The sequence below is a fragment of the Solanum verrucosum genome, unplaced genomic scaffold, assembly GCF_900185275.1.
Source record: "Solanum verrucosum unplaced genomic scaffold, falcon-dt-bn FXZP01000287.1, whole genome shotgun sequence".
In the NCBI taxonomy this organism is placed as follows: domain Eukaryota; kingdom Viridiplantae; phylum Streptophyta; class Magnoliopsida; order Solanales; family Solanaceae; genus Solanum; species Solanum verrucosum.
Window position 1 is genome coordinate 88,380 of NW_026020292.1, and position 144,179 is coordinate 232,558.

Here is a 144,179-nt window from a genome sequence, read left to right on the forward strand (position 1 = left end):
GCTTATGTGCTTATATGTCTCATGTGATCAATTGGTGAAGGTTTAGGTATGCATGGTAAGTGCACTTTGTGTGGCCTTAAGGTGGTGCCTTAGTGTGGGTGATGGTATGGGACGTTTCCCATACATTGCACAAAGGTATTGCTTAAGGGTTACTTAAGGTGGAGGTCCAAGGCAAGAAGGGAAAGGTAAATGGGTTATGTATGTTTATAAGGTACTGTGAAGCATATGACTTTGTATTGTTGGTTGTGACTTGTACGGTGCCTATTATGTTGATGTTCATGAGATTTTATCAAAATGGCATGGAAGCATAACTTCCAAACAAATGTCCTTTTTAGCATGTTTTGCATATCCTCATACTTAGTACGTGTGTTGTACTAACCCCTTTCTTCTATTTTACTACAAGTGTAGGTTGTGGTAACTAGGAGGAGATTGTGCCTTGGAGTTGCTTGGATTGCTTCACTCTTCCAAGTCTTTGGTATGTCCTCAAGATTCGAGGACTATGTTTAGAAGTTTCTTAGTCATTGTAATAGACACTTAAGTTTCATTTCATTTGTAAAGGGTCGTGTCCCTTAGTACGTTTTAAGTTCTTGTCTAAAATTGGCTAAAGAGACTTAGTAGCTCCGCTTGCGTATTGATGTTTTCAAATGTTGATGACTCTTGAAGTCTTATGGTTTTATTGAATAAAAGTTTTAAATTCTTAGTGATTTTTATGATTTATGCGATGAATGAATACTAAGGCTTGTATAAGACCTCCAAGAGGTCGAATACGCATGTAACGACTAGGGGGCGGTCTCGGGTCGTTACAGATTTAAGTGAATCCATCTTCTCCTTAAGTGATGGTTGTTGATTAGATGCTTGATGCATCGATCTTCTTGACTTTGTGTGTCTAAAACAAATACATTGGTCCTGATTTTCTTGCGACACAAAGTAGTTTGTCATTAAGCAAAACATCACAAGTTAACATATCCTTTAATTTTGTCATTCAGAGCGATATACCCCCCGTTATGAAAGTGATACATATATACCTCTACTGTTATACAAATGGCTCACATATATCATTTTCCTCTAACGAAAGTGAAAAGATTAATATTAATTTTTTAAAAAAATATATATAATCCCTATGGGGTATATTTGATCCTCCTCACACTTTTTTTTTATTTATATTTTTGTTTCAACTACTAATTTAAATTTATTATTTTGATGGCCAAATTTATTTATCTTTCCCTAATTTCTTGTAAAATTTATTATAGATGCCCAATTTTTTTTTACAAATACAAAAACTAAATTACAATATAACCGAAAAACTAGTTTTAAATTATAATATAGCCATAAAAAAATAATTTTAATTTTTTTCTTTACACTAAATAATGAAAGAAAAAAATAATATAAGAATAAGAAACTCAAATAATGATAATCAAGAAGTAAAAAATTAATTTATGTAAGAAAAGATTAAAATACCCCTACATAATTTTTTTTTTATAAAAAAAAGTAAAAAATATAAATTTAAAACTATTTTTTTTCACTTATATATGTTAGATAAATAAAGGGTATATGTGAGCTCCTTTTGTAACAGTGAGAGCATATGTGAGTCATTTGTATAACGGTAATGGTATATATGAGTCAATTTCATAACAAGGGATATATCAGGTCTTAATTCATTCCACTTGAAATATAGTGTGCAAAAAGTTCTGGATTATTTTTAATACTTTTAATCATGTACAGAGGTAGGGGAAAGAGAAATGGAGAAAGAACGAGAGAATAAGTAGGGATAGCAATAGGATGGGTCAGGACGGGGAGAGGTGGGTAAAGGTTTGCCCTGCCATAGATTCAACACACCCTACCAAGCCCCATTTAATAATTTTTGTTTTCCAACCTGCCCCACCCCGTTTAGCTCCTCTATTTTGCTTCAAGTTCACAACGGTAATATAGAAAATTTTAAAATAATCAAAATGTAACCAATGAAGTTTTTGATTCTTGTTGGATTAAGAGTATTTTCATTATTATTATTTTTGGTTTAGAATCAACTGAAAATGTTTCAGTATTAGAAAAGTTGGTAATACTACCCAAAATAATCAAAACGAGTTGTCGATCGACTAATAGTGAACACATTATACAAATGGGTATAATTAGTAATGATTAAAAAGTCTATCTTAACATAAAAGGAAAATATTAATATATAAAATTTCAACCAAAATTTGGCTTGGCTTGCCCCATTTAGAATTTCAGAGTTGTAGTTCGCCCGCCCTATCCTACCCTACGAATATCCTTGATTTTTCTATAGATTTTGGAAACCTGATTTCAAATCAATGATTGTATATGATATCAACACATTATTCAAATCATGATTTTAAATCCCAAAATTATCCAAAAATTAGGATTTGGAATTCCAAATTGTAACTTTAATTTGTTTTAAAATATAAACTTGACCTATCAGTTTATATTTTAAATAAAACAAGATTCATAATTTTAAATTTTATAAAAAATAATAATCATGCTCGGTGTGAAGAGATTGTTTGTATAATATGAGGATTTTATCAAAGAATAGTTAGTTACTATTTTAAATTTTTTTTTATTCAATCAATAAATATATGTAAAATTATGTAAATATGAAAGTTTGTACGTAAGAACATTTAAACATAAAAATTTATAAGTACAACATATATGGAGATGTGTAATTTTTTTTCATTTAGCGCATTAGGAATCTTCGTACCTTATTTGTGAACTACAATTTGTTCATTGGTTAGATTGTATAAGAATTAGGGATATTTTGAAAGTTTTCAAAAAATTATGGTCTTTTCCATGTATATAAGAAAAAAAAAATACAATTAATGAATTACATATTGCATGTTCAAACAAAATTTCAATAACAAATCATGATTTGAAATCATATCTAAATGGATTCTTAGTTTGACCGGACATGAAATTTCAGAAATTAAAGATTATTTTAAACCTTATGATTGCTAATTAAAGATATGTGTAATGTATCAAAATACCCTCTGATATTCTTGCGGTCTAAAATATGTCATTATGACTCTATTTCTCAGAAGTCATGTAGTATTGTGCAAGAGGATGTATAAACTATCAAAGACTTTATTTAGCAGCGAGATGTAGGTCTAATGTATATGAACTCATCTCCAAGGTCATTTTTCTAATGGAATTAAAAAAAAACAGATATATGGATCGGTTCAGTTAACTTTTATTTAAGGAAGAATTATATCTGATAATATTTCGTTCAGTTATGAATTGGTCCAGGGCTATACAGACAGATAAATATAACCAAGATGGATGATAAAACTGGATCTTCAAAAAATATAGTTGAATGGAACTTCATACAACAGGTGCTATAGGAACAGGCTTTGTGTCACAATCCGAAAATTCAAGTCATGATGAAACCTACCAATACCCACTGGTAGGTAAGCAAACCCTAGGCCGAAACGGCAAGAAACAAGCCCAGCGGTAGAAACCTCAAATCAACGGAATTAACAATATAATAAGGAAAATAAACTGCGGAAGAGAAGCAATTACATAACTAAATACAATAATATATGATCCAATCTCATGACCTGGTGGACAATGGTACAAAGCTACTAAAATGAGTACAAACTCCATAAATAAGCAAAATAAGTACATACTTGTCTTGAATACAAAAGAATAGCCAAAAACTATATGCAAATAAAGATGAGTCAAACTAAAACGCTTTCTATCTTTGAATGTCGCAACAGTTGTACACAAGATCAAAGAGTTTGGCTGGTGCTCAGGTCTGCATTAGGAAAAACAGATGCAGAGTGTATCATGAGTACCAAAATAATAGATATCCAATAGGCATCAAAGGCCAACTAAGATTGGAAATTAAATATAAAATAGAAAGAGGGAAGTAAAATGGTATCAATGAGGTAGGAGAATGGAACAATAGCGATAAGTCTAACCATGAGCCTCAATAATCTAGCAAGAAGCGGGACAATAAAGTAAAGCAACTAACATAACTTAACTAGACCTGCATAAGCTTAGAAGGTACACTCGTGCGAAATTAAATGAAAATAACCCAAACGGGCCTCCATAAGCCCGATTAGTACATAGAAGAGCTAAAGTTATTTCTAATTAAGATTAGATCTATTCTAGAACGGGAAAGTCTGAAACCCAGACTTGAATTGCGAATAAGAGGCCCAAAGAACCCAATAAAAACATGTTGTCAGGATTCAAACCCGACTAATAATCTAAAAGGCTGACACATATGGTCAGCATAACTCTTATTCCTGCTTTGTGCTGATCTAAGCATATCCTGAATCACACGAACTATATTCAAAGCCTCTTGAAGGAAATCAGTACCACGTGGCCTAGGTTCTGAAGCCTTTAATGGGAGAGCGACAACACCTACCAGAGCGACAACACCTACCATATAAGGCCATAAATGGAACAATCTGAATACTCGAATGGTAGATGTTGTTATACGCAAACTCCGCTAAGGCTAAGAACTAGTCCTATTGACTTCCAAAATGCCCAAAACATATCTTCCAAACCTGATTAGTATGCTTCAACTGCCAGTCAGTCTGCAGATGAAAAGTTGTGCTAAGGTCGACTCAGGTACCCAACTCCTCCTAAAAGTTTCTCTAGAAGCTAGAAGTGAACTGAGAAGCCGTGTCATATATAATAGACACATGCATCCCATGGTGACGAACTACCTCTTGAATATACACTAAGCTAACCTCTTAACACTTAAAGAAGACTGAATGATAATGAAATGTGCTGAATTAGTCAATCGATCCACGATTACCCAATACTATCGACACCTCTAGAAGTCTGAGGCAATTCCATAACAAAATCCATAGTGATGCATTACTAATTGAACTTTGAAATGGGTAATCTCTTAAACTCACCACCAAACCTCAAATGCAATATCTCTACTGATACCACTCCAAAAGTCAATTAGATTATTGACATGATATTTCCTCCCCTATCTACTAGTATAATACTCCCTCTGTTTATCTTACTTGTCCATATTTGACTTGACACATCTCTTAAGAAATAATAAATAATAAAATAATTTTAACATATAACCCCTATTGATTATAAGTCATCGAAATATTTAAAGTTCCCAGCAACTACTAAAAACTTCTTTCATGATTTACCATGTGCATGAATTAGTTCATGTAATTATCAATATGCAATTTCATCTATAAAAAGGTATAGCCACACAAAGTGAAATTCACCAAATCAATAAACTTAGAGAGAGCTATCAGAGAGTATTAAAAACTTGAAGTAGTTGAAAAATGGCTGGTGAGAAGGAAACAACTAAAGTGGCAATTGATAAGTATAGGCGGTTCCTGCATGAAGATCATGTTGCTGCTGCAGGAACTATGGGGTGGAGACATGGTAGCCCTCCAATTTATGACAGTGTTAATAATGTCTTTGAACAAGGAAGAACCAAGGTATGTTAAAGTACTCCATCCCTCTTAATTTAAGTGATATGTTTTTCAATTTCGAGAGTCCATTGCAAATTTTCATGTCTTATAGATATTTTGAGTGGTTAGTTATTGTGATATATATGTACTCCCCCTCGGCCCATTTACTTACTGTGTCAAATAATCCTTGCTTATTGATCTTAATTTATTATTATTTTTCTTTCTTCATCACATTATAATCTCTCTCTCTACATTTATATATTGATTAAGGTAAATATGAAAATTAAGATTTAATAATATATTGATTTTTTAAAATGACAAAATTTTGGATCTTCTTACTTTTTATTAGCACAGGAACTAAAATAGATTGGATGGAGTACTATTTTTTACGTAGTTTTTAAAAATATAAATTTTCTTTTAAATGATTTAAAAATTTATATTAGAATTCACGGTTAAAATTAAGAAATTTGGCTTTTAAAATGTGATCAATGTCCCATGATTGAAGTAGTGATATTATCATCTTTCTTGTCAAAATATGATTTGTTCTATTTGGTTTCATGATTAAATCAGGTATGGCCAGAAGGGTCTCTTGAAGAAACAATACAAAATTCTATAAAGACATTTGAAATGGAGCTTAAATACAAGACTTGCATAAAGGACTTTAGGACCATTAACCCTGAAAAATTCAAGCTCTTTGTTAATGGTAAGACTTACAAAAATCAATTGTCGTTTCTTTTGATGTCTAGATTTAAATTATTCAGACCGTTTTTTTTCTTATATGATAGAAAAGTATTTCAAACCTCAGTTCATCAAGTATATTTTGTTTTAGTTAAAAAAAAAACAAAGGACATATAAATAAGGGCAAAATGGGGCAAGAAAATATGGTTTATTGTTGAAAGCATTTTTCTTCCTAATTAATTTCTACTAAATATTTTTTTTTTCATTATTTTATGTCGGCAACAGGAAGAGAGGGACTGTCAGCAGAAGAGACACTAAAAGTGATGAGGTTACAATGCGCTATTGAAGAATTCAAATACCACAAAGAAGACCTTTGAATCGTCTCATACTGCTTTTCGATCAGCTTTTTCAAGAGGATTCGCCTGGGAAGTGATCAAAGTGTATACTGGCCCTCCTGTTGTGACATACAAATGGGGTTTCTTTGAAGGACCATTTAAAGGACATGCCCCTACTGCTGAGATGATACAGTTCTATGGCATTGGCATTATGAAGGTCTAACTCTCTCTCTCTCCCTCCCTCTTATATATACATTTTTCGTTTTAATTTATGTGGCATTTTTTAATTAGGCACAAAATTTAACTAAAACAAGACTTTGAAATTTGTGATTCAATACAAAACATAGGTATATTGTGGCTGCAAATTATGTAATGATGGGTAAAATGACAATCTTAAAGTTATGTTATTTCTAATTTTAGAAAGAAAATGTGACAGAAAAAAACAATATATCATTTCCTATTTTATTTTACTTGCTCGTGTTTACTAGATACTCTCCTTAAAAAAAATATTTATCTGGGGTTTATTTTATAATTAACTTTATTATAGTCCTACTACTTCAAAGGCGTGCCATTAATTTTTAAGGCAACTTCATTTCGCTCAAATTGTTCGCTTAAGTATAGTAATAAAAACGTAGAACGTTCTACATAGTGAGGTTTTAGTTTAGTAATAAAAACGTAGAACGTTTGAATTTGACTCATATCTATGCCAAAGCCTAATATTTAAGTTCTGACAAAAGGTATGGGGTGTGCCCATACTTCTTAGATTCAAATTTGCACACCGAATAACCTTAGAAATGGTTAATCTTTAACATTTGACCCCACTTACTGGGTAAAAACTCAAATGTGATGCCATTATATTGGGACAACACTTTTATGAAATTTGAAGTTTTGTCACTGAGACTAGCGGGATCAAAACTCAAATTTAGTATTATTTTTTTCCTATTTTATTACTTACTCTAGATACTCTCCTTAAAAAATTATTTATCATGGGTTTATTGTATAATTAACTTTATTAATTGTATTACTACTTCAAAGGCGTGCCATTAATTTTTAAGGCAACTTCATTTCGTTCAAATTGTTCACTAAAGTATAGCCCCTCGAGGTTTTAGTTCAGTAATTAAGATGTAGAACATTGTAAATTTGAATCATAACTATGCCAAAACCAAAAATATTTAAGTTCTGGCAAAAGGTAGAGAAATGTGCTCATACTTGTTAGATTTAAATTTACACACCAAATAACCTTAGCTTGGATTGATGTTAAACATTTGACCCCACTTGCCTTTGGATAAACCTTCACGATCAACACTCAAATGTGTTGCCCTTGAGACAAAATATTTATGAAATTTGAAGTTTCGTCCATGCATGAGGCAAGCGGGATCAAAGTCCAAGACCACCTATTTACTAGGTCATTCCTATAAATCACCTCGGCTAGAATCTCATCCAGTCATTGGGAATCGGTCCAACATAAAGAATTAAAGTTGTTCACTTACATTTAACATAAAACTTATGAGTTTAACGAACTAATTGTTTTTGTATATTAGCTAGCAGGTAGATAAATCTCTAAGAGTAGAGGAATTAGAGTTGTACTATGATCCAGCAGAACTTTTTGGTGGACTACTCAAGGGACCAAAAATTTCTGAATCTAACACTGAGCATCAGGGCCAGGATGATAATACCACCACTCAACATTGCCCATTCAACCACAACTAATTATGTCAAATTTCAGTTCTACTTTCGAAATAGTCATGTTTTAATAAAAGTGTATGCAACTCTATTTCCAAATAAATATGTTTTAATAAAGTGTATGCTACTCTATTTCCAAATAGTCATGTCTGAATAAATTTTATGCAACTCTTTATGTTTTTTCAGTCATTAGACTTTCTCTATCTATATTTTTTGATAGGATGATTGTCTTTCGGTCTTCTTGTATACATTTAGATATACCTACTCTTCTCAAGCCATAATGATTATGTAACTATATATGTCGGAAGCTACCTTTTAGCGATGCCACTGCTACCCTCTAACAATGGACCTGACAACCCGTCAGACATGCATGGGACTGTCCATCAAGGTTTCCATAATTGGTGTACTTTTGTCTGACCTTAGCTCGATTTTACTTTCTTTCCCTTGTTGTGTGATTTCATGTCCATCATAGTAGAAAAACCATTAAATGACACTACCTCTTTTGCTTAAGAATTAACATTTATTTATAGTTAAGAGCATCAAATGTATTGTCTAATGTTGTCACATCAACACCCTCAACTTTGAACATTTGATTGTCCTCAAGCAACACCTAACAGTACTGTATTTACATGCCCATGAACTATCAACACTCACAGCAGTTACAAAGCAACACTTCAACAAGGTATGCATATGTCTATTAGTTAACGCATCAACTCAAAAAGAATCTAAGGATGACATCAGAATATCAAGAAGCAACTTGGCATGCACCATAAGCAATTTTCTCAACAATCAGACAACTTAATGCCCTCACCACAAAGAAAACTCTATCGCTCACATATAAATATTTGTATATCAGAGACAATACAAAATACTCACTCTCAGAATGAAATTTAAACCATGCATATATAACCCATAAGTTTGCCCTTATTATTTTCACACTTAACTTTTCAAACAATTAGACTAGCTAGGATCACTATAGGACTTTTTTGACTTATAGCATAGGCTCGGGGTGAAGGGAGGATACATTTCGAGCAATGACTACGCCCTCCTTAACACCCTCTTTACCTTGTTTTCCTTTTCTTTTGTTAGCAGCCTTTTCTCTTCCTTCTAGTCCTTAATTTCTAATATTTTGAATGTGACTCCCCTTCTTCTCTCTCATTTCATTTACTATTCCCCTTTTTTTTCAATTTGAATACAAATACATTCAACCTATCTTAATACACCACATCCACATGTTTTGATTATTGTTTATTTATCTTTTTTATACCCCATTGTTCTTTTACTCTTACTCCACCCTTAATTTAGGCATTTTGCCTAATTTGAGGTACATGATATCTAAGGAGAGACTAGGGCCAAAGTAGTAGTTTCAAAAAAGACGGGAAAGGTAAATAGGTAACAACAAACATGCTTTCATTTAGGCTCAAAATTAGAAATCCAAGGATTATTTCATTCTTTGCTTAGTCTTAAGACTGGGTGGGCTAAATTCAAAAATGTCATATATATATATATGATCCTTTCCTAATCCATTATATTATATTTCAGTCAGTGCAACATATACCAGGCAAGTTCTAGATGCATACACAAGCTAGGAATAATACAAAACGCTTATATCCACATGGAATAGTTTGCACTATCGCTTCTAACGGTCAAATTTTATACACATGGCATAAGGACAATTATTTTATTCATAATCAATAGATGTCACACAGAGATGCTCAACATTTAATATAACCAAAAATACATTTCATTCCATACACAATGTTGAACACTTTCAGTATTAACTGTTGCAAACATTTTTAGTATGTACATACTTCTTTTTATTGACACACACTCAACTAACATAATGTATTTACACAAACCACACTACTAAACATGTCAGTTTTACTATATATCATTTAAGGGAAAATAAACACAACAACAAAAAACCTTAGGTGATGTGACACACACAACCCCTTTTAAAAAGACATGCACTGTCCTCAATGCATAAAAAAAACAATAAAGCTTAGGAGTAGTTTGGAGTCTAGCCTCGTGGTGGGGAATTAGTCGCCCCAATAACATCTGTAGTGGTACTAGTGGTGACCAACATTCTCAATGATGTCTCAGTAGGAACTTTCATAGCTGTTGTGGAATAATAGTGCACTAGAAGAAGCCCAAGATGCACGAGCTCTCAACTCATCCAATCTCAGCTCCTCCTTGAGTTGCGACCTCCGCAAGGCCTCCTCTATTTATTCATGCTCAAGGCGTCTCTCTTTCTACGCCTTCCTTCTCTGTAGGGATCTGACCTTTCTTTCCTCCAATTGTTGCTTGGCCGATGCTTTAGTGAACATACATATATAATAGATTCATAAATGGTTACGTTAGTCCTCCTCCGACCTATAGAATCAGGAACACCTCTCTCTCAACCTATAGAATCAGGAACGTACACCTCTGCCATCCTCTCTCTCAACTAAATGATATTAGCTTGGGCTTGGGAAAGCTCAGCCGCAAACTTTGCCAAATCAACCACAGTACGTCAACTCTCATAGACGGTTATTAACCTGGCTCTCATGTCGTCCATTTGTGCATGTAGATATCTATATGGAATAAATGTCGTTGTGATATCCCTATCAACAAATGGACCAAGCTATTAATTCAGCAAATAACTTCACTCGATCATCCTCTTAACTAGTCTCATAAAGTTTGGCAGTATAAATCCATATTGTGAAGGTTGTGGCAACGATGAAGTAGTATCAGTGTTGTGTCCTCGTAGACTCTATAGATGGTGTCGAAGTTGGTTTCTTTAGGCATCATAGGACGCTCTCCAACCTCATCCCCAACTTAATCTACTGGGTAAATACCTATGGCACCCACATTTCAAGCCTTGACTCATACCGCATCTTTTTAATAACAAAATTTTTAGTAATGCCCTCTAAAATAGGCACCCCTTTTGCATAGACTCGTCACCAACCATATATAGGAATGGTAGTGAAGTAGTCTTCTTCTTCCTCCTAACCCTATGCCTTATTTTCTTAGCAATGAGTCTCCCAAAATCTATAGGGCCGGAGTCCTGACAACAAGCTTTCCACTAATATTGCCTTTTCCTCTCCAAGTGTGTTGTCACCTCTGGTGGGGAACAACCTGAATCTCACAACACAACTTGCAGGAAAAGTCAGTAATGCCTTTTGAATCCGCTCCCTAGCTAGTATTTGCCAACCACAAGGGTTGAGTACCCTTTGTAAGAACCATGGACGTTGTTGAAATCTCACATCTGGTGATCAAACTATGTCATTCGTGGCGGTGGCACATATATAACCTACACCGAACAAGAACCTGTTGATTTTGGTCGAGGAGATATTTGCATGTACTCCCCTAATTTGCACCTCAAGCAACTTTAACATTTCCCCCTTCTCTATTTTAGGTCGTTGGTCCAATATTGTTGCCACATAGTTCGCGTAGAACTCACGGATCGGACCATATATGTTAGTCACTCCTAATAGTACTTTTCGGAGCCCCAACGCAAGACATGATGAAATTTGGATTTGATTATGTCACCCCGATTGATTGGTTCATGTACGTACTGTTATCTCCTGTATTCAGATTAGCAAACCAGAAATAATAAAAGATAAAAAAAAAAAAAACACAAAGAACTATCCGAGTCCACAGAACCTACTGTGTGTCCTTAAGAAATTTAATCTCATCAAGTACCCGAGGTTGCAGATTAATTCCTCCCAAGATAAAACAGATTAACCATTAAAGAAGTAGCGGTACCTCAAACTTCGATAATTTCAACGAACTCAAAATAACAGCAACGAATCACACACACAGACACGATCGATCAATTTTGTTTTGTAAGAAATGTATGCAAAATAAGGGAAGAATTCGATACAGAAAAATGAGAGAAAACCTCTCTATTTATTGCCAACAAAAGGGTAAAGGTCACAACTCTTTGGAAAGAAGACAACCTTTCAGAAAGAAGACAACCTTTTAGAAAGGTCACAACACTTTGGAAAAGGCATAACCTTTCAAACGGTCACAATCCTTTAGAAAGGACACAACATTTCATAAAGTTCACAATCCTTCGGCATAGTCACAACTCTTCAGGAGAGTTACAACCCTTCATTTCCTGTTCACACCTTTAAAACCCAACAATCCCCCACATGAATAGGGAATGACTATTGTTAAAACATATGCATGAAAAACTGTGTGATTCGTAATTAAAGATTGATTGCTTCTAGATAAGTGGGTTTCCCTTTGAACTTTCTGTAGTGAACATATATCGGATATACTCAGTCAATCGGTAAATTTGATATCTTTGAACCGTTGAGTTTTGGTATATACCTAAACAACATAAGTCACACAATCAACCCTTGAATTGTTTTTGGTTCTTATTGTTTTGTTTGTTTCAGCCATGAACACGTCTCGGTTTATAAGTGCATAGAGAACTGGCCTTACCGGATTCTCCTTGAAGCGGCTTACACTTCACACTTACATAGGTGATTTCTAAATGTGTTATGTCGTAGATAGACCATTTGATATACCCTGTATCAAACTTAGAAATCATTAAAAAGTCCTAATGTCTTTATCCTTGTTACTGAACATTGTCTTATCATGAGAATGGACCATCAAAAATATTTTGACAATGTTGAACCGTCATCAATGACTTTGTTTAATCTCCTTGAACCTAGATCTTGGGATCTCCAGTCTTCTAGGTAGAGTTACCGCCACAATGACTTGTTCTCAGCTATAGTACCATTCCCTTTGATAATCTATCAACTCCCTCTCTAGTTAGGCCTTTTATAAGTGGATCCGACACATTTTCCTTTGACTTTACATAGTCAATTATGATAATTCCACTAGAGAGTAGTTCTCTAACGATATTATCTCTACGTCATATATGACGAGACTTTCCGTTATACATCATGCTCCATGCCCTACCTATTGCAAATTAACTCTCACTGTGTATGCATACTGGAGCTAAAAGGTTTGGGCCTAAAATCTTTCAAGAAATTTTGGAGTCATTCAACTTCTTTACCGGCCTTATCTAGAGTTGATAAACTCAGATTTCATAGTAGAGCAAGCGATACATCTCTGTTTGGAAGATTTCCAAGAGACTGCTCCTCCACCAATAGTAAATACATATCCACTCGTGGATTTTACTTCATTTGACCTGGTGATTCAATTTGCATCACTATATTCTTCCAATACTGTTGAATATTAGTTATAATGCAAAGCAATAGTTTTTTTTAAGTATGTTTTAAATACTCCAAAACTCTTTTCATTGTCATCAATGAGTTTGATTGAGATTACTTGTGAACCGACTTAGTTTATTAATAGCATATGCTATATCTGATCGCGTACACTTCATGATATTTATCATACTTCTCAATATTCTAGCACAATTCAATTGTGAGTCGCTTTTGCCTTCATTCTTTTGAAGTACAAATCTCACATTTATTGGAGTCTTGACAATATTGAAATCCAAATGTTTGAACTTGTCAAGTACATTTTCAATCACATCAGTAACTTCAATGTCTTTCATATCGAAGTTACTTTCTAGCATATGCTTAGTAGCATTTATGTTAGAAATGTCTCTTTTGACGATCACAATGTCATCAACATAAAAACAAATAATGACCTTGTGATTTGGAGTGTCTTTAATGTAAAAACATTTATCACATTCATTAATCTTGAATTCATTTGCCAACATAGTTTGGTCAAACATCGCATGTCATTATTTGGGCGCTTGTTTTTAGTCCACAGAGTGACTTAACAAGTTTACAGACTTTCTTTTCTTTACCAGAACCACAAAGCCCTTGGGTTGTTCCATGTAAATTTCTTCCTCCAATTTTCATTTAAAATAAAAATGTTTTCACATCCAATTTGACGAATTTGAAGGCAATATTCCGCAACTAGCGCAATTAATATCTGAATTGATGTAATCCTAGTTAGTGCTATTATCTATCAAACAAGGCTTTCTTATTGTCTAAAGCCTATGACAACAAGTTTGTCTTTGTATTTGTCAATAGTTTCATCAACTTTCTTTTCCTTTTGTAGATTCACTTTGAATCCAAAAGTTTATTTCCTCGAGGAAGATCAACCAACTCTCAAGTATGGTTGCTCAAGATTGAATCTATCTTACTATTGACAAACTTTTCTCAAAGAGAATGAGTCCACAAAGGACATAACTTTTAGAATATATGAGACTCATTTTCAAGAAGAAATGTTACAAAATCAAACTCGTAGGAAGTAATTTGTCCATTGACATTTACTACGCCTCCGAATCTCTTTATTAAGTACATTCTCCTTTGGTTCTTTCCAAGGTCGTTTAGACCCTTCACTTGACTATCCAATAGTTTGGACTTATGAACCATAAATCGACATGCTTTACTATTTGTAGCATATCCAATGAACATACAATCAACAGTCTTAGGTCCTATTTTGACCCTTTTGGGAATAGTTCCCTCATTTCCATTTCTCATATGCAATAAACTGTATTGGAAATTGTTAGATCACTATCTTTCAAGAGTTATTGCTTGTATATACTTTAAGGGAGGACAAACAATTCTCTATCAGGTTACAACAAAGCATGAACAAACACAACTTTTTGTTGCTCCCTTTCTTAACAAACAAAAGCTTTTTAAAAAAAAATTAAAAAAAATTGTTACTCCCTTCACTAACAAACAAAACTTTTTGTTTCTCTTTCTGAATAGACAAACTTTTTGTTGTTCTCTTTTGCTATAATGATAGCACCCCCCACAAATTTTGTGGTAAACCTGAACTTATAAATAGGACATTTCAACATTTCTTTCAAAGTTCGGTTTTTTCCTGTCAACAATTTCATTAGATTGAGGTGAGAATGTGTAGTAATTGGATGAATGATTTCATTTTCCAAATATATTTCTACAAAAGAAGATTCATATTCTGCACATCTACCACTTCTAATCATGACAATTTTTTTTATCCAACTGATTTTCAACTTCAGTTTTATATTGCCTATATGTTTCTATTGCTTCATCCTTACCATTCAGCAAATAAACATAACAATATCTAGTGCAATTGTTAATAAAAATTATGAAACACTTTTTCCCACCACGAGATGGTGTTGACTTCATATCACAAATGTCAGTGTAAATCAATTCTAAGGTATTAAAATTCCTTTCAACAACACATACTTGACATTTTGATTTATTGCACTAGAAGTTAGGCAAAACTTCTAAGTTGATCAGTTTTTGCAAGATTTTGTAATTGACATGTCCCAAACATTTATGTCACAAACAATTTGATTCAAGCAAGTAAGAACAAACAGAAATACAAAGTTTGAAAAGACCTTCTGTGAGGTAACCTTTTCCCACAGATATTTTGTTCTTTACTTTTTATTTTATAACTTTCTCAAATACAGACATTGTTTTAGAGTTAATACCTTGTCATATGTCCTTTTCAGAATGACCTTTCCATAACATTCAATTTGTTATAGAATTACCCATGATCATAGTCTCATCGGTCCAATAAGGAAAATATGACCCAAATGTTTATTTTACAACACAAACATAACATATCATTTTTCATGCACCAATGTTCATGTCTATACAAAAAAATTGTTTTAATAGACATATCTTTTCATGAAAAATCACAATATTTAAAGTGAAACTTTTTCATCAAAGAATACAATTCTTTTCAATGAGTAATATAATTTTGTGGTTTCATACTAGTCATATCATATACTAGTAAAGAGAGACTCAACGACCACAATATCAATTATACTCCAAGAATTTTGTGGGTCTAACATAATACAAGATTGTCCTTAAATTTCATATCTTGTACTTTTAAATTTAAATTAGATAGTAAGTCTAATTTTGTCTTTATCACAAGTAAAGAACCCCCCACATTTTCAATATGTTCTCAAAAATATTTTTCAAGTATTTGAAATTATTTTCCACATATTTTTTCCCATGCTTACACATTGGCAACACGAAGCCTTCTTTGGAGATTTAATCCATATAAACACCCATTGCAGGCACAAAAACCACTAATTTTATGTCACTAGTGTTTTTTTTTCCTTTTTGTCACAACTAGACAAACCACTTAGTAGTTAGAATACTAACAATAAAGATTCAATCTTTATACTACTTGTTTCTAGTTTAACGATGAAGTTTTTATATTCTTCTAATCGTTAACCGAATGAACCTTGAATTCTGATGAAGTTTTAATATTCTTCGAATCAGTTTCACATTCAGACATAGTAGTAAACCAAAAATGTTTTAATCTCCAGAAACCTCAAATACAACTCTGTTTCGAGCTAATGATGAAGATTTTAATTTTTTTCAATCATTTAGCCTTAATATTCCTGACGAAGATTTTGTACTCTTCAAGTCAAAATATTCATTCAAACAGAGTATTTAACAAATTGGTGAAGTTTCTATATTCTTCAAACCAATGCACAATTTGATTTGTTCGTGAAGTTCTTATATTCTTCAAATCAAAGGAGAAAAAAAAAACTCCAAAAGTCAAACACAATCAAATTTTCACATGGAGTAGAAAATTACAAAAGTTTTATTTTTCCTCCTCTAAACAGAATACATATTAATAATAATAAAGATATATTCTGAGATCATCACATAATGATCATCTATCCTAACATTTATGAAATAAATTTCATAACTTATAAAGGATAGAAAAAAAAAATAATCAAGAAAAATAAAGCTAGAACCTGATTTTTACTCTCATTGAATCATATTCTATCTGTCAACAATAATTTCATGCAAGTCACTTTTCTTGCTATTTTTTTTGCTTTTCTCAGTTTCCATCATATTCCAATTTTCCTCAGAAGACATTGAATTTCAACGAGAAACTAAACTCATGTTCAAATATTGTTAGGAGACAATATCTGTTCATTTACTTCTTCTCATAGTTATATAAAACCAAGAATATAGGGAAAAAATTAAAGTGTTCATCTTAACCTTTATGCACAAAATAACTTTTCTCATTGAAAAGAAAACTGAAGGGGTACAATGCTTGAATGCACTTGGGAAGAAAATAAAAATAATCTTACCCATCCAAGGAAAACTTACTACAAAAAATATACTCAAACATATTAAAGTAGTACTAATTCATCCCAAATCTCTTTTATCATATGATAAAATAATTCTCTTTTTCTTCTTTTTCTTTCCCCATAAAAAGAACACAGAAAATAGAAGTAATTTCCTTACCACAAAAAATACCAACATTAAATTTTCTTAAGCTTGTTATCTCCTGTATTCAGATTAGCAAACCAGAAATAATAAAAGATGAAAAAAAAAAACACAAAGAACTATCTGAGTCCACAGAACCTACTGTGTGTCCTTAAGAAATTTAATCTCCTCAAGTACCCGAGGTTGCAGATTAATTCCTCCCAAGATAAAACAGATTAACCATTAAAGAAGTAGCGGTACCTCAAACTTCGATAATTTCAACGAACTCAAAATGACAGCAACGAATCACACACACAGACACGATCGATCAATTTTGTTTGGTAAGAAATGTATGCAAAAGAAGGGAAGAATTCGATGAGAGAAAACCTCTCTATTTATAGCCAACAAAAGGTAAATGTCACAACTCTTTGGAAAGAAGACAACCTTTCAGAAAGGTCACAACACTTTGGAAAAGGCATAACCTTTTAAACGGTCACAATCCTTTAGAAAGGACACAACCTTTCATAAAGTTCACAACCCTTCGGCATAGTCACAACTCTTCAGGAGAGTCACAACCCTTCATTTCTTGTTCACACCTTTAAAACCCAACACGTACATCTATCTTAGAGTGGTGGGTCACTAATGGGATGTCATCCTCTGAACTAGTGGGTACATCTATAAATTGCCCCGTACAGACCCTCCCTCACCGAGTTGGTCTAATTTTTGGAGGCAGTTTAACATGTGTAGGAAGTTTATTAGAACAATACGACAACAAAATACTCGGAGCACCAGGTGCTAGTCATGGGCAGTCACAGGTGTGATGAACCATTAGCTTGACTGTCACTGGTAATTAATCAGTCAGGTGGAAAGCATATGATAGTAGACATGGCGGACTCATCAGTCCTATCGTCTAGTGACTATTAATTTACGGTTTGTCTTACAGCCCATCACAGTTGTCATGACAATCCATCAGAGGCTTATCAGTAACCATGTTTTTCTTAACGATCCGATCATCACAGGTGTAATGGTCCGTCAGGGGCATTGTCATGAGTTATTTTTCAGTTGTTTTCGTAATTTCGTGTTAACAGTTTGCTATATATTAACCAACATTTTTTTAGGAAGCCATTTTCTCAAGTATGTCAAAGTGATATATATCATTGTAACTTATAGTTTCCATCTTCTCTCATTTATTTTGCTCCCTATTGACTTTAGAAAAAAACCCCAAAATCCTCTTCCCACCATAATCTCCTAGTTAATTAACCAGGAAAACTTACTTCTCTTGGCTAAAACTCAAGATACGCTCCTTGGTGGGAAGTCCGTGAATCCAATTTTTCAATTGTGTACCTGCTAGTAATTGTTTCATATATGATTGTGTAGAACTACATTTTAGGTGAATAAATATGTTTTTGAAATCTAATTACATATATTTACAACTCTTATGTTTATGTTGAAAAGTATTTTTGATTTTATGAATTCAAAAAAGGGGATGCATTTAGGACAAGTTCTTCCTAGCTAGTTTTTTGATTTAGAAAGCTTCTATGTATTATTGTTAGTATTTTGTGGATATCTTTTTGTAAGAAATTTATTTTGCAGTGATTCTGGACTCTTTGAAACCCCGAGACATATACCTAAAACTATTACCAAGACTATAAAGTCTAGTTTTTTCAGTTTATTTATTCAAAGCTAAATTACAACACAAGACCGTTGGGCTGTCTTAATATACTATTTTGACAGATTAGTATGATTTGCACAAACTAGGTTCACTTTTGATACTAATGTTGTTTCATATCAACATTCTAAAACTATTGAATGTTAAGTAGGTACTTGATTGCATATCGAAGGTGTATGTACTCATGTGCAAGCTAAAAGAAGTTGGTTGAGGAACTTGATGCATTTGCTTGGTCTATGATTTGAACTCTTCAAGTTGTAGTAGGACAGTTTATGTGCTAAAAAGCTAAACTTGAACTCTCTATATACATCGTCGGAGTATTTCAACTGCTATCTTGAAACTTTTGTTTACTTTATATCGTTCTATTGGTATTTCTGAATCAGTGTGAGATATTTGTTAATTCGTCACTTGTACAAATTGCTTGATCATTTTGCATTCGTATTGAAACTTTGTCCTTTTTGTGGCTTTGACTTTAATTTGTCACCATATCGCATGCCTCTTGTTTAGAATTTTTTGTCATCTTGACATTGAATTTGAGGTCCATTGTGGAAATTGTCCATTTTAAGTACAAACTAGAAGCAATTTATAACATTGTTCTTGATTCTCTTGATTATTGGGTTTAAGCTCTACTTGATACAGGGTTCAATACCTTCTCAATATTTGATTATGCTTGGTATGACGATATAACGTATATATTGAGCAAAATATGTTATTTGACATTTCGTGAAATAGTTATATGAGTTTTTGTAAGTTTTGGGTCATGGATCGCTCATGTGGATCGACCCGACCCGACCCAAACCGAAATTGTTATCTGTAAGAAAAAGAGATAAGTCTTAATTTAAAAATAGAGGTGGGAACAGTTACTATGTAATTGCTCCAATGTACACAAACCTTTATTTTTAAATAGAGAAACTTTACATAGACAGAAGGAAGAAGACAGAGAAAAACTAAACACTCTGAACACAATATTTTTCTAAGAAAAAGACACTAACAAAAAGATATTTAGTTTGTGAACCATTTACCTTGTTTCCTTGAGATTCAAGTTTGGCTTGGAGCAATTCTTCAAAGAACAGGATTTCATCGATCTTCCGCTGCAAAATATAAGGTACACAATTCGTCGATTTCTTTCTATAGATCCTACAAATGGCATCAGAGCCAGGTTTAATTGTTCTTTGTTTGAATAATGATTGAAATTCTCTGGTTGAATGAAGCGAGAAATTTGAAATATGATAATAAATATGTTATTTTTGTCCATTTTCGATCTATTTTCTTTTGGTTACTCGATATTCCATTATGAGTAGGAAGAAGAGAAAAGATTTACTGACTTGGGTATTTTTTTTTTCTTCCTTGTGGTTCTTTCATGGAATTTTGTTGAGATTTTTTTTTTTTGTTTCACATTTTTTTTTCATGGAAGTAATGGGAGAAGATGAGTAAAATTGCTAAAGAGTTATATTATCTGTTGAAAAGAAATAGACTTTAAGTTGGATAAGGACTTGAAAAGGTCAAGTTCTGTTTTTTTTTTTGTAAATAAAAAAAATAAAAAATAAAATTGGAAGAGAGTTTAAGGGACAGAATCTTGTGCAAGCCATATTCTTTTTTGTTAAGGATTAAAAAGGAAAATAAAATGGTCCAATTTTTTTTAATAAAATACTTATACCATTTTCTTTGGAATCATAAAGTACTATTATTATTTTTTATGAAACATAGACAATGGTTTTGTAGTATTTTTTTTGTTAACAAAATATTTATTTTACTATTTACTTTAACATAAGATTTTTCAAGTGGTCAAATTAGATTGTGGTTGACTTTGAGTTTTTTTGAAAGGCCATGAGGTATCTTCTTTACTTAATGAAGAATATTGATCACTTGTTTTGACTAGATTGTAATTTTATTATGTGTGTTAAAATTGGTTTTGATAAATTCTCTTAATCCTTAAATTCTTCAAACGGTTCCTTGTGTCCTACAAAAAATTTGTGACATACGTTATCGCATTAAATGGTATTAACCATATTTCCGTTTTTGTTCTCATTTCAGATACGGCTGAACGGGAACATGCTCAAATTACTCCAAGTGGGAGTTCTCAAAGTCAAGCAAAGGGACAAGGTAGAAGAGCAAGCCGCTGTAAGACATGTTTTCGAGGGTGTGAAATCATACAGATTGGTGTCCCAAGGACGACACAAAATTTGTCAAGGAACCAAAGGGCCATTCGAAGGAAAAAAGAGCAAAAAATTAAAGAGTTTGAGTCATTGAAGATGTCCCCTAGTATTTCAGCACGCGATTTTATTCAACTTTTTAAAATAAAATGGGTTGACCTAGCTGATTATAAGGAAATATCGTATTGGAGAGCCTTAGCTTATTTAACAGACGCTCTCCGTGAACCTTGAGGTAGTAGATTGACTAATATTTATCATGACATTTGGCCGGTCAACCTTTTAGAGTTTACATTTGTTGTCTTGAAGACTTGTGGGAGGATTTTAGTCTTTGAATTACTTGTAAATTTTTAATGCTTATTTGTTTTTCAAGATATGAATTATGTAGTTTGTTATTTTCTCAAATTATGTTATTAGACTTAAAAATCCTTGTTATCAAAGTCTTCAATATATTAATTATACACATTAAGAAATTAGATTTGAATTTTGATTAAATATTTAGTTTGTAGATGATGATTGGATGCATACGTGTCTGTTCGATTTAACATTAAATATGAAATCTTTATAAGAATTAATTTGCTTGAATGTGTATGTCGCATGCATAATTTATTAAAATTCTTGCCTAATTATATGTCAATAACAGACATGGCATCAAAAAGTATCATTGCTGACTTAAACAGAGGTGAAAAACTTAACGGTGATAATTACGACATTTGGAGTCGTAAAATATGGTATGTACCGGAAGAAAAAAATGTTTTGGAAGGTATAAATCATGTTTTGAATCAACCAGAAGAGGGTAATAATGCACAACACAGAAGGGATCTTGAAGCTTACAAAACTTGGAAAAAGGCTAACTCCATTGCATGTGAAATAATAGTTAGTTCTGCAGTTGATGACCTCATACATAAATGTGAGGAATTTCCTACTGCTCATGCTATGTGGGCACATCTGCAAGTAACATATGGGGGTACGTCTATAACCTGCCTCTGACAGTTGACTATCAAATTTGACACATACAAAAACGTCATGATTAGAATATCAAACAACACCTTAGGGTGATGTCAAACATGATAGCTCAACTCAAGAGTGTTGGTCATGTTCTTTCAGATGAGCAACAAGTTCAGGCAGTGATTCGGTCTCTCCCCAATAATTGAGAACATTTGAAGGTTAACTTGACCCATAATGATAACATCAAAACTTTTTCCGATGTTTCACGCCATGTTGAACTTGAAGATGAGCACCTTGGTGCTGCTAAAGCTGTTTCTAATGCCTTTGTGGCAGAGTCAAGTGGTACAAAATCTTCAAGCTTCAAGCGCAAGAAAAAATGGAAAAGAAATGGGAAAGACAAAGAGACTGGAAAAGGACCCTTTAAGAAAAAGAAGAAGCCAAACTCTAAGAAAGGAAAACGATTTTTCAAGAAGAGAGACGAGTAAAATGAAGTGCTACAATTGCTAAGAATTGGGGCATTTTGCTCGTGAATGTACCGAGCCCAAAAAGGTAGCATTTCTAAATGCATTTTTAAGTGCTACATATGTTTCTAGCACTTCTTTACTAACTGAATCTTATCCTATGTGGATTGTAGACTAAGGATCCACCAACCACGTGAGTCGAGATAGAAAGGCGTTTGTGGAGTTTCCGCGAGTTTCATCTAAATCAAGGTGGATCTACGTAGGAAATAATGCTAGGCTTGAAGTCAAAGGTATAGTCACTTGCAAAGTGGACTTGCGTGGTGGTTGTTCCTTGATGTTGCATGACGTACTATATGCTCCAGAGATTCGACGAAACTTAGTATCTATTTCTGTTCTTTTAGATGTTCGTTTTGATTTGTTTTTTAGTCGTAATGGTATTAGAATAACTTTAGATAATGTTTTATATGATTTTGGACTACGTTATGATCATTTTATCGTTTTACATTGTAATCCTTTGACTTATGACTATTATGTTGACCGTTGTGTAATGGCATATCATTCAAGTAACAATGATATTGATGTTATTACATGACATGAAATATTAGGTCACATAGAGCAAGATCGAATGAATAGGTTGGCAAAAGAAGGGCATTTAGGTTCATTCAAAAAAATTGAAATACCAACTTGTGAAAATTATCTTGCTGGAAAGATTACGCGTAAACCATTTGGGAAGGTTAAGAGAGCTAAGTTCCCACTTCAATTAATTCATTCTGATATTTGTGGTCCAATGAATGTAAAGGCAAGGTCTGGTGCTACATATTTCATTACATTTATTGATGATTTTACGCACTTTGGTTATGTCTATTTGATTTATCGTAAATCTGAAGCACTTGAGTTCTTTAAAATATATATGAATTAAGTTGAAAATCAATTAGATAAAAGCATAAAAGCATTAAGAATCGATCGAGGACGTGAATATTTGTCAAAATAATTTGAAGAATTATGTACTGAAAAGAGTATTATCAGACAATTAACTACTCTTTATACACCTCACCAAAATGGTGTAGCTGAAAGAAGGAATAAAACATTATTAGACATGACAAGATCAATGATGGCGCAAGCAAATTTGTCTCTCTTTCTGGGGAGATGCATTATTGACTGTGGTTTACATATTGAACAAAGTGCCTTCTAAATCAGTATCTTCCACTCCTTATGAACTTTGGACTGGTCATAAAACAAACATGAATGATCTACGACCGTGGGGTTGTGCAACATACATTAAAGATCATTTTGGTAAGTTTGGTAAACTAAGTCCAAAAGGAAGAAATGTATCTTTATAAGGTACTCTGAATGCTCCAAAGGGTATGTGTTTATCGATGAACTGGAGGATGGAAGTATTACTAAAACTATATCACGAGATGTCAGATTTTTGGAAAATAATTTTCTCAAAAAAGGTGAAATAGATGAAGTTGAGCCTCTGTATGAAATGTTGAATTCAGAAGATCAGATAATGTTGTTAAACATACTTGATAATTCAATGGATCAAGAAATGATTTCTGGTCCAAGTGGTAGTTATGAATCCCATAATTCTATAGAGGAATCTGAACTTCAAATACGTAAGAGTACAAGAAAAGGTGTACCTAAACGATCTTATGATATTAAGGATTATGTTTTTTGGTATATCCTACAAAATTTGATGAACCTAATTCTATAACACAGGCCTTATCGAGCCCTGAAAGGGATGAATGGTTAAAAGTGATGAAAGAAGAACTAGAGTCCATGAAAATCAACAAAGTATATGATCTAGTTGACCTTCCTATGGAACGTACAACTATTGGGAATAAATGGATTCTTAAAGTTAAACGTAAATCGGATGAGTCAATAGAAAGACACAAAGCACGATTGGTTGCAAAAGGTTTTACTCAAGAAGTTGGAATAGACTATAAGGAAAAATTTTAACCAGTTGTGAAGTTTACATCCATACAATTATTTTTAGCTATTGTTGCACGCTTAGATCTAGAATTACACCAAATAGATGTGAAGACCGCTTTTCTCAATGGAGAATTAAACAAGGAAATCTACATGGAACAACTAGTTGGTTTCGTTGTTAAAGGTCAAGAAAAGAAAGTATGTAAATTGAAAAGATCAATTTATGGCCTAAATCAATCTTCAAGGCAGTGGTATCTGAGATTTTATAAGGAGGTAATGTCATTTGGTTTCACCATGATCGATGAAGACCATTGCATCTATGTGAAAAAGTCCAATGAAAATTTTGTAATTCTTTCTCATTACGTAGATTATATTTTATTAGCTGAAAATAATTTAGAGTATCTGAAAACTGTCAAGTCATGGCTTTCAAAATCATTTGATATGAAAGATATGGGTGAAGCAGACTATATATTGGGTGTTAAGATCCAAAGAGATCGTTCCAAGAATTTTTTGAGTTTATCTCAAGAAACTTATATAAAGAAAATATTGGAACATTTTCGAATGAATAGTTGCAAATCCATGGATACTCCTGTAGCAAGAGGTGAAACTTTAAGCCTTAAATGTGTCCAACTGAAAAAGAAAAGGAAGACATGTCTCGAGTTCCTTATTCTAGTGTTGTTGGGAGTTTGATGTATGCTATGATGTGTACTCACCCAAACATTTGTTATGCCTTGAGTCTAGTTAGCAGGTATCAATCTAATCCTGGAAGAGATAATTGGAAAGCAGTAAAGAGAATATTTTGATACCTGAAGGGAACTGCAGATCATACACTGTGTTATAGTGGATCTGATTTATTCATAAGAAGTTATACAAATGTTGATTGGGCTGGTGACCGGGATGATAGAAAATCAATATCCGGTTATGCTTTCTTACTAAATGGTGGTGCTATTTCATGGAAAATTAAGAAGAAAACTTGCACAGCTCTTTCAACCATGGAATCTGAATTTGTGGCTTGTGCATCTACAATACAAGAAGTTGTTTGGTTAAAGAGATTCTTTAAGCATTTGAGTATTGCAAAGAATTCTAAGGGTTCCATGATTCTATATTGTGATAGTCAAGCGGCTATCGCGTACACGAAGGATCCTAAGTATCACAGCAAGACCAAACACATAGACATCAGGTATAAATTTGTGAGAGAGGTAGTGACAAGTGGAGAAATAACTCTGCAATACATTCCTACACGTGAAGTGATAGCTGATCCTTTTACGAAGGCCATCTCTAGAGACTTGTTTGAAAAACATGTTAAGGCTCTAGGTTTGCGTAGGATTGGATGACATTTCAGTATTGTAAAATAACTTGTTTGTTGTAATATTTTCTCCTAAATAATGCTATTTAATTTATGTTCAAATGTAAAATGCATGAGATATTTTGTAAGAAATAAAGTATGTCGAATAAGTCGTGAGATTGGCTCTCTCACACGAGCAATGACTTCTTACGTCGAGAAGCGTGAAGAGATGAGTTTTACCACCATATTATGACTTGTTTTATGGGCCAGAAAAATGTTTCTCTAAGAAAATGAATTTAAGTATCACTGAAGAGAGAAACTAGGGTTAAACACTTGAAGGCGTTTAGACCAAGGTTTGTACGATGTTGAATAATCGAAAGAATGAGACACATACACCAGTATAAGGTGAAAACATCGTAACACGTGTTTCATACCACGTGTGTCAAGCGATCAATGGGTCAATGAAAGAATATTTCCTGCTTCTTCATTGTGTGAGACCCAAAAAAGTTAAAATGACTTTTCAATGAAATACCCTTTGACCCTTTTCTGTTTCTTGAAGTTTCAATCGATATTGCTACTTTAGCATGTTACTAATAGCCATGAATGATTCGTCAATGCAGTGCATGTCTAGGAAAACAATTGAATAGGAGCAAATAGATTCGAGTAGAAAGGAAAGACAATTAAATGAATAATAAATGTATATACACAAGCCGGCTATTGCACTAAGCATATTGGTATTGAGTGTGATTGTGTGTATAAAGTTAAATATGAACTCGTATTAATTTCCTTGAGAGGATGAGGGATCAAATAAGTAACTACTGAAGTAGTGAATGAAGTCTGGGGTATTGCAAGTAATAGTATTCTTATATAAGTAGTGAATTCCTTCCACATGTAATTGGATTCCTATGGGGGGCTTGTGAAACCTTAAGGGTAAGCTCTTGATGCTCACAGGTCGCACAAACTATTTATCGTATGAATTGTGTGTCTAGTTGATGTTGTGTTGGCTTGGGTCTTGTCCACCATGTACGAATTGGGAGATGTAAGTTTTGGGTCATGGATCGCCCATGTGGATCGACCCGACCCGAAATGTTATCTGTAAAAAAGAGATAAGTCTTAATTTAAAAATAGGGGTGGGAACAATTACTATGTAACTGTTCCAACGTACACAAACCTTTATTTTTAAATAGAGAAACTTTACGCTCTGTAGACAGAAGGAAGAAGACAGAGAAAAACTGAACACTCTGAACACAATATTTTTCTAAGAAAAAGACACTAATAAAAAGATATTTAGTTTGTGAATGTTTTACATTGTTTCCTTGAGATTCAAGTTTGGCTTGGAGCAATTCTTCAAAGAAAGGATTTCCTCAGTCTTCCGCTATAAAATATAAGGTACACAATTCGTCAATTTCTTTCTATAGATCCTATAACTTTTTTGAACTTGAGTCTTTAAACGTTGAAATTGATACTTTTTTGGAGTCTTATATGAAGATCACATTTGCATATAAGAATTACATTTTGTAATAATTGTGAGAATGGTATGCAATTCATATGTTACATCTATATATATAGTGTAAATTTGAATCTGGTGACTTGTTGGCGACTTTGAAGTGTGTAACTCAGGTCGTGTAATGTACTGAAGTCACATTTTGGTTGTAATAATATTCAGAAGTTTGAAAATTAGTTTATAGTGGGACCCTACTGTCGTGTTGAATGAGAGAGAAAATTTTGGAAGGAATTTATTTTTGATATTCTTTTTAATGTGCTACCACCTGCAATTGACTCTTCGATATATTTTTAATATCTTTAAGAATATGCCTAATTCTACCATTAAACTATAAATGAATATTTATTTATTTTTAAAATTAGTCTTTTAAACGTCACGAGTAGTAGATTAATTTTTGTTTTGTGACAGCCTCTAAGAGAGTCGCTACACTTATTGAGACATCACCTTGGCATATTATATTGTTGGATCATCACCTCTTTCAATATGACATATTATACAATATTGGATCATCATCTTCTTCAGCTTGATATATTATATTATATTATATTAAATCGGCACCTCTTTCAATGTGACATATTATAGTATGTTGAATCATCAATTTCTTTTGACGTAACATATTAGATTATGTTAGATCATCACCTCTTTCGATGTGACATATTAATGCTTAATTAATACTTGTCTACTCCTTTCTTTTCTTTGAATTAGTCCCATATTAATTAGTACAATTTTTTTAAAAATGATATAGATGATGCTACAACATATAAGTAACAAGTGACTAAATTTAGGAAAGGGTAATTGTTTGTAGCTATAAACAGTCAATTGAATAATTGGTATAACATATTTCTTATGTAGTTCTGATATATCTTATACTCAGTGTGGTACTTTCCTTATTTTTTTAATATTTCAGTAACATATAGTTTATAGGTAAACATAAGTAACTTTGATTATGTTTGTAAATGTTTCATATTTTAAAGTTTGTGTCTTATTCTTAAGAAACTAGTCTCCTCCTTCTTATATCCACATACATATCAAAATATTGTTTCCGAATAAAATTTTTATTTCATAATGTAGAAATATTGATTAATAGATATCTTCTTTAAGATGGATAATGTATTGTTGTCAATTTCACGGGGTACACTTGAAAAATCATATTTATTTGTAATAGATAATTGCATGTACAACTTTCTTTGTTTGATTCAAGATTATGAATCCTTCATGTGTAAATTTTATATGAAAATATTAACTAAATTGTTTAAATAAAATAGTGTTACAAAATATAACATAATCAATCCATATTCATAAACAAACTAGAACTCAATACAAATGGTTGAAATAATCCAACTAATTTGGCAGCATCAGGGGTGCAGCTGACTAAACTGGTGCAATTTTCTAAAGACAATGGCACAATCCTTGTTTATGATTATGCATATGCTATGTATATATGTGATGACAGTCCAAAGTCCAATTTGAGATTATTGGACCCAAACACGTAAATTCAGATCATGTTGTTTGGTCAACATTAAGTTTTACTTTGTTTTCTAGTGAAAGCTTTTGCTGTCATTTGGTCAAAACCTATAGCATGTAACAGTATAGTATTCATGACAAAATTCATAATGTTTGTACATCAGTTTGTTAGCAGTTACTTATCGGCTACAATGATCCATCTACTTCCATTACTCTTTTTAATCCTATTACAACCATACCTCAATTACATACTTCTTAGAGTCAGCATATGCATTCTCACTATTCATTTCACTCTATTTGGACCCATTTCATTCTAGTATTTACTACTAATTTATGGATCTCAAACAATACAAGTTGTCTATATTTCCTAATGAGACACATCTTAACAAATTAAAAAAATTCCTAGTGAATTGGCCTAATGTATGTTTACCTTCTTCATGACTAAGCATAATTCCAATGATATGACTATCATATCTATTATGTACATGATGATGTGATGGAGAAAGGAAGAGTTCACCATTGCAAGATAAGATTTGAAGCAAAGAAAAATAAATAAAAATTAGTAATTAGCAAACACAGGCTAAGCAAATACAAGAGAAAGCTATAAAAAGGATTAGAAGTAAAAAATGATAATTAATTTATAATATATATATATATATATATATATATAGAAGTAAAAAATGATAATTAATTTATAATATATATATATATATATAGAGAGAGAGAGACAATGAAAATAACTATTCATATTTCAAAACTCAAGAGTCTATGCATTAGTTATATCATTCAATTAGTTAAATGATTAGAAAACTGAAAATATTTAATTTAATACGAAAAACTAACTAAATGCTTTGAAAACATAAAATATTTAATTTAATACGGAAAACTAACAAAATGCTTTGAAAACAGAAAACAATATACGGTTTAAATAGCTGAAATTGTATGGTTGCTGAAAAATGGGATTGAGCCATTGAAGAGACATAACTCATAATTGATAAATAAAAAATTAACTTTTGAGTTGGATTAATAATTATTAATTAATTATTATATGTTGTAAAACTCAAGCAAAATAAGACAAGAAATATAGAAGATGAAAACAATAGAAATATAGAGACAAGATATGAGAGTATTTCTTATTCTTCAAAGTCTTCAAGTGTATACAATATGAACCCTTATGCCTCTATTTATAGTGTAACATAGAGGCATACAAAAGGTTAGTCATAAACATGAATATAATGGGGAGGTTATGGAAGTGAAAGGTTACAAGAATAATGGTTATAAAGGTGGAGGTTATGGAGGTTATGGTTATCTTCATAATGGAGGAAAGTAATGGAGATAATGGGTGAGAGTAACTTCTTGGTGTAGTGGGCAACACTATAATATTTTATAACACTCCCTCTTGGATCTCCATAGATAATATGCCTCGTTAAAACCTTACTAAGAAAAAACCCTGTGGAAAAAATCCTAGTGAAGGAAAAAGAGTACACATATCTTTTAATACGCTTTGAATGTTGCCTCATTAAAAACCTTAGCAGGAAAACCCAGTTGGGATAAAACCATGGTTAAGGAAAAGAGTACAACGCGTATTTTTCTCCCCCTGATAAAACTTTACTTGATATCTCGGAGACGATGCATTTCAATCTTATATCAAAACTTCTCAAATATTGATATTGGCAATCCTTAGTGAATAAGCTTACAATATTATCATTTGAATGGGTCTTTGAACGTCTATCTCACCATTTTGTTGAAGATCATGTGTGAAAAAGACTTTTGGTGAAATATGCTTTGTCTGATTTTCTTTTATTGTATCCTCCCTTCAATTGAGCTATATATTATTTCTGTATATGGTGGCTGAAATATCCTTTTCAAAAGAAAATCACATATTTTCTTAATATGATAGATCATGATTCCAACCAAACACACTCCTGACTTAATTCATAGATCAATATTATTTCTGCATGATTTGAAGAAGTGGTTACTACTGTGATTCTTTGAATGCCACAATATTATTGTGTCTCCATATGTAAACAAACATCCCATTTGCGATCGAGCTTTATGCAGATCAAATAAATATTCTTCATCTACATAATCAATTCATTTCTGACTCGGGGATTGATTCAATTTTATTGAAGCTCGTCTTTTCTTTTGAAAGAAAATCACACATCTTCTATGCATTGAGTCACTTGCTTTGTTAGTTTCTTGTCATAACTTGAATGATAATATGACAATCCTTTCACATAACTTTTGTTATGTATATCGAATAATCTTCTCACATTTGCATAACCAGCAATCTGTAAGTGCACCAATTGCACTAATACATGACATTTCAAAATCATTTTCATGATATCAAAAAGATTCTTTCTTTGTGTTAAGCAGTCTCAAAATTATTGGATACTCAATGGAATTGCTTTAAGACCTTTTAAATCCTTGAAGGATTTTCATATAACCTGCATCGTCTAGTTAGACATAATAATCATTCATTATACATATTCAAGTATTTCATCTATTGCCAAACTGGAACAAGTTTCATTGCATCCACCACTGGAGAATATATCTCAATTTAATAATGTCAGGATTTTTGCGAAAACCCTTTATGCTCCGAGACACAAACCGTACTTTATATCTTACGGTTATACTTTTGCACAATGATTCATTTGTACCCCACTGACATATATTTTGATCTATGAACTATAAGTTCAAAAACATCACTTTTCTAAGTGAAACAAAATATACTTGAATAGTGCATTTTATTTGGCCAATCATTTAACTGTCCACATTATATGACAGATTCAAATTTAAGATCCTCGTAATCATTTATAGCATTGAGTGCTACTTCATATCAAAGATACAGTCGACTGTCATTTTGATTCGATTCCAATACGACATAACTTATCGAGATATCTTCATGTTTCATCATTTTCAGGTACTTGAACCTTTGCCAATGTTTTATGAAGTGTTACATCATAGTGCTCTTTCAAAGCATTTACCTCATTATCATGACCATTTTGATAGTTTGATCCTCTCCTTCCTCAAGGAGTTTTCTGTTTGGAATCAATTGGTCTATCACGCTTCTGGCGTACCATAGACTCTGTCCTTCAAGGACTATTTATTGGAGCATTTGCAACTTAATTAAAATATTGGGTCAGCAAATACATCTGACAAATTATTTGCAACATTTTGCAAATGAATTATCTCTTGAACTTCAAGTTCACATTTTTTTAACGAGGATCTAGATAATTCACCCCACACATAATTTTCAGCTGCTAAACATATCTCCCCCTAATGTTAGGAAATCTAACATTTACCCCCAACCTCATTTTGGGGATCCATCTTTGTGTGTGGTGGAGCAATAAAATCATATGTGCACACATTAAATTTTTAGATGGAAATTATTTGGTTCCTGACCCTGAACCAATTGTGATGGGAGAACCTTGTTGGCTTGATGTATACACGTTACAACAAATTATAGCTAGACCAACCAGTATTATCAACACAATTTTATAGTTTGGAACTGTGCTCTTAATTTAACAATTTGAGCAAACAACCTTACAAAAACCAATTTGTAAGTTGATACAAATGCACATGTGACCATACCATAGATGCATCTATTAAATCTAATAGTAAGTGGTCCACATGGCAGGTGAACGAGCCCATATTCACCTTTTTTATGTTCCAAATAATTTCAGGGGATACAATCTCAACCTTAGCTGGTACAATGATCATTTTATCATGAGAACAAGCAACACATGAGAATTCTTGAAGAATCTTTTATTTCTTCAACAGATAACCACATGAATTCTCAATTATTTTGCATGACATTTGAACCGAAATGGTCAACTGGTTATGCCAACATATATTTATTCTAGTAAACTTCTAGTTCACTTTTGCATGTGATTCCTTCATCATGTCCATATTTTTATTCAACAAACAAGAGAAAGACGGGCAACCTTTTATGTAAATATTCATAACCCGCTTTGATTGTAGTAATTTGAAGATATTTAATCTTTCAATAATTTACAGCCTCGATATAACAATTTTTCTTTTCAATTCCTCTGAAACTTAAAAAGTTTCTTTTGAGGCTTACTACAACCTCAATATTATGAACTATTTCATTTTCTGGATAGTAACAAATTAATCCTTCCGAAACTTTCAATTAATTTTGTGTAATGCCACAAATTTCACAACACCATTCTTATGGTGACCATCTCCTTCAAGGAGAAAATTATTATTATTGTCATGGTTAAAATTATTACTGCAAGACTTATTTCTTGACAATCAATGACAAATTTGTGTTGGCACACAATAACATTTATTTTGGTCATGACCATAACCTTTATAGAAAAGAATTAGTTCTTTCTTTTGTCCTCCAATAGTTTATAATAAAACATACCACAATATTTGTGTAGTACTCAAAGAATATGACCGAAATGACCATTTATGTCAAAATATAAAAAAATTTCAATATCTCAAACCTCCCGTAGAGGTGAGATGTGGCAATTATCCAACCATACATGAACATGTCCTTATCCATACGAACACAAGCCACATTTTCTTCAAGAAATGACCATATCCATTTGTACATGCTCCATAAGTTTTTATTAGTCATACTTTGACATTATCAAATTTATTTGACCCACCTCAACATCACTTTAAAAGTACTAAATGTACTACCACTTTGTATTTCTTTATTTTAATGGAGGATTTAAAAAACTTTCAAATTGGGTTTCACCAACTCAATGTGCCCAATAACTTCTCATACCACTTTGATGGATAAAAAATACCTTCAAAAATCACCTTCACATTTGAAGAACCATCTTAAGAACCCATAATGTTCTTCCTTTTAATTACCACAATGATGACCATTAACATTTTACCACACCCATATTCATACATTTAACCATTTGTCATTGTTCAGACATATTATGCACTGCTACCATATTCACATAAGAGAATAGAGCAAATTAATTGGGTAAATTTCATGACTTTCAGTCAAAAGTATAAAACTTTATGTTAGTCATCATCATATCATCACTATAGTGCATTAGGACTTAAACCCAATGTCTTACCCATATAAAGACATTTTAGGTCATTATTTGTTGGGACCCAACCCACCATTTTATTATCATGATGCATCAGGACTCTCAGCCGATGTATTACCCTCTTGGTGCAATAAGACTTGAATCTTTCTCTTACCCTCAACCAATGACATAATAAGCCAAATATAATAGGACTCACCTTTGAGCCTTAAAAAAATATTGTGACTTTGTGGTTAACATGCACAAATAAATATAGAACAAAAGAAACACAATAAAAATATTCTCAACAAATTATGTACTAATATCTTAAACTTGTCAAAACAGAGAGTTACATATAGCATTATATTATATTATATTTGGTGCACAATAACTAAGCTAGTGAATTACCGTTATAAATCAAAGAATCAATTGCACACTAAGAAAATAATAATTTCAATTACACTAAAATAAAATTGCTCACTAACACTACTCCTTTTTCAATTTTCACGTGAACCCAAAATATTTCACAAACAAAACAAAATAAATTAAAAGCTTATGCAATAATCAAAACAGTGAGCATAATCATAAATAAAATATAAAATAAGTTTCACATACAAAAGAAAGTATATATAGTCATAGGTGGAAAAAAAATGCACAATAACAATAATATTAATCATTCACCTTGTTCACAAGTAAAATATAAAATAGATTCCACCATAATTTACCTTGTTTTCGAGAGAAAAATAAACACAATTATTTTATCTTCTTTTATTTACTTTGCTTCAATCCTGCAATGGTAGAACATTCGTGCTGATAACGTGTTGTAAAACTAAAGAAAAATAAGACAAGAAATATAGAAGATGAAAACAATAGAAATATAGAGACAAGATATGAGAGTATTTCTTATTCTTCAAAGTCTTCAAGTGTATACAATATGAACCCTTATGCCTCTATTTATAGTGTAACATAGAGGCATACAAAAGGTTAGTCATAAACATGAATATAATGGGGAGGTTATGGAAGTGAAAGGTTACAAGAATAATGGTTATAAAGGTGGAGGTTATGGAGGTTATGGTTATCTTCATAATGGAGGAAAGTAATGGAGATAATGGGTGAGAGTAACTTCTTGGTGTAGTGGGCATCCACACTATAATATTTTATAACATTATATATAATTTATAATATTTTTATATAGTGTAGGGGTAAAATGGTAATCCAACTTTGCACTTTGGAGCTTTCCACTTTTAGTAATATATGTTAGTGAAAAACTTACAAGATAAGAAAAATACAAAATTACAATTGAAAATAAATATGAAGAAAATAAATCTCTTCAGGCTGAGGCGCGGATATCTCGCTCTCTTTAAGGAGATTCAAGCCCACTGCAACAAATGTTTTCACCGGTCCAGCAGTAGTCCTTCTTGACTTGTCCCCTCCAGGATACAATAGCCTAATCACAATATATAACTCAACAACTCTAGACAAGAGTTGAGTCCAAAGCTCCACAAAAAAGAACACCTCCCTTCAACTAATAAGAACTCTTTTTTTTAACAAACTTTATGCACTCTATATTTTCCTTGTGTGTTGTGTGTTTCTCAAACCAAATGAAGACCACCACTATTTATACTAGAAGAAGTCTTCCTAGTAATGAATAGGAAGATAATGGTGTAGTAAATAATGAAGATAATGGTCTTAGGAGTTACATAGGTTACAAGATGTAATGGAGAAATAAAGAGTACAAGATGTAATGGAGAAATAAAGAGTAACAAATAATGTGGGCAACAAATGCCCCTCAACGTGTAAGTGCAACTCAACGGACAAAATTCAATGTGTGCATTCTCTAACTGCCAATGAAGAAGCAGTAAAGAAATGTCCACCAACGGCAGCAATGAATAGAGGCACTAACTGCTGAATCATTCAGCATTCTTGTAACTCCAAATAAAACAAATTAATATATTAAGATATTAATATTAAAATGCTAATAAACCAACAATCCCCCACACATTTTAGTATTAGATAAGAGAGTCCATCAGCTGAAGGAAGACTACTATGCATAATGAAGGTGTGCTCTGCATTGAACCTCCACTTAGTGAAATAGTAATTTTTACTCCAGAGTCGTAGTGGTCTCAGACTTGAACTATGACTGGTTAAGGGAAATAAAATATCACTGTCCACACATAATAATCAAGGTGTTGACATGAGTTTTGAAAGCCAGCACGTTATGGCCATGTGTTATCCCGGTTTCATGAGTGTTTTTGAGAATAAGCCCAATTCTCATAGGAAGCGACCTACTTCCACACATCACATAGGTGAAATCTGTCGAGAGTGCTCCTGTAAGCTTAACACTCCACCCATACGGGCTACAAATATTCATTAAGAGTTTTATCACTCAACCTTCACAAACTACAGGAAACAATGCACTCACATCATAGGGAGGGAATAAAAAGATAGTGCATTTTTCACAACAAGTCATCATATGATTAGTTTTTCCCTTTGAACCTGGCTATAGGATCTGATCTCTAGCCTCCAGGTTGGGTTTCCTCATATATGACTCAAGGATTTATAGGCTTCAATCCCATCCCCCTCGATGTGCTCCAGACTTTTTCTCTCGTTAAGGCCTTAGTAAGAGGATCTGCAAGATTTGACATAATCAACATTAATGGTACCATTTATCAAATACGATCTTACATTACTGTGTTTCCTCCTTATAGGTCTGGATTTACCGGTGTAATAACGGTTTTGAACTCTACCAATCGCAGCGGTGCTATCATAATGAATTAAAATAGGAGGAATTGGTTTTTCAAAATAAGGTATTTGAAATAATAAATCTCTTAACCAATTCGCTTCCTCACTAGCTGAAGCTAAAGCAATTAGTTCAGCCTCCATGGTAGAGTTTGCAATTATAGTTTGCTTTTTTGATCTCCAACAAACAGCACCACCACCTAAAGTAAAGACATAACCAGTGGTAGAACATGAATCACCTGATAAAGTGTTCCAATTTGCATCACAAAATCCTTCAAGTACAGTAGGATATTTTTTATAGAACAAACCACAATTTTTCGTTCCAATTAAATATCTCATAACTCTTGTTACAGCTTGCCAATGTTCATTACCTGGCTTGCTTGTAAACCTGCCAAGTACTCCTACTGCATATGCAATATCAGGCCTAGTGCAATTAGTCACATACCTCAAACTTCCGATTATGCTAGCATATTCCTTTTGATTTATTACATCAATTTCACTTTCAATAGGAAATAAGTGAACACTTGAATCAAAAGGAGTTGCAACATGCTTGCAATCAAGAATGTTATATTTTTTCAAAATTTGCTCAACATAATGTGACTGGTCAAGGAAAATTCCATCACATGTTCTTGTTAGTTTTATTCCAAGAATAACATTTGCATCACCAAGATCTTTCATATCAAAATGGCTTCTAAGAATATTCTTAGCTTCATCAATAACATTCATGTTAGAGCCAAAGATCAATAAATTATCAACATATAGGCAAATAATCACATGTGAATTATTCCAAGACTTATGATATATGCACTTATCACACCCATTTGTTTTAAAACCATTTTCAATCATGCAAGAATCAAACTTTTCATGCCATTGCTTAGGTTCCTGTTTCAAGCCATATAGGGATTACATACTTTGCTTTCTTGGCCTGCTTCAACAAAAGACTCGGGTTGATCCATATAAATTTCCTCATTTAGGTCTCCATTTAAAAAAGCAGTTTTTACATCCATTTGATGAATTTGTAAATCAAAAATTGCAGCCATAGCAATTAAAAGTCTTATGGATGTAATTCTTGTTACCGGTGAAAAGTATCAAAAAATTCTAGGCTTTCTAGTTGTTTAAAACCTTTTGCAACTAGCCTAGACTTGTATTTATCAATAGGTCTATCCGGTTTCAACTTTTTTCTTAAGACCCATTTGCAACCAATAGTTTTACAACCCGGTGGTAAATCAACTAACTTCCAAGTTTATTAGAAATCAGTGATTCCATTTCATCATTTACAGCCTCTTTCCAAAATATAGAATCATGTGAAGATAATGCTTCTTTCAAAGTGAGAGGGTCATCTCCAACACTAAACACATAAAAATCAGGATCAAAATCTTTTTGTACCCTAGTTCTTTTACTTATTCTTAACTCAAAATCATCAATTTCTTTATTTTTTAAAGTAGAAGTAGAAGAACTAGATAGTGACAAAATCTTTTGTTCAATCTTTTGACTCCCACTATTTTTAGAATCAAAAGGAAACTTATTTTCATGAAAAAATAGCATTACCTGATTCTATCACAATATTATCTTCAAGATTAAAAAATCTATAGGCTATACTATTTGAAGCATAACCAAGAAAAACACAAGTAGTAACTTTCTTACCCAATTTTGTAATCTTGGGATCCATTAGCCTCACAAAGGCTAGACAACCCCAAACTCTTAGATATCCCAAACTTGGCTTGTAACATTTCCACAATTCAAAAGGTGTCAATTTAGATTTTTTATGAGTCACATGATTCAACACAAAACAAGCAGTTAAAATAGCTTCACCCCAAAACTTTAAAAGTGCATTGGACTCAATATGCATGGCATTAATCAATTCAACCAAAGTTCTATTTTTCCTTTCCGCTACTCCATTAGATGAAGGAGATAAGGAGGAGTAGTTTCATGAATTATTCCCAATGATCTAACAAAAGAATTAAACTCATATTCACGGCCTCTATCACTTCTAATTCTTTTTATTTTTCTTCCAAACTGGAGATAAGTTTTGAAGTTTTCAAAAGAATCATTTTTATTTTTCATCAAGTAAACATATGTAAACTTAGAAAAATCATCAATGAAAGTGATAAAATATCTATTACCTCCACGAGTTAAAATTCCACCAAGTTCACAAATATTAGTATGAACTAATTCTAACAAATCAGTTTTTCTTTCAACTTGAAAATAAGGCCTTTTAGTGATTTTGACTTTACTACAAGCCTCACACTTTTCAAAATTCTTTTTAATAATTGGAATTAATCCTAAACTACTCATGATTCCAACATAATGATCATTAATATGACACAAACGAGCATGCGAAAAAGTAGTAGAAGAAAGCATAAAAACAGAAGTAGAAGCTTTATTCACTTCTACATTCAATTTGAACATCCCATCACAAGCATACCCCTTTCCCACAAAAATATCCTTCTTCACAATTACATATTGATTAGATTCAATAATTTGTTTAAAGCCTGCTTTATTAAGAAGAAAACTAGACATCAATTTTTTTTCTCATGGAAGGAGTATAGAGTACATCTTTGAAAGTTAATACTCTTCCAAAAGTAAAACACAATTTGACATCTCCCTTTCCAAGCAATTGAGTAGTGTGAGCATCACCAAGCATGATGGTTTTGGGCTTCTTAAAATGAGTATATATTTTTTAAATCAGTCTTTGTCATAACAGACATGACGGTTTGCACCAGAATCAACCCACCATCCATCAACACTCTCAACCATGTTTATGTCAGTAATCACCGCCACAAAAGGTTCTTCGGTAACGTTTGCCTGAGGGTTAGGACCATGTTTTCGGAATCTGCAAAATCGAGCAATATGCCCACTCTTGCCACAAACAAAGCATTGTCCCTTATCTTGAACTTGTTGATTTTGTGCTTGGTTATTTTCACCATTATTTTTCTTGGAAGGTCTACCATTATTTTTCTTAAATTTTTTCTTCTTAGGCTTCAAAGAAGTATTTTTGTGAGTTTCAAGAGTAGCATTATTTGAAGTAATTAAACTTACCTTCGTTGTGATGTTGCTCTCTTCGTTTTGTAAAAGTACATCTTGGCCCTTTGCCTCTTCATCATCGTACTTTTCCACTTTCTCATGATGAGAAATAAGTTTATCATCATCCATGGAGGTGTCATCAGCTTTATTAGGATTCTTCTCAGTTAACACATAAGAAACATTGAGAAGACTTGAGTAGAAAAGTACTTTACCCTTCCATCTTTTAAAATGGTTACCATTGAACCGAAATGGCTTGTTAAGGTCTCCCATCTTGACATCCGCATTTTTTTCAATTGTAGCCATGCTGAATTCTCCTTAAAATTGTTAGTGAAAAACTTACAAGATAATAAAAAATACAAAATTACAATTGAAAATAAATATGAAGAAAATAAATCTCTTCAGGCTGAGGCGCGGATATCTCACTCTCTTTAAGGAGATTCAAGCCCACTGCAGCAAATGTTTTCACCGGTCCAGCAGTAGTCCTTCTTGACTTGTCCTCTCCAGGATACAACAGCCTAATCACAATATATAACTCAACAACTCTGGACAAGAGTTGAGTCCAATGCTCCACAAAAAAGAACACCTCCCTTCAACTAATAAGAACTCTCTTTTTTAACAAACTTTATGCACTCTATATTTTCCTTGTGTGTTGTGTGTTTCTCAAACCAAATGAAGACCACCACTATTTATACTAGAAGAAGTCTTCCTAGCAATGAATAGGAAGATAATGGTGTAGTAAATAGTGAAGATAATGGTCTTAGGAATTACCTAGGTTACAAGATGTAATGAAGAAATAAAGAGTAACAATTAATGTGGGCAACAAATGCCCCTCAACGTGTAAGTGCAACTCAACGGACAAAAGTCAATGTGTGCATTCTCTAACTGCCAATGAAGAAGCAGTAAAGAAATGTCCACCAACGGCAGCAATGAATAGAGGCACTAACTTCTGAATCAACATTCTTGTAACTCCAAATAAAGCAAATTAATATATTAAGATATTAATATTAAAATGCTAATAAATCAACAATCTCCCACTCATTTTAATATTAGATAAGAGAGTCCATCAGCAATGATATGATGATTATTTGGTTTTAAATGCATGAGATAATGACTTTTGTTTTGATTATCTAATAATTAAGAACCCTTTGAAACTGAAATAAATTTATTATTAAACGTTTGTTGTCCAAACAATACTAAATTCAAGTCTCATTTTACCACATCACCTTACGTGAATATTCTGTTTGCTTTCTCTTTACTGGTTTAAGACCATAAACTAAAGTATTTTGGTTTCTCATTAGTCATTTATTTCAATAGTACTCAATAGCAGGGGCGGCTCAATAGATCTCATGGCCTAAGGCAAAATTATATTAAAAGTCTCTTAAATTTATTTTATAAAATTTATACATTAACAAAAAAAATTATTTTCTACACAATAGATTAATCATTTAAAACATAGAATAACAAATTTCTCACACACACACCACAAAAAAAGGGAAGAAGAGTACAAAAAATGAAATGGTGGATTATTCATGTTAAGCCTCAAAACTCAAACTGAAATTTTAATTTGGCTATCATCACAAATAAGAAAAAGAAAAGAACATACATAACATAATAGTTGAAGTTTTGAGCATGAATAGTAACAAAAATATATACACCTTCTCATCAAATTTCTGATCAATTTAAATGATTGAACTCTTTTTAAATGATATAATTCATTCCATTAAGTAGCATTCATTGGTGAATATCTAAATTAAGTGATAAGATTTTCATATGATATATTAAATTAAAATGAAAAGGAAACTTGTGTAGGAATGCTTTTATGTTCACACAGTTTAAGAAAAAATTGAAAAAAAAATCATTATGTTATCTATATATATAACTTAGTTCCTATATAAATAGGATAAAATTTAAAATTCAAAGTTAAGACAAATATCTCAAATAATGAGCGAAAAAATTATGAGAATTTATGAATTTATTGGTATAAAATACTCTCAAGCAAATAATAATAAAAAATATACAATAACAATTTTATTTATATAAATTATATAATATATAACAGAATTAATATAATAATTTAATTAAATTTGGGGCATTCAAATTTTTGGGGCCTAATGCAATGGCCTCACTGCCCAAGCCTTAGAGCCGCCCCTGCTCATTATCAATAATATTGTTACTAATTGTTTCTTAGAAAAATTACACGAGGCAAACATGTGATATGTATTTATGATAAATCACTATAGTTTAAAATAATTATAATTCGTAGCTATAGGTAGGATTGTATAGAAAATTCATTATCCTCTCTCCCTTGCCTCCTTCCTCCCACTATCCTCTTCCCCCCCCCCCCCCCCCCTCCCTTTGTCCATCCCAAAACAACTGTAGCCCAAAAAGACACTCCACATAATGTGACACTTGTATTTTATATTATGTATCAAATGTATTTGTATTATGTATCAATTGTATACATATTTTGTATCAATTGTATTATGACAATTTGTATTCTGTCAATTGTATTCATCGATACAAATTTTGTTCGTTAACACGATTGATACAATTATATTCGATATATGATACAAATTAATTGTATCAATTGTATTTGTGATAAAAACTTGATATAGCGAAACAATATGCGTCCATTCTCTCTGTCAAAGGTGTTATGTATCAATTGTATTCGATCAAATATAGGTGAGAGATTTGTATTTTATATCAATTGTATTTAGACAACTATATTTATATTTTGTATTAACTATATTTGTATTTTGTATCAATTGTATTTGTGATACAACGAATACAACATCTATTCATCCTCTCTTGATCTCGCTCACCTCTATCCTTCCTCTACCGATATCGTCCGCCTCTCTCCTCCCTCTCTCGATCTCGCTCGCCTCTCTCCTCCTTCTCTCGATCTCACTCGTCTCTCTCCTCTCTCCTCCTTCTCTCGATCTCACTCGTCTCTCTCCTCTCTCCTCCTTCTCTCGATCTCGCTCGCCTCGCCTCTCTCCTCCCTCTCTCGACCTCGCTCGCCTCTCTCCTCATATGTGGCTAAATATAATAGTTTTGATACAATTGTCTTTATTTTGATACAAATCAGTTGTATCAATTGTATTCGTGATACAACCTAATACAACGAATACAACAGGTATTCAACCCCTCTCTCGAGATCTCGCTTGCCTCTCTCCTCCCTCTCCTAGTCTCAATCGCCTCTCTTCTCCCCCAAACATGTAGATATAATTTGTAATTATGCAAAGTATTACTATAGAACTATAATTAAGCTTCAAACTATAGTCATTTTTGAAAGTTTCCTTATTTCTTCTCTATCTCTCGCTTAAAGTTGCCCGCGGAGTTCACTGGACTCTTTCATTCTCTTTTATGATATCTCTAGTTGGGACAGAGCCCAACATAACATTATCATAGAGTCCGCCGGCCAAGACATTTTCTTGACACACGAAGAGAAATAGGTTTAGAATATAATTGCAAATATTAGATTTTCGGCCCAAGGCTTAAAACATTTTCTTACCCTTAAGTCTTTTTTATGTATATTTTTGTATTACTTAACATTCTATTTGGTTAAATTTGTATTTAACTTAGTGGAATTCTCAAATGAGCACCGCACCAAAAATGATTTTTAGTAACATTAATTAACGGTAATAGCTTAATTGTTGTTAAGTATGTTCTTTTAGAGGCAATTAGCACTCTTTAGAAATGTCTCTAAAGCTTATAGCGTGGATCCAATGGAAATTAAGTAATGCCGGTAAAGACTTTAGCACTCTTTGTTAATGTGCATATTTTATTGCTGCTAAAAGTTGTTTTTGTTGCCGGGAAGAAGTTCATTTATCAGACGATCTTCTTTATTATTTCCTTTTACTTTTCTCTTGGTGTTAAATCACATGAAATAAGTTGGCAGGGATTTCAAACAATTTTATCATCTTATGATAATATGGATTCAGAATAAGTATTTCAATCCGTGAGAAATTTAAACTTAATAAATTTAAGTGTCCAATTTAATTTGGCTTTGGTATTAATTTAACTTGATTCCTTTTTCGAATGCCTAAGTTCTTTTAAGAACCAATAAATTTGTTAAGATTTTTTGTGTAAGTTTGTTTAGCCCTACATTGTTTCAAAATTCGTAAATGTCTAATCTCTTCTTTGAAAATTCACTTGAAAATAATTTTCAAAATTTTCTTAAAACTAAGTGACAATTCTTCTTTTGTTTTTTAAAATAATTGCTAGTTATGAAGTTTTGATTAAGTTCAAAATATATAGTAATACTCATAATGGTCTAGTACTCTTGGATCAAGGTCATTCTATAAAAGGTGTAGCCATGTACAAATAAATGCAACAAAAAATAGAGTTTCAAATAGCTAAAGTTCATTTTCAATTTTTTTACACATACTGCTACAAGCAAAAGGACACTTATTGGACATCCAATTACAACAAAGGGACAAGTAAGAAGAAAAATTGGTCATGATATTCCTGATGGAGTTGATCGAGTTTCATTCTTTCTGACATCAATTATTACACAAAGCAGCATCAAGCAAATGTAACAGGAAAATAGAACAATAAAGTAGGAGACATTCAATTCAACATTAAATTAGAGGATTAGAGTACATATATTTCATGACCAATTAATAATCCTAATATTCATAGAGCATAAAATTAAGTGAAGACAAATTAATTAAGCATCCATAGTATCTATAAACCTAAGAATTAAGGAGCATTTCCAATTCCTTAGCAACTTGATCAATCTCTTCATCTCCTTTGGAACGAATAATTCCCTTCATATGATTCGCCTTTTCCCTTACGAGTTCACCACCCTCCTCCACCACCACGTGGTTGATCACATCCGCGATTTCCTTCCAATGAAGCTTTCCCTCCCCGTCCCTCACAACTTCCACAGCCATGCCCACCTCTTCAACAATAAGCCTAGAATTCATTGGTTGATCAAGATGCATGGGCATGGCAATGATTGGAACCCCGTATTTCATGCTTTCCATTACTGAACTCCATCCACAATGACTCACAAAGCCACCAATACTCGAATGCTCCAATATTTTTGCTTGTGGGGCCCACCCTTTGAAAACCCTTCCTCTATCCCCTACCCTATTGACAAAACCTTTAGGTAATGCCTCTTCAATTTCAACCTCCTCTTTCGCGAACCTTAAAGGCCATATGAAATTCACCTTGCTACTTTCCAACCCATAAGCAATTTCTAACAAATCTTCATCAGACAAGAAGTATTCGCTTCCAAATGATACGAAAACAGTTGATCTCTTATCTTTTGTGTTTAACCATTTTATTAAATCTGAATTCGCATCATCAGAGGTAGGTTCTTGAACTAAAGGACCAACCGGTACAATTTTTTTCCCAGTTAAACTAGTGATATAATTACTATACTTTCCTTCAATCTCATTAAAGCTTTTTATCAAAACAATATGGTTAGAAAGAACAAAGCTTTGTCCAACTCGATTCTTATCTGCCTCAATCTTTTCAACAGGTATAACTGCTTTTGATCTCTCTATACTAACCATCTCATAATCGCGATAATAAATAGTAGAAGAGAAAGGAAACTCAATACCTTTAGGCTTCTTCAACAAGTCATGCCACATATAAGCAGTCATAGTGGAGCTACTACTAATAAACTCAACCGCGGGGATATTGAGTTGAGAAGCAGCCAATGGAGCCCATGGCTGAAGAAAATCATAAATGAGTAAATCGGGTTTGAGGGTTATCAAGATTTTGGTAAATTGAGGAGTTGATGAGTCAAAAGCTTGTTTGAGTGTGTCCATGAGATGGGGTGGGAGGCCATTAGTGGTATGTTGATGAGGACGGAGATTTGTTGTTAGCAAAGGGAGTTCCAATAGCTTGATTGATGATGATGAGTATTGTTTTTCCCTAATGGGAGTTAGGTTTGCCTTTGTAGAACACAAGTGGATAATGAAATTTCTTTGGCTAAGTTTGTTGGCCAACTCTAGGAATGGAGAGATATGTCCATAACCTAACCATGGGAACATTAGCACTGAAATGGGCTTCTCTTTCTTCATTACTTGGTAATTTTTTTTATAGATTAGTGGGAGAATGAATGGATATGGATGGTTCATGTCATATTTATACTTGATCATGATCAACATGATTCCTCTTATGGTACAAGGAAATATATGTGACCCCTTCCTTTTATAACATATATATATATATATATATTCACTACTATAAGTTATGTGTAGAAAAGGTAATTTCTCTATACAAATTTGATTGATAACTTTGAAAAAGGTAAGCAATCTTCTATATATAACATGCAAAATTGCTAGTAGTCTACGAGAAAATCTTTTCACTTCTAATATAAATAACTTCCATGATTAGAATAGTTTCTGAAAATTCATTGCATCAATGTAGTAGGAGTAGTTTGAGCAGATTGCATTAGAGAAAGAAAATGATATCCCCACACGGTAAGGTGTTGAATATAACATAGAGACCCAAGATCTTATAAATGATGTGGTTCAACCATCTATAAGTGGGAGTAGTGGCGTATATAGGATTTTTTAAAAGCGGTGTCAATCAGAAATAATAAATAAAATAATGTAATATCATATTAAAATAAATATATATAAATAAAACGCAATTCACATTGTGCACTAGACCTGACATATGTTTTGTCGTGAGTATGATTATCAGATTTCAATCTTACCTTAGACAAGAACACTGGAGAACAGTTAAACATATAATCAAGTACGTGAAAAGGACTAGAGATTACATGCTGACAATTGTTTTGTTGTAGCTAGGCATGATTAGCAATTTTTTTTTATCTAATCATTAAAGCATGCAATCAAGTACTTAAAAAGGACTGGAGATTACATGCTAGTCAACCATTAGAATGGGAATTGGTGTTGATAAGGTACACATGCACACTCAAATGTCCATTCTGACAAAGACTCCAAAAAGTCAACCTCATGGTTAATGTGTTCACTTTGGGAGAACAATCAAGCAAATATCATGTGTTGTTGATTTCACCATGAAAGTCGAGTATGTAGTAGCCTCTAAGGCGGCTAAAGAGGTAGTATGGCTCAAAAACATTTTAAAAGACTTGTTGGTTAACTCTGAGATGGAAGTGTCACTTACAATGTATTATGATAATAGGATGCGGTTGCAATGTATTATGAAATACAAGAAGGCAAAAACATTGAGCATAATCACCATTTGATTCTAGACATAATAATGCTGCATAGAGGAGACGTGGTGGTTGCGAAAATTGCATCGGAGTACAACCTGACAAACTCTTCCACGAAGGCTAGGCATGTAGAAGGAATATATGAGTGTTAAAGTTGTAGTTGCATGGTTATGAATCTAAGTAAGAGATTAATTGTTACGATATATTAATCATATGTTTTGATATACTATTATTTATTAAATTTTATTTATTTATTTAACTCAATATAGTGTTACATTAAATAGATTATTTTGTAATATATATCCTCGACTTATATAGCAAGAGTGTGTGAAATGGCAGAATGAATGGATATAGATGACATTGGTCATATATATATTTATACAAGTTAATGATCGACATGTTTCCTATTATGGAATGTGTTTTATGATTTTATCTAATGCACCTATGTACAAGGAAATATATATATCCTTTATTGTATTTCCTTCCCTTTTTGTTTTTAATTCTTTTTGTGGCTTTCTTCTTCTTTTTCCCAACATATATATACATAAATGTTATGTAAAAAAAAGGTAATTTCTCCGTACAATCGTTAACGGATAACTTTGAAAAAGTTAAGCAATCTTCTATGTTCTATAACATCCAAAATTGCTTCTAGTCTACGAAAATATTTTCACTCGTAATATAATATATATAACTTAAATTCCTTAAATATACTGATTAATTTGATAGGTATGGCAGTTATCGATGTGGTAATAAGAACCTCTAAGTACTTCTGATTCTTACTTAACGGAATGATTAATACTCAAATACCATAATTAAATATATCTTCTTATTAATCAATACATCATCCAAAGCTAGATATTACACAAGTGACCCTTTGATTAAGGATCATATTTATCTTTTTTTCTTCTTCTTATTGGCAATTTTCTCTATATTTTTGTTTACTTATCATTATATAAAAATAAATTACTATTTCCTTCATTCATTTCTATTCTTTATTGTAAAATTCTAGAAATTACTACTTCACTTATTTTTAATTTTTATTATGAAATTTATATATCTAAACATTTCTATTTCGACCTTTCATTTCCTCGATAAAGATTAAAAAAATAAGAATAAATAGAGTAGATATCATTTCAAGTAGCACTTTCTGATTCATTCAATTTCATGAATATATTGCGTATTGTTTAAGCTAATTTGGATCGGCAAATGTACTCTTTCAAAAAGACTTATGGGTGAATGATGCAACTTATGAGTAGTTTAAATAATTATATGATTTGAAATATTTTATTTGATTTCTATTATAATTTACTTTGTTTGTATTGTATAAAAATATTGCAGAATTATCAGTGACTACATTTAGACCTCTATTGAAATTATTATTATTATTTTAGATGAATAGCATTTTTCTCGTATGTTTATATTTACCTACTAGTCTCTGAAAACGTGCGTTGTATTTATGTATTATTATTATTATTAATATTATAGCACTTCTATATTATTTTAAAAAGTTAAAATCAAGATTCTTCAAATAATTCAAAAATATGTGTAGATTCTCATCATGTGCAAATTTTTAATGCAATGATCTTTTCTCATAAAAATAACAACCTTATGGGAGTTATTATTAATTACATCACAAGAAAAATGTAGTATATAGAGGAAGACAATTTGGAATAGGAAAATTATAAACATCTTTGTCAGTAAAGCATTATTTGCTTCATGAATTACTGATAAAACAAGAGAGAAAATATAAAAGTAAAAGCCTTGGGTAAATTGTTATATACCTGAATTTGGTTCAATTTAATGGTGTGAGGGTTAAGCATATATTATGATAGCATATTTCAGAATATTAAAAGAATTAAAGAATGACTTTTGATTTTTTTCAACTTTAGACCTGATACGGAGTTCTACCTTGGTAAGTAGACTCTCCCTTCTCGATGTGAGAGTTACATTGGATTTCATTTATAGCTCGCACGGTCTATTGTCGGTTGCTAATTTATCACAAAATGAACTAATTTACTTCAAAAGGGTTTATGAAGCTTTTACTCATGTTTTAAGATGCATTGACCATGTTCATGATTTAAGACTCTTCTTAAATGATTTTACTGTGTTTAGTTTGGTCATGCATTCTATGATTTCGATTATGTCCTCTTATGATCATGTTTCATGTTTTTTTACATTTCCCTCATAGTTAAATTAGTACATTCCATGCATGTACGAATGCATACTTGTGCCTACATTATTAATTTCACTAATGTAGGGCTTGATGATTCCTCTCCCTCCGTTCGTGGCTAGTGAGCACATAGAGATTCGAAGACTTTGTGAGTCCTCATATCCTGAGGTCAATGTCGCCTTTATTGCTTTCTGATGTCTTTTATCCTTTTGGATATTGTATGTGGTGTACGGTTACGTCCCGACCACTCCTTTTGATATAATAGATGGCCTGTCAAGACTATATATGTTAGACTTCCGCTTCATGTTGAAACTCTTTTATTGATATGAAATGATTTACCTTGTCAATTACTATGTGTATATGTATGTCAAGTGACTTGTGTAAGGCCTCTCGGGGTCTTATGTGTCCTATCACGTATAGGGTGTACTTTAGGTCATGATAATATTGCAGATAATAATTTATAAAGGAACAATTATCTAACTAGGTAAAATTTGCAACTTATTTATTGAAAATGGTTATAGTTTAAAAAAATTATAAAAAAGAACAATAATTTAGTTGTATAGCAAATTAATGGTATCCTAAGTTAGTTCCTAATTTAACTCATCTTGAGGCCACGTTTTAAGCACAAAACGAGAACTTTCTCTCTCATTCAATTTTCTTGTCACCCCCCGAGTCTACACCCTGAACATGGCCGGCACTCGAGATTCATCGTTGATCCCTAAGAGAACCCTTGGTCTGGCTCAATACTAAGCGGAAGACTTACTCAACAAAAACAAGAGTTTCAATAGCAATAATTAACTCTAAATCTCAATAATAGATAAACTCATACATGTCTGGAAATACTCAACTTAACATAATGACTCACTTCAAGTCTCAAAACATCATAAAGGAATGAAAGAGGACTCCTCAACTACTATTGTCCATGAAGCCTCTAATAATTATGATAGATATCAGGACAAGACCCACGACATCTTAACAAAATAAAAGGGAGATAAATGTGGAACCCTTTGGAAGCAAGGAGGCTCACAGAAGCTAGCTGGAACGCAAGTGGTATCAACAGAGCGCTTGTTGATGACCCTGAACACCTGTATTTGCATCATGAAGTGATGCAGGCCAAATGGCGTCAGTACATTGAATGTATGAGCATGTAAGAGGAAAACTAAAACATATAAATACAACTAAATTGATAGAAAGGGAAATCATACACACCTCAACTCAACTCAATGTGAAAGCAATGATAATAAGATGCAATATATAAAGCTTTTAAAATTAGTAGATAATACCTCAAAATGTATAAAAATACAATAATAAACTCTTTTACTCTTATTTGAGAGATTCTCTAACTGATAGCCATCACTATGAGCTATGTGATGATACAATGTCTCGCCCACGCTGCCAGAACTGTCATATACCTTGTTGGGGTATAAAACACCTTAACTAAGTGGATCTACTAAGATCTGCCCGAAGGCATTTAGGATTCATCTAAAAAGTATGATTTTGTTCCTATGTTGGCATACATGGTATATGAGGAATGTGAGTTGTCTGAACTCATCTCATATTGGTGCTCAATACTACTCCCAATAATATATACCTCATGCTCATATGTTTAAAAACATAACTCTTCCTCAATTTGAGATAATTACTCAAAAGATCCTCTTAAAAGAGGTGATGGTCAAGACTCATCATATACTCATTTAGACATCAATGTTTCTCTCATTTTAAATGTGAAAGTATTACATACTTAGAAATACTTAGTTCCCTTATAGTCATTTTGAAACAGGAAACTCAACTCTGATCATCCTCATACTTATTTACTCAAGTCTTAAATCAAATTATAAATGATGGCAAAAGACTTCTCAAAACGACTCAAAAGAACATTCTTGAAGTTTTCTCTAAACTTTACTTTAATTTGAAATGTGAATTCAAGAACTACGATTAGGACATAGGATCTCTCAATGATTTATGAAGGCTTAGATAGTTGATAATAAGAGACGAGCGAAGACACAAATTGGAGAGCACTGGCGCGATGCGGAGAAAGATTTAATTTTTGGTCGCAAAATAAATTTCAAGACAGAGGACTTTGTATCCTCTCCGTGATGCGGAGAAGGGGTAACTATCTGAAGACTGAAATTTTAAAGCCCCTCCGCAACGCGTACCTGGGCGCATATTTTTGCCCGATCTTTTCTTTCTCTCCCAATCTCGATTCAATTCATACCCAATGAAATTCCCTAATCCAATTTCACGAAATTTCATAGACCCATAACATTTTCAACGAAACCCATACAAAAATCTATCAAGTGACTCAACTCATTCACAAAACCCTCACCTCAAGAACTCAAAGACCTTCATTATCAATTAAACTCAAGAAATACTCAAGAACTCCATAATCAACTTCAAGAACAAATTCATGGGTACAAGTTTACATAATTGATGTGAGGGCGAACAAACTCAATACTATGAAAGCTTACATACCTCGAAAGAACTAAGTTCTTGGTGAAAATCCTCAAACCTTGAATGAACACTTGAAACCTCTTTTTTTCTCCTTTTGAAACCATTCTCTCAACCCTAAGGGGTCGTTTGGTGTGAGGGATAAAAATAAATAGTGACGAGATAAAATGTTTGTATCTTGTTTGGTTGCCATGTTTGGGATAACCTATCTCACCATTTATATCATAGTGATGGGATAAGTTATCCCAAGTTATCCCACGATAGTTAACCCCATGATAACTAATCTTGGGATAACTTGTTCCCAACCAAACGACCCCTAAGGGTTTAGGAATGAATGGAAATGGATCTCAATCAGTTAGACCCCTATTTGGGTGAAAAAAACGTTTGGGCCTAGTGGGGTAGGGAAAAGACCAAAATATCCCTTCTTAAAATGGACAAATTACCTTAACTAGACAGGTTGCACTCAAATAACTCCTTCATCCGAACTTGGAATTTAGCAAACTTGGCGGCGTTGGAAAGAGGACTCAAAGACCTTCGACTTTGTACCTCATGGGCCATTAAATCTTCATGTGCTAAAAGTTATGGTCATTTGAATTTGACCCAAAACTAAAAATTGAAGTTTTACTTGTACGAATCTCCAGTTGACTTTTCGAAGTACGAGATGTTACATCCCTCAACACGTTCTCTCTCCAATTTTCACAATATTTCAATACTGAAATTTTAAAGGATACAAGATTCTGAAGAAAATTGTCACAACCAGAGTCTACACCCTGGACGTGGCCGACACTCAAGAACCATTGTTGGTCCCCAAGCAAACCCTCATCCTGGCTGACTACAAGCGGAAGACTAACTTAAGCATGCAAAAGCTTAAAACTGAATAAAATTCAATAAACTCAACTTTTCAAAACTTTAACTCAAATGAACAACTTAGAATAAAAATAATATATTCAACTTGCCATAAAATAGGCAACTTAAGTCTTTAAAATATTTAATGAAATAAATGAATAATACAGACTTCTCAACTATACTGACTATTTATGAAGCCTCTAACTGATAAAGATGGAAATCGGGACAAGACCCAACACACCCTGACTAAACTGAAAAGTAAATGAATTATTTCGGAAACAAGGAGGCTCACCATAGCTAACTCGAACTCCCGGATGTATCAACGAATTTCCTGTTGATGATTCTGAATACATATGTCTGCATCATGAGAAGATGCGGGCCAAATGGTTCAGTACATGGAATGTACGAGCATGCAAGGGGCCGGAATTCTAAAACATAAACATAAGCTTGAATCTTGATAAAAAAAAAAGAAAAAGAAACATACTTACCTTTTCTCAACTCACTCAACCCAAGAATAAGATACTAAACTCAAAGATTAGATACTCGACTTCAAAGATATGATACTCGACTTGAAATACTCAACTCTGGATACTCAACTCATGAATACTTAATTGAACTTATTTCATTATAAAGCAGTTTAAAACAAGTGCAATATAAAGAAAATGAAAACTGTTTAAAACATAATGTCAACTCATAATCATAAATTCATAAAAGACATACCATGCTCCCTCTCAAAGTCTACTTGTGCAATGCATGAATGAAGTCTCATACCCCCATTCATACTAAGAAGAACCCCTTGAGGAACCATGCAATTTTTGTTGTGGGAGTTTCTCTAACTGACAACCATCACTTAAGAGCTATAGTGATGATACAACGATCTACCTCACGCTGCCAGCGCATCTTATACCCGGCCAAAGGTATAGGACCTGAACTACTAAGTGGATCCAATAGTCTATGTGAAAAAGATTCATCTAAAAAGTATAACCCTTTTCTACCCATGATGGCTACATGGTTTATAGGGGCTGATAGTTGTATGAACTTTGTTCCATATAGGTGCTCAATACTACTCCCAAAATATAGTAGCTCTTTATGTTTTGAAAACATACTCTTTCTGTGATTTGAGATTAGTGTTCAAAAACTTAGCTCAAAGGCTATCTTGGAAATCAAGGTTTTCCTTTCTTATTTAAATGTGAAAACATTTTAAATCTCTTTGGGAATACTTAGTCCCCATATACTTTTGAAGAAATGAACTTCAAGCTTTACTCTTTACTCAACTTCAAAGCTTAAGTCTTAAAACAAAGTTTAAACATTTGTAAAAGACTTCTTAAAATATGGTTCACGCCGAATTATGGACTTGAACGACTCAATGCAAGGTTTTCAATAACCATAAATAGAACTCAAATACTTAGAACTCAAGAAATTCAATGATACTACTAATTTCAAGAATGCTCAACTCAGAGGGTTCATGCGGAATAATGGACATGAATAACCCAACTCAAGGACTTCATGGGTAACATGCAATAGTCCCAAGATTAGGAATGTAATCTCAAATGGGTTTGAAACTCAATACTTAATAATTAGGACATGAAGATATTACTCCTCTCATAAATACTCAACTTCTGGAGTTCATGCGGAATTTATGGGCATGAACAACTTGACTCGTAGGTCTACAAAACATTATGGAACTCATGTATACAACTCTTCTCTTTCTCTTACTTACTTCCTCAAAACTTAACTAAAATCGATGATGGATCTCAAATGATTCACAATTGAACTCAAAGGTTTTCTTGAACTCTACTCTTAACTCTCTCTTGAATGTGAATTATAAATTCAAAAGTTATGGCTCATGATATGAAGGATCTCGTGATGAAAAATTAGACTCATGAATACAGTCTCCTTATTCTCATACTCACTTGCTCAAGTCTTGAAACAAGTTACTAGAAGTTGTAAAAGACTCCACAAAATGACTCAAAGGGACTTTCTCAGACTGTTCGAAAGTATTCTCAAAACATAACTCTAAACTCAACCTTGAATTTGAATTATGAATTCAAGGTTGATCATGTTAGGAATAATTTTAGGTGTTTAGAAGTAGCTTAGAGTAGTTATGTAACATCCGACAATTTAAAATGAATATGAAGAAGCTTGAAATTGGAAGTAGTCATTTTTGGAAAAATTCAAAATTTGGAAATTTGGCTAAGTTCAGAATCTGGAAATTTGGCTAAATTCAGAATCTGGAAAATTTGGTTAAGTGTGGAAAAAAAATGAGTTTTTGGTCAACTTCAAACAGTCATAACTCCTGGCTCAGGATGATTTAGGTGTATTTCCAGATATTTTTGGAAAGCCCTTGGAATGACCTTTCCAACTCCACTGAGTTTGCTCGATTCCGAGTTCGTATGAGTGAGTTATGCCCTTTGGAAGTTGGGCAGTTGGCAGGGATTTCCGTCCGGAAATTTTTAAGGGTATAGAGTTTCAAGTCAAGTAAAAGGGTATAGAGTTTCAAGTCAAGTAAAGGGTATAGAGTTTCAAGCCAAGTGAAGAGTCTCAAGTTTCAAGTTAAGTCAAGAGCATAAAGTCGAGTCCATTTCTCCAAAGTTATTAGGGAACTATGTATTTCCCAAAGAAGTTTCTAAATGTTTTTACATTTAAGTAAGAAAGGAACATCGATTCCAAAAGAGCCTTTGGGCTAGATTTTGACTAATTATCTCAAGTTAAAGAAAGATGTGTTTAAAGACACTTATGAGCCAAAGTATTTTTGGGAGTAGTATTGAGCACCGAATTAGGGACACGAGTTCATATTAACTCAACTCTCCATAAGAACCATGCGCCAACATGGGATTTCTCGGGTCATACTTTTTAGATGATCACGAAAGTTAAGCTAGTGGATCCACTTAGTAAAGTTAGCTTTCTATATCACGACAAGGTATAGAATGGTCCTTGGGCAACGTGAGGTAAAACGTTGTATCATCACTAGGGCTCATAGTGGTGGTTGTCGGTTAAAGAATCTCCCAAATAAGTTATATTACTTTTATACAAGTAAAGTTGAGTTGTTATTGTTTTATCATTAACAAGCTAAGTTGTTTATACTGTTTTACAAGCCTTATATATTGCATGTGTCTTATTGCTTTATATATTGAGTTCAGTTATTCATGAGTCGTACAGAGCCAAGGTAAGAGTTCTTTTTTACTCTTTTCAAGCTTAAGTGATTGTTTAGCTTTCCAGCTCGCATACTCGTACATTCCATGTACTGATGTCAGTTGGCCTGCATCGTTTTATGATGCAGACGCAGGTACCCAGGATCAACATCCAATACGTCGTTGATCCAGCTGAGCACTCCAGAGTCAGTGGTGAGCCTCCTTGCACTAGGGTGTTGCGGGGTCTGTCCCAACACCCCTCTCAGTATTTTAAAGGCTTCATAGACAGTTAGTCAGTTAGTTTTGAGTTTCTCATCTATGCATATATGTAAATATCCTATTTTGAGATTCGAGTTGCCTTTGTGGCCAGATTTTATAAGTAAGTTGTTTTGTAACCTTGCATTTTGCATTAAGTTATTCATGCGAGTTAGGTTTCCGCTGAGTTAAGAAAGCCAGGCCAAGGGTTTGCTTGGGGCCAAAAATGGTCTCCGGGTGCCAGTCCCGCCCAGGGTGTAGGCTCGGGGCGTGACAAACTTGGTATCAGAGCACAGAGTTCAAGAGTCCTAGGGAGTCTATGAAGCCGTGTCTGTAGAGTCCTAGTTATCGGTGTGAAGCGCGCCACATCTATAATAGGTAGGTTACAACATTTAAGAAGATTTCTCACTTCTTTCACACTCATTTCGTGCGTTAGAGTTGATCTCTAAAAGTTTTTTTCTAATTCGTGCTTGCGCGTGTTTTCAGATAATCATGCCTCCACGAAGAGTTAGTAGAGGGCGTCTTCCTAGACGTTATGTTGATGATCAAGAGTTACTTTATGCCCCGGGACTGCAAGATCAAGGGGAAGTTTCTAATGCCGAGTTCAGAGAGGCAATTAGAATTATGAGTCAAGCTGTAACTAATCAGATTGGTCAGCAAAGGGGAGCTCGACATGAATGAGCTGACACTTCAAGGATTCGTGAGTTCTTGGGGATGAATCCTCCGAGTTTCACGGGTTCGAGCACTACTGAGGATCCATAAAACTTCATTGAGGAGTTGAAGAAGATTTTTGATGTGATGCATGTGTCAGATACTGAGCGAGTTGAACTAGCTGCGTATCAATTGAAGGATGTTGCTAGAACTTGGTTCGATCAGTGGAAAGGGGGCAGAGCTGAGAATGCACCACCTGCGAATTGGGTCTGTTTTGAGAAAGATTTCTTGGGGCATTTCTTTCCTCGAGAATTGAAAGAGGCCAAGGTATGTGAGTTCCTCACACTTAAGCAAGATTCTTTGAGTATTCATGAGTATAGTCAGAAGTTCACACAATTATCCCGCTATGCTCTAGAGATGGTTGCGGACATGAGGAATATAATAAGCTTGTTTGTTGCTGGGCTGTCTCGATTGTCGAGCAAGAAAGGTGGGGCTGCAATGCTTATCGGGGACATGGACATATCAAGGTTGATGGTTTATGTGCAGCAGGTTGAGGAAGAGAAGCTGAGGGACAGAGAAGAGTTCAGAAATAAGAGAGCTAAGACCGAGAACGAGTCCGGGCAGCAGAGAGGTAATTCAAACCGTTCCTCCTTTCAGCAAAGGCAAAAGGGACCTGCTCCATCATCTGCTAGAGCACCTGCACCCAGATACAGAGGTGAAGTTAATGGCCAGAATTCGAAGGACTTCAAGGCTAGACCAGCACAGTCTTCAGGTAGTGTGGCACAAGGAGGTAGTTTGTTTCCTGCATGTGCTATATGTGGTAGAGTCCATCCAGGGAAGTGTCGTCAGGGCCAGACAGGTTGCTTTAAGTGTGGACAAGAGGGTCACTTCATGAAGGAGTGCCCTAAGAATAAACAAGGTAGTGGAAATTTGGGCAGTAGGGCCCAATATTCTTCAGTTGCTCCCCCAGACAGGAAGACACCTAGAGGAGCTACTTCTAGTACCAGTGGAGGAGAAAATCGCCTTTATGCAATCACCAGTCGCCATGAGCAAGAGAATTCTCCAAATGTTGTCACTAGTATGATCAAGGTCTTCGCTTTTGATGTATATGCTTTGCTAGATCCAGGAGCAAGTTTATCTTTTGTAACTCCTTATGTTGCAAATAAGTTTGAGGTTCTTCCTGAAAGATTTTGTGAACCCTTTTGTGTTTCTACACCTGTTGGGGAATCTATTATAGCAGAAAGTGTCTATCGTGATTGTCCTGTTTCCATCAGTCACAAGAGCACCATGACTGATTTGGTTGAGTTAGACATGGTAGATTTTGATGTCATTTTAGGTATGGATTGGCTTCATGCCTGTTTGCATCATTAGATTGTAGAACTCGAGTGGTCAAGTTTCAGTTTCTGAGCGAGCCAGTCTTAGGGGGAGTAGTAGTTCCGCAGTGCCTCAGGGTCGTTTTATTTCATACCTTAAGGCGAGAAAGTTAGTTTCGAAGAGTTGTATCTATCACTTAGGCCGAGTTCATGACTCTAGTGTTGAGATACCTCTTTTTCAGTCAGTTCCTATAGTAAGAGAGTTTCCAGAAGTTTTTCCTGATGATCTACCTCGAATTCCTCCTGAGAGAGAAATAGAGTTTGGCATAGATCTCATTCCAGATACTCGTCCTATCTCTATTCCGCCATATAGAATGGCACCAACAGAGTTGAAAGAGTTGAAAGAGCAGTTGAAAGATCTCCTAGATAAGGGTTTCATTCGACCAAGTGTCTCGCCTTGGGGCGCTCCGGTCTTGTTTGTGAGAAAGAAAGATGGTTCCTTTAGAATGTGTATAGACTACCACCAGTTGAATAAGGTTACCATCAAGAACAAGTACCCTCTTTCGAGGATTGATGATCTTTTCGATTAGCTTCAGGGTGCCACTTGTTTTTCAAAGATTGACCTCCGATCAGGCTATCATCAGTTAAGGGTAAGGGAATGTGATATCCCAAAGACAGCTTTCAGAACCAGGTATGGTCATTATGAGTTTTTGGTCATGGCCTTTGGTTTGACCAATGCGCCAGCAGCTTTCATAGATTTGATGAATAGAGTCTTCAAACCTTATTTAGATATGTTTGTTATTGTCTTTATTGATGATATACTAATCTATTCAAGGAATGAAGAAGATCATGCTAGCCATCTCAGAATAGTTCTTCAGACTTTGAAAGACAATGAGTTGTATGCCAAGTTCTCTAAGTGTGAGTTTTGGCTTAAGTCTGTGGCGTTCCTAGGCCACATTGTGTCCAGTGATGAAATTAAAGTTGATACTCGGAAAATTGAGGCAGTGCAGAATTGGCCTAGACCCACATCTCCAACTGAAACTAGGAGTTTCTTGGGATTAACTGGCTATTATAGAAGGTTTGTTGAGGGGTTCTCGTCTATTGCATCTCCTTTGACTAAGTTGACTCAGAAGACAGTGAAATTTCAATGGTCTGAAGCTTGTGAGAAAAGCTTTCAAGAATTGAAAAGGAGGTTGATTACTGCTCCAGTTTTGATGCTACCAGAAGGTACTCAAGGTTTTGTGGTGTATTGTGATGCATCTAGAGTTGGTTTGGGTTGTGTCTTAATGCAGAATGGCAAAGTTATAGCTTATGCCTCCAGACAGTTGAAGGTTCATGAGAAGAACTACCCAACCCATGACTTAGAGCTAGCTGTTGTAGTATTTGCTTTGAAGATATGGTGTCATTACTTGTATGGTGTGCATGTCGATGTATTTACTTATCACAAGAGCCTTCAATATGTGCTTACTCAGAAAGAGCTTAATCTCAGACAGAGGAGGTGGTTAGAACTACTCAAGGATTATGACCTGAGTATTCTTTACCACCCAGGTAAGGCTAACGTTGTTGCTGATTCTTTAAGCAGGTTGTCTATGGGTAGCACCGCCCATATTGAAGAAGGAAGGAGAGAGTTAGCAAAAGATGTGCACAGACTGGCATGCCTGGGAGTCGAACTTATAGATTCCGTAGAAGGAGGAATAGCGGTGGCGAATGGGGCCGAGTCATCATTAATGTCAGAAGTGAAAGAGAAGCAAGATCAAGATCTCATTTTGCTTGAGTTGAAGGCAAATGTTCAGAAGCAAAGAGTATTAGCTTTTGAACAAGGGGGAGATGGTGCATTGAGATATCAAGGTAGATTGTGTGTACCTATGGTAGATGGACTCCAAGAGAAGATTATGGAGGAAGCTCATAGCTCCAGATATTCCATTCATCCGGGTTCCACCAAGATGTATCGTGATTTGCGAGAAGTTTATTGGTGGAATGGCATGAAAAAGGGCATTGCAGAGTTTGTTGCTAAGTGTCCAAATTGCCAACAAGTGAAAGTCGAGCACCAAAGGCTCGGTGGTTTGGCTCAGAGAATAGAACTTCCGGAATGGAAGTGGGAGATGATCAATATGGATTTCATCACAGGGTTTCCAAGGTCTCGCAGACAGCATGATTCTATTTGGGTGATTGTCGACAGAATGACAAAGTCAGCTCATTTTCTACCCGTAAAGACTACCTTTTCAGCAGAAGATTATGCCAAGTTGTATATTCAAGAGATAGTGAGACTTCATGGAGCCCCAGTCTCCATTATTTCAGATAGAGGTGCACAGTTTACTGTACAGTTCTGGAAATCCTTTCAGAAAGGCTTGGGTTCAAATGTGAACTTAAGTACTGCCTTTCATCCTCAGACTGATGGGCAAGCAGAGCGCACTATTCAGACTTTAGAAGATATGTTGAGGGCTTGTGTGATCGATTTCAAAGGTAATTGGGATGATCACTTACCCCTCATTGAGTTTGCCTACAACAACAGTTATCACTCCAGCATCCAGATGGCTCCATATGAAGCTCTTTATGGGAGAAGATGTAGATCTCCTATTGGATGGTTTGAAGTTGGTGAAGCAGGGTTAATAGGACCAGATTTAGTTCACCAAGCTATGGAGAAAGTGAAAGTTATTCAAAAGAGGTTGAAAATGGCACAGAGTCGCCAGAAATCCTACATTGATGTTAGGAGAAGGGCGTTAGAGTTTGAAGTAGATGATTGGGTATATTTGAAAGTTTCACCCATGAAGGGGGTTATGAGGTTTGGTAAACAGGGGAAACTTAGTCCCCGATATATTGGACCTTATCGCATAGTCAAGAGGGTTGGCAATGTAGCTTATGAGTTGGAGCTACCACAGGAGCTAGCAGCGGTCCATCCGGTATTTCACATCTCCATGTTGAAGAAGTGCATAGGCGATCCTTCATTGATCCTGCCAACTGAAAGTATTAGGATCAAGGATAACTTATCTTATGAGGAGATTCCTGTTCAACTTTTAGATCGGCAAGTTCGTAGGTTGAGAACAAAGGATGTAGCCTCAGTCAAGGTCCTTTGGAGGAACCAATTTGTTGAGGAAGCTACTTGGGAAGCCGAAGAAGACTTGAAGAAGAGATATCCATATCTCTTTGAATCCGCAGATCAAGGTATTAATTTCCTTCTTAGTGCTCTTAAAATTATAGTGGGCATGTTGTTGTTGTTGCATGATTGCTTGTTGGGTGTTTGAATTGATGTTACACCCTTAGCCTTGTAAGAGTAACCTCATTCGAGGACGAATGTTCCCAAGGGGGAGATATTGTAACATTCGACAATTTAAAATGAATATGAAGAAGCTTGAAATTGGAAGTAGTCATTTTTGGAAAAATTCAAAATTTGGAAATTTGGCTAAGTTCAGAATCTGGAAAATTTGGTTAAGTGTGGAAAAAAAATGAGTTTTTGGTCAACTTCAAACAGTCATAAATCCTGGCTCAGGATGATTTAGGTGTATTTCCAGATATGTTTGGAAAGCCCTTGGAATGACCTTTCCAACTCCACTGAGTTTGCTCGATTCCGAGTTCGTATGAGTGAGTTATGCCCTTTGGAAGTTGGGCAGTTGGCAGGGATTTTCGTCCGGAAATTTTTAAGGGTATAGAGTTTCAAGTCAAGTAAAAGGGTATAGAGTTTCAAGTCAAGTAAAGGGTATAGAGTTTCAAGCCAAGTGAAGAGTCTCAAGTTTCAAGTTAAGTCAAGAGCATAAAGTCGAGTCCATTTCTCCAAAGTTATTAGGGAACTATGTATTTCCCAAAGAAGTTTCTAAATGTTTTTACATTTAAGTAAGAAAGGAACATCGATTCCAAAAGAGCCTTTGGGCTAGATTTTGACTAATTATCTCAAGTTAAAGAAAGATGTGTTTAAAGACACTTATGAGCCAAAGTATTTTTGGGAGTAGTATTGAGCACCGAATTAGGGACACGAGTTCATATTAACTCAACTCTCCATAAGAACCATGCGCCAACATGGGATTTCTCGGGTCATACCTTTTAGATGATCACGAAAGTTAAGCTAGTGGATCCACTTAGTAAAGTTAGCTTCCTATATCACGGCAAGGTATAGGATGGTCCTTGGGAAACGTGAGGTAAAACGTTGTATCATCACTAGGGCTCATAGTGGTGGTCGTCGGTTAAAGAATCTCCCACATAAGTTATATTACTTTTATACAAGTAAAGTTGAGTTGTTATTGTTTTATCATTAACAAGCTAAGTTGTTTATACTGTTTTACAAACCTTATATATTGCATGTGTCTTATTGCTTTATATATTGAGTTCAGTTATTCATGAGTCGTACAGAGCCAAGGTAAGAGTTCCTTTTTACTCTTTTCAAGCTTAAGTGGTTGTTTAGCTTTCCATCTCGCATACTCGTACATTCCATGTACTGATGCCAGTTGGCCTGGATCGTCTTATGATGCAGACGCAGGTACCCAGGATCAGCATCCAGTACGTCGTTGATCCAGCTGAGCACTCCAGAGTCAGTGGTGAGCCTCCTTGCATTCCAGAGGACTCAATTATTTTGTGTTCTTAGTTTTGTTTTATTAGGGTGTTGCGGGGTCTGTCCCAACACCCCTCTCAGTATTTTAGAGGCTTCATAGACAGTTAGTCAGTTAGTTTTAAGTCTCTCATCTATGCATATATGTAAATATCCTATTTTGAGATTCGAGTTGCCTTTGTGGCCAGATTTTATAAGTAAGTTGTTTTGTAACCTTGCATTTGCATTGAGTTATTCATGTGAGTTAGGTTTCCGCTGAGTTAAGAAAGCCAGACCAAGGGTTCGCTTGGAGCCAGTAATGGTCTCCGGGTGCCGGTCCCGCTCAAGGTGTAGGCTCGGGGCGTGACAAGTTAGAATCGAAAAAGAGTGAAGGTACCCTTTCGAAAGAACTCAAACGGAGCAACCGATTGTAAACTGGACGGAGCAGGCGACCCAGGGGCTATGGGTGGCGCAGATCGCCAGCACCTAAGATTCAGAGCTTACTTTGGGGTGCTCTGTCTGGCGCGACACGCCAAGCCCCAACCCAGAAAATGCAACGAATTTCTTTGCTCGTTTTCTCACCCTAACTCGCCTAGAATCGAACGGTTTCTTCCCCAATCACTTAGAATCAATTACTTAACATAAGTACACTCTAATATACTCAATACATCCCTTAAAACATTCACTTTGATCTCAATAAATCATCAAAAACCCAACACAACAAGATTTAGAATGAACTTCAAGAACTCATCAAGAACTCAAATCTTTCAACTTCAAGAATGAAATTTGCGCTGAAAATAACATGTTTGGCGTGTGGGTGAACAAACCCAACACTATGAAAGCTTACATACCTCTTAAGGATTAAACCCATAGAGAAAATCCGTAACAACACGCAAGAATCTCGACGAACGCTTCCATCCTTTCCTCTTTTCTCCTCTACTCTCTTCTTGAACTTTCAACTAAAACCTTAGGCGTATTTAGGATTATAAAATTGAACCTAGTAGGATTAGACCCTTAAAACCTTACTAAAAACGAATTAAATCTGATTTTGTGAGGAAAAGACCAAAATACCCCTTACTATTTCCGGTTTTGACTTTTCTTAACTGGACAGCCTAACTTCAAAAGGTCATATCTCACTCATCCGACCTTGAAACTTAGCAAACTCGGCGGCGTTGGAAAGATATTTCAAAGGTCTTTCCTACGGTATCTTGTAGCACATCTAACTCATCCTGTTCTAGGAGTTATGATCATTTCAAGTTGACCCAAAATTCATAACTTAAGCATAACTTGCAAAATTTCAGATTTTGCAATTTCCAATTTAGTTCTTTTTCGAACTCAAGGTGCTACATCTAGTGAAATTAACACTTAAAAAATTTTAATTCCTCGATAAAATCTTACTCACAACGAAGGATGGTTCAAGTCTGAGCTCAAAAAGTTTCTGGGGTGTTACAAAAATAAATAAATACACTATGAAAAAAATACATGGATACAAATATGCTTCTTAAATAACTACAGATTCATTTGACATACCTATTGGAATAAATACAAACTAATAAAAAAATACAAGTTTCATTATACAAAATACAACATGAAAACTAGAATGAATACATTACATTCCAATAAATATGTTATTTGTATTTGTATTCATTCTAATTTTCATACGTATTAGAATGCCAACTGAATACAAAAACTGGATGCCAACTGAACACAAAAACAAATACACAGATCCAACTGAATATAAATTCCAATACATTCCAAAATATACAATTGAAATTCAAAACAAATACAATTTCAATTTCATAATTTCTATTCATCTAGTTAACCATTTCCCCATCTAAACTGACATTTTGAAAAAAAGATACAAATACACAATTCAGTTGTCATACGTATTGGAATGAATACAAACTACTAAAGAATTACAATGTTCTTAATAAAATACAATTACTCTATGAAGAAAAACAACTTTCTGAACATCAAATTATTGTGAATACAATTCTGTCGATTAATAAATTACTCTATGAGTTTTTTCAGTCGATTACCTCCCACTACTCTAACTTTGTGTTCAATAAAAACTTCACCGATGTCGATCTCTAAATTTCTAGCAAAAAACTGATGAATTAAATTGAATTCAAGGAAGAAAGATGATTATCAATGGCAAATTCAATTCAAGGACAATTATCGGTTGCTAATTGAGTTTGAGGAAGAAGATAAAGAATCTTCTTCACTGATATTGATCTCCTTTTTATCTTCAAAACCCCTAATCAATCGTCTTTCCTTCTACGAAGAAGGAGGATCGTCAATGAAGAATTGAAAGTCGCTAATGGAGGATGAGGAAGACGAAAGAAGTTTTGTAAACTATGTAATCGCAAATTGTCGCCCATTTTTGTCTCCTAATTTGTAACATAAGTAATGATATATTTTTAACACTATTTACCTTATTTGAAAGAATCTCTCTCCTGATTTTCTCTAATTTGTTATTTCTTAGTTGTATTCTATTAAGTTAAACCAAATAAAAAATACATAAATCAGCCCCATAGCAAATCAAAATATAGCTAATTTCAATCAATATTGAAAGTGTAGCTAAGAGGTCCTATTAAATGCTAAAATGTTGTTCTTTTGAAAATAAATTAGCAAACTAGTCAAAATTCCTAACATAATTATTAAAAACATCTACACTTTAAAATAATTATTAAAAATATCATAATGTCATTATTTTAGTAAATATAATGTATCCTAAAACAACTAATTTACTATGCTATTTGTCACGCCCCGAGCCTACACCCTGGGCGGGACTGACGCTCGAGAACCATTGCTGGCCCAAGAGAACCTTTGACCTGGCTTACTACTCAGCGGAAGACTTTACTGAACCTCCGGATAAATCAAGAGATAAATTTATGAATCAAACTTAGAATGTATAAATGAAAACATTCAACTGGCCATACAGGCAACTCAAGTCTTATAATCAAACAACTGAAATGAATAAGACTAATGAGCTACTAGTGTCTAACTGTCTATGAAGCCTCTAATACTATGAAGGATGTCGGGACAAGACCCCCAATCATCCTAACAACTGAAGTACTAAATCAATAAAAGGGATCCTCTGGAAAGCAAGGAGACTCACCAAATGACTCTGAAATGCTCAACTAGATCAACGAAGCGCTGGATGTTGATCATGGTTACTTGTATCTGCATCATAAAAGATGCAGGCCAAATGGCATCAGTACATTGAATGTACGAGCATGCGAGGGGAAAACTAAACATGACATAAGCTTGAACTGAAATCTGAAAGAAACACTTACCTCAGCCTTACTCAACTTATGGATACTTAACTCAATGCAGAAATAAAAAAATAGTAGAGATGCAGTTTATATAGAGCATTTAAAACAATAGATAACATCTCAAAGTATTGAAAATACCATAATATCTCAGTTGTATATAATAATACAAAAATAAACTCTGTTTGGGAGATTCTCTAACCGGCAACCATCACTATGAGCTATATGATGATACAGTGTCTCGCCCACACTGCAAGAATTGTCCTATAACTTGCCAAAATATAGAACGCCTCAACTAAGTGGATCCACTAGTCTATGCTAAAAAGCATTAAGGAATCATCTAAAAAGTATGACCCTTTCTACCCACGTTGACTACATGGTTTATGGAGACTTGAGTTATTATGAACTCGTCCCCATATCGGTGTTCAATACTACTCCCAAAATATACTCAGCTCATATGTTTAAAAACATAACTCTTTCTGTGGTTTGAGATAATTACTCAAAAACTAGCTCAAAGGCTTTCTTGCTTAAATGTGAAAACATTTACTCTTTGGGAATACTTAGTTCCCATATACTATTTTGAAGAAATGAACTTCTTTTTTACTCTTACTCAACTCAAAGCTCGAGTCTTAAAACAAGTTTAAAAACATTTGTAAAAGACTTTTGAAAAGACTCTAACACTTCTCTGCTTATCGGGCTCAGGCTGCTTTCCTGTCGGGTTTCAAATCTGCGCCGCCGCTTTATGGATGGTTTCGAGAAGACTCGAATCCATAGAATTTGATGAATAGATTGTCGGATCGAAGTTCTAAATTGTCCATTCATTCTCAATTCTAAATAACCAAAATATAGTTTATTTATGTATTCATTATTTAGGTATTCATCCTAATTGCATATGTAAAACAAATTTTTTATTTTATTTTGCTTATTTTGTATTTACAATATCACTTTGTATACCAAATAGTTTGTATTTTGATTTGATTTTGTATTCATCCTAATGGTATACCATCAAGTTTTGTATTTATATTTGATTTCGTATTCATTCTCAATTCTAAATAACCAAAATACAGTTTGTTTATGTTATATAGGTACTCATCCTGATTGCATCAGGAAAACATATTTTGTACTTTATTTTGCTCATTTTGTATTTTCAATATCACTTTTGTACTTTATTTTGCTCATTTTGTATTTTCAATATCACTTTGTACACCAGATAGTTTGTATTTAGATTTAATTTTATATTCATTTTCAATTCTAAATAACCAAAATATAATTTATATACGTATTCATACTAATTGCATTAGTAAAATAGATTTTGTATTTTATTTGGCTCATTTTGTATTTTCAATATCACTTTATATACCAGGTAGTTTGTATTTAGATTTGAATTCGTCTTAATGGTATACAATCAAGTTTTGAATTGTATGGTCTATCTTTTCAATTGAAATGAGTATTTATCGTGCTCAGTTTGTATTCCATTCTCAATTTGAATGCCAACAAATTTGTATTACTTTATTATTATGTAGTCATTATTGTATGTCACTCGCAATTTATATTTCAATTACATTTTAAAATGTGAAAATTTTATAAATGACAAATATTAGACTAATATTTTCAAGTTGTAGTAGTAGAATATAGCTTTCAAGTTGTAACATTTTATTTTTAAAAAAAGGATTTTTTAAGTAATTGTAAAAATCTGTTTTGAGAAAAATAAAGAGATAAAAAAGAAAAATAAAATAATTTTGATTACAAAAAAGCAAAAAAATAGAAGTAGGAGTATTAATTAAATTTGAATTGATTGATGATAATTTTTAATTAGCATAAATTAAGGAGATTCAAACTGATTAGGAATATTTATCTTTCTTAATTCACTCTAATTTGTTGAAATTAATAAAAAATCTAATTTTATCCATTTTCTTCAACGTTTCTCTCTCTTCGTTTTTTTTTCAAAATTCTTGCCATTGACGAGTAAATTCAGTTTTTTTTTTGTTCAAAAATTTTTCATTTTGTTGTGATGGACGACTCCTTATCTATATTAATTAAACATGATGGAAGATGGGATCCTTCAGGTTAGTATTGTATATGATTTATTGTTTGTATTTGTATATTACTAAAATGTAAAAAAAATAAAAAAAAATAGCAATGAAACTGTAAATCACATTTTGTAATTTTATTTATGTATACTATATTTAAGTTATGATGTTTTTTGTATAAACCATTCATTTAGTTCATAATACATACTAATTTATGTGAAACTGTAATTAATGACATTCTATGATTTTGTTGGTACGTTTTTTTTTTTTGGTTATTTTCTATACTGACTATACCATGATTTCGTGCGAAATTGACTTAATATATGAATGATTTGATTATAAATGTGTAGAATATTAATAGTTTTATCGTTGTAAAGTTATGAAATTTGTGGGAAAAAATTTATGAAATTTGTTGTAACATTGTTATGAAACTGGAATTTCTTTAGTCAATTTGATAATAATAATAATGAGATGGATTCAATATGCAGATTTAAATTAATATATGAATTACTGTTTTTTTTTCCTGAAAATATAAATAAAATGTATAAGCTGAAATGAATTTGGTAGAGTAACTGGAATGATATTGGTATGAAAATGTATTTATTTTTGTGTAAAAAATATGAGTAAGAAGTATAATGATTTCTATGAAAAGTGTATTAAGTCGGTATGAAATGTAAAATGTTTTTTTTATATAATGTGTTTTATGGTATGAATTTATTATACTGTTTGAAATGATATTTGTATGAATAAGTAATGACGATTGTGTGTAATTTTGTGTGAGTAGAATGAAATTGGTATGAAAAATTAATCAGCATTGTGTAAAAAAATGAGTAAGAACTATGATTATTTGTATGGAATGTGTATTAAGTTGGTATGAAATGTGAAATGTTATTTTTTTATGAAATCTGTTTTATGGTATGAATTTTGTTATACTGTCTGAATGATATTTGTATGAATAAGTAATGACGAGTGTGTGTAATTTTTGTGTGAGTAGAATGAAGTTGCGGATTAAATTTGTATTATCTTTGGTATGAAAAGTTAATATAAATACAACATATTTATAATTGTTTTGTATTATGTAAGACTAACTGTTATTTTTTTTAATGAAACAGGGAAATGTGTTGATTTTAAGCTGTCAGGGATTATCTATAAATCTTCTAGTCTGTATAGTGGTCTAGTAAGTGTGATAAAATCGCAACTTATGATAGATGTTAATATTAATGATATAGAGATAAAATATATAGTTAGTGATCGATGTCACCTATTAGTATCCACAATGATGTTGGTGAACGGATTTTTTTAGATAAAAAGAAAGCTAATGTAGATTTTTTTACGAAATATCCATTGTGCATAACTTTGAAGAATATACCAATGGATAATCAAGATTCTGTAATTGTTGTTTAGAACTATATAATTTTTTTATTTTATTTTGTCTTTTAAGACTCATGTTTTGTTTTGATATGAAACAGAATTGGTATGAAATGCATTACAACTAAGTGTTTAATATATTGTTCATGTTTTATATAAAATTCATTCATTAATCATACAAATTGCATACTGTTGGAAATAAAATTCATTCCAGTTTAATATATAAGATAGTGTTCATATTAGTGATAATTATATAAGGTAATTATGGTATGCATTTGGTATCCTAATAGTAGTTGATATTATTTAATGTAAGTTTACATGAGTATTACTTTGGTATCCAACTGATGTTCTACTCTAAATCAAAATAAAACAAGATGTAATTAATGTTGGTGCAAAAGTTAATGATCGTTGTTTTAGATTGTCATATTCATTTCTTTCAGTATATATACAAATTGTATACCAATTTCATACATCTTTAAAGTACTTAATACATGCTTGTTAAGAGAATATAATTTACAATTAGTAATAATTTGGTATCCATTAGGTGTCCAACTTGAATAAATATAAAACAAGATGTAATTGAGGTTGTTACAAAATACAATGATCACTATTATACATTGGCATAATCACATCTTCAAGGTATTTATACAGGTTGGATACCAACTTCATTCATTTCTTATCTTTTTATTTTTTGTGTTAGAATATGAAGTAAAAAAAATCAATCATGAATGAATTTGGATGCCATAAGTGTACAGTTTGGATATCAATTATAAGACAAAGTTGGTTAATAAACTATAAAAATTGGTATTCTTTTTGTTTCTAGTTAGTAATACAGAGTAATATCAGTAAGTCTAAATGTTGAATCCAATTGGTATGCAGTTTGTATATAACTGTCATCCCGAAAACAGTTATACTCAATGTGTAATATATCTTCCAAATGGTGTATCCAAATGGTATGTAGTCTGTATATTACTAGTATCCTGAAATTATAATAGTCAATCAGTAATTCATATGTAGATGGTATTTGATTGAAATAAAACGGTGGATATTATATATCATCAAATACTGAAACACAAAAATATTGTCCAAAAGTTAAAAGAACATGTAATTCTAAAATGTAGAAGGTACAATCAACTATCTCAAATTTCTTTTCAGTGGTCTTGGTGTAGGATAATTGCTGGTATCCGGAGCATGTTCTTTTGCTATGCGAGGTCACCAAATTTGCTAGCAACCGTACCAGTTACTTCACTCTCACTGATCGCATCATCCTCATTCTTTATTTTTCCATAATGCCATATGCTTGTGGCATATCTTTGACGATGGTACTTTGCATCGATATCAACATAACACATATCAAAAACACCATTACTGATATATTTAGCAAATAGACATGTGTACAAACCACAATCACCGAAAAAAATTTAAAAGAAAAATCATTTTAAGAAATAAATTAAGTTAACTTTTCTGATGAAATCAATATAGAAATACATACTTGGAACTATCTTCTTGTTAAGGCACATGCATCATATGCTTGACTTCAAGTGGGTCGGATTGAGACTTGTCAACATATTTGGAGAGTTCATTGGCATACAAATCAAGCCTTTTACCATAAAATCTCGTGCTCGTAAAAAAAATGGTATCATTGTGGCAGTTTACCACCCTTTGCCGGAGTTTCGACATTTTTTGGCGACGGGGTTTGAGTCAATTTGTTGAAAGTTGGAGCATGTACTTCATCCGTAGAAGTTCCTTCAACTAATCGAGGACTCTTTCGAGGCGGTACAATGATTTTCTTCGACATGATGGTGATGATGAGAAACGGAATGAGAGGGACGATTGTGAAGTTGGGGTAGTGGGGTGGTGAGAAAGATGGGAGGGACAATTGTGAATGTGTGGTAGTGGGGTGGTGAGAAAGACGAGAGGGACGATTGTGATTGTGGGGTAGTGGGGTGGTGGCGTGTAGTGTTGGATAGGCGTGGGAAGGGGGTGGGATTAACGTATGGGAGGTTTGGAGTGTAACGGTAATCAAGGAACTCTAATCAATGTAAATTCCTAAATTTGTGTAACTGATAATTTCTGTTTTAAAAAAGGAACTGCAATCAAATTAAATTAATAATTAATAATATAAAAATATAAAGAGATTAATCATTTATTAAATTAAATTGTAATTGATTTTTAAATAAACTTAAATTTAATTGATGTGTTATAACTCGTACATAAACTGTTATAAGTAAGAATTTTTTAAGAGCATGTTTAAAACCCGTAATATTGTCTCTTAAATGTGTATATGGTGTGATTTTTTACTTTTAAAATAATGACATACAAAATCATATTTAAAGAAGTTCATCCGAATACATTTCAGATAAAATCATATTTAAAAAAGTTCAAACAAGTAAGGATAAAAAACTAAGGGAAACATTTTTACTTTTTTGAAATGTTTTCTACTATGATTCTCTCCAATCAGCATTATGACAAACCAAAATATTGACATTTTAAATAAATATTGAAAGTGTTGACAAGGAATCCTATTAGATGCTAAAATATTGTAGTTTTGAAAATTTTCTCATTAATTAAAGTGATTTTCTATTATATATCCGGAAGGCCACTGATTTGAACAACTATAAATATAGTTTAACAATATCCTAAATCCTCTTTGTTGTTTTTCTATTAGTTCGAGTTATTCAGATTCACGAAAAATCTTCCTTGCCAAACATTCACAAGTAGTAATAAATTAGGTAAACCGTTGGTGTCAACCTCAATTTTTTATTATTTAGTTATCCGTTGTTCCCCTTAAGTTACTCCCTATCATTGTATCCTTTTGTATATATAAAAAAAAACATCATTTCTGCAAAAAATAAAGAAAAAAAGAGAGATAGCTGTTGTGAAGGAAAAAGGAAAACAATGGCCTCTCTTAGATGTAATTACTCAGTTATATTTCTCTTTTCAGTTGTGTTATTTGCATCTTTAATCCCAAAATTGCATGCCAACATTGGTGACTTTGACCCTTATTTGGAAAAGAGAGCTGAAGAAGCCCTCCAGTCTTCTCTTGCTGCTTACAATGAAAATCCTGAGCAACTTACACAAACATTCAACAAGGAAGTTGGAGAGTAAATGCTTTTATGACCATTTTTTTTTATCTTTAATATTTTCATTTTTAAAAATATAATAATAATAATAGTTAACATTGGTTTTTGTGTAATATTGCAGAACTCTCTTTAATGGCACGAGGAGGTATCTGAGGGAGATGATATGAGAAAAATGCTTTCATCATGTAAGAAAATGGAATTCTTCTAGAAATTATCTAATTTGGTTTTTGTGTTTACTGTAAAAATGCCCTCATTGAGAAAATAATATAATCTCACCTTTGTAAAAGATGCAAGTTCAAATGATTTAAGAATCACTACTGTTCATAAGGAATAAAGTCGAGCATAAGGATTCTGCAAACAACATATTGAAACAAGAGAGAAAAGTCCATGTCTCTCGTGTATATTAGATGCAACCAAACACAATACCTTCCAAATCAACTACCCATGAGAAAAGAATCATTAATCCCACGGTAGAATCAAAGAAGAGTAGACTACAACTAAGTCGTGTTCATCTTCAGCTAAGCATGTCAATTAAACACGATGGACAAACTTATTCGTGAGCCACACCGAGTGGTTTTGGAAAAGGAATGAAAAGTAGACTACAAAACTGCATAGCTGAATGAAGCATAATCTAGTTCCAAAATACTTTTGGATGAACCTGATTTCAGAGAAGATATTTTGTTCATGGTCATTCCATAACAACTTTTGCTCCAACAGCTTTCATTTTCTCAATTATTTGTTCTGCTTCTTCCTTTGGCACTCCCTTCTTGAAAACAGCTGGAGTTTTCTCAACTAAGTCCTTTGCTTCCTTGAGTCCCAAATCAGTAAAACTTCGGACTTCTTTGATTATCTTTATCTTTTGAGCAGGCTCATATGACTCCAGTTTAAGTTCAAAAACAGTTTTCTCTGGTTTCTTTTCCTCCTTAGCTGCTTCTGGTCCCTTCATAGCTGCTGCTGCCAATCCAGCTGCCCCTGCCTTCATAACCCCAACCATTGGTTGCTCGGTCATACCCAACTTCTTCATAAGAATGGAAGACAGTTCTGAAACTTCAACCAAGGTAAGTCCCGAAACTTCATCCACAAGCTTCCATACCCTATCCGATGGAGGACTGCGATGCTCCGTAGGATCAAAATTTGCAGGATCATAATCAGCTGGAAGCTTTCTCTGGTCAATCTCTACTTCTTCCTCCTCTTCTTCCTCTTTCCTAGCAGGCTGACCAAAGTGTCGAGTAAAGACAGTTGAGGTAACAAAATGGGAGTTAACCACATTGGATTGAACAGATTGTCTCAAGAGTGCACAAGGCAAATGATGCCTCAGTCGTGAAATCAAACTCATTTCCAAAATTCTACTGCACAGGGAACTGGACTAGAAAGTAACCATCTACTGATCCTTCTGAAAGCTCAATCAACAACCTGCAAAAACCAACAATAAGGTCATATGGAACTCTAGTTACATTTCCAAACAATGTAGTGACAGCACTTGGAATAAAAAAGACAAATAAAAAGTTTCAGGTGTGAATGAGAAGCAAGTTTACAAGTGTATATATTAAGCACAACTATAACTATTTTATAGATAAAAGAGGCTATATCAAGAAGAAGAAGATGAAAGCTCTAATTCCACTTCCTAATTATACAGGAACAGGTATAATAAAAAAGAACAAATAAAAAGTTTCAGGTATGAATGAGAAGCAAGTGTACAAGTGTATAACTGTAAACATTACACACAACTGAAGCTTTTACCAGAAATAGTGGAAGCTCTACTTCCACTTCCAGATTATATAGAGCACTTAGGATAAAAAAGAACACAAACAAAAAGTTTCAGCCATGAATTAGAGGCAAGTTAACAGGTGCATAACTGTATATGTTATGCAATATGCACAACTAAAGCTTCTTACACTAATAAGTGTTTAGTGTTAACAAATGCACAAGTGTAACAAGTTGACAAGAGCATCACTGTATATGTTACACTGGAAGTTATCCTCTGCACAGTGTACATGCCAATTTTACCGACAGAATCACACCCAAACATTAAGTCAATCATATAGAATAAGTTTCTGAAAAACTCCCTTAAACTAATACAGCATTTGCTTAAGTCCAGACTCCCTACATATATTACCAATTGTCTAATGGACAGCAAAAATATAAAATTTGGAGCTTCATTAAACCTGAGGAGATTAACAATACACTTATTTTTTATTGTTGAGAACAAAACAAAAAGTATTTTCTTTTGTGCAATTGCAATACCTTTGTCTTTTTTATAGCCATGCTCTCTACAACAACCTATCTAAGTCATAAAAAAGTGTAACTTGCAAACAACAGCAGACCCACAATTTAAAGCCATGGGTGCTCAAACACCCGCTCAGCTCTATGGGGTTCGTCCTAGCTGCAAGAGAGACGAACCAAATGTCCTAGTGAAAGGCCGTCACTTTACCTTGTGAAAAAAAAAATAAGCATGTATTCTTAGGTGAGAAGATGTCAGGTGTGTTGTAGACGATGAACAAAGAAAAGGCCAAAAGGGTAAAATAAAAAGAATCCGTGTGAATTAAGAAAAGGAACTTGAATCATTTTGACAGGTATATTTACTAATGACCTGTATCATGGGCGCTAACCACATATATCTATAACTTATCACTAATGATCATGAGAAACGCCAATCTTAATGACGACACAATGACAGAAGTATATAAAAGCAAGCTTAACCAATTATTTCCGACTGATGCCAATATGATCAAACTCAGGCAGTCAATAGATGCTTAAATGTTTTCTGAGGTGCATGACCTTTGAGATGCCTAAGGAGTGGCCACGATGGTTATCCTTAGATGAATTGTGGTATAATACTTCTTACCACTCCTCTATGCATATGCCCTTTTATGAAGCAGTTTATGGCCAACAGCCACCCTCATTGCTTCCTTACATGTTGATTCCTAACTGGATTTGGTTGATAGGAGGTAGCAGACAAGAGAAGCCACATTGAGGACCATTAAGTTCCACCTTGAGAGATCCTAGAGTAAAATGAAGTTGTTGGCTGATAAAGGGGAGGACTGACAGATCCTGTAGTGTTGGTGATTAGGTCTACATCAAATTTCAATCTTACGGGCTATTATCCTTGAGGTCTCATGCTTATCACAAGCTTTTAGCCATGTCCTTTGGGACCTTTTAAGATCTTAGCCAGGGTCGGAGCTATTGCTTACACTTAAGAGTTACCTATTGCCTCCAAGATCCACCCCAATTTTCACATTTCCCAGTTGAAAAGAAAGTTAGGATCTCATATTGCTTTTGTGACCCTGCATGTTGTTCAAACTGAAGTTGGTCCTATCCTTTCGGAGCCTGAAGTAGTGTTGGATAGAAGATTGATCCAGAAGCATGAAAAGGCAACTACTCAGCTTCTGATCAATGGTTTAGTACTGCTGATAAGGACAGTACTTGGGAGGACTATCCCTCTTTCAGTCAACAGTTCCCTCACTTCAATCCTTGAGTACAAGGCGGGTAGTTGATATGATCCTAATGTGTCTTTCTCAATTTGGATTTTGTAGAAGAAGTTAGCTAGTTGTTGTTATAAACCTCACGTGAGCTTCACGTGAGAGGTCCGGCCGTTAGGTTGTTAAAACACTTAGAGTTAGTTATAACTGTTTTCTTATTCTTTTCTATTACGCAGATTTCATATATGTGTTAGTTCCTGTTGATTGTAATCATTCAGAAAGTCAATCAATACAAACTTCTCCCTCTTTTCTCAATCAGTGTTTTCAATATCAATAGGCAAAGTTGTTCAAGAGCGATTCTCAATTCATTTCTCTTTAGGCTAGCTCAATCTTTCCAATTCTACTTGTAATCACGTCACATCCGCTAAAGAAGAAGAAAGACAACATTAGAACCGGAGATGGAGGCTTTTTCTCTTTTGCCCTAAAAGACAATCTTTCATCATCTATAATGGAGGTAATTAATGTGAATGGTTTTCTATTATGTATCCAGAAGGCCACTAATTTGAACTACTATAAATATAGTCTAACAATATCCTAAATCCACTTTGATGTTTCCCTGTTAGTTTGAGTAATTCAAATTCAAGTGGCGTACAAAGGGAAGCTTCCCTGCCAAACATTCAAAAGTAATAAATTAGGATGACAACAGCAGACCCACAATTTAAAGGCCATGGGTGTTCAAACACCCACTGAGCTCTTTGTCCGTAGCTGCAAGAGAGAAGAATCAAATGTCCTAGTAAAAGGCAGTCACTTTACCTCGGAAAATAAAAAGAGTATGTATTCCTAGGTTTGAAGATGTTGTAGACAATGAACAAAGGAAAGGCCAAAAGAGTAAAACAAAAAGAATCCATGCAAATTAACATAAAGGAACATGAATCATTTCAACAGGTATCTTTACTAATAACATGTATCATGGGTGTTCACCACATATATCTATATAACTTATTACTAATGATGAATAGAAACACCAATCTTAATGAACAGAAGTATATTAAAGCAAGCTTAACCAAAAGTTATCTCCAACTGATATCCATTTGATCAAATATGTCTAAGTTAAACACAAACATTTCCCATCAAGCCTAATTAAGTCCAAACTTGAGACGAAAAAAGCTATGTAATTTCAAACATGTCTAAAGTTGGAACTTTGCCCATAACCTAACATCAGAAGTTTAAGGGTCCTGAAATCAGTTATATGTGCACTTCCCTATTAATTTTGAATAGGTCCAGCCCAAATAAAGAAGCATAGATTACCGCTAGGGCTCATTATCCGTAGTTCCTAAGCTACAGATTGTACGGCAAGGACTGACAATGCAGTGTCCACCACTTCAATAACCGGTGGTCGAAATGAAACACAGAATCCGCAAAATGACAAATCAAAGTTTGAAGAAACCTCCATGAATACCCAAAATTGAGAAGAAAAGATGAATATTGGATTTGATAAACCCAAACTATTTTGGAGTGACTGACCTTGAGTTTTGAGTTGACGAATCGATGGCAGCGGCAATTGCAGACTGTTCGAATAACCCTTGCGTATGAATCCCAAAACCAGTTTAGCCCTTTCTCCTAAAACCCAGGGGTAACAATGTCATTTACTTGTCCATTTAATTAATCACTTCTTTCTTTATACATTCTAAATTAGTAAATCTTTTAAATTTCATTTGTCAAAATTATTGATTATTTGTGTTTTTATTAGTGATTAAAAAGAAAATTGTTTTTATTTTTCATTGTATTATTCTCTATTTATAAACTTTTTATCCATTAAATAAATACTAAAATAACTTTTTAAAATAGTTATTTAAAAAAAGAGATCTATATGATTCAATAAGAGGAATCTATTATTCTTGAACAAGAAAATAAAATTTATACATTAATGAATTTATTTTTTAGCCTTTTAACAAGCTTCTAAATAATGGTATGATAAATTCGATCAAGGCTTAATAAACCATAATTATTCTTCTACTAAAATAGATAAATATGTTTATATTAAAGTTGTGAATGAAACTCATGTGATAATATGCTTATATATTGATGTCATGACTCGTGCTTATATTTTCAAAAAGGCTTAATCCATCCGTCACCCCCTAAAAAAGTTGGCACGATGTTTCACTTAGACACCTTAACTGTGCGTTGTTCATTTTAGACACCTCATGTAAAGTGTTGGTGTGTCATTTTGACTAACATATCGGTGGCCACTTAAAGTTGGCACCAATTTTCACTTAGATACATTAACTAAGCTTTGTTCATTTTAGACACCTCATGTCATGTCCCGTTGTGTCATTTTGACACTTTGTACTGACATGGCATAGTGAGTGTAAATACACTCAATACCAGCGCATGAAAGGCTCATTAAATCATTTTTATTTTATTTTTTTTCATTTTCTTCTTCATTTTTCAGCCACCATCTCTCAAAACTTGAACTCCTTCCTTGGAGAAATAGTTTTGATGATGCTACTGACAAAAAATGAATTTCAACACGAAGAGATTTCACAAAAAAAAAAAAATTCAACCCATTAGAAGGGCCACAATTCATGATGTTGCAATTAAGAAGGGCAGCTGAAAATCTTGAAAAAGACGATGGGTGGGGTGGGAGAGGGGTGGAGAAGATGATGTGGGTGGGGAAAAAGTTGGGGTTAGAGTGGGCAGAGGTGGAGAAGACAATGGGTGAGTGGGGGAATAGCAGAGAAGACGATATGGGTGGCTGGGGCGGAGAAAATGACTTTGGTGGGGTTGGGTTATTTTATTTTATTTAATTTTTTTGTGTAAAAAATTCCACATGTCATTTAGTCATTGACTACTTCTTCATTCTACTAAAATATCATTATTTAAAAATTATTTTTAATATATATGCCACATGTTTTTATTTAATTTGCCACTTTGACACGTATCGACGAGTGTGTTACACACACCTTATATATTTGACTGATTGTTAAAAAATGTTAAAATAACACAATGCAATATGACATAAGGTGTCTAAAATGAACAAAACTTAGTTAATGTGTCTAAGTGAAAATTGGTGCCAATTTTTGGGGGCCACCAATGGGTTAGACCCTTTTTTTAATATCAACAAAATGCTTAAGTCATCTGCGGCCTCTTAAAGTTGTCCGCATAATTCATTTAAACACCACAACTAAGGCTTGTACCTATAAAGATGCCAAAATGACATAGCGAAACCCTACATAAAGTGTCTAAAATGAACATCATCCAGTTAAGGTGTCTAAGTAAAATATGATGCCAACTTTAGGGGGCCACCAATGAGTTAAGCCTTTCAAAAATATACATGATGTAAAAAAATAGAGGCCTAATCCATCAGTGGCCACAAATTTTCACTTAGACACTTTAACTAGGTTTTGTTCATTTTAGACACTTCATGTCATTCCCCGTTATGTCTTTTTGACACTTTTTTGACAATTACCCAAATGTGTAAGGTGTGTGTAACACACTCGCTGATGACATGTCAAAGTGATAAATTAAATAAAGACATGTGGCATATATGTCAAAAATAATTTTTAAATAAATGAATTTTGTATAGAAAAAAATGGTCAATCACTCAATGACATGTGTCATTTTTAAATCTTAAAATAATTTTTTTTAAAAAAAGCCTATCATAGATTATCTTCTTCAGCACCCCCCACCCCCACCCCCGATCCCCAAACCCCTCCCCCATCCAAATCATCTTCCCCCACCAGCCCCACCACCCGAACTCCCTCATCTCCGCCACCTAAACTGTTTTCTCAGTGAAATCCTTTCTTTCAAGTTTATGATTAGTTCTTCACTTAAGATGCAAAACTCTCGTTTAATCTTTCTCAATTGTTTTTCTCTACTATTTCTATGTTTTTTCATAAATCAAATTAATTATAACTTGATCTACTATTTATAATGTTGGTTGTTTTTGTTTTAACTAATTAATACCATCAAATGTACTTCTCCGAGGAAGGAATTAAAGTTTTGGGAGAAGGTGGTTAAAAAATGTGGGCAAAGACTAAAAGAATAAAATAAAAATGAATTAGATAAACTTTTCACGCGTTGGTAGTGAGTGTACCTCACTCACTATGTCATGTCGGCAAAAAGTGTCAAACTGACACACGAGACATGACATGAAGTGTCTAGAATGAACAAAGCCTAGCTAAAGTGTCTAAGTAAAAATTTGTGTCAACTTTAGGTGGCCATCAATGGGTTAGGCCAAAAATAGATGATATAAAAATTGCATGGAAGCACATGAAGTAAATGTTAAAAATAAGAAGGAAATGAAATATAAATAATATAAAATAAAAATTAGTAAAATATTTTACAATAATAAAAATAAAAAATAAAAAATAAATTAAAAAAATAAAAAATAAAAGAAGAAATTAAAAATTAATGAGCTTTGTGATGACCTAATGTAATTATGATCAATTCTTCAAACATAAATAGTGTCAACACCTCCCAAAGAATATTCAATAATTTTCCTTTCCTTTGAAATCGTAACAGCCCAAAAGGCCAGCAAGACGAAGAAAAGGTGGGAGATGGAAACAGGGAAGATTATAGTTGAGAAAGTAAGGGGAAAATCAACACTTACTAAATGCTTTTCAAAGTATCCCCTCAAATTCATCAACCCCAAAAACGTCGGTAACTCCTCCCCTCAAAAATTCTTCTCTTTCCTTCTTTCTTATCAAATTGATTTCTCTCTCTTAATTTCATAGGTGGCTCCTTCTCAAACTGATGTTGTTTGGATTTACGCCATCACTTATGGTGGAGGAATTGTCTCTGTAGGTCATCAACAATTGTAAATTTGTTTAACGCGATTTTCACATTATGGGTTTTATTTGAATCTAATGTTATGTGGCCATATTTCTAGGGAGATTCTATAGCATGTGATATTACGGTGGGAGATGGTTGCACCACTGTTTTGACCACTCAAGCTTCTACTAAGGTTAAACTCTATCGATAAGTTGATTGCATATTAGCTCTGTGGATTTTGTAGCTTGTTTCATGTTCTAATAATACAGTAGAATTTTCATTGCAGGTGTATAAAGCTGTGGGAACAAAGATCTCTGAACAAGTTTTGGAGGTAATGCCATTCTAAATAACTATTCTCTCCGTTTCAATTTGGTGTCCTACAGTTTAAGAAAATACTTTTGATTCTCATGGTCTCATTTGTCAAATGTAGTGAAATGTTTTTTAAATCCGTGCTCTTAAACATGCTACGTGGAGAGTTGGATTAAAGAGTTGCTAAAAAGAAAAGAGACATACTTTATGTAATAAACCAAAAAGGAAAGTAGGACAAACAGGTTGAAAAGAAGGGAGTAAATGATTCTTCACCATTATATTTAGGTGTATAACTTCTTAATGCATATTGATAGATCCCATAAAATATGGTACTTGCATAGTATAATAACAACAACATATCCAATGTAATCTCACAAGTGGGATCTGAAAATGATAGGATGTACGCAAACCTTACCCCTACAATAACAACATGTCTAGTGTAATCTCACAAGTGGGATCTAAAAATGATAGGATGTATGCAAACCTTAACCCTATCTTTGTGGGGTAGAGATGTTATTTTCGATAGACCCTCGACTCAAAAGATATGTAATCAAAATAGGATGGAAAGGAAAATAACAACAGGAAAATAGCTAGATAAACAAAGCAATCGAAGTAACAAGTAGTAGAAAAATTGAAGAAAAAGATATTATGCAAATACTAGGTAAGACTACTAAATAAGGAGAAAATGAGAAAAGGAGCTTAGTTCCTTGTCTCTCCCTCAGGAAAGTACTTCAACACACAATTATCTACTACCCTTTCACCTTAATCCTTCACTTGCAAACCTCCCTATCTAAGGTCATGTCTTCAGTAAGCAAAAGGTGTATCATGTCTTGTTTGATCACCTCCACTTGTTCTTCTTTGGCCTACCTCTACATCTGTTATGACCTGTTATAACCAAACTGTCACACCTACTACTGGTATTTCCGTGCATCTCCTCCTCACATCCACAAACCACCTCAAACGTTGCTTCCTTCATCTTGTCCGCCACTAAGGCCAATCATTTTGTCCTGTAACTTCGTTCCTAATCTTGTCTCTCCTACTATGCCCGCACATCAATCTAAGTATCCTTATCTTCTGAATATGTGCGTCCTTCACGGGACAACACCAGTGGTGGAGCCAAGAATTTCGCCAAGGGTGTTCAAACTTTAAAAGAGTCGATAATTTTTTTTTTTTAGCGAAGTGGGTGCACAAAACATTTTTTTTTACTGATGAGTGGGTACACCCGAATTTAAAAATTAAATTGCATATCACTTAATAACTAAATCATATGAAAACTTAAAATTATTAAACTATCGATGGTATAAATCAAAACTAATGGAGGAAAATCAACAAAAACAATTTTAGCTACTAGTTGAATATACTCCCTCTAGTTCATATTAAGTGAATTGTAGAGACTTTATTCATGATTGAAAATAATTGAACGTTTTGAAGTTTGAGAGAATAGTTAAAACTTTTTTTTTCATATTTACCTTTACTTTAATAAGATTCTTAACTATTTTACATTTTCTAAAAAAATAATTTAGAAATAATCAAAGGTATAATAGTGGATAATAATCTTTAATTTTATCTTTAAAAAAAATTCTTGAGAGTGTTATACCTAATAATTCACTTAATATAGATCGAAAATATAAAAAAATAAAATCTTAATTATTAGGTTAATCAAAATTTAAGACGAACAACATAAAGAAGATACGTGGGATTCTATTTCTATGTTTTTTGTTTAAAAAATAGATTGTGTTAAAAAAAAACATAGCTAGTGAGGATTGAACGGGGGTGGCTGTTTCTGTGTTTTTCTTTAAAAAAAATAGATTGTGTTAAATAAATGTAGCTAGTGAGAATCGAACCGTAGACCTCAAAGACATAAATGAGCATGCTTACCGCCATACTACAAGCCTTTATTTTCTCTAATGGTGTTCAATTAGTTATATATCCAGATATTAGACAATATTTTATCTATATACACGGTATAATTTTCCGACGAAGGGTGTTCGGCTGACCACCCTTACATGGTTGTAGCTCCGCCCTTGGACAACACTCTGCCCCATACAATAGTGTAGGTTCGTCACATTCTGTTTCACCCACTCCTCTCTAATATGGTGGACGACATCATCGTCAATTTCTCCATTTTCTTAGATTATAGGCCCAAGATACTTTAAACTCCCCCTCTTGGGTATGAATTATGAATCGATCTTCACTTTTACCTTTGTTTCATATGTTACGTCATTGAACTTGCACTCTAGGTACTTAGTTTTAGTCCGGCTTGACTTGAAACCTTTAGATTCTATGGTTTGTCTCCAAACTTCCAGCCTATCATTAATTCCTCTGCACATCTCGTATATCAAAACTATGTCATCTGGGAATAATATGCACCACGACACATCCCATTATATATGTCTCGTCAATTCGTTCATCACTACGGCAAATAGGAACGAGCTAAGGGATGATTCTTGGTGCAACCCCTATCATGATCTAGAGTGTTCTGAGTCACCTCTCATTGTTCTTACTTGGGTCTTGGCTCCATCGTATGTCCTTAATTTCCCTAATGCAAGCCACATGTACACCTCTAGACTACAAACACCTCCCTAGGAACCAACGTATTGTATCAAATTTGATGATGCAAAAAAAGCAAGCGAAGGCTAGATCTTTAGAGAGATAGCTGAAGGAGAAGAAGATAAAGAAAGAACAGAAAGAAAGGGAAATTGAGAACCTGAAATTGGTGTCAAAATGGTTGAGCTAGAAATTGTGTGTAAACAGAGTCCTTGATTTTGAAATAGTCTGCATTAGTTAATATAGGTAGCTATCAATCAAGTAGGGTGGATAGAGTTATGAGCTAACTTGCTTTCAAATATGATTGTACTTTATGTATTTTTAGAAGTTGATATGGTTAACTTATGAAAGAAAAGACATACAAAGGATACACAACAACTTCCACTTCTGGATACAGCCATAATAAAAGATACATAATAGCTTCCACTTCTGGATATAGCCATAACAAAAGATACTGTGATGTGATCATTGGTTCTAAATTTTAAAATAAGGCCTCTGCCTAAAATTTGACGATATCAATTCAATTTCTTTTTTGATGATTGTGGTGTCCGGGCTAGCTTTCACGCACCTCGATTAATTCCACGGGATACCTGCCACTTTCCACTAGCAATAGATACCAAGTAACTCTATCCACCAAGGTTAGGACGTATGGGAAGAATTACCTAGGGTCTGTTTGGAAAGCCACCAGTTAATTGGAATTGGTGTAATTACCAGGGTAGTAATTACCAGCCTAGTAATTACGATGACCTATTTGTTTGCCAAAGTATAATTACAGTGTAATTACAAGTGTACTGTTTGGTTGCACAAGTGTAATCATAAGGTTATATTGAATTTTAAAAATAAAAATTAATTATGTAATAAAATTTTATATTAGACAAATAAGGGCCTTTATAAATAATATTAAATTAAATATTTAAGATATATATTGTCTCTTGAAAATATATTAATTAATAAACATATGTTAACTAATATTATAAAAAATAATTGATTTTTTTTTTTCAATTTAGTATATTTTAATTAAATTAATCTTAAAATTAAAAGTACATAATTTCTATGAACATCATGAAATGCATGTTTGACAAAAAAAATTAATATCATAAATATAATATCAGAAATTATAAAACATTTGAAAAAAAGATAATCTATCAACTCTAACTTAAAAAAATAGCTTGTAATGTAAAATATCAAGTCAATAGCATGGAATCACATGAAGTAAAAGTTGAGAATAAGAAGGAAACAAAATATAAATAATATAAAAAATATTTTTAGAAAATATTAAAATAATAAAAATAAAAAATACATTAAAACAAAAAAAGTTCAAACAAAAATAAAAGGAAGAAATTAAAAAGTAATCAGCTTGTAATTATACCATGTAATTACCAGCAATTCACAGCCTCCCCTTGTGAATTGGAGAGTGTCATTACACCCTGCCAATTACACCCAATTACCTGATGACCAAGAAATTACATGCCCAACCAAACAAGACAGACAGTGTAATTACACCAAAGACAATTACCAAGGTGGCTTTCCAAATAGGCCCCGAGTGTTTTTGTCTCCCTTGGATTTGAATCTGAGACCTCATGACTCTCAATCAATTCATTGACCCCTAGGCCACACCCTTGGGTGCATATCAGTTCCAATTTATAACGAAAACACAAAGAATTTTCAGTTCAAAATGTAACTTTTGGTAAACAGATGATGAGGATTGTGGGAGAACATGTAGTAAGTTCTAAAGAGCACATCATTATCTTTTTTTTTGTTATTTATCATTTTGGATCCTTCTAACTATCTAATTTGATCCCTACCTAGCCATCTTAGTAAAAGTGGTTGTTATGATGCTGTAGGCAAGAATAGGAAGCAATGCCTTTTTGGCTGTAATTCCAGATCCGGTCACCTGTTTCTCCACTGCAAAATATTCCCAGAAGCAAGTGTTCAAAGTTATGTCAGACTCAAGTTTGCTTCTTGTTGATTGGATAACTAGTGGCCGTCATGAAAGAGGAGAAAAATGGGATTTTGATCTTTATAGGAGCATGAATAACATCTTTCATAATGGTGATGAACCTTTATTCCTTGATACAGTAAGTTTCTTTGTTTATCAGTCTGTATTTTTTAATGTGTAGAAAGTAGTATACATTTTTTATAAAGTACAACTATATCAGGCTCTTCTGTTTCAATCTGCCCTTTCCATAGCAAGAAACATAGATATCTCATTTTGCTTAACAAGAAACATAGATAATCACATCTGTAGGTATTTCACTTCTAGATAATTGGAATAAATACTACGGGTTTTGTCTTTAACCTGTTCGTTTCAGTTATCACACTATTTTGTTGTTGTTCCTATTTCTTTTTTTGAAAAATGCTTTGTACTGCTTTCCTCATTAGTTGCCATGTTTTCTTCACTGCCGTTTTCCCTTTCCATATTTATTTTGATTTGCTGCACTTGAGCCGAGGGTCCTTCGGAAACAACCTCTCTACCTCCACAAGGTAGGGGTAAGGTCTATGTACGCTCTACCCTCCCCAGATCATAATTGTGGGATTTCTCTGGGTATGTTGTTGGTTTCTTTAACCTGTCCATCACTTCTTTTATTGCCTTTATTTCATGTAAAAAAATTATTAATTTTTTTCTCTTACATCTTGGCTCTATCTTACATAGCCTGCTATGTATAAGCGATCTTAGCATCATCTAAATTAAGAGTGTCAACAAGGAGCGGATATTCCTTACAGATGTCCCCTGGATGGTTGTAACCCTGCAAAATCTGATACATCCAGTACTGGCATAACAAGGAAACCAAAACAACAGAACATGGTATCATGAATTGCTAACAGGAAAGCCATAAAGAAAAAAAGAAGGAAAGTAGTTAAATGTTTTTAAATTTTAACCACGGTAAATGAAAAAGCTTATAGAGAATAATGCTATGCTTTCTCAGCTTCTATTCTTCTCTTAGTCTTACTGGTCTCGTTGACAATATTGCTAGGAATTTTTCAGTACTTTGTCCTCATTTTGCCTCATATAGCATTTGGAGAAGAAAACTTTTCCAATTGACCCCTGCCCTCCCAAATTAAAGAAGACAGAGAAGAACTAGAGAGACAGGACTGCGGTAACAACTTGAACAATTATAATGAAGTAGCAACCTCTGCCTTATTTCTGATTAAGGCTGTTGAGTAACTATGTCCTAGTCAGTTCCACCTTTTACAATTTGCACCGCACAGGGGCGGAACCACATTTAATGGTGTGGGTGTTCGAGCACCCATTAACCCTGAGCAGAAAATGTGTTTTTGTATATAGAAATTTTAAAGACACTAGATAAATATTGTGTGAGCACCCATAGAATGAAAGAATGGACAAGTGCCCTGGTTGAGCCATTATTTTTTGAGCTACCAACCGCAGAGAGTATTGGGTTCGACCCTCGGCAACAACACCCAATCATATTATCAAAATGGGCTGATTCTTCTTTTTAATTCTTATTTCCCTAACTTTTTATTTTCTTCCTCCGTCGCTGACATTCTTTTTTCCTTCCACTCTTCCTTTTCCTTTCGTTAATTATAGTGGCAAAACATGGAAGAAAAATATACAATCCAATAAAACAACCATCTTTAGTTTTAAATTCAAATGCTTTATCTTGAGTGATAATGTGCAAACATAACCTTTTGGTTCAATTTTGGGATGTTTTCTAAAGCAGTTGAACTTATTACTGATTGGAGCTTTTGCATAGATTCTATGGTGTTTTGATTTACAAAATCTGGTATTTAAGAAATTGAGAATTTCTGAGAAATGAATTTTAAAAATTTACTGACTTGCGTTGAGTTTTATGGGTATGTTGTATAACTTGGTCTTTCAATACCTTCCTCATTCATTGACTATAGAAAAATTGATTTATGTAACCTTTTTCATGATTCCTTAAATAGTTGTCTAGTTTGTTAAGTAAAACGTAAGATTTCTATAAATAATGATAATATTATTTATCATTTTACAATTACCATGGAAACTATATGAGAACGATTGTAGATTTCTTTTTTTGGTAACAATAATATTAGTTTCAACTTGCTCGTAAAATTATTTTTAACCATCAAGTTTCAAGTAGTTGTGCACTTATGGTATGTAGCTAATTACATCTATAGTCGTTGAGCACCCACTACCTTAAAATCCTAGATGACACTTATGGTATAGTAGTTGTTAACCACTTGTAAGTTGTAACTAATATATGTGTGAGGCACACATTTGTGTATCTGGAAATGAGTCATAAAAATGATGTACCATATCTCTTCTCTGTTTTCCAACTATGGTCTACTAGATGTAGTCCAAAAATCTGTTGTACTGACCCCGGCATCTCCACCCTAGAGACTTCCCTGCCTCTTAGCTGGACCCCTAATGACTGCTCTCTACCTTCTCTTTCTTTCTCAATAACACAGAACCAGCCTTTCATTTAGGGCATGACTCATGATGCTCCCTTTCCATTTCCATAGGGGTCTTAGCCACTAACGAATATCACTTGATCAATTGCATATCCACGGGTGCTCCTTTTTTTCCAATAGGGAATCTCCCTCACACTGATCTTCTATTTTAAATGAGATATTTAAAGTGACTCATCTGAACATCATGTTTTTCATGTCATGCTGCAGCTATTTAACTGTTTTTCTTTTAATCAGTCATTGCTAGAACAAGGAACATGTTCAGATATAGCTGAGCGTATGCAAGACTATCAAGTGATCGCAATGGTGATATTACTGGGGTGTGTAGGTTACTCACCTGGTACTTATATTCTTCACTCCCCCATTGTCATTCCTTTTCTGGTTCTTAGTGTTATTTTTATTTTTTAAGCCAGCATTCATCTGTTTTGGAAAAAAAGGAAGATCAACTTTTGTTACTTGTTTGCAGGCCAAAGTTGAAGCACGTTCAAAACCAAATCCAGGAAGATGTAAAGAAAATAATGTCTCAGAGTTTACACATGCCTACAATTGGTTCAAGACAATCCACTAGTAGACATAATGATCATCACTTGACCAAACCAAGTTTTCTTGCTTCCTGCAGCATATTTGGTCCAAAGGTAACATACATCAACACCTACTCCATCTCTCTAGTTGTCTTATATGTGAATGGCCTATGAATTTCAGGTCTATTTGTTTGAGCTTATCAATTAGGTCTTTGTGCAAATAAGGCCATTCATTTTCTTGATATACCTTACCTATAAATTTGACAGTGTTATCTATTCAATCTACTTATTGCTTTAACTACCAAGTCAACCCCAAAATATTTTACTTGGGTTGTGCATGTGTTGCTTTCATCCTCATTTGATTTATTTTGTACTAGTTTTCTTTGTTTCTTTGTTTTCTTCACTTATTGGCCCCTCTCCATGTTGGTCTTCCAAGACTTCAAAAATATCTGACACATAATCCTTTAATTGCTACTCTCTCCGTTTCACTTTGTTCGACACATCTACAATTTCTAAAGGTGACCACATTTTTCTTAAATATTTTTTCAATATATTTTGAATTTATCAGTTATTTTGACATATAGTACTTCTTATGTTGTTGCCAAATATGCAAACTTTATTTCCAAAAACATGAAGAATATCTGGATTCACACCAAAAATTAAGTACTTCGACCTTCATACTTCGAACCATGCCAAACAAAGTGGAATGGAGGGAGTTCTCCACTTGCAATCTTGTTGTTCTGGGCTGTATACTGTTCTAGTCACAGAAATACAATGTCGGAACTAGCACCATCACCAAACTTCTATCTCTGTTAGACATTCTGTTTTGAACTTCTTTTCTACTGCATTTTATTTCTTTTCATACCATGGAATTTGATGAAAGTATTGTTTACTACCGTTAAGAAATTAAAAAAAATGGGCATATAATACATCTAAAGATGCTCTTCTCATGCTGTTAATTTTTGTTGAAAAGAAAAAGTACTGTTAACCATTTTGAAGTGCAAACCAGAATTCACTTCCATGTTATGCTTCACAAGAGATATATCCTTGCAGGGAATTGGAGTTGTTACTCGAATAGCTGCCATGACAACTGAATCAGTGTACAATTTTCTGCAACATCAGTTGTCCAGTATGGAGCCACTACTTGGTGTCAAGCCATATTCTTACGCAAGTTAATAAACATTTTCTTGTTCACTTTGATTGACATGTAAGTAAGATCCTTTCCATTTGGCCAATCCCCATTTGACCCTTTTGTTTGTAATCCTTGTATCTAGAGAAATTTGATTCTGTTTTTTTTTTCGATTGGAGAAAGTTGAATTGGTGTCTAGTTCTGCATCTGAATTGACAACCAGCATCACTGTTCATGTCATGTTTTTTGGTTTATGTGAAGATAAAGGTGGTATAGGATGCACGAAAAGAACCGAGATCTTATTCTTGAAAATACATATGTTCAATTGCCATCTGTTAGCCATTTGCATAATAGGCTAGTATGGAAATTATGGAAGATCTTCTTTTACTATGAGTGTATTTTCACTAACATGACCATCCTAGTTGCAGGTATGCGGGGATGGATCCCTAGCTTTTACAGTGAGGAGGAAAGTTCTCACTGTAACTGTCTCTGGCTAGGTATGCACGAATGGATCAGTAGCTTTTGAACATGGGACAACATTTAGGTGCTTACCGTTCATCGAGATGGAGAATAACCGTGCCAGATCAAGAATCTTAAAATGTTGTCATATCCAACAGGTTGTAACATTCAAGCTGAACTGAAAAGTCCTATTTGGAGCAGCATGTATCCTATCTTGAGGAATCCTCTTTTGTTGGGCTTATGGGTGTTTTTTTGGTGGCTTAAAAACACTTTTTTATTTTACTCAAACACTACAAAAATGCTTTAAAGCCAATTCAAATAGATTCGTAATAAGCTTAGTTGGTTAGTTACCAAACTTTCTCCATTATTTCACCTTCCCTATTCCCAATTAAAAAAAAAAAAGGGAAAAAAGACAAATATACCTCCGAACTATCGTAAATGGTATGTACTTTAGGGATATTGGTGCCTCTGCCGTCTAAAAATTGGAGCGTATATACCCTTTATACTAACGGATACAACACGTGTCATAATTTTATCCACAGATCCGACATTTATTAAATATTGGATCGATGGATAAGATTGCGCCATGTGTCCCTATTTAGTCTTCCGTTAGAATGAAGGGCATACATGTTTTAGTTTTTGGATGACAAGGGCACCAATGTCCTAAAAGTATGACAGAGGGTATTTGCATACAATTTACAATAGTTTGGGGTATATTTGTCCTTTTTTTTTAGCAACTTACAAAAATGACTATATTTATAGAGTTATTGAAGTTCAATAGCTATAAGTATGTTATTTATAGAAAATAACTACAATTTATATCTTTTTCTAGTTGTATTTCTTTATATGTTTTTATCTTTCTATTTATACACTAATACAGTTTTAATTACAATGAACTAAATAAGGAACATGTATTAATTGTGTAGCATACGAATACATTGAATTCAAATTGGTATATCTATTTATAAGACTTAAAGTATTAATATATCAAGAATACAAGTATTTATAAAAACGTAATGTATTAATATATCAAACAAGGTAAAGTATGACAATTAACATATGAACATGACAATTTGAAAAATGAATACATTGTTGTTATTCAAAAAATGAATACAATATAGTATATATATGAATACATTGTTGTTAAACAAAAGATGGGATACATTGGACAACATAGAAACAAGAAAAATGGAAAATAATAGAATATGTAGGTATCTAAAAGTGTGTAAGTATTCGCTTGTATAAAAATTGATAAATACAACAACGTCAATCTCTTTTTGGTCAAATTTTTTCTGTGATACTTGAGGTTTGGTGTTAACTCATGCATTTGTTTATAAAAATATAGTATTAATGTATTCAATTATACTTGTATTGCCTAATCAATCTTTTAAATTGGATAGATTACTTATGTATCCAGATATACTTGTATGCATAAATCACCATTTCAACTTGTGTTAATATTACAATACAAGTATCTATATATATAAGTATTCTACTATATACAAATTTGACAATCACACAAACCTCAATCTCTTTTTGCTCATGTTCTTCCTTTACTACTTTTTTTTTGTATAACTATAACTATTGTAATGGAGAAAACAAAACAATTCTTCAATCGAACCCCTATAAAAATAGATGAAAATGTAGGTGGATACAAATACAATCTTCATAAAAAAGAGAGAAAAAATCAATTACGTAAAAGATACTTGATGAATTCAAATCACAATCACACAAACCTCAATCTCTTTTTGCTCATGTTCTTCCTTTACTACTTTTTTTTTATAACTATAACCATTGCAATGGAGAAAACAAAATAATTCTTCAATCGAACCCCTATAAAAATAGATGAAAATATAGATGGATACAAATATAATCTTCATAAAAAGAGAAAGAAAAATCAATTCAAAGATACTTGATGAATTCAAATCACAAAAATTGCTCCTAGAATCATCAGAAAGATCATAAATTGGAAGGAATATGGTAGGAAAATTTTAGAATATGTGATATAGTAACATTGATGAAAGAGAAAGTATATATTAATGAGGATAAAAATGAAAAATTGATCACATAAAATGTGCCTAGACATAATTAATTATCCTTGTAATAATAATTTTCCTATTTAATATTTAATAACTTTCCTATTATTTGTATATAATTAACTTTGCTATTTATTGTGTAGTTATATCCATATAACATAAAAAAAATAAACTATAACTATTTATTTTTAATATATATTGATGTTTGCCATATTCTGTAGTTTTTCCTTTCCCCAAAAAATGAAAAAATTACCTATATACACATCTTTATTTACCATATTTTCTATTATTTCCTATCATTCTAAAATATTACAAAAATTCTTCATTTTCCCCCAAAACCCAATCTTCCGGATACATAAGTCATCTACTCCAAATCCATGTTTCCCCATTCCTATTTTCAATCTCTCGCTATTTTCACTCCCATAGGATTTCCCCATTCCTATTTTCACTCCTTCAATCTCTCCCTATTTTCACTCTCATAACCTAATCAGTTATATCCTTCAACACAATTAGAATTTCAAAATCTTTCTCTCTCCAGTCAATCAAATTCAACTCACCGAATAGGTAGTTTTTGTCTTCACCATTTTGCAATTTGTCCTTATTTAAAAAAAATAAATTATTTTTCATCATCAATTTCCTGATACATATGGATGGTGCTCCTTCTTTTAGTATTGAGATTACTCAGTTAAACTCATTTAACGTTAATCGAATTTATGATTCTAACGATGATAATTGGACTGAAAACAGATCTAAACGTTAGCATGATCCATTATCATAAATTGGACTGAAAGCGAAGTTGAAGAAGGATACAACCTCAATCTTCTAAAGTGAATGTGGAAAAAAACCCCAAAAAGGGGTAGAAAAGTTGCATCTGCAATTTCTTGACCGACACTACCCAAGGTAAGTATTTTCCATCTATTTACGTTACTTTGATATTTGATATTGCCTTTTGTTAGTTGTTTAAAAAATCTATACATTATTGATAAAGTGATATGAGTATGTATCATGATTTAAATATACTATGTTGATACATAAAATTCTAATCTTGTTCTCTATTTGAACAATTGTTATAAATGTATCAAGTTATAAAGCTCATCGTGTACAATGAGCTGTAATATGCAAAATGTTGTATCATATACAACATAGTTTGTACTTGATACATAAAAATTACATAAAGTTATAATTAATATCATATACAAAATTTTGAGACAGTTACAGTTTATCAAGTTGTAATGAGTATCAAATACATTTTTTTATCACTATGTATCATATACATAAGATACTTTATAGTTGCAATTATGTATTATATACTTAAATTTTGATGTTCACATTTTAGTTTAAATGGTGTATTTTTCAGCATGTATTATGTGGATAATTTTTTATTATTTTTAATTGATGATCATTGTTTTGGAATTGTAGTCTATGAAATACATCATTAAATAGATCCTAGCCCACTCATTAGGGTTTGACTCTACGTACAACATGACTTTTTTTTAGAGAATTCAAATTGACCATAGGGGTTGAAGGTATCGTCTTATTCTTAATATCTCGAAATGTAACTATCAAGGACAAATAACAAAGTGTTTATCCACACATTCATTTTATCTCAACTTGGTGATACACATATCCATTGACGATTTATTAATGATTGAAGATGGGAGGTATCAACAATTTCTTTGGGGACAACTTGTATCTTCCAAGTGTATGAAAACACTGACGCAGAAGTTCACGTTTTAAAAACAGATGTATCAATTTTCTGACATGCCATATGCACTAAATGTTTAGATTTATGAATATACTTCTGAAGTAAATGAAGAGATTGGTGTTAAAGAAGGAAATTGTATCCCTAGGATATACAAGTAGTAGTATCTAAACAAACAACACATACTGGTAGTATCATCGATCGATCCAAATCCACCACATAACATAAAGTAAATAACTAAAGAAATATTAAACTTGGAGATACTCCCTCTGTCCAACAATAGTTGTCCACTATTGATTTGGCACACCCCTTAAGAAGCTATAAATAGAAGGGTAATTTTACTATATCACCCTTTGAATATAATAATTACAATGTCTTGAAAAATGTAATAGAGAAATGACTATAATTAATAATAAGGGTAAATTAGGAACTAAGTGTAAAATTATCCATGGATTTAATAAAGTGGACAAGTATTGTTGGACATCTATTTTTAATATATTGGACAAGTATTATTGGACGAAAGGAGTAACATTAAGACCCCGATCCACTCAGTCACCACTCTTACTACATGTAACATTGTCCTGAAATTCATACGCCCTACCTCAAGTCACTCCACCTCATTCCGTTGTTAACTCCACCATCTAGGTCATTTCGCCCTCATATCAAATCATAACCTAACCCTTCTATCACAGAGAGATTTCCCTAATACAAGACCACTACTAATTTTGTGAACCAATCTACTACTATCCTTCAAGCTCTCATGTCAACACCTTAACCATTGACCAATTTAGTAAAACACTGGCAAGATTTTACTAAACCACCTTGGCTCAAATACTCCTTGCATATATATCCCAAACCACCCAGACTGACAACACAATGCAAGTTAGTGAGTAAACCCAACTCCCAGTCACCACCCAGAATTAACCTTAACAAAAAACATTATCAAGGACGCTACCATAAGCCGCACCTGATTCATCGTACCTTTCAAGTACCCCGGACCATCAAGGATTCCTAAGACATCGCTTGTAGTATTTAATATGCAATTTTGATATATACAAGAATCATCCCTGCATTTAAACACAAATTTCAGCTACTCATGGACTAACATATAGCAATCACATTACGAAGAAGTAAATCTGATTCACTCAGGGAATCCATACACAATGGTTAAAGTACCAGGCATGGAATCCGAACCAATCGTTAGTAATTTGTATTGGCGTGATACCCAAGCCAATCATATATAGATATCCCGTATTAGACGTGGTACTCCGTACTCGAACCAACCAACAGTATGTACCGGACGTGGTACTTGAGATAATTAAGAAATATTTTGTACCAGGCATGGTACATGAGCCAACCGTTAGTCACACAAACACAATGACAATCACCAAAAAAAAAATACAAATACACTTGAAAAATACAAGTAACCAAAACACCTTCATCATAAGATTATCAACAATTCATCATTTCACATTCAATCCTTATGTTTTTCCATACATGCATTACCAATTTGACTATAGAGACACTTAACATACATACATACATCAATTTTTTTTTAAAAACAACCATCACCCACTCACCGACGCCTCTTTTTGGATAGTTTCCATCTTGAAACTCGATTACCCAAAACCCACCTTCCCTCATGATAACACCTAGAAATCAACACGAAGTCAAACTTTCAACCTAATCAGGCTCATTATCAACGTATGTCATAACTAACTCCATATTCAACCATGCAGACTTCGTGTCCGAAAGCCTATACATGCAATCTCCGGCTATTTACAAGATATAATGTAAGTAAAGATAGGTCTAATACTGAGTTAAGAACGTAGTCTACCTGAACACCAATCAACTGTTGAAGAACTTTGAACACGAGTTTTTGACCTCCGTAAATCCTGATGGATGTAGATTGAAAATTCATGGATTTAACCCACCTTGCGCTAGAATTCTTCCCTTATCCCCAAGCTTGGAGCAACTTTTGGGTTGTTTGGAATAACGCTCACCTAATTTTTACCACCGAAGAGAAGGAGGAGATTAAAAGAATTCACATTTTCTAAACATCTGCCCCGCTTATCCCACTATATAGTGATTGACTTGCTGCCGTAGTGGCGTCACCATAGCGAGAGTATTCTCGGTATGGCGGAGTGACGTCAGGCCGGATCAAATTTCAGTTTCGAGATTTTTGTCGTGTCATTCCCTTTTTTAGATTTACAACGTATTTTAAAACTTTTTGAGATTTTGCACAAGGTCCTTTTTGAATAACGACGGATCAATGACATTACAGAAATATATATCAGATTCTCTACAAGAGTAATATCTCAAAATAGATAGTCACATAATGTCATTGGTTAATTCCATATATGAACTACTACATATTATTACAATTTATTTTTTAAAAAAATTATTAGAAATTTTTTAAGTTGCGAGTTAAAGAGGAAGTTGTATTTGATTTTAATTTTTGCAAATAATATTTGGTTATTTAAATAAACTTTTTTTCTAAAAAGTATGAAATATAATTTAAGTGGGGTAATTTTATATAGAGTAAAATTTTAGGTTTAGCAAACATAAAAAACATATTTGTTTGTTATAGCTATAGTTTGCATAATTGCGCTCCATAGCAAATTTTATGTTTGATATGGAGCATCAGATCTGTGTAAAAATCGCAGGCAACTTTGATTTGTACAAAATCGCAGGCATCTGATTTGTATTATCACAACGATTTGTATAAATCGAGCGTCTATGTCTATGAAAATTGCGTTTGTATATGTATATGTTCTTTATGTTTGTATATCTGCATAAAATTTGAATGTATACAATTGAATCAAAATAAAACATTTGTATATCAAATCTCTCTTGCTTTATACAACACAAATTATTCATAGTAATTTTTATAAAACGAGAAAGAGAGAAAGGCAAAAGAGAATTGGTAGCGGAAGATCTGTTTTTGTATAATTATAAGTGTATAAGACAAAAATATATGTAATTGTATTTGTATATACAGTTTTCTCTCGCTTTATACAAACAGAAACACAATTTATACATTTGTGTTTGTATAAAGTGCGAGAGGCGAGGGAGAGCGGCGAGCGAGATTTCTGAGGAGAGAGACGATGGCAAAGTGTTTGCTACGGATTAAAATTAAATGAAATATATATATATATATATATATATATATATATATATATATATATATATATATATATATATACTGAAAGTGGATAAAGTGAAAACAGATTTTGGATGTTCTGCAAATATTTTGTTGAAGTTGTACTTATAATTTTCATGGTCAGACACTAATTTTAAGTAAAAACAATACTGAATGTTTTTGAATAATTGTCAAGGTTAAATGAATCATAGTATTTGATGTTAAATTAGAAAGAGAGTATTTGAAATTAGAATTATATTTAAACATCCTTTTAAAAATAAGTTGAAACTAGATTAATATTATTGAGCCCATCACTAGACTCTAGAGGATATGGAATCTTTTATCCTTTTACAATATCAATAGAAGAAAATAACTTTTTTAGATCTATTATATGCAAACATAAATTTTCTTATGTGTAAACATAAAAAATTATTAGAAAAAAAGACATAACACTAATTATTTTATTAAAAGGTTACAGAATTATTTCTCCCTCCTAAGTCCCACCTAACTATCGTTAACTACTTAATAGTTAGAGTATATTAAAGTGAGTGATAGTGTTAGCAATGTGAACTAGTGTGGACACTTTACTATATATTTTGTTCTGTCTTTATGATAAAGTTGACTTTTTAGTAATCAATGTTTTGAGATAGGTAAAACTCAGTACTTTATTTTATTTTATTTTTAAAACTAAACGTCAGGCATTAAGCCCTTTATTATATCTATTCCCTCTATTCCTAATTGCATGTTTGATTTTATTTGTTTTAGGGATAAGGGTTTGAAAAATACCCTAATTTTGGTCGAATTTGTTGTTGCGATACTAAACTTTCATAAGGACCTATTACCTCCCTAGACTATTTAATACCGTATTTTTTACCCCCTGAACTATTTAATAGTGTATTTTAAAGGTATATTATGTGCCCATATGGACACATTACTATTTATAATTTTGCATTATTTTTTATGTCCATGTGGGCAAATATATATGTTTAAAATACGGTATTAAATAGTCTAGGGAGGCAATAGGTCCTCATGAAAGTTTAGTATCACAACAACAAATCCGACCAAAGTTGAGGTATTTTTTAGACCCTTATCCCTTTTTCTTACTTGTCCATTTTTATTTGTCCATTTTGACAAATCAAAGAAATGACAATTTTTTAAACTTATTATACCATCAATTAATTAATTTTGAAAAAGGTAGAACTTCTTGAAAATTTTAATTTTTTAATTCATCAACTTCATAATTAATATGGGTAAAATAGTAAACTCACTATGCCAATCATTATTTTCTTAATAGGTGAGTCAATTCAAAAGTGGACAAGTAATTAGACACAAAGAGAATATTTTACATAGTAATTAAGAAATCATTAATAAATTGATTAGTTTTATTATTTCATCTTTTGTTCATATTAATTAGCCTTTTGAAAAAAAATATTTTTTGGATCTTCAAGATTTGTTTAAACTTCCAAATGTCATATTAATTGTAGGGGCAAAATGAGAAAAAATTAATTAATGCTATCCTGATTTAGTAAGTAATCAAGTAATATGAGACAAATATTTTTAATAAGATGTCTGTCTAATATGATGAATATATAAAATCATTTAACAAGATTCTTTAGTATAAAAGTAGTTTAATTTGTAAAACACAAGTGCAAATGTTTTTGAGTGTTTTAAATCTTCAATCATTTTTATTTTTGAGTTTTCAGTAATCTTACTAAAACTTATATTTTTGTTGATATATTTAAAATTTAATATATAACAAAAGATAATAATAGTGTACAACTCAAATATTCAACACATCTCTCTATTTGACCGAATATGTAGATGCATATGAAGAAGAAAACAGAGAAAATACGCATAAGATATAAATATGAATTTGTAAGAAATGACCTCAAAAAGGAAATGTGACTTATAAGTTATAAATTAAATATTTCTTCATTTTTGAAAATTCAAATTTATCTTATTAAGAGTGACATAATTTTAATCATTCTATTATTTATATCTTGAAGATATAAATAATACACATTGCTACATATATAAATTGTGGAGTGAACACCATAGAATTATTCAATATTTAGGACCAAAGTCAAATTAATATAGTCCAAGATGATCATTCGATTCATATGTAAGAGGTTGAAAAATTATCTCCTTTATTTACAAAGTTGGATATCAAAATCAATGACATATTCATGTACAGTAAAAGGTGATCAGTTGAACATCATTTATTAAAAAAATTATACAATATATATAGATTAAAATTACTTTTTAAATCACTAGGTATGCTAATGTTGATATATAGAGTACATAATTTTAAATTTTGAATCCTGGAATTTCTAGCTTCGTCACCGACCAAAATGATATTTATTAAAATAACATGGTAGTCCAATGATGGATCAACAGACTCTGACTATTTGGCTTGACTAAATATGAGCATGGCTTTGGGATTAGCAAATTCCAACCACTATATTGTTTTGATTTTTGACTTTAGAGTTTTGACCAAAATAGTGTTTACCCCTTTTTTTTGTTCGTCACATTGATTTTACTTCCTCTTTCTTTCTTTTTTTTGCTGAAAAACAAAAGAGACTAGCTAATAATTTGGTATTCATGCAAAATTTATTAACTTTGTTGATTTAATAGATGATCAAGAACTCATCTAAATCTAATTAAATAAAAATAATCTATATGTAAATAAATATATTTTTTTATATATCATTCATTTAATTTTAATAGTGATAGACAACTCCATTATTTTTTATTATATACGTGGTGGAATTGCTTTATCACAAAGCTAAAAGAAGGTTCAGTACTATCACGACTATGAACTTTAGTTTCTAAATAGAGTAATTAAACATGGTTGACCAGTAGTAACCTTGGACTCTAAATATTCTTCTCTTTCATTTTTATTTGTCTCTATTTTAAAATATAATTTTTTTATTTTTTTATTATTTTTAATATATTAAAAAGTAATTATTTTCATGTTTTATTTTAATATTCATTACTTATTTTTTAATATAAATTTATGATAAAATTTGTATATCAATATTATTTCTAAAGAAACATGTAAAGTTTAAAATAAATATAAACTAGTATAGAAAAATGTGGACAAGGGAATCTTTGAGATGACATAATCTCCTACAACTGCATTTATAGCGGTTTGGTTTGACTTAAAAGTTGGTCAAATCCACTTTTAAGTTAATTTTAGCTTTTGAAAATGTTTGACAAAGTTAAAAATAACTTAAAATAAGTTTAAAATGACTTTAAAAAGTTAAAAATCAAAAGTACTTTCCCTAAGTTTTTATTTTTTGACTTAAAAGTATTTAAAGTTTGACTTTTTATTTTTTGATTTAAAAACTACTTTTTTTCAGCCTATCCAAACAGACTCTTAGAGTTGGTCAAACTTACTTTTAAGTAAATTTTAACTTTTGAGAGTATTTTGTTAGGTTAAAAATAACTTAAAACAAGTTAAGAAATAACATAAAATAAGTTAAAAATCAAAAATAGATCTCCTAAATTTTATTTTTTAACTTAAAAATCATTTAAATTTAATTTTTATTTTTTATTTTAAAAATTATCTTTTTTTAAATCAATTCAAACGTGCTTTAAAAACGGACACGGACTCGATCAGCAGACAAAAGAAAGTAGCACGAAGTTTCCTTTGTTTTTTCCTCCACCGCCCTATATTAATTACTTATCAGCTTTTTTTTTCCCAAGGTTTTTTAAGAAATTATAATTAAAAAGGTATTTTTATTAATTTATTTTTAATATATTTCATTTTTATGTCTTACTATTAATATCAAAGTTAGTAATGAAGAATTTTTAATTTTTTTTTTTTTACAATTTTTCTACTTGTTCTGTTTAATTAATTGTTCTCTTTTTTTTTTACAATTGTTCTGTTTAAGAAATTACTATTAATTGTTCTGTTTTCTTACAAGCTCACTAATTATTAATTTTTATAAAATAAATAATTTATTTTATTATATATCCTTTGTCCACTCTTTTGAAAAAGTTAACTTTTTGGACTTATAAACTTATTTAGGAAAAAAAATAATTAATTGTAATGGTAAAATAATTTAAAAATTTTATTTTATTTTAATTTGATAAATTAATAAGTGATTTGTGATAATTATTTATAATAAGATGGACAATAAGTAATAGATGGAGTAAATAATAGGCATAACATATAAAGATGCTATTTAATTTTGCTTCAGGTGATATTTATGTTCTCCAATTATGGATTTGCAGAGGTAGACACTTAAACTTGTATGAAATTGAACAAGTACACACACGTCCTACGTGTTATAATACATGTTGGACGTTACATAAGACACAAAACTGCTATATAGGATGTCACACATGACAAATATTTTTATTTGTTCAATTTCATATAAATTTTAATGTCTACTTGTGTACACTCAAAATTGAAAGATAAAACAATAAAAATAAAAATAAATAATACGTTTATGTATTATGCCTAAATAACAACTCCACTAACTAGTTACTAGTAAGATCCAATATTTTATGTGTGATAATTTAGAGTATGGCAGTTAACTTAACCGTACGTTTTTCTGAAATTCAAAAGATGACACATAATAGCACATAATAATATTCAATTTGGAGAATTTGACCAGGATGCTGACGAAAGTTTAGTTGTTAAGTAGTCATATTCAATAATTCTCGTGCTTTATTTATTTTCAATTAAAAATATTAGTTTTAATTATTCATATTAATTATCTTTTTTATACCTCCATCATTATATTATCAACTATTACCTCTCACAACTATCATCACTTAATCGCGATCACCAATCACTAGAAACAATATCCACTAGCCATCATTTATTATTATCATTACTATTACCATAGTAACTACCAATTACTCATGTGAATTTATTAATCATTACCATCAACCACCATTGTATATATATCGCCGACCATCATAAAACTAACCATAAATTACATGCCACCACTAACTACATATCACAATCAACTACTATCTACCTTCAACTATCTTCACTACTAACTATTATCCATAGCCAGTTTCATTAACCAACATCATCTCAAATCAACATCCATAACTATCATTAATTCATCGTTAGTTATTATCATCACCAATCATTATATTATTAATATTTTACTAATATAATATTATATTAATTTAGTATTTATCTAAATTTTATATTTATTAGTTTTTAAATAAAGACACATTTTATATCTTCAGATGTTGATAAAATAACAATTTAATTAATTAATTTTTAAATATGTATTCAGATTCGAAAATCTAAATCTTAATATCATCTTAATAATAGATGTGCATTTGTTCAAAATCAAACATCTTAATTTACTAAAAACAAATGAAGCCTAAAGGTTATAATTTTTTTGGAAAAGAGAGAAATATCAAAATTTTAGATTTAGAAGGAAAATATTAAGTTTTAACGTTTCACTTTTAGTAAAAGTAATTAATCTAAAGTTACTTATATTTAGAAAAAAAATGAGAATTTTTATTAGTATTTTTTTTTTCTATTTCTTACCTTTACTTTTGGTAAATATAAAGAGAAATTAATATGTCAAAAGCAATAAATAGTATTGAATTTATTTTTTTAATAAAATAAGAGTAGTTTGGGTGACTTGGCTAAAAAAGCCAATTTCAAAATTCAATTTGTCATTTAGTCACAAAATATGATTGGTGAAAGAGACATCATTTATGATGTCACTATTTCAAGTTCAAAACTTGTCCGACTCTTAGCTAGTGTTTGACCCCAAGTTCTCAAATATTCTTGACAAATCGTATTTGGGTGAAGTTTTACCATGTGTTTGGCTCCAAATTCCCAAAAATATTTGACTATTTATAAAAATATGATTTATACCTATAAGTTCTAAAAATTATTACAAATACCCATAAATTTATATTATCATTTTATGAATTGCGAACGCATTTTATGAGCTGCGATTTGAGTCTAGGTACAGTTCTATTAGTCGGGTTTGACCCCTGACATCTTGGTTCTATTGGGTTCTTCGGGGTTCCGTCGCTGCGGTTCGAGTCCAGGTTCGACCGTTTCAGTTCAATAGTATATCAAATCTTAATTAGAATTAGCTTTAGCTCTTTTGTGTACTCAACAAAGTTTATGGGGGTCTGTTTGGGGTTGCTTTCATTTCAATTGTGCGCGCGTGTGCCTTCTGGGCTAGGGGGAATTAGGTTATAGTTAGCTGCCTTACTTTATCGTTTTGTTTTTGCTAGCTTATTGAGGTGCATAGTTAGACTTATCGCTATTGTTTTATTCCTTGTTTTTCATTATGTATTTACTTTCCAAGCTTAGTCGTCCTATGATGCATACTTAGTACCTATTGGTTGGTACACATGCTACACTCTACATCTGTTTTTTCTAATGCAGATTCGAGCCTCGCTGGACACCATTGATCTTGTGCAGCAGGGTCATCCGGAGATAGAGCATAAACTGACGACGTCCTAGTTTGTCTCATCTTTATTTGTATATAGTTTTGACTAGTTTTTTGTATTCGATACAAGTGTATTTATTATGCTTATTTATAATTTGAGCTTGTACTCATTCTAGTAGCTTTGTACCATCCTTCACTAGGTCATGGGATTGAATCATGTATTGTTGCATATATTTATGTCATTTCTTCTCTCCCATTGTTTATTTCCCTATTATGTTGTTATTCTTTCGCTTGAGGTTTCTGCCCACTATGCCCGTTACTTACCATTTCGTGATATAGGTTTTCTTACCTATCGATGGGTTTTTGGTAGATGTCATCGTGACTAATTTTTGAGTCGTGACATATTGTGTTAATAATTACTAATTTGAGAGACATTGTTATGTGAGTACTATAGTCAAGGGTGACATGATCCAATGAATTTAAGAATACGTAATGGTTATCAAATTAAAGCACAACCTTATTTTTAAAAGGTGGTTTGTACTATAATTGCTTGCAATCAAACTTATTAGATCATGTCACCAATTGATGGAGACTCTCATATAATACAATAAAAATAATTATCTTAAGTCGGGACAAAACAAGCCCAACTCATGCTCTTCAAGTCCAAGGTCCTCCAAAATTACTTGGAGATTAAAATATTCCCAAAATCTTAGTTCATGCCTATATAAAGTGGTCTTCATAAGAATAGAAGAGAATACATATATACATAGAAAATCTCTGCTCTATAGTGGTGATTAGCATGTCTTCCGCTTACAAAGAAGTCTTCAACTCCAAGTGGTTAGTCGTAAGTATTTCTGTGATTCAAGAACAAAGTAAAATTCTTGGGACGATTGTGAAGAGAAGAATAAAAAAACTTCGTCTTTTTCATTATACATCTTCGCATAAATTATTAAAATATAAATATTATTTTTCAGAAATGAAACTTACTCGCTTACGTGGAGAATATTAGTGTAAGCCTATTTGAATGTTTTTTTAGTCTCTCGGCATATTCTTTCAGTGTTGGCCTATTCTTATTAGACTCAACTCATTGAACGACTATGATTTGAGTCAATATTGTATGTCTCTATCTATTTCAAGCACATTTCTTAATTTATTGAACCTAAGTCTTTCTCTCTTTCTTCTTTTCTAGGGGTACACTTCACTATTTGTACGTTGAGTAAAATTGGCTGGATCATGTGGTATCAAGGATGAAGGATACATGGTAGTAGGATCTAAGGGAGACAAGAAATCGAAGAGGTTAATCCTCCAAAGAAGCATCCTCAGTCTTCAAGAAAGAGAGTTCCATAAAAAAATGAGCAAATGATATATGACCGGAATAGATGGATCCGTATTTGAGTAACATGGCTAAAGAGATAAAAAGAAAAGATACGCGGGCATTGACTAACACCACATGAAATGGCATTGTCACGTGATTGACAATCATTGGTCTTAGTACTTTAGGACATCTTATTGGCTATTGTCGCACCCTTGTTTATAAGTGATTTATTTCATTCATTGTAAAGGATCCAGAATTCTAAGGAATACAACTATAATTCTTGATCTTAAGTTCTCATTATTTACTTATACTTTTTCCTTAGCACTCTTCAATCGCAATTGTTACCGAAGCTAAGACCTATATCTCAGTATCCAGTGCCCATGAAATCGTCAAAGCTTGAAGCTTCATATGATTTAACTCATTACTTTTTTATTTATTAATCTCACAATATTGAACTACTAATCTCACAATCTAATAAGTTAAAGCTAAGACTTATGCATATTCACGACCTTATACAAATTTAAATGTATCTTATTTTGGGTAAACAACTTGGATATTACAAATTCAGCAAAAGAGAAAAAAAATCATAAATAAAAAATAAATATATTGCATATCCAACATATTGGAGTACAACATGGTCTAGTAATTAAACATAGAAATGGAAAAGATGATGAAATGGAGAAAAAGAGAGAAGCAGATCAATTTTCAGACTACAGAAAGTCCTTGTCCAAAGTTGGAGATTAAAATTTTAGTGAAAATAAAAGGGAGGACATATGTAGACCCAAGGACCATTGATCTCACATTAGATGGACATAATCTCATACGTACACACACAAATACAACTGTGAAGGAGCATGTGCTATGCACACTCAAGAATCTAATTAGTTATTTTGCTAGTACATAGATAAATAAAGAATGGACATGTGTAAATATTGTATTTCCATTTCTCATTTATTTTATGTACATAACTTGCATAAAACAACTACATTAGATAGAAATAAACCCATAAAGTTTTCTCCAAAATCTCTATCTTTAAATTTCCTATATGGTATCAGAGCAATAGGTTTTTTTTCTTAATACAATGTTTTGATTATATTTCAGTTCTTCCTTCATTGTTACAATGAGAGACAACACCATTGTTACACAAATTGAAACTCATCTGAAAATGGGAATCAAATTGATCCTAGCCACCCTTTGTATCTTCATTCCTCAAATTCACCAGACATGAGCTTAGAGAACTTCACCTTTGATGGAAGAGGTTTCCAAGGATGGAGAAGAACCATTCTCATAGCTCTTTCCACCAAAAATAAACTAGGGTTTATTGATGGTACCTACAAAATTCTAGAACCAAATTCATCACAATATCAATCATGGAGTAGATGTAATGATATAGTGACTTCATGGATACTGAACTTTCTGTCAAAGGACTGAGCTAATAGTGTTATTTACTCAAAAACTGTAAAAGATCTTTATACAGATCTGGAACAAAGGTTTGGACAGTCAAATGGAGCTAAACTTTTTCATTTGCAAAAAGAACTTAGTGATCTTGTTTAAGCTAACACTGATGTTGCATGTTACTTCACTAAAATGAAGAGATTATGGGATGAGTTCGACTCACTCAATTCAAATAATAAGTGTAACTATAAATGTGCATGTGGAGAAAAATAGAATTTAACCAAATCTCTAGAAGATGAAAGGTTAATCAAGTTTCTCGTGGGGTTAAATGAAGCTTATGCCCCAACAGGGAGTAACATTCTTATGATTAAAACTCTCCATAACTTTGATCATGCCTATTCCCTTCTTTTGTAAGACGAAAATCAAAAGGAAACCTATGTTAATGGAAATGCTATAACTGATTCATCTTCCTAGGAAGACATGGAATTGGAATTATTCAATCTCATGTAGATAACCAAGGATGTGTTGCTAATAAGGTGTCTGTAAACCAGAAAATCCAGCCACACAATCGGGGATCTTGGGAAAATAGATCACCACAAAGGTTTCCCGCTAATATCACCAACTTGTTCTGCACTCACTGTAAGAAGACCAACCATATCAGGAAAAATTGTCACAAATTGGTTGATTTTCTACTCAATTTCAAATTCACTAATACCAAGCCAAAGAAGTTTTAACCCACAATCAAAAGCAATGCAGCCTCAACTGAGTATGTAAAAAGAGTTAACTACTGCAACTCAAATATGAGATAGTTCTTGACTAAGGAGAAATATGCTCAGGTAGTCCAATATTACAGAGGAAACTAGATAATAGAACCATCAGCTTCAACAATACCAACTGATATCAATGCTATTGAAAATGCTAATGCTACAGCTGGTATAACTTACACATATGCTTTTACTTGTCTTGCTACTAAGAATTCTAGTTCTTGGATTATAGATTCAGGGGCTTCTGAGCATATGTGCTTCAATCCTAAAGTTTTCAATTTTTTGACTCATTTGCCTTCTCCTATGTTTATTATTTTCCCTAATCTATCCCAAGTCATTATTACACATAAATGTAGTATTTTCCATCTTTGCAGATGTAATTCTTGATAATGTTATATTTGTACCATCCTTTAGATATAATCTATTGTCAGTTGACAAGTTTGTTAAACAATTCCAGTCTACTCTTCTATTCACTTCTACTGGATGTCTTTTGCAGGTCCCTTTTATGAAGAGGGCTCAGGCTTTTGGTGAGGCAAGGGATGAACTCTTGTTGCTTAAACCAAGTAGTACTACTTATAGCTATTATTTTAGGCAATCAAAAAAATGTTAGTTCCATACAAATGTTCTGAATCAGTTTCAGTCTCTTTTTCTGTTTCTGTCAAGTCAAAATCTGATGTAATACTTTGACACAAACTTTGGGGTATTTTCCTTTTCATGCAATGAAAAACATTAGCTTCATAAATTTTCCTTCTCTTTCTGAATGCACTTGTGATGTTTGTCCCTTTGTAAGGCAATCTAGGTTATTCTTTCCTATTAATCACATCAAGTCTAATAGAATTTTTGAGATTATTAACATCGATACTTGGGGTCCTTATAAAGAACCTACACATAATGGTTTTAAATATTTCCTTACTATTGTCAATGATTTTAATAGGGAAACTTGGACTTATTTGTCGAAAATTAAGAGTAATGCTTTTCATGTACTAAAGAATTCCATGTCAATGGTGGAAAGGCAATTCAATGTTAAGGTGAAGATAATAAGGTCTGACAATGCTCTTGAATTGGGAAAAAGTAATGAGTCAACATCTTTTCTATCCTCTAAAGGGATAGTTCACCAAACTTCTTGTGTTTCAACTCCACAACAAAATGGAGTTGTGGATAGGAAACATAGACATTTGTTAGAGATTTCTAGAGCTTTACTTTTCCAGTCAAAACTTCCTATTCATTATTAGGGTGAATGCATCCTCACTGCCACTCATCTTATAAATAGAATACCCTCTAAAGTTCTGAATGGAAAAACATCTTATGACGTAATATTCAACAAGAGACCAACCTATGAAAGACTACGGGTATTTGATTGTTTGACATATGTTTCTACTCTAGCTTATAACAGAGAGAAATTCGATCCTAGAGCCAAACCTTGTGTCTTTTTAGGATATTCAGATACTCAAAAATGATACAAATGTTTGGACTTAAAGACTAGGCAGATTGTTATTTCAAGGGATGTACATTTTCATGAAGATATTTTTCCTTTCACTTCATATTCAAATGATCAGGAATCTGTTTTCCCCATTTCACCTCAATCTTTCAACACTAATGAATCAACTGATGGTATAAACAATTCATTTCCTAGTTCTAGTTCTACCATTTCATCCGATCAAACTAATATATCTAAAACTTCCTCTACTGTTCAATATTATCCATCTTCTTTTGTTCCTACTTCAACTATTAATTTACGTAATTTGAAATAACAAATTTTGTTTACGACGAAACCTAGAAATCAATCACTGATACAATTTGAGTACCTCTGCAGGATAGACCTCAACATAAAACTCTCCTATTTACCTTCAGTTTCCAAGTTCTTTTTCACCTCCTCCACCTCGAAGAAGAACAAAAAGAGTCTCTAGAAAACAAGCCTATCTAGATGACTATCTTTTTAGCAATTTGATCCTTACAAATGTGTCTAAGGCATGCTTTACTACTCCAGTACATCCTTCTACCTTCTCTTTTTCAGCTTTATCACTTTAGAATCAACATATCCTTCAATCTCTATATCAAATTTCAGAACCTAGTAGTTATGCAGAGGCTTCTAATCATCCTAGTTGGAGGGACGCTATGAGTAAGGAAATTGAGGCACTGGAAAGGAACAAAATATGGGATATAGTTTTATTGCCACAAGGTAAGAAGGCATCACCTTGTAAATGGGTCTATAAGGTCAAACATTTATCAGACGGGACTGTGGAAAGGTTAAAGGCTAGACTCATTATCAGGGGAGATGTTTAAAGAGAAGGAGTTGACTACAATGAAAAGTTCTCCCCTGTTGTCAAGATGACTACCATCAGATGTCTTCTTTCTGTGGCAGTAAAGAAAAGTCAGCCTATTTATCAGCAAAATGTAAACAATGCTTTCTTACATGGAGATTTGCACGAAGAGGTTTATATGAAACTTCCTGCTGGATTAGTTTCACCTAGTCCTCAACATGTTTGTAAGCTCAGAAAATCCCTTTATGTTTTGAAACAAGCTTCACGATGATGGTATTCTCGACTTGCAGGAGTACTCAGTTTTAAAGGTTATTTATCTTCTATAAATGACTACTCGTTATTTTTCAAACGCAGGGAACTCTATCACTTTACTGGCCATTTATGTGGATGGCATAGTAATCACATGAAACAATTCAACAGAGATTTCAGATATCAAAGCATTTTTATATTCCGAGTTTTGCATCACGGATCTAACAAATTTACACTACTTCTTAGGAATTGAAATTCTACAGGAATCACAAGATTTGATTATGATTCAAAGAAAATTTACCCTTGATCTCCTCTCTGAGTATGATTGTTCCCATATCACCAAGGTTTCCTCTCCTTTGGATCCTCAATCAAATTGGGGACTGATTCTGGTCCTCTCTTGGATGATCCCACTAGTTACAGGCGACTCATTGGCAAGTTGAACTACTTGACACATACTCGCCCTATTCTTTCTTTCGTGGTATTGATACTCAGCCATCATATGCAAATTCCTAAACTTGCCCATTTTTCAGCCCTTTTTCGTGTTCTTCGTTACCTCAAAGAAAATCCCAATCAAGGTCTTCTCATGAACTCATCTTCTTCATTTTCTATTCTTGCTTTCTGTGACGCTGATTGGGCCCTTGTCCAGACTCTCGTCATTTTGTTAGTGGTCTTTTTATAAGCTTGTGAGGGTCTCCTGTCTCTTCGAAGTCAAAGAAACAAGTTTCTATATCCCTCTTTTCCGTCGAGGCGGAATATAGATCAATGCGCCGAGTCACTGCTGAAATCACTTGGTTGACTCATCTTTAGACTGACCTTTCAGTTTTACCATCTTTGCCAGTCCCGGTTCATTCCGATAGTCAAGCGGCAATTCACATAGCTCGGAATCCCATTTTTCATGAACATACTAAACATGTGGAATTATATTGCCACTTTGTGAGAAAACAATTTCTTTTTGGCTTAATATCTCTCAATTTGTTCCCTCCTCCTTTCAACTGGCTGATTTCTTCACAAAACCCTTATCAGGGGTTCCTCACAGATCTGCACTCGACAAGTTGGGTGTTATTTCACTCCCCTCCAACTTGAGGGGGGGATATTGGAGTACAACATGGTCTAGTAATTAAACAGAGAAATGGAAAAGATGATGAAATGGAGAAGAGGAGAGAAGTGGAACAATTTTCAGACTACATGAAGTCTTTGTCCAAAGTTGGAGATTAAAATTTTACGGAAAATTAAAGGGAGGACACATGTAGACCCAAGGACCATTGATCTCACATCAGCTGGACATAATCTCATACGTACACACACAAATACAACTGTGAAGAAGCATGTGCTATGCACATTAAAAAATCTAATTAGTTATTTTGCTAGTACATAGACAAATAAAGAATGGACAAGTGTAAATATTGTATTTTCATTTCTCATTTATTTTATGTACAAAACTTGTATAAAGCAGCTACAGTGGATAGAAATTAGACACATAAAAATTTCTCCAAAATCACTATCTTCTAATTTCCTATACAACATGATGTGTGTTAGGGGTCGTTTGGTTACAAAGAGAGTGATCCAAGATTTAATGATCCTAGAATCTGGATCTTAATCATAGTAACCAAACGACCCCTCAAAGTTTACAAACCAGTTTTTGATGGTCTAGAAAAGAAAGCACACTATTTTTTTCTTGTTTGGTAGATATTGAAGATACATTCATAATATTAGTAATACACACCTTAATACATAATAAAATGTATAACTAATATTCAAAAAAGTATACCAAACAAGATATTACTAAAATACATAATTAATGCATCAATTATTTTTGTTAATACACTTTATCAAACGACCCCTAAATGACTAAAAATCTACTTTTCTATTTCATCGAAAATTACGGATGATTTCCCCTATTTTACATGGGAAAAGATTATAAACTTGAAACAAATCTAGAAGAAGATTTGCCAAAAGTAATTCAGAAAGGAAATGGAGTTGTATCATCATTTTGAAGAAAATAATAATAAAAAAGAAGTACTCCATTAGGTTGAACTTTGAATAGTCAATCATACTTACTTTTGGATATTCAAATTTGGACTTATTCATTTGGTCTTCAGTCTTCACTTGCTACTTAACATTAGTGGTAAATATTCTTAACTTACTCCAATCACAGAAGCTAATAAACACGTGCCACAGACTTTGATTTACTTCTCTACTTGAAGAAATATTAATTTAAAAGGTGTATGATAAATTTATTTTTATTTATATCTTAAAATATAAAATATATTCATTAAATATTTATATGTCAAAATTAAGATATAATTATATGTCAAAGAATAATTACTACTTAAAATAATTTATTTATTTGAAACTTCTAAATAAAACTCTCTTTTTAACTCATTTTTTCATGTACTTTATACTGTATTTTATAATGAATAGAAAGAATGAAATGTACTTTAATATCTTATTAAAATGTTCAAAATGATTAACACATACTAATTTAGAAGGATTCATTAGTCAACTAATAGTAGTACCTATTTATTCTTTTATATAATCATTCTATAGGGTATAAATAATTTCTTTAGGTCGAATATGGTCATTTTTTACAAAATTTAAAATGATAAATCTTCGTTTTTACAAAATATAAACTTCAACTAATAATATTAGTTATTCTTTTGCATAATCATTTTACATGATATAAACAATCTTTTCATGCCAAATATGAGTTTTTTTTATATATAAAATTTAAAATTTAAAATGATAAATCTATTTTTTTATATAAAATATAAACTTATGAATCAAACTTTATATAAAAAATTGAAATTGTGATATGAACTTTTACCTCATGCTTTTAAAATTTTGAAATTATAATCTCGAAATCTCATATTGAAATGCGACAACTTTATACGAGAACATTCAAAGTAAACCACCGTCAATTTGTGTCTCTATTTTTTCTATTAAAAGAGATGGCAACTCACAAGTCACGTCAACACTAGATTTCTTGGAGGTCATAACTAGAAGTGATAAATTAGTTTATTAAAAGTAAAAATAATCATAATTTGTTGAATCTACTTCTTTATTAGCTTAGTTTATTTCATTTTATCTCATTAAAATTGTGGGTTGATACTTAATTCAAATTAATTCATATTGTTAAAATAATTTTATTATAAAAATATATTTTGAAAAATCTAGTATGAATTAGATGAGTGGGTTATGACTATATTTAGCAATTTCAGTGACTATATATATATATATATATATATATATATATATATATATATTAATTTTTATAAATAAATTTAAATACTTCATATATTTTTTTCATGAAACTTTTATTAAACTTTGAACTAAGAAAATTTGAACAAAAATAACTTAAATTAATAGTTTGATCTAAAAATACCCCTATCATAAACAATTTAGTTAAAAAATGTCTTTACTACTTATAATTTGGTTCAATTATTTGACAGACGAAATAATAGTGTAAGAATTAGTCGACATTTTTATTATTAACCACTTTCTCCCTTATTTATTTTCTCCGTCTTCTCTTCAACACAATTTTTTTAATTTTACTTATCCATTTATACCTCATTTTCGATTTAACTCTGTCACGACCCGGACCGTCGTGATTGACACCCACACTAAAACTCCGGTGGAAGAACCACTACTACAACCCAATCAAGCAAATAATCTAAAACTAAGGCATTTAAATCAAACACTAAGGAAATAAAAATAGAGTTCCCATAAACTCTAACAAAAGTCTAACAATAATAACTAACAATGACGAAGAATAACCTAGAACCTGAAAGTCAATGTACCAAAACATTCTAACAATGAACCAAGTCTAACCACGAAGGGATACAACCCCATACTAATGAACTAACTAAAACAAAGGTCTAAGTCTGGAAATGGTAGACATAGACGAAAGAGAATTCCATGGTAGCCCGGAAGAATTGGCTCACCCTTGAATTCGAACGACGATCATTGATCTTCTAAGTGGGGTTTGCCAATAGCCGCTTGAAGATTCCCTGTACTCAACAAAAATAAGAGCAAGTGCAAAATCAGTACACAACCACAGTGTATTGATAGGATCACACGGCTATCCCACTAGTGCAACATAAATAAGTCAAACAACAATATAATCACATGCATATATATCAACATATACAACATTATCAACATTTACGAACAACGATCAGTTTCACATTTTATATCACATCATTGGTCCTCTGATGGAACCCAAACCCAAACAGTTAGCATGCCGGAACGTGGCAATCGATCCCATATTTATGTCGGAATGTGGCAATCGATCCCATTTTTATGCCCGAACGTGGCAACCGATCCAAGTTAGTTATGCCGGAACGTGACAACCGATCCCATTCACACACGACAATCACAATCACAAGTATATCATCAAGATCATACATTTAAGTCATTATTTCATGGCATTCATTATTTCTCTATCTCATTTACAACAAGTGTGATCAACATTACAACATTCATACATATACAAGTATCATAATGAAGCAAGAACAAGCATACATCACACAATCATAGAATCACAACCATCACCTACCTCGAAACAAGCTTGAAACCCTAAGAAATTCGATCCTTCCCTTTCCGGATTTGTTTCACTTGTTCTTGGTCTACAAACAATCAATATAATACAGGAATCAATAAACAATCATTAATTACCCAGATTACTAACAATTCTATGAACCCTAGGTCAAACCCATGACCCCAATTATCCAATTTAGGATTGTTTCCACCGTTTAATCTATAACAAAACCCTCCCCCATCAATATTCACCCATTCTACGGATCGAAAAATGGATTCGGGGAGTTAAAAGCTTACCTTTAGCCTCAAGAATGATGAAAAACAAGTAGGAGTCGCTTGAGAGTCTTTCCTTAGCTTAAAAATTCCGGCCCGCCACAACAGCAAAACCCAGTGCCAAAGCGGCATTCTCAAGACAGAGAGTTATTTCAAGAATTCCAAAATTCCCATTTCACAACACACCTCTAACCCACGACGCTCAGTAAATACCCTTTACGCTAAGATCGATTCTGGGAGTTCTACTCGCCCGAATTCAATTCCTTAAAGTCATACGGATTTCTTAACGAGTTATCTAACTACTCATGTAATCAAAATCATAAATGATTTACCCAATTGTTACCATATTTCTCTACACCTCAATGACTCCGATTTCATCCAAATCTGGACAAGGTTGGAAAAATCCAACTACTGCAAAAAAGTTTTTCGGCCCGAAATTTCCCACCGTTGGCTTTTCTATAACGACGGGAACAGGTCAATACAATAGATACCAATTTACCCATCACTCGTCCCCGAGTGACAAAACTTAGGAAAAATAGGCTAATGAAGGAAAGAAGTAGTACCTGAATCGACGAACAATTGGGGATACTTGTCTCGCATGTCCCTCTCGGTTTCCCAAGTACCTTCCTCAACTGGACAATGCTTCCATTGGACTTTCACGGACTTAATCTCCTTGGTCCTCAACTTACGCACATTACGATCAAGAATTGCAACTGGTTCCTCCTCATATTGGAGGCCCTTGTCCAACATAATTAAGTCCCACTTAATGATATAATCCCCGTCACCATGATACCTCTTCAACATGGATACATGAAATACCGGATGAACACTAGATAAATTAGGAAGTCAAGCCAATCTATACGTTACCGGTCCCACACATTCAAGAATCTCAAATGGACCAATGTATCTAGGACTTAGCTTACCCTTCTTACCAAATCTCCTCACCCCTTTCAGGGTGATACCTTAAGAAGAATATTTTCACCGGATTGAAACTCCATGTCTCTTATCTTATGATCCGCATACTTCTTTTGTCTACTCTAGGCTGCTAGAAGTTTAGCTTAAATACTCCTAACCTTATCTTGAGCATCCTTTACTAAATCAACCCTCAATGGTTTTACATCTCCAGCCTCAAACGATCCTATGGGTGATCTACATCCCCTCCCATTTAATGCCTCAAATGGTGCCATATAAATACTGGAGTGGTAACTATTATTATAGGAGAATTCACACAAAGGTAAGAACTTATCCTAATGCCCTCCAAAATCAATCACACATGCCCTCAACATGTCTTCAAACACTTGAATAGTCCTCTCTGACTGTCTGTCTGTCTGTGGATGGAAGGATGTACTAAAAGTGAGTTGTGTACCCAATTCATCATGCAATTTCCTCTAAAACTTGGATGTGAATTGGGTACCACGGTCTGAGATGATAGAGAGGTGCACCCCATGCAACATCACTATCTCTTTCACATAAACTTTAACCAATTGTTTAGCATTATAATCTATTTTTACCGAAATAAAATGGGCTAGCTTGGTCAATCTATCAACCACTACCCAAATAGAATCAAACTTTCCTAAAGTCTTGGGAAGACCAACAACAAAATCCATGGCTATTCTTTCCCACTTCCATTTCGGAATTGGCATTCTTTGAAGTAAAACTGCAGGCCTTTGATGTTCACACTTCACTTGTTGACAATTTTGACACTTTGCCACAAACTCCGCTATGTTTTTCTTCATGCCCGACCACCAATAAATTCGCTTCAAATCTGTATACATCTTGGTCACACCCGGATGAATAGAATATCACGAACCATGAGACTCCGCCAACAATTTTTCAATCAAGTCATCTACTCTAGGAGCACAAATTCTCCCTTTAAAATTGAGCACACCATCCGCATCAAGAGTGGTCTCTTGTGCCTTACCAATCACAGTCTTTTTTCTAAGTTCCTCCAAATTCTCATCTTCAAATTGTTTGGCCTTGATCTCTTCAATGAAAGTGGCCCTTACCTCAATCCTAGCTAGCACCCCACCTCTTTCTGAGATGCCAAAATGCATGAGCTTAGACTCTAAGGTTTGAATTTCTTTAGTCAAAGGTCGCTTGGCTACACTCAAGCAAGCTAAGCTACCCATACTCACCGTTTTTCGACTCAAAGCGTCTGCTACCACATTAGCCTTGCTCGGATGGTATTGAATGGTCACATCATAATCTTTAAGTAACTCCATCCACCTTCGCTACCTCAAATTCAAATCCTTTTGAGTGAACACATGGTGCAAACTACGATGATTATAAATACCTCACATTTAACACCATAAAGGTTATGCCGTCATATCTTAAGAGCAAACACTACCGCTACCAACTCTAAATCATGTGTTGGATAATTTCTCTCATGTACCTTCAATTGACGCGAGGCATAAGCTATAACATTCTTACACTGCATCAACACAACACTTAACCCAAAATGAGAAACATCACAGTAAACTGTAAAATCCTTACCTTCCACCGGTAATGCTAGAATAGGGTGCGGTGATCAAGAAAGTCTTGAGCTTTTGGAATCTCTCCTCACATTTTTCAGTCCATTCAAATGGTATATCCTTTTTGGTCAAATTAGTCAAGTGAGTGGAAATAGAAGCAAAGTTCTTCACAAATCGACGATAATAGCTAGCGAGCCCCACAAAACTCCTAACTTCAATCACAGAACTTGGTCGAACCCAATTCTTAACCGCCTCAATCTTTTGAGGATCTACCATTACCCCTTCCTTTGAAACTACATGTCCCAAAAATGCTACCGAAGTCAATCAAAATTCACACTTAGAAAATTTAGTATACAACAAATGTTTCCCAAGAACGCCCAAAACAATACGAAAATGGTTGGCATGCTCTTCCTCACTTTTTGAATAGACCAAAATATCATCAATAAAGACTATGACTAACGAATCAAAAAATGACTTGAACACCCCATTTATTAAACTCATAAAAGATGTAGGCGCATTGGTCAACCCAAAAGACATAACCAAAAACTCATAGTGCCCATAGCAAGTTCTAAACGCCTTCTTGGGCACATCCTCAGGCCTAATTTTCAATTGATGGTAGTCAGACCTTAGATCAATCTTAGAGAAAACTGATGCACCTTGCAATTCGTCAAAAAGATCATCTATTCGAGGCAAAAGATACTTATTTCGAATAGTGACCCTATTCAATTGCCGATAATCTATACAGATTCTCATACTACTATCCTTTTTCTTAACAAAAAAAAAACTGGAGCACTCCGTGGGGAAGCACTAGGACGAATAAATTCCTTCTCAAGAAGCTCTTGGATTTGAGCCTTAATCTCTCTTAATTCTGCCGAAGCCATGCGATATGGAGGGATATAAATGGGACGCGTACCAAGCTCTAAATCAATGCAAAATTCTATATCTCTATCTGGAGGCATACCAAGCAAATCATTAGGAAACACTTCTATAAATTCTGACACCACATGAATAGACCCAATGGATGGAGCATCAATCTCAATATCCCTAATATGAGCCAAATAAGCCAAACAACCCTGCACTATCAATTTGTTAGCCCGAATGGAGGATATAATCTTAGCTTGCTTAGGCTTGTACACCCCTTCCCACTCTAATTTTTCCCTTCCCGAAATTTCTAGAGTTACAGACTTAGTATTACAATTAAGCACAACATATTAAGAGTACAACCAAGTTATGCCTAAGATTATGTCAAAGTCAATCATATCCAAAATTACTAAATCAACCCAAGTATGAAATCCCATAAACAAAATAGGACAAGCACGATAAACATAGGTAACTATGGATGACTCTCCAACTAGGGTAGAAACACGAATAGGGGCATCAAGAATATCACAAATCATATTAAAATCTGAGGCAAATTTCACGGATACATATGAATAAGTAGAACTCGGATCAAACAACACATTAGTCATCCGGTCACAGACAAAAATAGTACCTATGATCACCGCATCAGACGCCTCCGCCTCATTCTTGCCCAGAAAAGCAGAACATTGAGCCCTATCATCATGATGAGCCACTTCCCTGCCTGGTTGCGGGTTACCCCTACCTCCGTTACCATTACCATTTCCTTTACCTCCACGGCCTCGCTGATTACCTCATCGCCCACCTTGTGGATGCCCTCGACCATTATTATCATTTCTCGCGGGTACCACTGCTCTAGACTGCTGCTGCACAGAATCTAACACACTTGGGTGGGGAAAATCTCTCCTCATATGCCCAGGTTCTCCACAGTTGTAATAAGTACGATCAAAAGATGGTCTGCCGCCCGTCAAAGGCGCGACTCCCTGGCTATTCTGAAAATTATGAGATGGAGTTTCAGAGTAACTACCTGCAGAGACGGGCATAACAGACTGAATTGGCTTGGCTGCAAGCGTTGGCCTTTCAGACCCCTTTGAATAAGAACTTTGAAAGTTACCTGAGTTCTTGTCCCTTTTTGCCCATGCCTTAGCTTGACCGTCTCGCCTCAACCCCTCCACTTTCTTAACATAGTATGTTACCTCATTGAAGCTCCTCCCTACAAAATTCATATGAACAGATAATACTTGCAACTCATAATTTAATCCCCTAATAAATTACCAGATCCTCCCTTCCTCAGTAGTCACCAATTGAGTAGCATATCTAGACAAAACATGGAACTTAGCCTCATAAGCAGCCACAGTCATACCACCTTGCTCCAAAGCCATGAACTCATCCTTCTTGCGATCCCTCAAAGTCCTAGGCACATATTTCTCTAAGAACAGAGCATGAAACTGGGTCCAAGTAAGTGGAGGTATCTCTAAGAACAGAGCATGAAACTGGGTCCAAGTAAGTGGAGGTAAAGTAGAATATTTGCATTCCATATAAGCTCTCCACAACTGCTTAGCCTCACCTTGAAGTTGGAAAGACACAAACTCAACCCCATGCTGATGAATAATACCCAGTTTATGAATCCTCTCATAGCAATCCAGAATGAACTCATAAGCATCCTCATTCTCAGAACCAAGAAACACAGGAGGCTTTAGCTTCAGAAACTTAGTCAACATTTCATGCTCATTACCGGTCATAACATAACCCAACAAAGGACAGAAGAAAGCATCATTACTTCCAGTCCCACCCACCTTGGGCGCAGTGTTAGCAACAAGAGGGTTAGTAGGAGCTTGAGCTGCTTGAGCAGAAGGAAGCACTCCAGGACCAACCAATCCCTTTAAGAACGACATGATCTGTTGAGCTAACACTGGATCCAAATGAGGAACACCTGTAGTCTCAGCCTGCACCTCTTCCTCTTATCCCAACTCCTCAACATCAACATCAACATTCTCCTCTATCTCTTCATGATGTGTAAGAGGGTTCTCATTCATAGGAGCATTCTCAACAGGAGGTCAATTTTCAGCAAGTTCTACTCTCCCACGGCCTCTACCCCTAGCTCTTTCTCTACCCCTGCCTCGACCGTGACCTCTGGCTGCAGATTCCTCAACCGGAGCATTGATAGGAGCTACGAGCTTGACACCATTGAATCTAGTATTAATCATCTGCAACTAAAAGAGTGAAGGAGGTTAGATACAAATTGGAATCAAGTCATAACACGAAAGGAGGCAACAGAAAAATAGAGATTTCCTAAAGTCCTATAGCTTCTCGAAGAAAAGTAAAGGCGTCCCCGTACTGTTCTACGAAACTCTACTAGACTTATTTTGGTACATCGAGATCAACGAACCTAGGCTCTGATACTAATTTTGTCACGACCCAGACCGTCGTGATTGACACTCATACTAACACTTCGGTGGGAGAACCACTACTACAACCCAACCAAGCAAATAATCTAAAACTAAGGCATTAAAATCAAACACTAAGGAAATAAAAACAGAGTTCCCATAAACTCTAATAAAAGCCTAACAATAATAACTAACAATGCGAAAGAATAACCTAGAACCTGAAAGTCAATGTACCAAAACATTCTAATAATGAACCAAGTCTAACCACGAATGGATACAACCCCATACTAATGAACTAACTAAAACAAAGGTCTAAGTCCGGAAATGGTAGACATAGACGGAAGAGAATTCCATGGCAACCCGGAAGAATTGGCTCACCCTTGAATTCGAACAACGATCACTGATCTTCTAAGCGAGGTCTATCAATAGCCGCTTGAAGATGCCCTGTACTCAACAAAAATAAGAGCAAGTGCAGAATCAGTACACAACCATAGTGTACTGGTAGGATCACGCGACAATCTCACTAGTGCAACATAAACAAGTCAAACAACAATATAATCACATGCATATATATCAAAATATATAACATTATTAACATTTACAAGTATCATAATAAAGCAAGAACAAGCATTCATCACACAATCATAGAATCACAACCATCACCTACCTCAAAACAAGCTTGAAACCCTAAGAAACTTGATCCTTCCCTTTTCGAATTCGTTTCGCTTGTTCTTGGTCTACAACAATCAATATAATACAAGAATCAATAAACAATCATTAAGTACCCGGATTACTAACAATTCTATGAACCCTAGGTCAAACCCATGATCCCAATTATCCAATTTAGAGTTGTTTCCACCATAGAATCTATAACAAAACCCTCCCCCACCAATATTCACCCATTCTATTACGTTCTACGGATCAAAAAATGGATTCGGAGAGTGAAAAACTTTCCTTTAGCCTCAAGAATGGTGAAAAACGAGTAGGAGTCACTTGGGAGTCGTTCCGTAGCTCAAAAAGTCAAAAAGTGCATAATAAGGTCGTTTAGAGGTTTATTAACGACTTTAATTCGCTTCGGGCCTGCCACAACGACCACCACCCTGCCACAACGACTCCACTAAAGCAACAAAACCCAGCGCTAAAGCGGCATTCTCGAGACAAAGTTATTTCAAGAATTCCAAAATTCCCATTTCACAACACACCTCTAACCCACAACGCTCAGTAAATACCCTTTACGCTAAGATCGATTTTGGGAGTTCTACTCTCCCGAATTCAATTCCGTAAAGTTGTACGGATTCCTTAATGAGTTATCTAACTACTCATGTAATCAAAATCATAAATGATTCACCTGATTGTTACCAGATTTCCCTACACCTCAATGACTCCAATTTCGTCCAAATCTGGACAAGGTTGGGAAAATCCAAATACTACGAAAAAGTTTTTCGACCCCAAATTTTCCCCTGTTGGCTTTTCTATTATGACGGGAACATGTCGTTACAAACTCTCTCTAAGCTAAAGATAATTTTAATTTATATAATTCATTTTATATATCTATATAACATTTAAAATATTAATTATATTCTATGTTCTAAAAGACTAAATAAAATGTTAACATAATAAGTAAAGAGTAAGACCGAGGAGAACGATATCATATAAAAAAGTGGAATTATTATTATTCGAATGATGTCAAATATTTTGTTGATGCCACATAAATTCTAAAAAGATAGATATATTCGTAGTAAGATAAATTCGATGTTTATATTAACTTGTATCACTAATCGATCCCCACAATAAATTTTATTATCAATTGAATATAACTAATTAATATATATTGATCTTAATTTATATATTCATTTTAATGTTTGTTTAACATGCGTTGAACACTTGGACACTTTGTTTGGATGGTTATTAAGTATTGTTTCATAATGTATCGTATCGTATTGTATTGTATTGTATTGTATCATACTGTATTGTTTTAATGAATACACTGTTTGGATAGATTGTACCCTTGTCTCCATCGTTACATAATGTCACACATTCATAATTTGAATGAAAAACCTACAAGAAAAAGAAGGTATGAGGTAGAGCTACCATGAAAATATAGGATAAAAGATGAAATATGATTACTAAATAATAAATAAGACGAAATGAGAAGAAACTATTAAGGTAATGACGGGATCACACCAAATCGATTGTTACATAAAATGAGTGTTTTCATCATTACCTAACTTTGAATTTAAACAAGATGATACAATAAAATTTAAGTAAATCAAAACAAATATTGTATTTAAACTAACAATACAATACAGTACAACATGTAACAACCATCCAAACAAGGTGCAAATGGTACATAAAACATTGTGTTGGAGGGTTAAAATGAAACTAATTAACATATATTGATCTTATATTACTTAAAGATGATAAATTGATACAATTAATGTAAGTCAAGTAAATTTGGACGACTTGGAGAAAACAAAGAACGTATTGTTTTAATGGTATGTTGCTTTTTTATTTTTACCCTTTTAATGTTTGTCTAATACGTTGAACACTTGAGTAAGCTTTTTGTGTTTAAGTGGTACATGAAAAATTGATTTGGAGGTCAAAATAGAGCTAATTAATATATATTGTTCTAATATTAGTTAAAGATGATAAATTGATACGGTTAATGTAAATATAAAGTAAATTCGGATGATTTGAAGGAAACAAAACATATGACGTTATTTAATTGTATGTTGTTTACCCTTTTATTATGTCTAACACACGCTAAACACTTGAGTAAAGTTTTTTTAAAATTTTGAATGGTACATCAAAAACTAAGTTGAAAGGTAAAAATAAAATAATATTGAGTTAAATGAGAAAATAAAATTTTAAGACAAGTTAAGGAGTGGCATAAAATAATAGACTAGTATCTTCCTTTCCAAGCATTCTATTCCCTCTCTTCGCCATGTAGCATGCATGTTATTTCCAAGAAGTAACCTACACCCCCCCCCCTCCCCCGCCTCTCTCCAATCCTAGGATAACATAGAAAAAAAAAAGAGTGTGAAAAAATAATATCTTGAAAAAATTAAATTGATGTAATGGATCGAAAGGATTGTTAAGGAATGTAGTGAGATGGATATTATCTGTTCACTTTTATTAATTAGAGGTCTTGTGCTTGATCTCTAGTAATGCAGGAATTTCTAATGAAGAACACCTCCTTTATGGACTTATGTTACATTAATCTGGCAAAAAAAAGGTAACATGAATATGTATTAATCAATAACGAATCAAGGTTATTCAGATAAAAAATTACTCAAATAATCGGCAGATTTGGATTTATATATATATATCCACCCATGTGCTACTTCATTCTACGAGGTCTTCCCGCCCTTTTTGGGGCAGAGTCAAGTTCGTTACGGTCAGCAAATACTCACCACTATTATTTTTAAAATTGTAATTTCGAATTATCAAAAACAAAAAAGGATAGAAGCTTGATGGAGTGGTAAAAAGAAAAGGAATTAAGTTTATCCAATAGTTTTGTAAAAGAAAAGTAGATGGGTTGAAAGGTTTGGAGTAAGGATATGAACCCTCTTACCTCAACATTTGAATAGTCAAAAGTCAAGATTGTCTTAGTTGAAAAGGACATCCAGACAAAAATGTATACCTTTGACTATATAAGTCCTATATATATCTTAAAGCCAAACCAATATTAATACATAAATTCTTTGACAAACTAGTGAAGAAAATGAGGAGCTAACTAGCTTTATATATAGATATATATATATAGAGGTTATATCCACCTAAACCATACACCCCCAAAACAAACATGAACAACAACATGACTATCCCAACATCTCCTACATATCAATGGATGGATGATATCCAAATGCCATACAATTACCAACAAACACAATTTGAGCAAGCAAATAATACACCTTATGAAAATTTCTCTCATCAACTAGATTCAACAATCATTACAACAACTAGTCCTCCAAATTACATGACTACTACCTATCCAAGTAGTCATCATGATAATCAAGATTCCAATTTAAGTCCTGATAATTCTTGTGGTGATCCCAAAAGTGCATCAAAACCAGTGAGAAGAAGATCAAGAGCTTCCAAGAAAACACCTACTACTCTTGTCAATGCTAGCATATCGAATTTTCGAGCAGTTGTACAACAATATACTGGTTGTCACACTTGTCCAATCAACAACCAAAAGGGTCCAATTAACTTAAGTTTTGGATCACAAGCAGATCATGAAAATTCATCAGTAGTAGGGGATGCTTCAAAATATGGATATTATTATAATGACAATAATAATAGCCAAGAGATGAATGGTACTACTACTCCTGCAGGTTATAGTAATTCTGGAACAAATATGTTTGGTGTTGAAGATTATGGATGTGATTAATCATCACTAATAATTAATCTGCATAGTATATTATAGGGAAAAGGTTTGTTTTTTCTTCCTTAAAAAATAAAGTAGATGTGAGAAATCACTTGTGCAAGCCTTTTAGACGGTCTTTTTTTTTTTTTTTAAAGTAATGTTTTATTTTTCTCATTGTTAATTTTCTTGTTTTCATTATGGCATTCATTTTTCTTTCTTTCTTTCACATGCATGTTGATTATATCTCATCGGATCTCCTCCACTAAAAAAACTTGTACATATTTCCTTTAATTAAATAAATACTTCTTCTGTTCTAATTATATGAATTATTTTTCTTTATCGCCCGTTTTAAAAATATGACAGATTTTTATATTAAATAATAATTTAATTTTAAAATATTCATTTTACTCTTAATAAAATCGTAATTTATAACAACACAAACATTTATAACTTATTTTAAACCACAAATTTAAAAAAAAATTATTTCTTTCTTAAATTTTGCTAAGATGGAAGAAGTAATGTTTATTACTTATGTTTAAAAGAAAATTCATGTGTCAGAATCCTACACAGTTCACCAGTCAACGACTATAGAAACCAAACTACTTAATATTTTTTAAAAAGAATGAAACAAAACGAAGAAAGAATTTAAGAAAAAAAAATGTGTCCACGGTATAAACTAGAATATAAGTTAATTATTACTATATGTTTTTTTTCTTTTACGATTCCAAGATATTCTATTATTATTATTATTACTATTATTATTATTATTATTATTATTATAATATGTTGTTTTAAGAAACCAAATGAAAACAAGGGTAGATATGTATTTGAATTTATTTTATTTTCCTAAAGTATATAGTAGAGTAAAATTGAGAATTTTGACAGCAAGATATGTAGACCAAGTCCAAGATTGGTTGGTTGAATGTCAACATCCAGCCACCACTTGGAAAGTTACACAAATAAAACCATACTTTGCTAGCTACGTTTTATATTCTTCGTTGACCCAAAATCATCACCACTTGTCTCATCACATTTTTGTCACTTTCTAATTTCAATACCAAAATAAAAAAGAGGCTACAAGAGAATGATATATAGTACTGCTTTTTCCATGTTTTAATTTGTTTGGTAACTCAAATATACAAGTAAATAAATAATGGTGTTCACATTTGAAGCACTGAGGGAAAGAGAGACTGATACATTTATAGTTCAATTTAAATTGATTTTTCTTAAGAGATAATTAAATAAATAAATTTTTATAATGTTGAAATCAAATCAAATTAATTAACTCAATCTTTTATTGGTTTCAATTTTGTCGGGGTTTTCTCAAAAAGTATGTGACATACACAATCAATCACATATTCTATTGATTATCGTCTTTAAGAAAAGAAGATATTATATATGTAGTTTCACTTGGAAAACATATGCATTATTCAAGAATTTAGATATTTCCACGGAGCTTTTTAAATAAAAATATAAATAAACAGTTTGTCACTTAATTTATAAAATATTTTCATGATAATTGAATTAACTATGATGAATAATTAGACTTAAAGGCATTTTAAAAAAATATTATATAGATTTTGGATGTATCGAAACAAAAATATAAAACAAATTAGAATATTAAGGCAAACACATAATTACGAACTAAGAGTGAAAAAAAATTAATATATACATCAAGAAAATCAGGTTTCCTTTTCTTACATAGCTGGTTGCTTTATGTTCATCAAACATTATTGTCAATAAATCATCAAACTTTTCATCCCTCTTTCAATCCGTTGAAAATTCATCCAATCTAATTTAGCTAATTTAAGAATAAAATATCACCAATACTAAAATACCTTGCAACAATCATCAATTCCACCACCATATCCTTAAATTCATCGACCTTTGCCCCTTTTTCCATGAACACTCTCTTGCTTAATATCACTTGACTAATCATGTCTGTTGTCATAAATCAAAAGTGGACATGATGATACTTGTCTTTTTCCACCAAGACAAGTCAATCTCAATTCAATAAATTACGAAAGAAATGCGGAAATATAAGACAAGAACAAGATAAAGCGGAAAACTTATTCTTCTATTAAAACCCCCAAAATTTGATTGTCACGTGTACAAGCCAATAATACAAAAAGTGTGGAATTGAAATAGTTACAAGTCTCATCCCTTGTTCTCAATTAGAACAAAGCGTAAAGAAAAGGAAAAAGAGGGCCCACCGAATTGATAAGAAGCTACCTCTTCAAATCCTTGACAAGCCTCGAAATCAGAAGGAAGAGAAAGAGATCACACGGGTTTGGGCTTGGAACCTACACAAGTGTATAGAAGCAAGGGGTGAGTACCAACAACAGGTACCCCGAAAACAACCTAAATAAACAAGACATCTAGCTAGAAATCATTTATCCCTTACACTTCAACCGAACCTCCTTAAACTACAACTTGCATATAAATCTGCCCAACCTAACAGTTCTACTATACGCAGCTCACAAGGCCCAATATCCACAGTTCAATAGTCACAAATCAACGATCAAACAAACCAAGTAAATCAATCTCAACGTCAAGTAAATCAATTGCATACAACAAGCACATCAACCACAATTAACAAGCAAGTACACATAAACATCCAGTGCATCAAGTCACAACAATCAATCTCTCGCCGAAATCATTTCCCATCGGCACAATATCACTAGCCGGAACCATTTCCCAGCGGCTTTATATCAAATCACTAGCCAGAACAATTTTCCATCGACTTTAAACCATATCACTAACCAGAACTATTTCCCATCGACTTTATATCAAATCACTACACATAACTATTTTTCATCAGCTTTATATCACTCACCGGCAATGACCTCGACATCATAAACACTTGTCGGAAATGAACTCGACATCAAACTATCACATGTTTCATCACAGTGTTCAATAATCGAGGAACACAAGCAATATCACACCACATGGAAGAGACAACAATACACAAGCAATTCAAGTCCACACTCATGTTATCAAGCATTTCATGAATCATTCAATAAGGGTCACAACAAGGCAATTCACATAATTATATTTTTCACATAGCCTTTTCAATCTTAACCCCTTTTATTTGTTAAGATTTATCAAGTGGACAATTAACCCTTCACCTCATTCCCATTACTCTCAAAACACAAGCAACAAAGGGAGTACACAAATTCTACTAGAATACAAGGTTTAGGAGATCACTTGTCTTAAATCAATCAATAATCACTCTAAGAGTTGAGTCTTTCCTTTTCGAATCACTTCTAAAGCTACACAATCTGTAACAATCAAGTATTCACAACCACTCATTGGAAACAACAATTCCCACATCAATTACATAGAGAAATGGGTCAATCAACTCAAAACCCAATTTCAAAATGGAGGTTTGAATCTGGAAAACAATACTTGAAAATGATAAGGCTTTAGGAAAGTAATAGTGAAAACAATTTCAAAAAAGGGATCAAAACCACTTCAAAATCACCATTTTAGATCAAAACTCAAGTTCTTTCAAAACCTTGTCATTTTCTGAATCAAATCCCAATTTATGATGTTAGAATCCATAATTAATCAAAGGAAAATGAAGTTTTAGAATCATAAAAGCTTACCCAAATGATTTAGCATAAGAAAACTTTTCACAAATCACCACCAAGGATTTCCCAAGCTCAAAAATGAAAAATGAGGCTTAAACCCTAAAATTTGCAGGTCAAAACCACCTCTGATGTCGCTTTTGCGAACCAGGTTTCACTTAAGCGAACCCCACAAAAGCTGGGGGTCGCTTTTGCGAACCTGGTTTCACTTAAGTAGCCATCGATAAGCAAACCATGATTTACTTAAGAAAATCCCGCCCAAAAGGCCAGTCTCGCTTTTGTGAACTAGGTTCCGCTTAAGTGATCATCACTAAAGCGAACCATGGCTCACCTAAGTGAAGACTGTAGCACCAGAAACATCAGCCAATTACACTCAAAACATCGAAAGGAACCTCGAGATTCGTTCGGAACCCCATGCACACAAAAATCATGTGCAAATCAATTTTACTCAACGTTCTAGACTCAATGAAACCGTCAAAACACGAATTCAAGATCTCTTTGACCTGGCATCCTTGAAAATCACAAGAAACTAACTCAATGTCTAAAAAGGCTTAAACAAGCTCGAGACCTCTCAAAAATCAACCAAGACCTTACCTAGGCCTAAAATCAACCCCCGAATCCAATGAAACTCTTGAAATTCTGATCCGAGCATCCGTACCCTGAATGTTGATCAAAGTCAATCCAAAGGCTAAATTACACAAGTTCACAACTTAAGACCTCAAATCCTCAAAAAGATACCGAATCTGAAACCGACAACTCTCACTGATCAGATTCTACATTCGGGGAATGATAGAACTAATGAAATTCCATTTCAATACTTGAAACTCCAAAAGACATCAAAAGCAACTTTTAAATAACTTAAGTCTTTCAAACTCAAAACTTACCAAATTCTCAACTTTTTACTCAATGCTTGGAAACCAACTTTCAAAATTCAATCATACAAAAATCGGGGTCAATATCGGGAGGGTGAATCGGTAAATTTTACAGAAAAAAATAAAAATGACCAATCAAGTCAATACATTTGCCATCGCTTACGTCAACATTCGAGCATCAATTTTAGTATGTGGCCTAGGTTATTGATGGATTGAAGAAAACTTGCTATGTCTATCAAAACTATGCGGCATAGAAAATAAGATAACATTTACTTTTGCAGATTGCAGAATCATAAGATAACATTTGTTGACCGGTAAGACCATCTTCAACCCCACTCTATTTTACTCTCCATTCTCTATATTTTGAAAGTAAAATAGAGAATTGGGTCTCCAATCACTCTCTAAAAAACTTTCTATTCTCTATTTATATAGAGGTGAATAGTAGTTCTCCAAATTTGGAGAACTACTATTCACCTTTCTATTTCACTTTTTCATTATTTTAATATTATTTCTATTATTTGTAACTTACATATTATTTTTCATATAAGGCTATTAAATAAATTTCTAATATTCGTGATTCTTTATAAATATAGCACAACATTTTAAAAAATATATTATTTAATATATACTACTGTCATCCCGAATTAACAATATTTTAAATATATTTTTTTCAATTTTCGTCACTTTAGAGATAATTTGATATTATTATTGATTTTCACTATGAAGAATGCACAAAATTTAAATGAAAAAATGAAAATTTTAATTTAAAAATACAATACATGACATAATAATTTAAATACTAGATAACAATACAATACATAACATAATGATTTTTAAAATCACAACAATAATTTAGTAATCCGGTAGGTCGTTTTCATATTTAACAATATTCAGAAAAAAACAGTGTATGATTTAGAGAATTGTTGTGTTTGTTATTGCGGTTGTGCTTGTTGATTTCAATTTTCAATTTTTCGTTGTTGTTCTTTAAAATTTACATAAAATATAATTTTATATTAAATAAAGAATTTTGAAAAAAAAATTATATTACATGAAAATTATATAGGGTGATTATTTTGAAAAAATAAAGAACATATTTATATTATGAAATAAGAAAATGAAATAGAAATAAAAAATAATAATATAATATTGAGGAGAAAGATGAAAATTCTTTTTTTAGAAAATAAAATAGAGATTTTGGTTAGAGTTGATTGTTTGAAAAAATAGATGCTAAGGGCATCTCCAACCCAATCCTCTATTTTACTCTCCAAATATAGAGTTCTTTATTTTTTCAGACAACCAACTCCAATCCAATTCTCTATTTTACTCTCTAAAGAGGAATCTTTTTCTCGCTCCTCAATATTATATTATTATTTCTATTTCATTCTTATTTTCATATTTCATAATATAAATCCTTTATTTCTTTTTTCTCAAATAATTACTTTATATAATTTTTAATGTGATATGCAATTATATTTTATTCTAAATTTTTAATAAACATAAATTGCAAGAAAATATAATATAATACATAAATTAGGGGACAAATTCAAATAAAAGTGACATACAATTACATAAACACTCAATTTTCAAAATTGTTACGTTGCTCCCATAAATGTTCTATTAATACATTACGGAGTTTAAAATGAGCATTTTTGTCCTTAATTTTTTTATGTCTAGCTAAAAATTGTTCAAACCGGAGATTTTAATCTACCACCATTTCTATAGTTGGAGTTGGAGCCTCTACAACATCCTGAATTAGTGCATTGAGATCATGTTCATCCTCAATTATCATGTTGTGCAGTATAATACATGTAGTCATTATATCATGTAGCACTTTCTTTCTCCAAAAATGTGACGATCCTGCAATAATTGCAAAACCTGATTGCAAGAAGTTCGAGGACAAGACTCTACTTTGCAATCGAGTCTGAGGCTCCTAGTCCTACATCACGTATAGTATCATCTCCTAACTTATCATCTTTTTCACTTAATTTAAATGATAATTTTTCAGATCATTACACTTCATCTGAACGGCCTATTGGGGGTGAAGAAATCAAAATTAAAGAGATCAAAAGATGAAGGTCTTTCGTTAGCTATGAAACTTTTTGAAATCGAAAATAATCGACTTGGGAAGATGTTATCAGAGTCTGCTACATCCAACCAACAGGATGGCGAAAGGCTAGATAGATATATCAAAGCCAAGGAATTTAGAGATGAAACTAAAATTTTAATGAAAAATTTAGAAACTATTAGTGATCCAAATGTTCGTGATTACCTGCTCAATAACGAATACTTGAAAAAAGAAATCGACAATCACAACCGCAATCACAACCACAATCGCAACAATTCTCGGAATCATATCCTAATTTTTTTTCTGAATAGTGCTAAATCTGTGTCACGCCCCAAACTCAAGGGGTGCAACTGACTCCTGAAGCCAAAACTCAGGCTCGAGCCGACCCTGCTGAACCATTTGCTACTAGCGCATGGCAGTCACATGCAATTAAGAAAACAAACAAGTATATCTCGGCTTAAAACTAAGCCCTCGGCCGGCAAGGCCCCTGTCAACAGATCTACAAAAAAACCAGCTACTCACAAGAGTTCATATAAAGAAATATCCAACTAGCACAAAAGTCCTGATTGGGCCGTCGAGGCCACCATGATATCTATACCAAAACTAAAAACAGGTAAATATCAGTACAATACATCACACAGCTCACAAGCTTCAGCAAACCAACAACATAGGCCAGCATGGCCATAACGTAGCTATAAACCCCACACACTAGTCTGCAAGCCTCTAAGAGTAGTAAAGATTGGTGGGACAGGGCCCCAGCCTACCCATGAGAATATATACAACAAAAGGTAACAAACCTCCCAACTCTGGCAGCTCCGGAGGAAAGGGGCTGACCAATCGGATAAAAGTCAATCCTGCTGATATGGAGGTCTACTCGGTCATCTGTCAGGACCTGCATGCATGAATGCAGCGCCCCCAAGGCAATGGGGCGTCAGTACAAAATAATGTACAGAGTATGAAAGGCAATAGACTATGATGAGGTATCCTGATATACTGGAATAATCTGATAAATAAATTAAGGATAAAATAATTGTACTAACCTGCTTCTAAATCTAAATTTATCAAAAATAATAAAACAACAACCTAACCAAGCCCCCATAAGCTCGGTAGGTACAAACAACACACAAGACCACCTACTCAAGCCCCCATAAGCCCGGAAGGTGTCAATCAGCCTATATACCCCTATCGGTAGTCCCCTAGCCCCGCAGGCAGTCACATAGCCCTCTTAGGCATCAACATATCTTATAGACAACTCATAGGCCTCTTAGGCAACAACATGGCCCTATAGGCAACTCATAGCCCTTCTAGGCATCAATATAGCCCCGTAGGCAACTCATAGCCCTTTTTGGCATCCATATAGCCCTGTAGGCAGAACATAACCCTGCTAGGCATAGATCACATTCCTGCAGCTAACAACAATAGCCCAAAGGCAACAATAACAATCCAACGGCTAAAAGTGAGCAATTTAGTTATAGGCAACCTATACAAATAGCCTCTAAGTCGTGTCCAACATACGAATGTTACTACTGAATAAGAATCTCGATAAGAGAGGATTATACGCACTCGAGCAGCCAACAATCAACAATAATAGCTATAAGTATAACAACGATAACAACTCAATTACATTGCTCCTAAGCTTTAAGGAAACATGCCATAGGAAGAGAATAGCCTTAACATACCTTTTTCGCTAAATTCACGTGGCCTAAAGACTTTAACTCATAACTCCCTCGATACTACAACAAGGTAGGACCATAATCAACACACAACATAAAAGATACCATGACAATACAATAAAAGATATGTATTTCCGTCGCAAATTGCTATTTGCTGCTTATAAAAGCTAGAGTCGATGAAAGAAGGGTCTTACCTCGATCTTAGGTTCGTAATTCACCTCAAAACCTTCAAATATACTCAAACCCCTGCTGTCCCAATACTAAAATGTGATATGCTACGCAATCGATAAAACAAATTATACCACGATGATGAGCCCAACGCGTAGAACAACTTTCGTCAAGGACTTACGTCGAGAAAATCTATATTTCTCTTGATCCTAAAATGGGTTTCTATGTTTTCTCTGTATATTTAGCTTAAAATGAAGAAAAAACTCAAAGAAGAAGATATATACAACTTTCCACCGACCTAGGGCCCCACCTCACGTGCCTGCTTGCGCAGTCCCACGAAAATGCGAATATCTCTCTATTCTGAAGTCGTATGAATGAACGGTTTGATGCGTTGGAAAGTAGACTCGTAGACCTTCGATTCGATAGTTTGTGGGCCCCATAACTCTTTATAGATTGGGAGAAAACCTCCAAGACATTTGACCCAAATTTCAGAGAAATCTTTAAGAAGGAACTTACGATAACTTCCGCCAACTTTTATTTTGCCACTTACCTAACTTCAGAACTTTAGATGCAACACTTGAACACTTAAAATAGGACATACCACATCATTCTTAATTTATTACTCACCCTCCTTTTCTTTCCACGAAGATACGAGTTAATTTAGATGTTTTGAAAAGTCGGGGTGTTACAATCTGGAAACGACCTACCGGATTTCTAAATTATTGTTGTGATCATTTAATTATTATGTTATGTATTGTATTTTATCTTGTATTTAAATTATTATGTTATGCATTATATTGTATTGTTATCTTGTATTTAAATTATTATGTTATGTATTGTTTTTTATCTTGTATTTAAATTATCATATCATGTATTATATTTTTAAATTAAATTTTTTCATCTTGCCATTTTAATTTTGCGTATTTTTTATAATGAAAATTAATAATAAAATAAAATTTTATTATTCACGAAAATTAGAAAAAAAATAAAAAAAATACTATTAATTTGAAATTAAAATAGTATATATTAAATAATATTTAAATAATATTTAAAAAATATCATATTACATTTAAAAAAGAATTATGAATATTAGATATTTAATTAATGGAATTATATGTAAAATAATATGTTAATTAGAAAGTAATAGAAATAGTTATAAAATAATGAAAAAGTGAAATAGAGAGTGTGAATAGTAGTTCTCCAAATTTGGAGAACTACTATTCAACTCTCTAAATTTGAAGAATAGAGGGTGATTTGGAGTGCTCGTTCTCTATTTTACTCTCCAAATATAGAGAATGAAGAGTAAAATAGAGGTGGTTGGAGATGGTCTAAGAGACACAAATATGTCTACAAAACAGACATTAGGGAGATTCCTAGAAAGGACCTCACATACCTGAGTGTGATGGACTATTACCCCTGCTACAACATAAGAGACTGGAACATTCAAGTCTCAACCAATTGAACAAACTTATTTTCACGGACTTAGTGATAGGCTTGCCTAGCATTAAATTCAAGAATGAAAAGGTTTGTGGTGCTTGTGCAAGAAGAAAACAGGTAAAAATCCTCTTTCAGGATGAAGAAAGGAAAAAGCAATTAGATTCTTTTGACTTGGTCCATACGGACTTATGTAGTCCAGTGAGGGTAAGAAGCCATGGAGGTAAGGTATCAGATTTACCTGGACAATGTTTCTTGCAGCAAAAGAGAAAATCTTTGAGGTCTTCACCATATTTCTAAAGACAATGAAAAAGAAACTGGGTAATCAATTGCTCTCATTAAATTGGAATTTGAATACTTAAAATTTCTAGAATACTATTCAAAACATGCATGATATAAATCATAATGTTTCAGCTTCTAGAAATCCTCGGCAAAATGGGCTAGTTGAGAGAAAAATAAGACCCTAGAAAAAAAATGATTAGAACTAATGATGATTGCTAGTAAACATACTACTATCCAGTGGCGGATCCAGAATTTTCGTTAAGGGAATCGAAAAAAATGAGTAGTGTCTAAGATTTGGACGGAAGGTAAGTTTTGAACCCATCAACCAGTAAGCCAACCTTTAATCCTACATTTAGGAGGTTCAAAATCAATATATAGACACAGAAGTTCCTAAAAATACCTTACATATACAACATAATTTTTTTCTGAGAGGATTCGGATGAACCCGTTCGGCAACCTCTAAGTCCGCCCCTGCTACTATCTCTGGCCACTTTTAATTGTCATAGTTTCATTTTTTAAAGTCAAACTATAAAAACTTTGACTAATATTTTACAATGTATTTTTTTATCATGTTAATTTTTTGTTTAAAATATCAAATTAATGTAATCTAATATAATTTTGAAAATTAGTCAAACTGACTTTCGAAAACACAACATGACAAATAAAAGTAGAAGGAGGAAGTAAGAACTTTTGGGCTGAAACCTTTAGTACTGCCTGTTGCATCATTAGTAGGTGTATGACCATATTTCTTCTAGAAAAGACTTCCTATTATGCTTGATACTAACATGTAGAACGAGGTTGAAACAAATTAAAGAAACTGCAGAACCTAGCAAAAGAAAACATGTTGTTGAAGTAGGCGTTGATGAACCTATTTCATCGATAGGTAAATTAGGATAGCTTACAGTTAGGGGGCGGACAACATATCAGTAAATTGACATTCCTGGAACACCTGATCAGAATGTGCCTCAAAATGAGACCGAATGTACTCCGGAAATAATTTTGAAAGGATATGAATACCTAATTTTTTGACGTATTTAAATTACTCCTAGGAGAATATATATAGAGTAAGTCCATTTATCGTATTTTATTTGTAGTTGTGTTTATATTTTTTATTTTTTGTTTATTTGATAATTTTTTTAGGGCAAATTACATAAATCCCACTAGTTTAGGTCCTAATTACTAAGATTTCCGATAGTTTCAAATATTACTTCTTCTACCATATTTTTATGCTTAGGATACATGAGATTGAATCCAGAGATACATGTATCTACCGAATTTTAAACTGAGATACGTATTTTATTTGTTTGAATTAATAGGTTGTAACCGATTTCCTTAATTAGAGGAGTAATTAAGGATTTACATAATACATGAATAATTAATTCTGAAAATTTAAATTAGTCAAATCTCTTATTATAAGGTGGAAATCAAGGAGTGTATCTATATTTGATTAATTTCAATTTATAATTTCAAAATTATCCTTTGAAATAATAAATTCATTATATTATTAGTAATAAACAAAAGCATGTATATCTTGGTCATGTGATTTGATTAATTTCATTTATTACTCTTAAAATAATATAAATTCATTAATTTGATGTATCTATTATCAATATATGATGTATCCAACAAACTAAATATTTAGATACATGAGTATTATACAAGTTCATTCATATGTATCAGATAAGTATCTAGTATTAATTTCGTGTATTTGTTATATGTGTCAAGTATTAATGTCATGTATCTATTTATATGATCTAGTTTTAATTTCACATATCTAGTATTAATTTGATGTATCAAGTATCAATTTCATACATTATATTCAAAAACATGTATCTCAGATACATATTAAGTATATACATATGATTATGTGGATCTAATTATAAAATGCAACTAAAACACACAAATTTTAGGAACAAATCATGACTGTAGAGTATCTGTCTTATCAGTTTTCCAAGAAAAAGTAAAAAATTTCAAAATTCTTTTTCATAAATACATATAATATTAACTCAGATACATGTACACCTGATGTGTATCCAATATTCTCGGCTTGAATGTTGGCGAATGAACAACAGATGTAAAACATTGATTCATAAAGATTGAAAATGCATCAAAACAAACTCATATTCATATATGCAGATTTGAGATTCAACACTAGTTTGAATAGCCCAGTTGAATTGAAATGCAAATATTCGTAAAAAGTTTAAATATCCAGAACAAAAAAATTGAGATATCTAGGAGAACAGATATTTCGACAAACTGAAGAAAGACTTCCAATATCAATTTTAACGAAAAAACAACATACAAATCTCAAGACCAAAAATCAAAATATAGTCATGATTCCCTAGTGGCCTGCAAGATCAAACTCCTCTCACGACATTATGAAGGATTAAAGGCTTAGCTCTTGGCTGCTAGCTTTTCCTTGGTTTCCTGGATCTTCAAAACCCTCCTGCAATGAGAAATTCATGAGTGAAAATAAATAAAAGTTATTTGATTTAGTAAAATATTGTTAATGTGTAGTACCTTTAACAAGAATCATTCGATTTTGAAAATAGTCATCCATTAAAGTGTTTGAGAAACAATACATCAAAAAATATAAAATCTAATTTGTAAAACTTTTTAAAATTGCACTTCAGAACATTATGAACTTTAACCCAAATACAAAATCAAGATCATACAAGAGAATAATAAAATAATAGAAATAAACCTATATGAATAATGAAGATTTAAACATGCAAGTATGAAGTAAGAAAGAGGGAGAAGATGAAGAATAAAGCGGCTGGTGGACGTGGGGATGGGGTGGGGGAAACAACAAATTTTAGTTTTAAAAAAATAGACTTGTTAATGGATCATTAATTAAGGAGTTAAAATTTAAGATAATTATTTAATACTATATTTAAGGAATTTGTGTATCTGATTAAATTTTTAAAAATATATGGTATAAATATTAAAAATGGTAATATATGTAATTGTTTTAAACTAGAGGAAAATATAGTATATATGATAGTGATGTATGTGTAGTTAGATAGTTTTTCCATTTTTCTATGTATTGGCCCAAAGAATTCAATTTTGAGAATTGGGCTAAATTGAATTTGAACCTAATATCTGATAGCCTAATCAATTTTCAATCCGATCTAATAGCTATGACTAAGGTTTAATCTCAATCATCTATTTTTTTTTTGATTCAATAGCTATTTTTCCTACTCTCCCCTTTTCTCCTGACCACCACTACCACCCGTCCGCCACTGCCACCGCCATTGTCGTCGCTGGCCACCACCATCGTCGTCGCTGGCCACCACCATCGTCACCGTCAAATTACTTCAAAATGTCACCACTTCTTCTTTCCACCCTCTTCTACACAAATTCACAAACCATTTACTTTTATTCTCAGCCAAACTTTATAGATTTAAGAAAAATTAAACACAAGTCATCATCACTTTTTTTAGATTTATGGAGCTCCTGTCATCTTTATGCTATACCCCTTACATAAACGTGAGAACTCTTCAAGGACTATCTTTTGATATAAGTTTCATGTCAAAATTTTGTTGAAAATTTTTTCAGCGTGATATTTCCGGCAACCTCCATTCACCCAAAAACCTTTATCAATCTCCCCCCCCCCCCCCCTCCTCCTCCTCTCACCCCTTATCCAAATCCAACACTATTTCTATTTTTTTAAATCACACAAGTCATTTTATTACCGAATTATGTTTTTTCTTGGTAGTGTTTTTTTTAAGATTTAGTATGTTACATTTCGTTTGAATTTTATTTCGAATTTTTTTTATTTATGGAACTTTCGCAAATAACTACTATAATAAACTTAATTATGCTCCATAGCTATAGTTTGCATATTTACGGGTTGTAGCTACATTTTAAGCTGTCTCCTTTGTATAATTCACAAATTTGTATAATTCACATGTTTGTATAATTTGCGGGTACATTTGTATAATTTAGTTATTTTGATGTTATTTTTGTATAAACTCAAAATAACGAATTTATACAATTACAAACATCAGAAGTGTAAGCACTTATACAAATTATATTATCCAAATTTCGAATTATACAAAAGTTATACAAATTATATTATATAAATTCTGAATTATGCAAACGTGCGAATTATACAAAACTAAAAAGTTGGGCCGCGTAATTATAGGTTAAAGTAGGTCGCAAATTGTAATTAAGGCAAACTATAACTATGTTAACTAATTACTAGTATATGTTTACTTATACGAGTAATTTTTCCTAGATTATATGTTTGAATTTTTGTGTTAGTGGACTGATTTAATAGGTCTTAATGACTTAAATCCAATGAGTTCTACCTAATGGGCCTATTTTGAATTTTTCAGATGATCCATTCAGCTTTTGTTCAATTAATGATTAAAAGAAATGAACCCTCTAAAGGATAGTGTAGTCTTTTTCTACTTAATTTTTTTTTGGAAAAAGAAAAAAAAGAGAAGAAATTTCATTGGTCATCTTGGGTGACATATTGGGAAGACAAATGACCTCATGCATGCACATTGGGTGCTTCATATTCTATGAAGGCACAATAGTAGTAGACAAAATTTGAATGAGGCTCCGATTATTCTTTGACAAGTGAATAATTGGATCCCATTTCAAAAAATGACCGAAACTCCTTTTTCTCTCTCTTCCTTTATGACGTTTTCCGCCTCTCTCTTACTTTTTATTTTTTTATTTGATTTCTTTTTCAACCATTATTTCAAATTTGCGCTTCCATACTCTAATAATTTTATTCATGGAAAGTATGAAAAATATCCATAAAAACCTACATAAATACATAATCTTTCCCTCAATTTATACGATATTTTTTATTCCTGAAATTCAAGCTAGGTGAATTTAATAAATATTTTTCTTATCTACTTTCCTTACACGTTTCTTAGGAAATTATAAATAAAAATGATAATTTTATTAATTTATTCCTTAAAAGACTTTTTGCGACTTTACAAATTTTATTTAAACTTTTGATAAAAAATAATTGTTAGAATTAAAGAAATTACTGATAGCTTAATTTTATAAACAAAAAATTAAATACAAACAACTATTTATTAAAATATGAATAAATAACATAGAATAGAAAAAAATTAATATAGTAAAATAAAAACTTACACAATGATCATAAAAAATTAAATCAAAATTCACTACATAAAAAAGAAAAAATATAAACTAATTAAATTAGTTAAGAATGAAAAAAAGATTTGAAAAAAATGGAAACAAAAAATATATTGAAATAAGTGTAAAACAAAAAAGAAAAACATAAACTAATTAGAAAAAAAATATTTTAAAAAATGGAAACAAAAAATATATTGAAATAAATGTAAAACAAAAAAGAAAAAAGAAAAAAACATAAACTAGTTAGATTAGTTAAGAAAAAAACATTTAAAAAATGAAAACAAAAAATATATTGAAATAAGTTTAAAACAAAAAAAAAAAAAAAGACTGAAAGGACTTAATAGATGCCCCTTTGTCATTTGGCAGATGGGTCCCAGTCCATTTGTCAATCAAATAATGTCTCATACAAGTATGACTTGGCATGCCTCATACATATAAAATTTAACACCCATTCTTTTTTCAAAGAGGATAAAGAGAAGAACACAAGAGAGGATAGTACCAGATTCTTAGCAAAAAAAAAGAAGGAAAAAATATGTTAGAAAAAAAGGGGAGACTTAGAAAAAAAAATTCATCTTTGTTTGATTTGTGGTTTCAACTAGCATTGCTTTCATTGTTGCTTGTCATCACTTCTTTAGATATTTCTCTTTACAATTTGCAATGTAATTTTACAAATAATGAAATATATTCTTTTATGTTTTGATTATTTATGTGAAGTTTGTTTGAATTAGTTAAGTATGTTTTGATATTTGATAATAATTATATTTTATTGTTAAGTATATATTTGTCAATAATCAATTTGATGTTAGTGTAGTCATTTAAAATTTATCAAATATAAATTTATAAAATGATTCAGATTATATTAAATTCATGAATATATTAGTCCAAATAAATATTATGGATTAATATAATTGAGTTAATTATTTAAATCTAATAAATATATATTTAATTAAATCCTGCTTCATAAAGTCCATATGTCATGTCACTTAAATCTGATTGGTCAAAGGGTCTTCCAATCTCAACTCCTCCATTTTAAAATATTAAATAGGTGTCCTCATAATTCAGAAAAGAGAACCAAGAATTCTAACAAGAAGCTAGAGAAAATACGTGGATCAAAAGCCACAAAATTCTCTACAAGCTACAAGTTTAAGAATTCAAGAATTCAAGTTTAAGAATTGAAGAAGTCAAGATCAAAACAAAGTTCAAGTTCAAGAACGATCAAGATCAAGACCGCCAGATTCAAGATCAAGCTGGAAGCCCTTGGATTCAACTAGAAGTCAAGATCAAGATAAAGTTCAAGTTCAAGAACGATCAAGATCAAGATAGCCGAATTCAAGATCAAGCTCGAAGCCCTTGGATTCAACTAGAAGTTAAGATCAAAATAAAGTTCAAGTTCAAGAACGATCAAGATCAAACTGGAAGCCCTTGGATTCAACTAGAAGTCAAGATCAAGATAAAGTTCAAGTTCAAGAACGATCAAGATCAAGACCACCAAATTCAAGATCAAGCTCGAAGTCCTTGAAATCAACTAGAAGTCAAGATTAAGATAAAGTTCAAGTTCAAGATCAAGATAAAGTTCAAGTTCAAAGATCAAGATCAAGATATTTTCAAGATCAAGCTTAAGAGCCCTTGAATTATATCCGAAAAGGCAAATTCAGAGGAATCATAGAGATTGTAACACTCGCACTTTAAATCAATAAATACGATTGTTGCATAATTTTCCGTTCTTGATTATTATTTTCTCGATGCAAATTTTATTGTCTACAAATTCTGGCACGCCCAATGGAACAATTTCTACCTCTCATCTCAACTTTCAAGCATAAAAAAATATCAAAATGACTTGGCTATAGAACAATGACTAGCTAGCTTTACTAAAGCAATTGAAGGTTTGACAAAGTGTGCTCATGAACAAGATGCTAAACTTTCCAAGCTAACAAATAAGATGGATAACATGATCGAAAGATCGAGTCGAGAATATTTGAAGCTTCCTAGAATTAGAGACGAAAGAGAGTCTTGCATAAAGCAAACAAAGATAAAAAAGATTCATCTCTCCGATGGAGGTTTGATTCCCATTGATTAATTGAAGGAATTTATCATAGAGGCTATCAAAGACAAATCTGAGTCTCCTCCAAATTTTCTCCTGCATATGCAAAGCCATATACATAAAGAATTGATAACTTGAAAATGCCTGAGGGCTATCAACCTCCTAAGCTTCAACAATTTGATGGCATAGGAAATCCCAAACAACATATAACGCATTTTATAGAAACTTGCAATAATGCTGGGATGTATGGTGATTATATCGTTAAAGAGTTCGTTCAATCTCTCAAAGAAAATGCCTTTGATTGGTACACAGATCTCAAACCAAATTCTATAGATTGTTGGGAGCGGTTAGAGTAAGAGTTCCTCAATCATTTCTATAGCACAAGACATGTCGTTAGTATGATTAAACTTTCAAAGGCTCGTCAAAGTGAAGATGAGCTAGTTGTTGACTTTATCAATCGCTGGAGAAGTTTGAGCCTTAACTGCAAAGATCGCCTTAGTAAAACTTCTAGCATTGAAATGTGCATCCAAGGCATGAATTAAGGTCTTCACTACATCTAGCAAAGATTAAATCCCAATACATTCAAAGAGCTGGCAACTCGTGCACATGACATAGAATTAAGCATGACTTTAAGAGAAGATCAACACTCTCATGTATATGAACCTCATGAAGATAAAGATATAGAAGAACTACAAAGTGGGGGCAAGTCTGCATCTGAAGATGACTTTGAACAGTCAATGTATATCTAGACGCTCTTTAATGCATGAGATTAAACTGTAACTTACAACGCTCCTTAACACATGAGCTTAAACTGCAAGTTACAATGCTCTTCATTGCATGAGCCTAAACTGCAAGTTACAACGCTCCTCAACGCATGAGCTTAAATTCAAGTTGCAATGCTCCTCATCGCATGTGCCTAAACTGCAAGTTATACTGCTCCTAGACACACGAGTCTAAACTGTATATCATAAAGCTCTTCAAATTTGAGTTAAATCTTCAAGCTGAAATGTTCCTTGAAACATGAGCTTAAATTGTATGCCACTTAAATCTTCAAGTTGAAATGCTCCTTGAAACACGAGCTTAAACTGTATGTCACAAAGATCTTCAAATTTGAGTTAAATATTTAAGTTGAAATGCTCCTTGAAACACGAGCTTAAACTACATGTCACAAAGCTCTTCAAATTTGACTTAAATCTTCAAGCTGAAATACTCCTTGAAACACGAGCTTAAACTATATGTCAAAAAGCTCTTCAATTTTGAGTTAAATCTTTAAGTTGAAATGCTCCTTAAAACATGAGCTTAAATTGTATGTCACAAAACTCTTCAAATTAGAGTTAAATATTCAAGTTGAAATGCTCCTTAAGGTACGAGTCTAAACTACATGTCACTCCTGGCCCATAAGAGTATAAAATGTGTACGGCACACTAAGAAAAAACTCTCCAGAACTACGTTGTGACTTAATCCTCTTCATTGAGGTACGTAGGCACTTATTCAGTTGCATGAGTGTCAAAAAATCAAATGTTCCCACTTGATCTGTCACATGAAAGTTAAAGCTATGAGTAATCTTTCATAAAACTTCAGACTTGCACCAAATGGTGGTAACTCAATGGGGGCAAACCCCTATGGATGCAAGTTGAAGTATTCAAATTCTCCAATTATACAAGTTGAAGTATTCAAATCTTCCAACTCTACAAGTTAAAGTCTTCAAATTTGTCAAGTCTGCAAGTTGAAGCCTTCAAATTCTTCAAGTCTGCAAATTGAAGCCTTCAAATTTTTCAGGCCTGCAAGTTGAATTCTTCAAATTCTCCCAGTCTGCAAGTTGAATTCTTCAAATTCTCCAAGTCTACAAGTTGAAGTTTTCAAATTCTTCAAGTTTGCAAGTTGAAGTCTTCAAATTCTTTAAGCATGCAAGTTGAAGTCTTCAAATCCTTCAAGATCAAGTTCAAGTCGTCAAATTCTTCAAGCTTAGTCTTTGAAAGATAAAATATCTCGACAAGACTTGAAGAAGGGGGGATTTGTAGTCATTTAAAATTTATTAAATATAAATTTATAAAATGATTCGGATTATATTAAATTTATGAATATATTAGTCCAAATAAATATTATGGATTAATATAATTGAGTTAATTATTTAAATCTAATAAATATAGATTTAATTAAAGCCCGCTCCATGAAGTCTATATGCCATGTCACTTAAATCTGATTGGCCGAAGGGAGTCCTCTTCCAATCACAACTCTTCTATTTTAAAACTATAAATATGCGTCCTCATAATTCAGAAAAGAGAACCAAGAATTCTAACAAAATGCTAATATGCGTCCTCATAATTCAGAAAAGAGAACCAAGAACTCTAACAAGATGCTAGAGAAAGCTCGTGGATCAAAAGCCATAAATTTCTCTACAAGCTACAAGTTTAAGAATTGAAGAAGTCAAGATCAAGATAAAGTTCAAGTTCAAGAAGGATCAAGATTAAGACCGCCAGATTCAACATCAAGCTCGAAGCCCTTGGATTCAACTAGAAGTCAAGATCAAGATAAAGTTCAAGTTCAAAAACGATCAAGATCAAGACCACCAGATTCAAGATTAAGCTCAAATCCCTTGAAATCAACTAGAAGTCAAGATCAAGATAAAGTTCAAGATCAAGATCAAGATCAAGATCAAGATAAAGTTCCAGTTCAAGATCAAAGATCAAGATCAACATCAAGTTCAAGATAAATTCAAGATCAAGCTCAAGAGCCCTTGAATTATATCTAAAAAGGCAAATTCAGAGGAATCATAGAGATTGTAAAACTCGCACTTTAAATCAATTAATACGATTGTTGCATATTTTCTCGTTCTTGATTATTATTTTTCTCGATGCGAATTTTATTGTCTACAAATTATGCATTTGTAGACATTAAAATTTTGCGGACTCTACAAGACGTGTTCAATTCGAATCGGGACTCTAGAAGGTGTCTTTAGTTTCAATTAGAATTCTCAGAGGCTACTCAGCCCTAAACCCTAGTTTATGCCTATATAAAGGGTACTAAATTCCTTTAAAAGGCATCTCAAAATATCCCATAAACTCTTGGGTATCTTTAAAGATCAAGATCTCGAATATTCCACAAAATTCATGGACTATTCATATAGAGGTCAAATCTAAATCATCCTATTTTGAGAAATATGCCACTAACGATCCTCGAATCATGGATTAATCTTAGGAGAGTAGAATCAAGGGAGGAACATAATTGTACCCGCATATTTATCAATAAAGTTATGTTTCTTTGGATTTTATTTGTGTGGTTTATTTATTTTCCATATGTTTAAAAATTTTTGCAAACGAAATTGGCACGCCCAGTGGGACCAAATCTGCCCTTCATCTCTTCTCTCTTAAATCAAATTTGAAAATCTGAAGCTACAAAGGTGGAAGAATGAGTACTTCAAGCCTCGTCTTTGAGTTTCATCGAGTCTACACTCCGACAAGCCTTGAAGCATGGGGCATTTGTAGACATTGAAATTTTGCGAACTGTACAAGACACGTTCAATTCGAATTGGGACTCTAGAAGGT

General features: G+C 32.9%; 4 protein-coding genes and 1 pseudogene across 7 annotated transcripts; 3 read left to right on the forward strand and 2 right to left on the reverse strand.

Moving 5' to 3' along the window:
- Window positions 1–5,138: 5,138 nt before the first annotated feature.
- Window positions 5,139–8,122, forward strand: LOC125834485 (pathogen-related protein-like; annotated as a pseudogene). Its single transcript, XR_007443361.1, has 4 exons — window positions 5,139–5,426; window positions 5,970–6,102; window positions 6,363–6,629; window positions 7,961–8,122. The product of XR_007443361.1 is annotated as a pathogen-related protein-like (transcript).
- Window positions 8,123–44,126: 36,004 nt separating this feature from the next.
- LOC125834486 (beta-D-glucosyl crocetin beta-1,6-glucosyltransferase-like) lies at window positions 44,127–45,467 on the reverse strand. Its single transcript, XM_049513634.1, has one exon. The coding sequence runs from the start codon at window positions 45,465–45,467 to the stop codon at window positions 44,127–44,129; it is 1,341 nt and encodes a 446-aa protein (XP_049369591.1).
- A 25,995-nt stretch (window positions 45,468–71,462) lies between these two features.
- Window positions 71,463–71,888, forward strand: LOC125834538 (probable pectate lyase P59). The gene is made up of 2 exons (XM_049513666.1): window positions 71,463–71,695; window positions 71,796–71,888. The coding sequence occupies exons 1-2, from the start codon at window positions 71,490–71,492 to the stop codon at window positions 71,839–71,841; spliced, it is 252 nt and encodes an 83-aa protein (XP_049369623.1). The 5' UTR covers window positions 71,463–71,489; the 3' UTR covers window positions 71,842–71,888.
- Window positions 71,889–72,213: 325 nt separating this feature from the next.
- LOC125834542 (uncharacterized) lies at window positions 72,214–73,094 on the reverse strand. The gene has a single exon (XM_049513671.1). It carries the CDS (start codon window positions 73,008–73,010, stop codon window positions 72,363–72,365), a length of 648 nt encoding a protein of 215 aa, XP_049369628.1. The 5' UTR covers window positions 73,011–73,094; the 3' UTR covers window positions 72,214–72,362.
- Window positions 73,095–79,620: 6,526 nt separating this feature from the next.
- Window positions 79,621–89,560, forward strand: LOC125834480 (urease accessory protein D). 3 transcript variants are annotated; one of them, XM_049513628.1, is made up of 9 exons: window positions 79,621–79,751; window positions 79,830–79,895; window positions 79,985–80,059; window positions 80,153–80,197; window positions 84,567–84,800; window positions 87,370–87,452; window positions 87,599–87,767; window positions 88,707–88,860; window positions 89,211–89,560. In XM_049513628.1, exons 1-8 carry the CDS (start codon window positions 79,653–79,655, stop codon window positions 88,827–88,829), a joined length of 894 nt encoding a protein of 297 aa, XP_049369585.1. In that variant the 5' UTR covers window positions 79,621–79,652; the 3' UTR covers window positions 88,830–88,860; window positions 89,211–89,560. The 3 variants fall into 3 exon arrangements, 2 of the variants coding, with proteins under 2 accessions (XP_049369585.1, XP_049369586.1); XM_049513629.1 differs by having other exon boundaries at window positions 79,645–79,682; XR_007443360.1 differs by lacking the exon at window positions 89,211–89,560 and having other exon boundaries at window positions 79,645–79,751; window positions 87,370–87,472; window positions 88,707–88,794.
- Window positions 89,561–144,179: the final 54,619 nt, after the last annotated feature.

Excerpts from the sequence above, each read along its gene's own strand:
- LOC125834542 (XM_049513671.1), bottom strand. The coding sequence starts at position 73,010 with ATGAGTTTGATTTCACGACTGAGGCATCATTTGCCTTGTGCACTCTTG.
- LOC125834538 (XM_049513666.1), top strand. The coding sequence starts at position 71,490 with ATGGCCTCTCTTAGATGTAATTACTCAGTTATATTTCTCTTTTCAGTT. Across the intron at positions 71,696-71,795 it reads TTCAACAAGGAAGTTGGAGA|AACTCTCTTTAATGGCACGA; the intron begins GTAAATGCTTTT and ends GTAATATTGCAG.
- LOC125834480 (XM_049513628.1), top strand. The coding sequence starts at position 79,653 with ATGGAAACAGGGAAGATTATAGTTGAGAAAGTAAGGGGAAAATCAACA. Across the intron at positions 79,896-79,984 it reads ATGGTGGAGGAATTGTCTCT|GGAGATTCTATAGCATGTGA; the intron begins GTAGGTCATCAA and ends CCATATTTCTAG. Across the intron at positions 87,768-88,706 it reads GCAGCATATTTGGTCCAAAG|GGAATTGGAGTTGTTACTCG; the intron begins GTAACATACATC and ends ATATCCTTGCAG.
- LOC125834486 (XM_049513634.1), bottom strand. The coding sequence starts at position 45,467 with ATGAAGAAAGAGAAGCCCATTTCAGTGCTAATGTTCCCATGGTTAGGT.